At 38.4% G+C, this 137,668-nt stretch overlaps 2 protein-coding genes across 4 annotated transcripts; one reads left to right on the plus strand and one right to left on the minus strand.

Annotated features, from left to right (window-relative positions):
- The first annotated feature begins 14,693 nt into the window (after positions 1–14,693).
- On the plus strand, positions 14,694–101,331 carry HMGCLL1 (3-hydroxy-3-methylglutaryl-CoA lyase like 1). Of its 2 annotated transcripts, XM_087776885.1 has the most exons (9): positions 14,694–14,880; positions 38,128–38,205; positions 39,198–39,305; positions 44,366–44,461; positions 46,244–46,392; positions 59,227–59,290; positions 63,703–63,891; positions 91,474–91,599; positions 95,936–101,331. In XM_087776885.1, the coding sequence occupies exons 1-9, from the start codon at positions 14,764–14,766 to the stop codon at positions 96,047–96,049; spliced, it is 1,041 nt and encodes a 346-aa protein (XP_087633011.1). In that variant the 5' UTR covers positions 14,694–14,763; the 3' UTR covers positions 96,050–101,331. The 2 variants fall into 2 exon arrangements, with proteins under 2 accessions (XP_087633011.1, XP_087633012.1); XM_087776886.1 differs by lacking the exon at positions 59,227–59,290 and having other exon boundaries at positions 46,244–46,384.
- Positions 101,332–104,837: 3,506 nt separating this feature from the next.
- On the minus strand, positions 104,838–133,090 carry GFRAL (GDNF family receptor alpha like). Of its 2 annotated transcripts, none has more exons than XM_087776754.1 (10): positions 133,028–133,090; positions 130,074–130,208; positions 123,361–123,513; positions 121,381–121,824; positions 118,872–118,928; positions 117,822–118,149; positions 115,960–116,219; positions 112,841–112,939; positions 105,901–105,982; positions 104,838–104,925 (listed from the first exon to the last, which is right to left on the minus strand). In XM_087776754.1, exons 1-10 carry the CDS (start codon positions 133,047–133,049, stop codon positions 104,838–104,840), a joined length of 1,668 nt encoding a protein of 555 aa, XP_087632880.1. In that variant the 5' UTR covers positions 133,050–133,090. The 2 variants fall into 2 exon arrangements, with proteins under 2 accessions (XP_087632880.1, XP_087632879.1); XM_087776753.1 differs by having other exon boundaries at positions 123,361–123,519.
- Between the last annotated feature and the right edge of the window lie 4,578 nt (positions 133,091–137,668).

Raw genomic sequence — 137,668 nt, forward strand, 5'->3', positions numbered from 1 at the left:
TAAATTTACATTAAACAAGGGAGCTAATGCTTTTTTAGTGTAACATAGCATTGTTCTATAGAACAAAATGGTAGTAACACTGAATCTGCTCAGACACTGGAGGTGTTGAGGGACCTATGGGCTTGGGGCTTTTAAGTTTCAATAGCTTTCACATAAAGCTGGTGAACAGGATATCGGGGTGTTCACTTAAGCACTGTTATTTTGGGTAATCAGACCTGACGACATAATGAAATGCCTTTTTTTTTGCCTTGTACAGCTCCTCATTTTAAAATATTACGTGTCTTAAGAGTGCTCAGCACCTCACAAAACAGAGTCCTTAAGCAGCACAGTCATACAGTTGCATTTCATTATCCTAACATTAAACATACACTTTTCAGACTTGGTATCAATTTTATATGTTCACATGTTATGGTGGTTTGCTGTTTTCAGGTTTGTCGCTTTTCCTTCACCGTAAGAGGCCAGTTTACAATATTGCACAACTGGCTGCACCTTGGTAAAAAGAAATATATTGCAGACATGTGCTAAGCAACCATCCCAGTATTGCTTTCCCATTGCACTTTGTTTCTGATCTGCCACACCAGGGTTATTACAGGCCTGAGCCTCTCCGGGGTGAAGCCTGCCAAATGTGCTGAGCTCTGTCAAAGTTGCGCGGCGAGTCTCTGAAGTACTCATCCGATGTGAGGGAGGTTTCATCCATACGGAGGCTTTCGCCTAAACAAAATGGTTCAAATTGAAAGCAGTTGTAATTTGGAGCATAAATTGTACATCAAATAACGGAATTGCAGTTTGCCTGTCATTTTTTCAAAAGGAAAATATGCGTAAGTGGTATTTTGCTGAGAAACACATAAGTAGACTTCAACTATAAAAGAGAATGCTTGCTTTAAAGGAAGACTAGTGCTTTATTTGAGGAAATATACTTTATCATTGAGATTAAAATAGGATTCCAAAACAGCATGTGTCTGCAAAATTCCAGAATGCTTTAAAATAGATTCCAGTTGGAGAGCAAGGCCTAACTCAGACCAGTTTCCACGCTCTGCGACTTGCGGATCAGGGTCTAAAAAGTTTACATCTCAGTGGGAAATGTCCTTTATCTGCTTTCACAGCAGGTGAGTCTGTCAAAGGTGAAGAATGATACCAAGACGACTCCTTTCAGCCCACTTTATCTTTCAGTTTTGTTTTGCTTTATTAAATTTTTTAAACAATTCATGAGGTTAGTCACCAAGCTTTATTCTCTCTTATTGCACTAATTTTAAAATGATACTATTTTGTCTGCAGGAATAATGAGAAAAAGTCATTGGGGATCAGCTGTGGATGTATGGCCCCTCCTTTACTCATGCTCTCCTGGGGCGGATTAGTCATGTGTTGGTTTAACACATCCCTACAGGCAATGTCTTATTGCTTAAGGTTGAGAAATATGAATAATAAAACTAGACCATAAGCTATTTAGCTTGCTAGAAATTAAATTTAACAGCTTCAGCTCATGAATCCAGCTGTAAAAGTACATACAAGGCATTAAATTAACAGGAACACATGGAAATCTACAGGATCATATTCCAGAGGAACCAAGTTTTGTGTTTGTCTTACCAGATAATCTGGTAAGACTAGACAAAACAGATTTCTTTTTTTTTCTTCTCATTCTACTAACAAAATCCTTCTTTGAAGAAACTTTACTGCTGCAGAACAATATTCATAACCCTGACTTGTTGTTCTCTCATAAAACCACCAAATCTCTCAGCTAGTCAACTTCCTTGTCCCCGTAGCAAAAAATTGATATACTTAGGAAGGACTAATGTGCCCAAGGGATTATCTGTTTTTTTCCAAATATACTGATTAATCCCACTAAAGATATTGCATCTGCCTACAAACTTCTTGTGTGTATCCTTAGACCATCACAGTCACAGAAGTGCTTCTAGTGTTAGTATTTGAGAATATATCAATATAAACAAAAATTTATGACTAAAATCTTGCATCTCAAGAACAAACTCCAGTCCAAAGGGAGTTTATTTTTTTCCAAAGTAGAGACGTTGCTGTTGTTACTGATTCTATATAGAAAGCATTCAAACACTGCAGTAATAGGCATTACTATAAAATCCCAGGGTAGATACAGGTGGTTTCACTGATATCATTGTAAGATATATTTGGGCCTTCTGTGGCAGAAGTTTCATGTAGGAAATTCCTGTGTTAAATGCTATGACTGCTCTTAAGACAGTGATAAGTGAGGAAGTATGGGTAACAGTGTAGTGGGCTTCATAGAAAGGTGAGTTTTGCATCTATTATGAATGTATTAGTGAGGACATACTGGGGTAGGCCATGTTAAGAGCAAAAGTGAACATCTGGCAACTTGTCTTCCTCCAGACCCTACACACAACACCTGCACAAAGGCCAAATACTTTGTCATTACATGGGATTTCAGGATTCCTTATTGTATGAGGAAAATAAAGTGCTTTTTCTCCCTTGGGGAAAATCCTAATTCTGCTTCTGAGGCCAAGATGTCTTTTTCTGCATTGCAATTGCATTTTGGCAGCACAAGTCAGGACAACAGACTTTGATGGTACCTCTCTGTACAGACCAGTGCACCAGTAATGGCTAAGAATGGGAGCCAGGCCAACGACCAGCTGCTAGCCAGCTCTCTTCTGTCTGCAGAGTACTGAGTGACACCAGGAACAGGTTGTTCTGCTTGCTTATCCCACAGCAAAAAGATGAACTGCTATCATATATCTTGGGTCATATCTTGTATGAAGTCAGTTGTCCCTTTTTGCCCAGATATTCTTTACATAATTACTGCTAGGCAGCCTTTTTAGGAGAAAGTTGATTTAATCACAGCCACATATGCATCAGCTTTATTGTCTTCTGACATCATCCCTCATGTCCCTATATTGCTGTTGCTAGGTGACATGCTACCTATTGTGAAATCACAGCTGAGTAAGTGGTGTTCAAGTTATCACAGTTACTGTCTTTTCAGCTATTGCATACGGCCTTATCTTTTGTAGTGGTAGAGATGGAAGGGCTTAGTTATGGCACTATAAAAGGGAGCAATTAAGTCTTCCTTTAAAATTATGACCTGATTAGTATTCATATTAAAAATATAACATCACATATTGGTGCACACGATGTGTTTCGTTTACATCAGAGGTATGTATTAAGATACCTCTTTATGTACATATTGATACAACTACACCAGGTGTAGCTAGTAAGTAACCTGTCTCAGGATCTGCAATCCATCAGTTATAAGAAATCAGACAGTGACAAATCATTAAATCTGCTTCTAAGTAAAACTCTAATTCCACCTAGTGTCAACTGGGTAAATTCTTGTTACATTTTTTAACCTTTCTTTTGTAGCTATCTTTTCATGCGTATGGACACTAGTCCTTCTTAGAATTCTTCTATGTTCTTAGCGTTCATGATATCTTATGTGAAAATAGTAATCCCTACTAGTTAAGAATTGCCTAAATATGTACTGAAATAAGAATATTTTTATTGGTTTGAAATGTTCTGCCTGCCATGAAATTCATCCTTGTTTTTATGCTATAAGGGAAAAATGTGACATACTCAATTTTAACCTTGGTTAAAAAGTCATACTTTTCTGATTTGTCATGATGACATGTGTTAAGAATCAAAGGAATCATTTGCTTTCTTAATGGTATGGGAATATAATTTGCAGTTTGTTTTTAAAAGCTGAATCACTGTTTTCAGATATCATTCCTCAGGAAATATGTTTTCAATTATACCCCCCCTCCTCTTTTTCTCTCAGACTAGCTACACAATCTATTTAAGTGAAATATATTAATTTTTTTTCAAAAGATATCCCTCAAACACCTTCTTTTCTAAGTCTCCATTTTTGTTGGAATTGCTTACATAATATGTAGAATAATAGGCCACTTATTTTAATGATGCCCAGTTAATCTTGAATGTGCATCTCATTGATTGTTGACTTCATTCACTCTCACTCTGATTTGTGCTTTGAAAAGCCCAAATCATTGTTGTTATTCATAAAGCCGGTTAAGACCCATTGGCAGGAAAAATTCCATATTACTTTAATGCTTTAATTAGTTCTTGTATTCCATGTCTGTATATGGTACCAGCTGCACAACAATTCATGACAGTACATTCCAGATAAACTACATTTTGAATATAATACAATAATTACCACTCTTAACGGACCATTTATGCTTCTACAGAAGGATCCCAAATTTGCCTGGGCAGACTAGAAGATTAATAAGAATAAGGGTGGTGAATTATTCATCATGCAGTGAATCTGCTCCTTAATTTAGCTGATAGCTTCACATTTTCCAGCAGAAAATACACTTCAACTGTTTTTGCCTTTTCCATACAACGCTTTTCTGGGTGGAGCTTTCCTCAGTGGTAAAATTTTGTTCCTTTTGGTTACAATTTTACCTCCAGCTTTGGAGACCCTGCCTATTCCTCTGCTCCTAGAGCCTGACTTTGATCTCCCATTTAAGAAGGGCTCATCTTATTCCCTTTGCACCGTATCACTGTTCAAATGCCATAGCAATGATTCGCTCAGATATCTAACCATGACAAACAAAGACTATTTCTTGGTTTTCTTAAAAGGTTTTCAGCAATGCATCCTCTTCTTCATAGTTAATATGCTAATTCATAAAATCTAGTTACAACACAGATAAACAGAGAACAGCAAGAGATCCTGTACTCTGCCTACAGCATTTTTCTAGCTGTTTTTCTCTAAAAGAAACAGGTCTGGCTATTTTGTATCATTTTTGTCAATAAAAGGCTTTTAAAAGCTGCTTATTTTCTGATTACCTTTCCCTTCTGATATTTCTGCTCTCTTTTGTCATTTTGATAAACTGGGATAGGAACCATGTAAAATTACGTCTGGATACAGTTAAGCTCAAGACAAACATGCAAGTATCGTTATATTTTCATATGTTCATAATTAGCATCTTATACACGTTAGCTGAATGATCTCTTGCTGGAAATCATTGTTTTAGTAGAAACAAAATAGTCCACAGGTATAACTGAATTCCTTTAGAACTAGCATTCTGTGAATTAGCATTCTGCGAATTAGCATTCTGCAAACTTTCTATCCATACTATAAAAAACATATGAATCAGATGTGTAATCTGAAGCGCAGCATCCTGTCCGTGATGGTAGCCAGGACCAGATGTTTTTTTACACAAAGGTGCAAAAAACCCTTACAGTAGGCAGATGCCGGATTATTTCTCTATTAAGGAGGTCTCATCCTAAGCCCTAATACTTAGAGATTGTCTGAAGCCCTAAAGGATGAAGTTTTATTTTTATTCCTGAACTCTTCTTTAGTGTCTCACTAAGTTTTGCTCTTTGAGAGTGTTTGTTGTGGAGCAGTGGCAGGAACTGAGCTGTGTGGGCTCCAGATGTAGGTTCAGCGTTGTTTCCCGTGCTGGAGCAACATGCAAGAGCAAAATCTGCTCAGAGCAACTGGAATATTAAACTGCTTAGCTGTTAGACCCTGGCAAATATAAAGGAGAAAAACATAGCTAGAAAATTACATTTCTCAACATTTTAGAAATCGATATTCACTAGGACAACAGAGGACACGTTCCTGACTCCAGGCTATCCTGCTGCTAAACTCCAAATTCTTGCTACAAGACATGGAGATGTCTGTACTTTTAGAAATAGTTGGACATAGTTTTGTAATGGAAAAGCTTTGGCAACTTAAATATAGTGGTCTCGCTACTTCAGGCACAGATGCACCGTGGGTAAACACCACTGTGTTTACAATGGGAACACAAGTTCATTGTCTCAGGAAGATGTGTGGTGACAATGCTATGGGAAGGAGCAGGAAATGGGTGTTAATGAGGCTGAAGAGCCAAAGTCTCTCTGGGACCAATTGTGAAAGAAAGTCAAAGCTTCCCTTCCTGGCTGTCATGCACTGGAGCAATCCTACTGCCTCTGTGGCTGCAGTGCTGCCTCTCCTGTCCGTGTTGGGTCTTCTGGTGCCCCACGGTGAACTGTCCCCCTTCTCTCCTGTTCCTCAAAAGGCCCACTAAAAGAGGAGTATAAGAACTCAAACTACCTTCATTAACACTATGGTACCTCACATCTTTGATAGCTCTCTCCTTGAGCTCTGAATTAGAAATCTGACCTATAATAGTTGAAGCATTGGGCCAAATTATGTTCCTTGACATGGTATGAAACACCTCAAAAATTTTAATGGAAGTTCTGTATGTGCGGGAGAGGAAAAAAGCTTTTTACAAAAATAATAAAGAATAGTTTTAAGTCCAAAAGCCTATTTACCTGTTGTCCTCAAGGGAAAGTATAGATCTTCAAGCATCTCTCTGCACTAGGACCAGCAATACTTAAAGGTCAAAGAAAAGTCAGAACTATAACGCTAACGTATTACTATAGAATTTAAAGAAATATTCTATGCATTGTTTTTAATTCCTTATTACTCAAATTCCTGGCTGTACAGTGATCCAGTGTCAACATTTGGTTTGGCATTTAGGATTCTCTCCTAGGAAATGGGAAGTGTGGGTTCAATACTCTGAAGGCTTCTCAAACTCTGAGCCAGGAACTTCATAGCTATTTCTCTTTGCTTGATGTTTCCTACTAGCCAGACTTCAGGGACTACCTGTTCAACATGTGGGGATACTGCACTGCCTAGAAGAGACACCTAAGCTCCCTTCATTGCAGTGGAGAAGAAAGTCTGTAGCTAAGATGCTCCAAATAACTCCCTGAGGGTGACATGGACACCTAGCTCTCCCCACTGACTCTGCAAAAAAATGCAGCTTAGGCAGCCTAGATCTCTCTAAAGGCTCATAAATGCTGCAATGCCTCATTTAAATGCCTAAAGTAGGCGGTTTGACTAATGCTGTCCATACCTATTTTAATTCTCTGCAGTCTCATGCAGACAGACTGTTATATCTGTTTGCTGTGGGTTAACCCCAGTAGGCAGCTCAGCCCCACCCAGCCAGTGGGATGGAGGAGAGAATCACAAGGGTAAAAGTGAGAAAACTCGTGGGTTGAGATAAAGACAGTTTAATAGGTAAGGCCAAGCTGTGCATGCAAGGAAGGCAAAATAAGGAATTACCTCACGACTTCCCACTGGCAGGCTGGTGTTTAGCCATTTCCAGGAAAGCAGGGCTTCATCACATATAACTGTTACTTGGGAAGACAAGCACTATGACCCTGAATGTCCCCCCCTTTCCTCCTTCTTTCCCCCAGCTTTTATTGTTCAGCATGATGCCACACGGCATGGGATATCCCTTTGGTCAGCTGGGATCAGCTGTCCCAGCTGTGTCCCCTCCCAACTTCTTGCCTGCCCCCAGCCTACTCGCTGGGAGGACATGGTGAGAAACAGAGAAGGCCTTGATGCTGTTCAGCCATAGCTAAAACATTGGTGTGTTATCAACACTGTTTTCATCAGAAATCCAAAACACGGCACCATACCAGGTGCTATGAAAAAAATTAACCCCATCCCAGCCTAAACCAGTACCCTGTTGTGCTAGGCCCACACTGTCACATTTCAAAGCCATTCTCTGCAATCAGAAAGATGAGAAAATTGCTAATTTTCTTAAGAAAATTGCTAATTCTTGTGTTGTCCCATAATTCTATGAGCTGACACACAGACATTAAAAGCCCCATATCTACTATGTGAAACAAATCCTTTCTTGTCCTGGTATACAAATATCTGCTTTGGAGGTGAATTGTGCTTTAAATTGGTGGAAGAAATCATTAAGGGTAGAGTGGAATGGTTGATACTGCAAATGACATTCTCGTTATGAAAAAGAAGAATGTTCTCTTTCACAGAATTTTGCTTAGGCAACAGTGTGGGTCCCTAAAGGTAACAACAATAACATGTGTTCTGCTTCACAATATGGCATCAGTATTTTCATTTAAATGTATTATTGTTTTTTTTTTTCCCCTAGATGAAGCTTACAGATATATTTTTGTTTGAGATGCTGTGGGCTCAAGAAAGTGTTTACTATTGCAACTGTAACATGAAGTAGTACACATTAAGTTTTATGTGATTACATCTTGTATTAGTGATGAAGACAGAGAAAGTAGATGTTAAAAACTTAAGAGTTTTTTCAAGTGTTTTACTTCATTGTGGTATTGCTACCATTATGCTGAAAAGGGAATCTCTGAATTTCAATACCATTCCAGTATTTCCTATGTCAGCTTTTCCTCTAGAGTTACAGTATTCATTTGCTTGGTTCAGTCTTTGCTATTGAAGTCAAAAAACACGGTCCTTTGTCCTAACTTATGCATGCTACCAAAGAGGATTTTAGATCACAGGACACAGCTGAAATCTGCAATCTGACTCTGAAGTTAAATACAAACAGAAATGGAAAAAATAAATGATGCACACATTTATTTGATGATCTCAGATTACTTTGTATTATGGTGCATGTGATATTTGTCTTTATTCCACTTTACACACTATTTCAATTTATTTTTCATTATTTAGTAGTATTTTGTCCAAAAGTTTTTGCTATGTTGATAATTTAACAACTGCATTCAGTTATTGTGGATATGCATTTTAATTATGCATTGTTTAGGCAAAATGATATGAAGTAAACTGAAAAACATCAAAATGCCATATTAAACACAAGCAGACTACCTTGGCAAGCACATCCTTTATGTGCAAATATAAACTTTGCTTTGTCTGTTCAGTAATACCTCTGCCTTTTTTAGTGTTTGGTTGCCAAATTAGGCAAGTTTATACTGCACCAGAAGACTTCTTTGACATTTACTTTTGGTCCTAGGTTGAGGAATGTTGGTGACAGAAGAAATAGAAAAATTATAGTGACAGACAGGTCTTTATGCTAGAAATTAAACTGTTAATGTTGCTCTGGAACAATTTAATGCCAGAGACAGAGCAGCTGAGTACCCCAAGTAATTTTTAAAGGACAGTTATATGGCAAATGGTTAAAAAAAAATTCAAACACTTATTCCTGGTATGCCCGTGGAATATTTTTTGTACATTAACTTAGTAATTAGAACAATAAAACCAAAAAGAACAGAGAAATCTAACTTTTGGATTCATATCGCCTACATATACTTGTGCTTTATTAGATAATGCCTAATTATTTTCAGTTGCTGGAAACGTTTGAAATAGAGAATTTGCATATTAGATATTAGTATATTAGACATTACTATATTAGATCCTAGGGTTTCTAATAAAATCACCAACACGCAAGCTAGCAACTAATCAATCTCTATTTTTCTTCTGTTTTCATTGCCTAAATACACAGTTCCATGGACTATCTGGGCTTCCCAGAAACACTCCAGTTCTACTCCATCTCCTTCTCTCCCCTTAATGCTGAAACTGCATCCTCTTCTGCTGGAGGGACACACCTGCCTCAAAGCTATTACCATGTAACCTTTAACAGATAAAAATATTCTGCAGTATGTAATGAGATTATATATTGATATTTGTAGACTGCATTTCAGTTGTACCTTCCCTTTCAGTCCACTTCAAGCTTCCTTGGTGACCCTTTCTCTGAAGCCAGCAACAAGTTTGCGGAGTATACCGGTTTGAGACTTTCCTTGTCTGCACAAGTAGAAATCAGGTAGAGTCAAATGAAGTCACAATGTAATGGACTTAATAATGTTAGCTGGAGTGGGACTTGTTCGAGTAAACGTAGCTAATGCAGCTATCTACATCTGAGCGGTTACCCTGGGCTCTCTGTAGTCAGCGGGGAGACAAAGGCATACATTAGAATATGGTTCATTTGATCCTAAAATACATGTTCAAAATAAATCAGAAGAATTGCTCCCTAAGAGAACACAGACAAGGTGCAGGTCTTTAACTCATTTTTCCTGTTGGGAAAGCACTATCCCCAGAATGCAGTGCAGGTACACTTGCCAGGTGGTTATGTTGTGCTGTTTTGGCTAAACTCTGATAAATGCTCTGTACTTGAGAAGAAATGGATATAGCATAAAAGTTGTCCCAGCATCTCCTTATTCAGTAAATATTTCCTAAGGATCATTTATAGTTTCTCTTTGTACTAAGTGATGTAAAGGGGTCACTTGCTGGAAGACCAAGAAAACTGGCCCCACTGACGATCAGTACTGTTTTGTTGGCTCTTAGTAACATAAAGGGAGGAAGGAAATCAGAGGTTACTGCGTATTGCCCCTTATAATCCATGTAAGAAATCACATCACTATTTATTGGCAGAAAGGACTGGGTGGAGAGGGAGATACTAACGGCATTTATGTGAAAACCAGAGATGGGAACGTAGTCTGTGTAACAGTAGGCAAAATACTTACTCTTAAAAGGAAATATTTTCTTAAATATTATAATAGCACCTTGAAAATCCATTCAGGAATTGGCTCATTGTTGCTCCTGATAATGCTGAGCGGTAGGTCAGGTCACTGGGATGAAAACCTGACAGTCTAAGCGATGGAGTCAGACAAGGGACACATTTGGTTCATCCGCATTTCTGACAGTTATGGAAATATCTCAAATGGAAAATGTTATCTATAAATAAGCATTTTCTGCCACAATTCTCTGCTGTTTTTGATATGCTTCATAACAATTATATATAGCTATGTAGTGCTGGCACTTTGGAGATCACCCAAGGGCTGCACAGTACTGTTCTTACCAGTGTAAAAGGCAGTGCCCTTTATAAAGATAAAACGACATAGCTTATGGTACATCCCTTTCTTTTATGACTCTGTATACAGGTGTATAACTGTTGTGATTATGAAACTAGGTCTAAGCTCACAGAATTTCCTTCTTGTCCTATTTAATACTGTCTAGTAGTACAAGAATAAAATAGAAATGTTTCAGGTTTTTTGTTTGTGTGTTTTACATTGTGATTTAGTTGGCAAAAAACCTGCCATCTGACTGAATTAGTGAAAGAATAGAAAAGAACAGGATCCAACATCTGGCAAGATGTAACTTGGACTTTCTTCTTGATTGTGTCTGTTTCAAATGCCAGGTGTCTATCACCTGGGGTGTAGTCTTACTTTGGCAAAGTAAATCTATTACTAACTCTCTGAAGAATGCCGTCTCTGAATGATGCTGCTGCTAATGGAACACTGATTTACTGCCACAACTGTAAAGAATCTTTTTTAACATTGTGTTACACTTCCCATCAATTCAGATCAACCAGACCTACCATATGTGAGAAGTTATCTGCATTTTTCTCCAATAAAACTGAAATGATGAAAGCTTTGCTTTCCCTGAGGTACAATCCACTATTGGTAGCCCCATTGTTTTTTCTTTAGCCCTCATCTTCTTTGTCAGGGCTGGAGCACATTATTCCTGCAACGCTTGCCAGAATTCTATGGCTTATTTGTTGTTTGAGACTCACCATATGTGTCTTTGACCCCTGCCTAGTAGGCACCCTGGCTGCTTGCCAGTTTGGCACTTAGGATTATCAGCAGTATGAATAGCTCCCTTGCTCCTGATTTTGTCCTTCTTGCTGTCATCAAATCACTCTTGAAACAACTTTCCTATTTTCTTTTAGATGCTTGTAAACGATCAACCTATTTTTACCATGCCTTTCTTGGCCAAGGTTTTGTGTCACACTGCAGGAAGTCCAAGAGCTTGATGTTTCCACTCCTAATGATCTGACTGCCAACTACCTGTGTAATTGCTTGGGAGCAATAAGGAGTACAGAACATCTCTCATGGTAATATTTGAGGTTTCTCTGCATATTACACAAATTTGCCTGTTCTCCCCATCTGGTAGGCTTGGTGGCATAACTTTTATGAGAGATTATTTATTTTAGTGAAAAACATTCCTTTTGATAAATGTTTTAAAACCTTTCACCAGGATAGAGCGTGAGCCAATGACAACGATAGATTCAGAGGAGTATCAGAATGATAAATAATTTTAAGGGACAGATGGAAAGCCAAAAGCCAGTCATGTGCAATTTCTATTCACTATCCTGATGTAGCACTAAATATATCTGAGCCTTTCCATGTGTTCTAGTAAACTGAAGTTGTTCCAAGATGCCATTGTTGAACAAAAACATGCAGAATCAAAATAAGGAACAGCACAGAGCATACAAAGGTCCAGACCACGAGAGGCCCGTGTGCTGTTACAGAAAGATCTGCCAGAAGTCTCCATTATTCTTTACAGGATTTTGCAAACATTTCAATCAGTAAATATAGTGGTACTACCACTGAAAGCAGACAAGGTTAAACAGCATATTGTACCATATCTACCTTCATGTTAACTGACAAAGTGAGGTGGAGTAAGTTTTTTAGCCCCTGCAAGCAAAGAACAGCGTCAGCATGATAACGCCTGCCTAAGACGCGCTCTTCTTCCAGCTACTTTCACCCTGCGCTGCCCCACATGTCTCTTGTTTAGGAATAACAGCTCGGTTTAGCTCTGAAGCTTTTAACACACAGTGCTTTTTTGATAGATAACTTATCACGTCCTTCTCCCAAGAAACATGGGAGTTTCGGACGAACGTGTTTTATTTATATGTCTCTTGATTTTGAAGCAACTGCTTACGTAGAATTAGAAGCACCACTTGAAAGATTCAGCGCTAAATTGGCAAGGGTGAAAACCAAATTCTGATTTTGGGGAGAATGAGAGGTACAACAGAGAAAACAAGGAGAAACTGAAGCATGAGAACCCCATTTATTTGGGATTGCTTTCTAATGTATCACAGATACATTTTCCTTCCCTGCCCAACAACACTGGGATTTCAGATAAAGATGCTCCTTCTCAGCATATTTGGTGGCAGTCTGAGTCTTAAAGCAGATTTGTGTCAGAAAACGTTCACACTGGACTTAGCCTGGAAGAGCACATTGAAGCTTTAAGCCCTACAAAAACGGCATTCAATTCGGGCATTATGTTTTTCTGGTTGTAACAACACTGACAAAGAAACAACGCTATTAGAAGGGATTTAATGTGGAAAAGATAGCAGTTTGTTGGCTAAGCTACCTGCAGAGGGTTATAATGAACCTAATTTCAGAGGTGCTTATTAGAAAGGTGATTAACGGCAATATGAAATTTGACTTCAGTATTGGAGTAACTTGAGAACAGGCCAGGTAGGTAGGAGAGGTATACTTTATAGACAGACATACTCTAACTTCCTCACGATTGCATTTTTCACCCTATTTCCAACTCGCTATGAAATGTATAAAAAAGTGCAAAACGGAATTATTTAGCTCAATAAAGTGCTTTTCTCTTCACATGTACCAAATCATAGATAAACTGTCTCTCACTGGCAGACAAAAGAGAAAGGCTTGATTTTATGGCCAGTCTTTGTGTATTTTACCCCTAGCTTTACAGGTTACAAGACCAAAGTCTTGAGTCCATCCAGAGTCAGCATTTAATGGAAACTTAATGGAATTTTGAACTGTGAAAATATAAGAATTCCGAATTCACAAATATTTTACTGGAAGAAGGCAGAAAAGATACTAACTGCCTCAGATCACAGTCAGCAGAGAAACCCCCTGGCACTTTTCTGTGGCCAGATTTGAAATTGCGGAGATGTCCACCAGTGATATTTTAAAATAAATTTAAAAATCGTATTTTAAATATTTTACTCTGAAAGCTGTCACTATCCTTGAAAAACAAAAATTTCCCAGCCAATCAATCAGCATCCAGTTTTGGTTTACAATGGCACTCGGAAACAGGGAGGGTTTTGGATGCACAGAACAGAAAGCTTGAAATGCAAAACAGCAAAAGAAGATGATGGTGCTTTGAGAGCATCATGTCTACCCGTGAACGACTGAAACAGAGACTTGGCTGTAAACCTGATAATCTTTTGCAGAAAATGACCGAGGGAAAGGTTAGTGAATTTAACAAAAAATCCCCGATACCCCGGAAAAGGAATGATCCAGAAACAATTTCCAGTGCATACGGTATTTCGCTTGAGAGCAGTTTGGAAAGTTGGCTGACACGCTGAATGTTGAAGGAGATGACAAAATATAACCTGCTGCTTCTGAGAGAGCTGTTAAAACCTGAAAAGTATTCCATTTGCTAGGTTCTAAGTTTCTGCTGCCCAAATGAAAAGCATACATGCAGGCACGTGCATAAAGCCTCTTGTCAAAGCCCTGCTGACACCTGAACGGCCGAGCGAGCGGGATAGGTTTTATTCCGCATCGGTTGCGCAGCCCCAGGATCCCAAACACGGCAAGCGGGCTCGCTGAGGAAGCAGCCCTGTCTCTTCTCCTTGCTCCTCTCTTTCCCCTCAGGCTTGCTGCCAAAAGCATTTAAAGCCCAGGCTGGGCCTCACTTCCCCCGGGTGTGCGGAGTGTCAGGAAGGATGTGGGGCAGGACGGCTGGCTGCCCCCATGCTCGTACCCCCCCTCCCCGACCTCTAAGCCTGCCCGGCCCCCGCGTCTCCTCAGAGGTTTCTCCCCCACCTCCGCCCCGCCCCGCCCCGCCGCGGCAGGCTGCTCTGGCGGTGGCCGAGCCCGCACCGAACGCGGGCAGCCACCCCCGCGGCGCCTCTGCCAGGCGCCCTCCGGTGAAGAGAGGGGGGTGAGGAGAGGTGGCAGCCCCGCGGCCGCCTCCGGGCGGGCCGCCTCCCGCAGCCGGGGCCCGCCGGGGCGCGGCGGCGGTGGGCGGCGGCGGGCGGCGGGCCGGCGGGCCGGCGGGCTGAGGCGGCGGTTGCCGCAGCAGCCGCGGGAGGGGGCGCGGCGGGTGTGCCGGCGCGGCGGGCTCCCGCGCTCCGCCAATCACAGGCGCTGCTCGGGGCCGGGCTGCAGCCAGTGGCTGCGGCGGGGGCTGCGGCGGGCGCGGGGGCGGCGGGGCTCCCGCTGGCCCGGAGGCTGCGCCGACCTTGCGGCTGGGTGCCGGGCGCCCGGCGAGCGCCCCGCCGCCGCCGCGCCATGGGCACGGTGCCGTCGGCGCTGAAGCACTGCCTCAGCTACCAGCACCTCCTCAAGGAGCAGCTGTGGATCGGGGAGCCTGCCGCGCCGCCGCCTGCGGCTCCGCACCCCGGGCAGGTATCGCCGGGAGGGGGTGAAGGGATGGGATGGTGCCGGCCCTGCGAGGCGCGGCCGCCGCCAGGGGGAGGCCGGGGCCCGCCGGGCGGGGGGCCTCCGCCGCCGCCCCCTCGCCGCCGCCGCCTCGCCTCTCACGCACGTACCCTGCGTCCTTGCTGCCCCCTGCCTGCCGCCTGCGCCCGGCCCTCGCCCCCGTCTCCCGCCCCGCCGGCCCTCCCGCCGGCCACCGCCGAGTGTAAGGGCGTGCACCGAGGAGGGGGGGCCTCTCTCTCATCCCCACACGCCGCTGAGCCTTTCCCGGTCAATAGCTGAGAACACGGGTGGTTTTAAACCATCTGACCGGTAGTGGACACACAGGTGGGCGTCTCTAGTGGCGCTGGGGGCAGGGATGAGGCAGTGTCAAAGACATCCACTCATCTGTGGTCCCCCCACCTGTTAACAATCCACTGTGTGAAAAGTCATAAAATTGTAGGGTGATACATATTTTGGCGAGGCCACAGTTATCGCCGTTGCTCCCTGGACTTTGTATTTGTCAAACGAGTGTGGTGGGCCCATCTGCTGTCGGCTGGAGGGTCACTACAGCCATGAGAGCAGAGCCGTCACCTCCTCTGGAGCAGCTTTGGCCTCCTTTTGGCCTGGGGTGCTCTGAGTACCGATGGGATTGTCATGGAGGGACGAGTGAATGTGGTTGCTCACACTCCTGTCTGTCAGCCATGGGCAGGTGTGGAGAGTGGCTGGAAACAGTGGGGAGTGGGAGAGGGAGTTAGATGAGGAGGCACGTGGGCAGGAGGCCAGATGAAGACCATAGGCCATGACCGTCCTAATCATGGCTTTGGAAGGAAAGAAATGAAGGAAAGGGAAAGCTGCCAGTGGCTTTTAGGGAGAGACCGCATAAATCTGGAAGGACATCACAGGAAGATGTCAATATGAAGTACTCAAAGAAGGAAATAATTCTGAGCATGACATTGCCTTTACTATAACACCACACTTATTGTTGGGGCATATTGTGTCTGAACTGTCATTTATTCCAAGTCTAACTCCAGTGATCAGTCGGTGCTTCAAAAGTTAGAAAAACATGAGCCAAGCCTAGAACAAAATTGGTTTAAAAATCATGTCTTCAAAAAAATGCACTTCTTGTTCATTGCATCTTTCTTCTGTTTTCTACACCTTTCAGATACACCGGGGGGTATATCTTCCATTTTTCTGCACCATCTGGAAGTGAAATTTAATTACTAGGTAGCAATGTAGCTTCAGAGGTGGGGAGGTCATGAAAAATACAATGTTCTGAGTGCCATGAAAGCTGGCAGCATTGTAATTTTGCTTCAGATGATCTGGGCTTCATATCTCAAAAGGTACATATATGGAATACCCAAAGCAATACTGTTGTGAGCACAGAGGTTTGTATAGGTAAGCTCCATACAGCTTCCAGCTATCACAATTCCCTGAGAGTAGTGTCTATCCAACATTGAATTTTGGGGAAAAAATCAAACATAATTCCTTCACTGGTTGTAAAAGTGGAAAAATGTTTTCTTACTGTAAAAAGAAATAAAAGAGAATGAAGGGACTTTTATGTGTTAAGCATGAAGCAAAGTACTATAATCCTCTTCATGTGCCCTTGCTACATTTTGGTGTATCATTTTCTTTCAAAAGATGTGAATGTTTTTTAAAAATTCCTTCAAAATACCTTGATATGCCACTTGATTGTGTCAGTCTCTGTGCCCTATCAGACAAAGCATCTGAAAGGTTCAAAGGCTTTTGCAACAGAGAGGATTTGAAGTCAAAGACAAGCAATAATATCTTCCCAGAAAATGGTAGATTAAAAAAAAACGGTTTCTTTATTGTAATAGATGCCTGTAACTTTTGCTTCATTTTTGCAGTGCTTTTCTTTCATTTTCATCACCATTTTTTTTCCTCCAAGGATACAGAAAGACATCTTCCTCAGTAAACAGCAAACATAAGAATTTGCTGCTTATCCTCCCTGTGCACATTGATTGTAAGCTGCACAGTCTACTGAGCCCATTGCCACTAATTAAGTCCGGGGTTGGTCACTGTTAATGTTTTAACATTTGTTTCTGAATTACCTCACTGTGATTTTTATTAGATGATTTTAATAATTTTCTTTACTTCACATGAATCTGTTCAAATTTCCATTTTTCTCACGTGGATGCTTAAACAACCCGTAAAGGTTTTCCGTATGCTTGAGTACATTCTGTATCAAACCTGTTCAAGAAAAAAGGTATTCCTCATCTAGAAACTATACTAGCTCAAGTAATGGTTGTAAAAAGTGGGGTTTTTTTTTGTTTTGACCAGTGTATGCAAGACAGTTACAGGGGCACCACTGTAATCGCATTTATGTGGGTGCACCAAGAAATAAAATAGGGGAAGGAGTTTAAGGTGCAAGAACAGTTTCCCAGAAATAATTTAGTGCTTTCATGGCTGATGAAAATAAGGAGTTGATTTTCTTGCTGAACTCTTTTCAGGAGTTTTTCAGGATTTTTCTTTAAACACAAAGTAAAATGTAGGATTACAGTGTTGCTACCAGGGCTCTTGTAAAACTAAAATAATTCAATTTTGTCTAAAAAAACCCATATATACATAAATTTGATTATATACTGTGCTGACTAATTTGTAAAGGTCCAGGTTTAACCACTTGGAGCTGTGTTGGAGGCAAAATAATAGGTCCTAGAGTGAATAGTGGGATGTCTTAGTCTTTGTTTTCCCTTAATTTTCCCGTTTCGTTTAGCCAACAATTCTGTAGTATATTTACAACTGTATTTGACTTTAAATCATAGGGTTGCTTGAGGAGCAAAGTTATTGAAAAGGAGAGGTGAAAAACAAAAGGTAATTGGGCTAATGGCTAGATAGAAAGTAAATATAATTTTCTACTATCTATTGGTAGAATTTATTAATATCTATTTCACTCTTATTTAGACTAGTCTGTATTACGTAAAAAAATTATCGAACACCTGACTAATCAATGGGACACCACATTCCTGTTGCAGTAGCTTAATCTTATTCCATTTTCTTAATTTCTTAATCTTGTTTGCTTCAGAAATACTGTCTTATGTTTCATACAAGGGGATCCTACTTCTGCTTCATTCTCCTAGCATTACTCCATACTATTTTTATGAATAGATCTGATTAATTTAATGTAAAAGTCTGATTAATTTTACTAAATAGGAGCTATAGCTACGTAAGAATTTGTTAAAGACATGGATTTATATCAGAATTGTAAAAATGTGCTAGGATCTACCTAAAAAGGAGGTGGCAGTAGATGTTGTGGTATTAGGGAGATTTCTGCAGTGATCAAGGTTGCTACTGATGGTGACTCATAGCACTTGACTGGAATTTGTAATGTACTTTGTGTTCTGTTTTGTAAAAAGCTCAGGCTGAGCAGCAGGGAGGAAGGTTGGCTGTTCATCTGCTGCTGATGGTTGTCCTCTTGCTTAGCAGGAACCTTCTGGCTGGAAAGAGAAGTGGTCTGAGAGAAACTGACATTGGTCTCATCCTGCAGACTTAATATTATGTTTTCATGTAGGTTAAAATGGAATTTTAATACATTAGGAATATGCTAAGGACACAGCAGGGAAGAGCTGGATGGCTAAAGAACTGGTGTAAAAGACTGGGATGAAATTCAAGGGTACAGAATGATTAGGTACTTTGAGACTAATAACCCAAACTAGAAACTGTGACATTATCAGTTAGAAGCAACTGAAGAAGAGAAGCACCTTGGAATACTCACAAATCATAGGAGGACTATGAGCTGCCAATACAGTACAGGTGTTAAAAAAAATAAAATTAAGTCCTTAATTAATCAGATCAAGTATTTCCAGTCAAACAGGGAAATGTTAGTGGCATTGCAAAAGACTGTATCTGAGGCTTTGTTCAGTTTTGGTTAGTCGCATTCAAGAAATTGAATTCCAGCTGGGAAAAGTTAGGTCTTGCGCCACTGGAATGGCCAGGAAAATGGAGATGAAATGTAGAATGACTTTGGTTTGTTTGATATCTAGTGTTAAGACCTGGAGGATGGGCAGGCAGGGAGGGAAGAAGAGGAAAGAGCTGCTTAAAATAAAGGAATATGTTGGCACACACAAACAAATGCTTATAATCTGTCTATTTATTAAATACAGAGTAGAAATTGAAAAGCTGAGTATCAAGTGGTGATATTCTTTAATAGCTTTCTAAACAAAATAATGAGGGTGAATAACCTATATGATTTAGTTTTAGAAAATGGATTATATGATGTTGTTTCCACAGTAGTGAAAATGATTGGATTCTTAAGAGATTTTAAAGTTTATATAATAAGGAATAGAGGACTAGATGTTTCAGTGATGTGAACTAGAGAATTCCAAATCCAGTTTTTAATTACATTACATAGCTTACAATACTTTGGAAAAAGTAGAATTAGTTAAGGTCAGAGTGTCAACTTCAGTGTGAATATTCATCTTCTGCCACTTTAAATCAGTGCATCTCCTACTCTACTTTGCAAGAAGGTAGTGGCTAAACATAGCTAAATAATAAGCATCTTTCTCGTAGACCCTTGTGTTTTAATGTACCACTAGCTAGGTGTACTAAGAGGTATAGTATATTAGGAGTTACATGGTTTGGTGAGGGCCGCCTACATCTCCACAAGGAAAGAAAAAATAAGTAAAAAATAAAACTCTAGTCTCTTGCTCTGCTGGATGTGGCTGTGATTCCAGGAGGCATAAATCTATCTAAATAATGCTAATGTGTGCTATGTTATCTTGTAGGATTTCTGTCACAGATTTAGGCTGTCATACGGGATGCAGTACCCAGAATTATTGACAGTTGTTCAGTGTATTATCATTGGAAAGCACAGTGTATATTATTGTCGGTTTTATAACTGGAGAGGAACACAAATTCTACATGCTAAATACATATAATAATGAACAAAAGCTTGGGTCCTCTAATTTAGACAGCTAACTTCTGTTTCAGTGCCTAGGTTGCAACAATTTATATGCTACATGCCTAAATATCCAGACCTAAACCACACAGCCTAAGATTCCCTCATCTCATCACTGCATGACACTCTCGGATCAAGAGATGCACACAAGTGTCTTACTTTTGCAGTTTTAATTTGCTAGTTTAAATTTTGCAATATATTATCATGTTTTAAATATATGCTAGAAACCTCTCAAATTTATTTTTAAAGTAACTCAAGAATAACAATGAGAACCACAGTCCATATGACAATTATGTATATTTGTCGTAACCACTTCTTGTATTTGATGGTTGATTCTTGATTCAAATTACAGCATAAAAAATGAGGCACATGGTATTATGCTACCTAGGAGGATAAAGCATGTCTGTTTTATTTGAATCTTTTAGCTACACCTCAGAGCAACTGATTTGAGACATGTTATATTTCATGTTCTTTTTATCTCCACGTAATTACATATTCCAGGAACAAATTCACATGTGCAGGCTCTCCTTAAATAACTATTTAAGCTATCTTCATTTTTTATTTAATTTATTTAGTTTAAGAAGCACTATAAAAATTCGCTGTAAACAATATTGCAAATGTATTAATTTATTATGACAATTACAATATGCAAGAAATGCATCATAATTTACACTTAGCTTTTTTTGATCTGCTGAAAATTGCATATGAAGTGTATTTTTAATAGAGAACAAAGAAGCTAGATGTCCTGAACTTTATATAGCAGAATTCTTGTTTCTTGACTTTTAAAAAGGATGACCTTATTGAAAGATACTTAATGAAATCTGCGTAGAGAAAGTACATTAATTGCATGGGGCAAAGATCTTGTATCCTTTTTTTTTCTCTCTCCTTTACCCACCATTCTTACCTCATTCTGTGTTTCCATCCTGAACTTCCAAGGTATTTAGATTTTGTGTTGTCTTTCATGTAATTTAAGACTAAATGACTGATCACTGAGAGACACTGAAATTCCTGATTTCGAGCCTGTCATATTCCTCTACATGTAGAGGCCTTGCCAATACAGAACTCAGTAGATGGATCTTTTTCTCGACGAATACATCACAAGAATAGGGCTTTTTTTGTTTTGTTGCAGATTTCCAAGCAATATTTATTTTCTTGGTGTTCATAAGATGTAAAGCATACAAAGTTATTAAAAAAATAAAATAAATAGAAGAATAAAGTAGAAAGGATTACTATAATTGAGAATTAAATTATAAACTATTAAGTTCATATCAGCATGCTGTATCTTTTTTTGATGACTTTGGAGATGATAAATGACATTTAATACATGCTGACACTGAAGGTAGTAAATAAAACACAAAACCACACTCCCACTGAATTTACCCGGAGTAGAGAGAGTTCAATGCTGAGCTCTTTCCAGAATTTTCTTTGAAGTCAAGGGGAGTTTCCCCCTTTAGAAGATGAGGTCAGTAGACTCATGCCAATTTTTTCAGCCAGATATTCTTTATGCTGCAGAATAAGAGCTCAAGAACTTTGGTGGATAAAATGTTGAAGAAAGAAAGTCCGAAAAGGCTAAGCAGTTGGTTTGCTAAAGGTGCCAAACAGGATGTTAGAAGTTAAGAGGCTGATAATAAAGTGTAAGTTTGACCTAAATGGAGTCACTGACTTTTAGTTCTTTTGTGCCATTGGGTTGTAAATAGTGGAAAGATAACAGGAGCTTTTTAGTTGATACAGATTTATGCTGTATTGGGATTATTATGTGGGTTTAGAACTTTATAATACAGCTGGAAATGTTGTAAAGGATTTTACAGATCTTGCTCTGCAAATTTGGGAATTAAAAAAATGCACAGGAAATTTCTACTCAGGCCCAACATCTGTTTTTTGGTGAGATCCCGTTTTTGACTTGTCCCACCTCCACCTCCTTCAAAGCCTACATATGGGCACAGTGATGTTCATTTCCTCTCTTGCCAGCTCAAGGAAAAAGATTAATTTCAGACACCCCATGTGTCAAATCATCATTTTAAAATTCATACATCTTGAGATCATTCTTCTTAATTAATTTTCTTGTTGCCTTGGCTGAGAGTGAAGATAAGTGGCTTGCCTAAGATCAGCTAGATCCAAATTTAATTCCTACTGAAATAAATGGGAATATTATCTTTGTCTCAGGTTTTAATGAGGATTTTATTTACAATTTTTAGATCTTCTGGCTTCTAGTTTGGGCAAGGAAATCTCACAAATGCCTTATAAGACTACTGTAAGGCTTACCAGTTGGTCAGATGTAGAAGTTTTCATAAAGCAAAAGATTTACTGCTCCTAATTAATAAAATTTTGTATCTTTGAACTGTCTGACGAGGTGACTAATAAATAATGGTAACAGTCTCTATGGCGGCTTCAATCACAAGTTAGGTTTTTTTCACTTAGACTTGGCTTAAAGGTGGAATGCTGGGTACCTAGAATGAAGGTACACTTATTTTCTCTCAGTTTTAATGATAGGACCTTTTTTTGGTGTTTCCGAGGAAAAAGGTAGCTCCAATTCTTGCAGCATCTGGGTTGGAAGATTCACTTATTTATGAAAGTCTGTGTTTGAATTTCAGTTTCTGTGTGAATATCACGCAATGAGAAACTGGTGCAGTGTAGTACAGTCCAGAGATAAAGCTGAAATGAGTTCTTGTCACCCTCTGCTCTTTCACAACATAAATACGAGGCATTTAACCAAGGTGATGATTCTCTGAAATTTTAGGAATTGAAGGTTATTGAGATCCTTTGATGTGTCATATGTGGAAAGAGTTATGGTTAAAGAAACTGTGGGGGACTTCAGAAAAGTAGTTATTTAGTACTTCAGGCTGTGTTGAATTCTCTTCTATTGTTTAGCTCTCATTCATTTAACAAAGGTGAAATATTTTCTTTAGCATTCTTCCTTTCCCCCAAATGTATATTTAAAAAGATAGATGAAGTATGAAGGAGAAAAGCGTATTAAAGATGGTGTGTGGTATTGTGAACTTGCTGGGGAATGTGTGCCACCTTACAATGTGTGCCAACGCACATCATAATGCATATGTGGACCTTAACATACAGTGTAATGAAGTACTATGCACTCAGTAAGGCTCATCTATTAACTGAACCTCAGAAAATACTGGAACAGAAAAATATTAAGAATGGGAATAAAAAGCTGTCAGGCACAAATTTGTAGGAAAAGGTTCTCTCTGGCTATCTAATCCATCCATCTTCTGTCACATAGAAAAACTCATCAGGATATTGGAACTCTTGAGAAAAGTTACTCTATTGGCTGATCTAGAATTTCTGAGATAAGAGCATGTAATATGAGGCCTGTAGTTCCGTGTCAAAATCAGGCTTTCATACTGTGCTAAATACCAGTAAAGCTAATTCAGCATTTTTGCTTTTCAGCAAAAGGGAAATATTTTATTACTGCTTTATTAATGTACACTTGTGTAGCCCTTTTGAGGCAGAAAAGTCAAAATGGGGTGCACACTTTAAAACTAAGTAGTGCAGTGGAGATAAAAGTTTTTTTCTGTTGTAGTATGTTGATAGCGACGTAAATTGTAATGAATAATAAAGAGTTTTTTAAATATGAGATTATGAATCAGATACAGACTTTATTTTTCTGACTATCTGGTCTTTTAATCAATATCTCACTCCAGAGGAATCAAAAAACTGATAAATGCATGATTTACATTTCAGGAAAATACTTTCAGGGATAGTTTTAAGGGTTGCTTTTCATTCTTAAGGTATTAGAGTTGGAAGTAATCAGCTCATGACTTTTCAGACTTTTACTGGGTTAGACATAATAATTGATGGTGAAGATTTTGATCATAGTTTGGGACAAAATTCTAATGTTGCAAAAGATGAAAAATATGCTGCAGGTGGTGAGAAGGAAATTATACTTATTGTCAGAATGTTGTTGTAGCTTATATTATTTTTAGATAATTCCCTTGTTAAATGGGGATTTATTTTGTGGTTTGGTGTAAATGAATGAAAGTTACTCCAATTGTTATATTACATTTGAATTTGTTATTTGGATTAAATACACTTATGATAGTGATTCTCAGCAGCTTTTGCAACAAAAAAACAGATCTGTTACATGCAAAAACTGCTAAAAGGTGCATTGGTAAAAAACTGTGCTGGGTAGACATTTCTTCTTTGTTTGCCTGTTTTTTTTGTCCACAGATGTTAGCTGTTTTGTATGGGAATAAAGGTGTTAGTTTATGGGTTTCTTGGAAAAAAAAGTTTAAAGGCTTTGAATGCATGAGATGTGTGGAGTGAAGCGCCAGAGGACATTGGTGGAATGTTAGGTGAAACCCGTAGGGAAATAATTCAACAGCAGCATCTGGAAAGGAACTGTATGTGGCTTTAGGGTTTACTTTTAATACAAGTAGTTAGGATGAGATTAAATATAGGTGTTAGTATGTGAGAAATGGGGGAGCAAGGTAAGTGATGAAGGTATATCATGTGAAATACTGGGATTAGGAAAAAGATTTAACAGAATCCACAGCTGATCACAGCTGAATTTTTAAAAGCCTGGAACCATAATTTGAATTGAACTATATATTGGCTTCTTATAAAGCAAAACAGCTTACACGAAGAATTTACTGGGGAAAGAGAAGAGAGAGGATAAGCAAGTTCCTTGGCCCTGCTGTATCTCACTTTTGCCTGAATGGTATGAAGAAGATGGAAAGTTAAGCTACTAAGCCACCTGGCTGTTGGCTATACAGAGAGGAATCAGCTGGTGATTGAGATTTTTCTCTTGTCTCCCTGCTGTTTTTTTGATATTTAGGACTTGATTCAATTGCCTAAGCGCAGTTGTCTGGTGCCATGTGAGATGCCGTAAGGTGGCTGAGATGGCTTAGAGGGATGGCAGAGATCAAACATGATTTATGGGAGACCTGTGCCCTCTGGAGCGATAGCTGGAAGTCAAGTGGGATGCATCTCAAATACACTAGGTGCCTGTAATTAGCCATCTGACTCGTGCCCTTACTACTCGGCTGAGTTGTTTCATGTGCTTTTGGCTGTTGCTGACAGTGCTGAGAAAGTGGCTTGATTTGGCTGGCCGTGCTTCGTTGCTGATGCCCTTTAAGATGCCCTATAATATCCTACTTTACCTCCAGCTGCCAAAAAAGGCACAGGTCCTGTGTCCTACATGCTGTGTTTAGGGAACCTTAAGACATTATATGTGAATATATAAATTGACTGTACTGGGATACCTAGCACACCTGTAGAGATAAATGTGTAGTTACCTAAATTCAGGTGGCTTAAAGTCAAATTGAATCCTGCCATTAAAAACATTTCAGGACATTTTGAGTTTAGTGAGTGGCATGGCTGGATTGCCATTTAGTCCCTAAGTATTATCTATCATCAAAGTTTAGAACAATGCTTTGGTCAAGATTATGTGTCACAGTAAAATGGAAGTACAGCTAATGGTAATACTATTTGATTTTTTTTTTGCTTATTTCATGCTTAGTTAACACTGACCCACTGGTCTTATTACCAGTTTTACAACATTTCTTTCTCATTTGTTGTATAACTTATTATCCAGAATATGGAGGCTGAAAAAAATCTTCCTAAATGTGCGAACTGTAGAAGTGGAAGCAATAAAAAATTAAGAAATCTCGTGATTCATTTTGCCATGACAACCATTAATCTTCTCAAATAGTCTGAAGCGGTATGATCCTGGTTTTTTTTGTCTTTGTCATAGTTTCTCCAGTACCAGTCTATTTTCTTCTGCTTGTTCCATTCCACTGTTTTCAGGTTTTCATGATTAGAACGTGTTAAAATCTTATTACATTACTATTTAATATAATAAATTGGAAATTTAACCAGTTCAGCAGAAGCTGTGACATATCATTATAATATGAGCACTTTTTAATAAGCTCATAAAAACTGATAAAATTTTTAAAATGTTTATTTTAAAAATAAGGCATTATATATCTGTCTTTTTTCTGAATTTCATATAAGGAAAATTTTCAATAGCTTTAATTATTACCAGTTAAATGAGCAGAAAATAATATTCTTTAAATATGCTCACATTTGATTAATTCCATTGTGAAAATGGAACATTTTTGTAACATCAGGGATGGTGTGGCATTCAAGATACCATAATTTCGTTCCTACTATTGGGAAGTGATTATGGTAACACTTTGCAGATGTTATTTTTCTAAAGAGCTTTATAAATTTTAAATTCTCCTGAAGGATGAGTTGCCAACAGTGGCTAAATAAGTAACCATTAAACTACTGTCATTTTTATCAGTATCTTTTGGGAAGAGAGCTATGGAAAACATAGCGGTGGGCCAGCTGTACTTGAATTAAAGATTTCCTTGATCTTTTAGGCACTGCCTTTGGACACAGAAGGTGATTTTGATGACAATAATAATTGAGAATAGTTGATTTACTTCCAACTTTTTACTTGAGTTCTTAAAGATCTATGCATAACTCACTTTTATTGACAATGAGGTATTTAAAGAGACTTATCTGATAGGGTGGATGGGCTGGCTTGTCAATGCATTCATTTCCCCCCCCATTGATATCCCAAAGCATTGTAAAGGGCAAATTACTTTCACATGTTGGTCTTGTAAGGATGATCATGCCTCTGCTTTTTCGATGTGTGTGGAAAAACACCACTCTTTCTGCCTTCTAGAATTCTGTCTTCAGTCTTGCCTGTAAAACACCATACACACCATAATACTGTTACCATAAATAATAGTAAAGGAAAGTGTGGGAGGTTTTGGCTCCAGTGTCATCAGTATGCTGTTGATCTCAGTTCTCTGTATTCTTTTCATCCAGCCCAGATGGCAGAGTATAATTGCTTTTCCAGGCTTTGACCAAGATAGGGATATGGATGAAAGTGAGTTGGCTGCAAATCAACATGGTTAATGGAGAAATGCTGCTTGTTAGCCAAGGGAAGTATTTAGGGAAATAGAAATAGGTAATGTATACACCATGTACTGAAAATACATTTTTAATTTTTGCTAAAGTGACTGGCTGTGTTGGCCTCTTACTAACAACGGAGGCTTCTAGTACCATTTATTATTAATGATTCCATTGTAACACAAGTCTAACTGTGGTTGTCTATGCCTCTGCTACCACCTGACTCTAGTAATACATTCCCTTCATCGCTATTTTGCAAGTTATCCAAAATTATCTGTGGCTACAACACATCTGTCTGCTTTTAGGTTGCATGAACTGTTAGCTGGAATTGACACTTGTATTCAAACCTCTGTGATTCCACGTACTCTATATTTGTTGAAAATAGCAACAAATGTTTTTTAGAAGATGGCAAGTCATCAGTGATAATTCGGAAGGTTCAGACTCATCCAGGAGACTGTTATTTGACAGATTTGGTCTATTTTTATGTTCTGTCAGGTTATGAATGATTTTAGGTAAAAACCAGACATGAATATTAAGGGAGGGATTTCTTGGTTTTCAAAGACTGTGAACAGTCTTTGGGCTTGATTTTATCCTTCTGAGTATTTGTCCTATAATGCCACTACTTTTTTTCAGAGCATCCAACATCATGGCAAAGAATTGCATGTGGTTTGCAGTCGCTCTTAGAACTAGCTGCTCCTTCTGTTAGACATTCAGTCCCCAGTTCCCGAGATTTCCTTTTTGAAGGGCTGTCAGAACAGCAGTTTTAGTAGCCTGCATTTGCCTGTAGAATTTTCTGATCCACTGGAGCTCGCATTTGGCAAATTTTAAGCCATGACCACTAGAAATGTTTGCATGACTCTCTACTGACATGTAATAAGTTGTTGTCCTTGGCAGTATAGTCAGAATGTAGCATGTACTGTCATGATTTTGACGATCACAATTTAAAATGAGTAACTCTATGCAACTCAAGTGTTCACATTTCTTGCCTTTGCTTACTAAAGGGAAAGGCTTCTGGGGGTCTGTAACTATCTTCACATCATAATGATTTTAATACCTATTTTCCAGTGTACTTTCACTGGCTTTGTTTAAATTGAGATACCAAAATATTTGAAGAACAATAACATTCAAATCCAATGGAATATATAAAGTAATAATAAATCTAGATGTTTATATTTATATGCCTATATTTCCCATAAATATTTATTTCTGATGTCTGAAATAATACTAGTAATTGTATTTCACGTAATAATGATATTCAGTATGTTTCTTCATGAATGTTTATATTTTGAATAGGTGGTCTTAATAGATTTTGCTCTTTACCATTATGTAAGGTGGGAAATACAGCTTTTATTCATTTTCTATCCAGCATAGCCATTACTGTGTACCTAAGATATAACCACCAGTTAAGTTGTGTTCTATCATTTCACTGTATCTGTGCTTTGCACAGTTTTGCGGGTTGAAAGCAATATATGAAAAGTTACAAAGCAAGGACTTAATCATAACCGAAGGTAAAGAATATAGGCTAGCAATTAATGGTTTTATATACTGCTACTTGGAAAAACACGTGACCAGCGTAGTAGTTCAATGTAGCTCTTCAGTCTTGGAAGAAATACTGTTACGCTTTGTGTTCTCTTCAAATAATGGAGAGATCAAGAAGAAAATCTAGTTTATGAAGAAACTGAGAAGGTTGTAAAGAAATACAGGATAATATTGTTGCAAGATCAGTATGGTAACCCATGTAATTTGTTTAATTAAGAGCAGTAATTTCAGAATGCATTCCAAACCCACGACATGATAAAAAACGATGAGGAATTTTTAAGCCTGTTCATTACTTTTGAACTTGGCACTTCCTCACGAAAGGGGAAGATGAGGAATAGTCTAAGAATGAAAGTCAGTTTATTCTTTGATGTGATGTGAAAAGTACAACAGAAAACAACTTTCATCCCCTCATGTATTTAAAAATGTATTTAAAAATGTATTAATAAATTATTAGAGCTTATTCTTATGGTTTTAAAATAAAAGTGAAAGTAGACACCTCCAAACAGTATTCAAATATATGACTACCCTTTCAATTAAGCAAAACGGAAAGAGCCAGGGTTTCAGTTTATGTGTATTCATAGTTCAAGCTGAGTTCACTTGAATTGGTTATACAAGGCAAATTACACGTTGGAGGCAGCTGCAGGTTTTGTTTGCATCTCTGAGCGGCTAAGCATATCCACTGTAAGCAAAAGTGTAAACTGCAAATCATAGAAAACAGTATTCAGCAGGTGTTTCACACAAAGTATGTGAGAGTTGACCTCTTCTGATCTACTATAAAGGAAAACAGTCTGAGAAGTGAGGAATTCCTTCTCTTATTCCCTCTGTTAGACTCCTGCCGACAGAGATTATATTGATTTATTAACTCTGTAGCTCTTTTGGAAAATGTGCTATTTTGTGTTTGGCCTGAAAGAAATATCTTTTCATATACAAAGGAGTTGCTTATTTGTTTTGCTACATCTTGTTACATTTTGTTAAGATGTGGGAGATACTGTGCTGTGAAATCAGTTTGCACACTTAGTACCCCTCCAGTGATTCTCTGTGCAGTAAGTGATGTGGCTCATTTTTCACTTCTATGAGCAGAGTTGTATTTGTGTATCAGACGGAGCTCTTTTACTGTTAGTTGGATTTTGGTGTATTTTTTCATGTCAAACCCTTGTTTGTTGCTTGAACAAGACATTATCCTTTGGGATTACTCTCATAGCATCTGATAGCTTTAGCCTCCATTGGGTAAGGAGATGGTGCAGCAGGATCAGAGAGAGCTAATGTAAAACGCACCAACTTTCAGATGTAGTTTATGACTGCTGCTGCTCTAATCTGGACCGTGTGATATTACTGGCCTCCATCAACAAAGCTTCTACTTACAGTGCTAGCCATTAACAACTACTGCACTTTCTTTTTAGGTACAACTGATAGCAAGGCGAAAAGAGAGTGAGAAATAGGCTGCATTCTACTCCTAGCATGTATGACTTGAGGTAGAGAAATGCTCAAGGAGTATATATCTGAACTGGATGTCAGGGAGCAAGGATCAGATGTTGCAATGAACTCTAGAATAAGAAATTTCTCTCAGTTCGGTTGTCAGGGAGAAGCGAGGGCCAGCAGCTCCCTAAGGGAGGGGAGCTGTGGGTGGTAACAGGGCTGGCAGGTCACCAGCCAGGGCCCAGTCCCACAGTAGCTAAGTGGGGTGAACAGGGCAGGCTTGGAGGTGGTAGCTGGGTTCAAGCAACAGTCCAGGTCATCGGGCAAGTTTGTGGTGATAGGGGAGGTCCAAGGTTAGAGCTGGGAGTACAGGTCAGTGAGTCAGGGTCAGGATTCAGTCCAGTGATGGTAATCAGGGTTGGCTACGCAGCCCAGTGACCATCAGGCAGGTCCATAGTGACAAGAGAGGTCCAAGGTCAAACTGGTCAAGGTCTGGATCAACGTGAATGCTTTGTTCACAGAGGAGTTACGGGAAAACAAGGAGGCAAGAATTCAGTTGATCTGAATTGCTTCTAATGCGTAGCTTGGGCAGAAGAATAGAAAACATGCCAGTTGCTCCAAAGAGATGCTCTGAGACAGGAATTAGAATCCTCTTCATTGGACTGATGATACTTAAATATCCATGTGCTACATGTTGCCTTTCGTGTACCTGGCAAATTGTTGATGTGTAAGGTATCAGTTGCCGAGGGTGTATTTTGGATTGAAACGATCTGCTGCAAGGGGTACTGTTACTTCCTCTCTCCTATGTATTTATCTGTATTCCAGTTTTTCAGTGAGGAAGAGCTTAGGGGCAAAGAGGAAATGTGGCAGCAGGATGGAGTGGGAATCATGTCAGCAAGGAAGGGTGAAAACTTAACTTAGAATGACGAAAAGAATACATCACCTACCAAGCTCTTGAAGGAACTCAAAAGAAGTTAATCCGATTTCTCTTGGTAACTCATTAGATGATGTGTGGTTCATTTGAGGCAGGTGTCTGCTTGGGATTACGACATCTGAATTAAGACATAAGTAGGTGTCTACACCAGCTGAAGTTCCTGTGATAGCCAGTGCAGACCTAGGACAGGACTCAGTTGCCTAAACATAGGTGCCTAGTGCCATTTGAAACACCTAGGATATATGAGACATCCTTATGGGGTAGACATATACTGTGCATTGTAAAATGCACAGGAGACTCATTTCCTCCTGGAGTGGCATTCAGTCCCCAAGCAGTTACACAAACCTGGCGACTGAGATCATCAGCCACTAGGTGTGAACCTTAGGACAACCTGAATTATTCTTTCTCTCTATCAGCCATATTAAATAAAGCTCCTTCAGCTGCAAAGGGAATTTAGACACCTAGCATGCCTTTGGACACCTGCATGGGGGGAACCATTTAGAAGCTCAGTTCAGTTGCCTAAGAGATGAGTCTAGTGCCATTTAAGATGCTCTGCAGTGTATAGGTATCTTGATAGATTTGAAATGAGACCTACTGTAAATGGACCCATGCCATTCCTGAGCAGCATTTAGAGGCCAGAACTCTTAAGTCATCCAGAATGACTCCAGGTACATATGTTTAGACAGCAGGAATGAGCTGAGGTTTCTTAACCTTGAGCTGAATGCCACTCTTAAACCTTGTCTTCTGCAGCTTTGGAAGACCTATTCTAAAGGATTTCCAAAAGGAATGTAATATATAGATGTGTTTTTGCTTTTTTAAATTTATAACAGTATGTCCATGAGTAGTGTAGTTAAGAGCATGACTTGAATTTTCTAGTTTTGTGTAAGAATATTATTCTTAACACAGCAACAGTTTTTACAGTCTCTGCAGCATTCCCTGTTAATGTCATTTGTTACCTTTTGAACTGTCAGTTCATCAGAATTCTGCTCACTTGATAGAATTCTTTTTATGAAATATTAATTTATAATTTCTAAATAAAAGTCATAGTTTTTTCTTACTATTTGTTAGTTAATATTATTTGCACTTTATGACCTTTGTCTTTACCATTAAAGTCCTCTTTGTAAACAGGATTAGATCAAACAACTGGCCACTCCAGCAGCATAAGCATTTATAGTTTAGTTGAATTCCTCTGTGTTTAAAATCATATTTCTTCTGTTTTCATATGACGGACTTGTGTTTTGTTGTAAACAGCCCTGCAACAATTTAATAAGTGTACTAGCAGATTATATTAGAATTTAATAATTAATGGAAACGACAGTAGCAATGTTAGAGCTATTACTTTACAATAGAAATCCCTGCAGTGACTTCTCAGTCAGTTCAGATAGTCTCCTGATATATATGTAAATCACTACTCTTTCATGAGCTCGCACAAGCCCTCTAATAAAAGTTGTAAGCACATTCAAATTAAATTTGAAGAGATGGACTAAAGTAATACTTGTAGGTTTAATCCCCAGTATAAGAGAGATGTAGACATACTGGATCAGATCCAGCAAAGGGTCATGAAGATGATTAATGGATTGGAGCATCTGTCATATGAGGAGAGGCTGAGAGAGCTGAGAGTTTTTAGCCTGGAGAAAAGAAGGCTCAGGGGGATCTTATCAATATGTACAAATACCTAGTGGAGAGAATAAAGAAGACAAAGTCACTGGCAGGACAAGAGGCAATGGGCACAAACTGAAGTACAATAAATTCCCTTTAAAGATCAGAAAACTCTTTTTTACTGTGAGGGTGATCAACACTGGAACAGGTTGCCCAGGAGTCTCCATCCTTGGAGAGACTCAAGACCCAGCTGATCATGGTTCTGTGCAACCTGCTTTAGTTACCCCTGCTCTGATGAGGGTTGGTTGAACTAGATGATCTCCAGAGGTCCCTTCTGACCTCAATGATTTATTCCAGATAAGTTAACTCTGCATTTAACTAATTACATTCTGTAATGATTTACTTGTATTTTTTATTTTGCCCTCCTATGGACAATCTCCAGTTGATTGAATTATTTTTTGAAGTAGGAAGTCCAAAACTAGACACGGTATTTCTGCTCATTAAGTGGCAGGCTGTTCTATCTATGACATCTATGACATCCCTGTTTATAGCCTAGGATTAGATTTGCCATTTCATTTTCTTTTTTTTTTTTTTCTTGAGAGCATGGTGTTATTGACTCATATTCAGTTTGTTACTTCTTTTAGTATCACAGTCCTTTTCTATAGAACTGTTTAGTCAGGTACTCTGTATCTTCTATTTTACAAAAATCTTTTTTGGGGGGGTCAAAATTATTAAAATGGAGAAATAAGCATGATAGAATTTGTAAAAGACAACATGCAAAAATTCTTTTAATTAGTCATTCAGCATCAGATACAATAAGGATAGCCCTAAGTGTTCTGTTACATATTGCTTTTATTGAAATGCATCGTATTTATTTCTCTAGTATGTCAATGGAATTTTGAATTAAAGCACTTGCAACTGCTTTGTTTGTGGTATTTCTATGTTATCATTCAGGTCATGAATATGCAACAGTATCATAAGAAAAAATTGCTTAATGAAAGCTTCTCAAGGGCTGATGAGTTTGTTTGCTAGTCATGGCCTGTTCCTGGCTACTGTTCTCCCAGTGGTCATGTCAGCAGCATACAGTAGAAGTTCTAGGATGAATACTCAGTTTATCTTTTCTGAGGGATATTCACCAGGTGTGTCCCACTGTTTTCTGAATATCTGTATATATTATTTGTATCTCACAGGTGGATCTTCTCCATTTCCCCCCTAGTTAATTTGGGAATGAATATGTTTTATATCGGCCTTCCAGTAGTGTGAACTGTATAAACAAGTCTCTGCAATACCACTTCAATCATTATTTGGTTATGTACTAAGTTTTTAATTTCTTCCTGTTTATTTCCTCTATTTCTTGTAAAGTTTAGAGACATCTATGCGTTCAGAAGATTGACGACTGTTTTCTTTGTTCTCCTTCCAGCAATTGTATTATTTGTCTCAGAGCCTTCTCCCAGTTTTTGGGCATTTGTCCATGTCACTGCGCATATGCATATGGAGTTACGATGCCACCTCCCTGCTGATCCTTGTTTAAAACTTCTCTCCTGAATAATTCTTCCTTGTACAAGATGGACCTACCTTGGTTCTGTTGTCCTCTGTGCCAGAACACCACCTTGTGGAAAAAGACAGCAGAGCTTCATTTTTGCTTGGTTAGAAAGATTGTAAAGACCTGAACCTCCAGATTCTTCTCCCTTAGTTTTGGGTCCTTGCAGTTGGTTTTGAGCAGCTCTGGGTAATATTTGCCAGTGCTATTAAAGCCTGTATGAATGAGCTGTATGGACTAAATGAATGAATCTCAGCACCTTTACTAGAAGTTCTGAAGCAGTCACAGAGCTTAAAAAAGTGTGTGTGTTTAATTTGATTACATTTATGGTTATATTAAGAAGATTATACTGCTCTAATTAAGGGTTACTAGGATTTTCTATAATAAACTTGAATTTTCAGCTATTTATAACTCAGGGAAAATGTTTCCATACAGAAATTTGGAATTCAGTGTCTCAAGCTGAATGGTATGGTTTTCCTTTTTCTATTTTTTTAAAAAAGATTCTTTGGCTGCATTCTGTTCTGAGGGAGGCAATTTTTTGTGGTTTTATATGCTTTTTGTTCTCCTTTGGCAAGGCTTGATACATGGAAAAAACAAATTTTCCAGGCTTTTAGTCTTTTATGTCAGCTCTTTCCTTTTTGATATTTCAAACATTGCACTTTGGTAGTCATTACTTTTTAACAGAGCCGCTATATAGTTCAATAAGCAGTCACCTCTAAATATTTACCATAACTACTTTTTGTATTTTGTTACGTGAAAATACTTCATACAATACAATTTAGTAAATATTTTTTCTGAAACAAAATTATTTACCTGACATGTTTAGTGTTTAATGTAAGTACTTGTGTATTTATGTAAGGTTCACCTTTTTTGGATTCTCTTAAAATATAAAAACTATTTTTAATTTTTCTATTTATTTCTATTTATATTTTCTGCTTATTATCTGTAGACTATTTAATGCCATACTTTAAGCTGTTGAAATTCTCTAAGTTTGTCTCATTGTTGGTTCTGAAAATCATTCCTTTTAGCCAAGGGGATGGTACACATTTGAAATCCTCCAGTTAGAGTTCGGGGAACTCGATTCCTCAATTCAGGAAGCCCGAGTCCTGGTTAAGGTCTAATGCCATCCAGATAGTAAACAGAGAAGTGTTTAAACTCTGCATAAGTTTCTAAAGACTTCAGTCTGTTCTGTGGATTTGAAGCTTGCCTAGTGAATGCAGATGGCATTGAGCCTGGCACAGAATGTGACTGGTGGCTCAGGTGTCCTCTTCACCTGTGTTTCAAGTGATGTCCAAATATTCTGCAAGTGTGACACTGTGGTCAGATTTCCCAAGAAAGCAGGGAGTCTCTTTTCTCTTCCCGACAATGTTGTCAAGTATGTATCTCCAACTTCTTGGAAGAATGTCCTAACAGCAAGTTATTGAGCATTCATAGGACAGGTGAGATTAAGGTGAAGAGACACTCCTTTCCTCCTCTGATTCAGCTTGGTCCACAGAATGGAAAAATGCTAGAATCGTCTTAGCAGAAGATGGTACATGTACTCATATAGTCTCTGATTTGTTCCTGAGTTTTATCCAGTGATTATGCACTGTAAAATGCATAAATAGTACACAGGGGCCTGAACCTAAGTATTCTGCCTCCCTTTTACTTGCTTGTTATCTGAGCTTTTGCAATGCAGCACGAGAGAAATTATTAGTTAAGTTGGGGAGAAGGATGATCAGAACAGAATTTGTGAGATAAATAAGAAGCTAGCTGAGGAGGAAATGAGAGATAATGTTGAAAGCAGATTTATTAGACCAAAGAGACATTGCTGGTGGAGTTCCTCAGGTCTTTTTTTAAGACCTGTTTCTTCTATAGCACTAACCCAAATTTTTTTGCGATAATATAAAGAATCATAGAATCATACGTTTGTGATAAAATAAGGTTATCATGTTAGTCCAGATGTTTTCACCAGGAAATATCAAGGTGGTAAGATCTGTTGACAGAAAGACAGGAGACATTATCAGTACCACACTGGATACCACACAGGAGGAACTGAGTGACCTTGAAGACAGGAGCAATCAACGTGCTGTAGATGAAACTAGATGACATTCAATGCAAAGCAAGACTCTTCTGGATTAAGAACCAAGATGTTTACTCAAAGCTGTTCATCAGCTCAAAGAATGTAAGGATTTGTCTGTAGTACTGCCTTGAATTTCCACTGTGTGGCCCTTGTGGGAATCATCCCATACATGGTTCTCAGTGTCACATTCAAGAACAGTGAAAGGAAGTTGAGACTGACTAGCGGACAGTCAGGCCGTACAGAAAATCAGGGGATGAGAGACCTGGATTAGGGCTCAAAGAGATTATATGCCTATAATATCACAGATGGAGAATAAAAATCAATACTTGAATGCCTTTTGCAATGTCCATTCCAAACTTCTGTCCCCTACGAAACCCAAGGGCTGCAGACATCCCCTGAATGGCTATGTGAATGGCTACTGCATGTGCTGTAGCTGTGTGAACTGTTCTGTAAAGACAGGTACGGCTCTTTGATTTCAGCAAAAGTTTTACCACAGTAGGAACTGAATAGGATTTACAGGCTTTGGCCCAGAAATTGAACTTTTTTGCCACCAAAGTTTTATGGACATTTTTCATACTCTAAATTAAGCTTTGGTTCACATAATCTATTTTAGCTCTTTCTTTTTTTTCCTGTCACAGCTTTACTCATAGCGCAGCTGCAGCATTTGTCTTGTAACAAGAAGGATCTGATAATCATGAAATAACCCAGATTTATGCCCGTAGTGCTGAAGCGGTGCCATATTTGTGAAAATAACTTAAAAAAAGAGAAACAATATGCAGCAGATGTGAAGGTTTTACCTTCACATTTAAGTACGTTTATACTGTCAGCGAGTGTGGGCTTAGCACAGCCTGACAGAGTTTTAACTTACCAGATGTTCCACGTGATCAAATAGATACTATACAGCTGTTTCCCATTCTTTTTACTGGGCTCAGATAAATACACAGTAAATGCTCTGAAATATGTTTATTGTACTTTGGCTAGTGTTGCAGCTGTTGCTGCAGAGAACTTACTTTTATCCATGGGCACAGAGAATGCGGGGAGAAACCAAAGGTGCTGTAGGAATGCTCGTTTTCCGTTACCATGAGGCGAAATTAGCGGCTGTTTGGTTGAAACAACCTTGATGATACTAGCCAGGGAGGGATGAAGAATGGATTTTTCATCTGGTTGTGGATGATGTGAGATTAGTGACCATATTTATGCACTGCAGAAGTGATTTCTGGTCTCTGGGTGAGCTGCGACTCCCGTGGGTGGGAGCTGTCCCGCTGGGCTGACAGTGTCACCCTTCCCGTGGCGTTTAACTCTCAGGGGAGGTGGTGGGTGTAGCGGCAGCAGCCGTCCCGCAGGCAGCTCACGCTAATCCCAGCTCGGGCTTTCAACACTGGAATAGAGACACTGGGTTGGATTCTGTATTCAGTGCAATACAGAAAACGGCGTCACCAGAGCTCCTGGTGGGGCTGCCTGCATCCCTCCTGTCTGCTCATACAGGTGCTGGCAGCGTGCCCCAAGTCAGCCATTTGATTTGTTTTTTAAAGACACACAGCTTTTTGGGGGTCAGTCTGAGCAACTGCTCTGAACTGCTTCAGGACTTAAAGGCCCAGGTTATGTTAACTGCCACACCTGTCAACTTGATTCGATAACAGAGCAGCTAAATAATAAAAAAGGAAGTTTCATTTCCCTTCACCTGCTTTTCTGATCTTGTTTCTCATTCCTCCCCCTCCAACTCCCCATGCTCTCCTTAGCCCTTTGACCTTACTGCTGCCTTCCTTCCCTCCTTTCACTGTCAGCCTCCTGCCTTTCCAGATCTTCCCTTACACCTGGAAAATTCTTCTTCTTGTCTACCAGGGGCCTTCCTTGTTCTCCTTTAAATCCTTCTTTAAAACCTTCATCTTCAGGCAGAGGAATTACTTTCATCTTTCATTAATAATCTCTTCAACATTTCTTGACTGCTCTGTTCTTTTCAGATTTATAGCCTGGTCTTGCAAACATTTACAGAGAAGTAACTATTCAGTTAGAAGTTTGGAGAACTAGATTGTTCTTTGGGAAGCCTTTTGAAATGGGAATATTTCTCACTCTGTAAAACACAATGTTCATTTATGGTTTTATGTACATTTTTATAATAAACATTTGTGGCCTCAGAGGAGCAGTGGAACATGCATGCAGATAACTTCTGCTTTTAACTTTTATTCCCTAACTCAAGGTATGGAGCATGCTCTCACAGATTTTTAAAGGCTGTGAGCAAAGTTACTGTTGAGAATATGACTTTATACCCAGAATCATATGAGAGGACCAGTACAAGGTGTACCTTTGATCTTAGTGATCTTCATTGTTTTGTGTTTCAGTATTGATTTGTATTTCAGGAATCTCAAGCGTCTGGACTGCCTGAATACATAAAGATTGTAGAAGTTGGGCCAAGAGATGGATTACAAAATGAAAAGGTAATTTTTCTCTTTTTTGGGAGTGTATTTTGACATGGATATCAGCATTATTTTCATTGTGTAAAATACACGTATCCTGCTAATTGTGTTTCTTCCATTTTATACTATAAATATATTTATTGATTTGTGTGTTAATAACTGTCTTGTCTATTAGAATAAAGGTATATTACTATTTAGCCAGATGTTAAATCATATAATTTCTTGCTATACTTGGTTAACTAGCCTTTCTCTTACTCTACTGCCATTTTTCTCTCTGGTATTTGTCTTGTCAATCAATCCCATTCTGTCATGACATAACTGGTAAATGCCATGAAACACTGACTATCTTCATAATATACATTTGTGCTACATGTGCTACTATAGTAGGAATAGTACAATAGGTTTTGTCACACTTCCTGCTGAACAGGCATGGAAAGAAAAAAAACCCACTCTTTTGATAATATTTGCCTGAAGAGTTGGTAGGGAAGCATGGAAGAAGATTGAAAGAGACTATGTAAAATAGGTTACATGTATCAAAACAATCATCTCTTTCCACAAACAGGAGGATAAGCTTATGTATATCATTGTTACTGATATCAAAGGTGTTAATAGTGTAAACAGGAGAATTACTCTGCCTCAGCTGTGGAGCTTTTTTTTTTTTCATTTTTCTCTGGTTGGACTACTCTGTGTTACCATTTCCTTTGTCACTACTTTGCTAGGTTGGTGTTTGGTTACTAACAATTAGTGGTGCTAGATCTATAACAAATTACATGGAGGTGCTTCCTCATTCTTTTGTGGCAGACAAAAAATGGAGTAGGATCATGTATACTGCCTAGTGCTTTCCTTGTGCAGTAGCTTCCTACTGTCATGAAACAGTATAGTTACAGTATAATGTATGAATATAGTTCATTTTTTAAGAAAAATAAGAATTGATTATGTGCTAAGAACATTTTACTTACAGAAGTTTCTTACCACATGAAATACTTTACTATAGTATATCTCCATGTCCGCAGGTGATAGTCCCAACTGATATCAAAATTGAGTTAATCAACCGGCTTTCCAGAACAGGCCTGCCTGCAATAGAAGTGACCAGTTTCGTTTCATCCAAGTGGGTGCCTCAGGTATGTAAAATCATCACCATTCAGAACTATTTCAATTTAAATGCCATTCCATGCAGTAGTAGTATAACCAGTAGTATAACCTGTATAATTATATAAGAAAATTGAACAGAAACAATATGTTGTTTATTTGTAAAATCAGATGCTGTTGTCAGACACCATTTACGCAGTTTTCAAGTTTTATGCTTTTATTCAGCTCAGCTGAAGTTGGGCTAATTATTAAAACGGAGGCAAAAAAAAAGCCAGCAAGCTGTGCGGAAAGCTGGTTACATCCCTCACTCAGCAGAGTTAGGGAGCGGTTGCTCCAGAAGAGAAGGGGAACTGGAAGCCAAGCACGATAACAAGGGGAGCAGAGGTTGTAGCCTTGTTGACCAAAGGGCAGTCCAACAGTCTGTGAGAGCAGAGGAAGGCTGGTGAGGGTAGCCAGGGCAGCCAAGAGTACACATACTCAGGTGAGTCTGCAGTGATGCAGCCGGGGAGTCAACCCTGTGAGAGGTAGTCAGGATCCAGTCAGTAAGGTACACGGCCAAGCATGGGCTTGGCTGCTGCTGTGCAGCTGCACTGTGTCTCAGGCAGGGAGGAAGCATGAGAGTGTCTCAGCTTAAAAGTTTCTTCTGAGTGAAAAGGGAGGGTAGGCCACATTAAGACTTCTTAACAGCTCTTTGGTGGAGCCTCTGCTGATCTGCTTTCCAGCTTTTATTGATGAGCTCCAAGGCTGAGGCTTCTCAGGTTGCTGTCTTCTTATCAGTGAGCTGGCCTTGAGTGCAGGCAGCTAAACTCTAAGAAGGGGACCACTCCGGGCCCTGATCAACAGAAATGCTAGGAGTACAGTTTGCCATGGTTACTACATAGGGTGTGAGAAATCTTAAATATTGTCATCGCTCTCCAAACATGAATAATTTAGTGGGTGATTCCCTATTTCCCCCTTGCAGCATGAGGGTAGGAATTTGTATGAGTATCTATGTGCAAGGGACAGCAGTAAATGGGGAGTGAGAGAATTGGGTCACAGGATGCTGAGTGGGGATGATGTATCAACCCTCCGAGTAAAGGACAGCTGGGATATAGGATGCTGAGCGTAGACATAGTGATAAAGATTTGAGAATATGAAGCTGTTGGGCTGCAGAGTACTAAGCTTGAGTATCGAGATGAACAGCAGTGGGGCTGATCTCTGGGGAACAGTCATGGTGGAGGGGACTTCTGTGGAAGCAACGTCAGTTCAGAGACCTAGAGTCAGAGAAGGAAAACCTAGGTGCACAGGGCTTGTGCAACCTGGGGAAACTTCTCTATAGAGCTCCCTAGCACCAAACTGGGAGAGGAGACTCCCCAGGCCTAGGGGTTGTTGGACTGTCATGGAAACTTGACTCTTCCCTGAAGCCAAACACCATTTTTTATCTGCTGCACTTGGTACATTTCCGTGTATCTATCCACCACGCAGTCCCCCTTTTCCAAACACTAACCTTACAGACGTGCACACACACACAAACACACATACACTTACATGTTAAGGATTCTAGTTAAGGAGAGATGTTGCAGTTCTATCCTGATTTTGAATTTGCTCACAAAGGGACAGTGACTTTCTGCAGTTAACAATATCGAGAAAACTCTTTACAATCAATGTTACCATTGTACTGTGGAATGGAGATAAAGAAAGTACTTGTGCATTTTATTTTGCTCTTTATTTATGTAAATATTCAGTTGTAACTGAAGAATTGGGATGGTGACACATTATTAATATAATTTAATGTTGTTCCTACCTCTTTTCTACTCTTCTGAGAACTAATAGTCATTGATGTAAAAAAGAAAGGTAGCATAGTTTTTTTTCTTTTCCCCTAAATGAAATTTCTTTTTCCACATTTGGAAGTGTGTTTGGACGATCTAAATTTGGCACTTTTGTCTATGTAGTAGTAGTTAGGCACATTACTTATTTTGCAGATCTAGCACTCTATCAGCAGCCATACTGAGTTTTGATGAATCATAATAATTTGCTTATTATTTTTCCAAAATTAATTTTTACATTTGGTACAATTCAACAGAAATTCCAGCCTTTCTGAACTCAGCAGCAAAACTACATGGGCATTAGGAGTGCCAGGTTTTCATCTGAGATTTAACACTGCAAATTCAGGCTTAGTCCTGAAGTATACTATGTAGCTCCTGTTTGTGCAAACTTAGTCATTCCCTTCAAGTAAGGAAATAAGTCAATACTTGTCTATATAATTTAAACTAATTTTCAAGAAATTACGCACTTGTTTGCACAGAAGCGTTTGAGTACTTGTATGTTTAGTAAGGACCACACAAGTTATTTACAACATAAAACATGAAATTAATTGATTTGAGAAAATACTGCAATTTTTAACGTTGTTTGTTTCACATCTTCTGTCAAAATGTATATAAAGTTTGTCCTTTTAAAACTGAGAATGCATCCTGGGCCTGGACTGTATTCCAGGCTTTCCTCTGAGAAAAACATGGTATGATCATACTGTTTCTTATTCATGAGTTAGCAGAGCAAACTGGCTGTACAGCACTCTCTAAGGGGCTCCTTTGATTTATTTCAGTGTTCCCGGTATTACCAGGGAAGGGCCTAAAGGAAGCATAATAGGAAAGGGGAAGAGAACAGCGACAATGCAGAATTTCTTTGGTGTCAATGCAGGGGCAATGAGTTTTCAGATTGTGTCCATTAAAAGCGGCTAGGCTAAGTTTTTCCAAGTGCCATCAAACTTTGGCAGTTACAGCAACAGAGAATAATGTAGGAGTTTTTAAACATTAGAAGGAAAGTCTAAAGCAAAGGTGGGTTTCTTCCTTTCTTGTTTAATTATTTACTTTCCCAGTGAGCTATTAGGAGTACCAAATTTAGCACAGGTTTGTCAGTTTTGGAAAAAATGAACAATCCCTTCTTATCTTAAATTCATGTCTGAATATTTTAATGGCTTAATTTGTGTTTAAAATGTTTTTTATTTAAAAGATAAGATTGTATTGCTTTGATAGAGAGTGCAGTCTTGACTTCGTCTTTTCTTTGCTCCTTTCTTTTTTCTTTTCATAGGTCATGGGAATAGAATTCACGGTTATGTTTAGATCACTCATTCACTTACTTCTTTTTTTAGTATTTTAAAGCTCTTTTATGGTTTCCCATCCACTGTTGTTTTTGGCAGAGATTTTTTTTACTGAAAAAAGCTAAAAGGAAAAGTTCCACAGTAGCGAGGTGCCATATAAAACAGGATCCCACACCTATAACCTAAACGGCCAAAAATTATAAATACCTACCATTAGAAAGCTTATTTTTAAAGAAATTTGGAAAAGAAATATTTTATTACAATTTAAAATCTTATAACATGCAATATGTGTTAAAATGGGATTTTACTTACAGAAAAAATAGTAATGGGACAAATGTAATACATATAATATTATTTGGACCTGGCAGCTTTTTACGGGTTGAAAAAGTGTCATTTTGGTTTTCTAGTATATTTTAAGTCAGGCTATAATTTTAAAGTGTGGAATTAGTTCCAGCATTTGCCATTCAATGAATCATTTGGTTTCAAAAATTATTCCTTGCCCTGAGAAATGTAGATACTATTTATATTAAATTAAGGAATGAAAAATTGTTCTTAAAAAGCTAAGGCATTACTAAATGTTTTTTTATGAGGTTATCAGATATGTTATGTGGTCACACTGATTTAGTTTATGTAGAAGCAATTACAAAAAGTTGCTTTGCGCCATTGCTTGTTTCCTGATGAGAAACGAGTTGTGTCTGGCTATAAGACACTTTTCATGTCATATATCCACTTCCTTATAGATACATGTTGGGCTCACATTTGAGAAGGCATACATGCATTTTTCTGATATTTTTAATCCATTCATTTTCATGGTAGGAAACCAGTGCCAGGAAGATTCCAGGTTGCCAGTAGTATTGTTACTTAATAATCTGGTATAATTTAATAACACATATTTAGAATTGTGGTACTGCAAAGCTATCAATCCGTTGAAAATAAGGAGTAACGAAAGCTTTGTAGTTCATATATCTTTTCATACAGTACTCCTCAAATGACTTTTCATCAGTGTGGAAAGAATCAGAAATCCAGTCTAATATTGTTTGCTTGGAAGATTTGCTTTTATGTGAGCTGATTTAAAAAAAACATTTAAAATACACTATGCATTTTTTAAAACTCAAAATCTGTAAGGCATGAAATATGAGGGATATGTTTTATTAACTGTATTATTTTCAGGCATGCACACCATTAAAAAATAAACTCATTTTTCCTCCACTTCTTTCAAGAAAATCTGCTTGTCTAAATAATCTACCATTTATTACATGAAAGTCCTAGATTCATCATCTTGATTAGTACATGGAGTGTATTTAATCTTGAGTAAAAAAAGTGTAAGAATATCTTAAAAAAGCAGTTTCTTTTGTGAGAGGAGATAAGGAAAAGAAATGCTTGAATGAAGTAATGGTCTTTGACCTTTGCTATAGTAAAGAAGTATTTTCTTCTTTTGAAAGAAAATTCTAAGTATATTAAAATGTTACACTATGCAGAGAACTGGATTTTTCTATATTTTTAAGGATAGACCTGTGATTAGTCTTTTCAAATATGCTGATTACAGTGTTGAGTAATTCAGGTTCACTTATGCTTAAGATTGTGAAGTTGCATTTATGAGAGTGCTGAAGTTTTCAAGATTTGGATGGTTTTAAAATGTCAGTTATTCTGTTAATTCCACCTATTGAGTCCATTGAGGTAAGTTTAAAGTTGCAATAACAGTTGATGATCAGCATGATCAAAAGTCTGTCAATTTATGATGCAAATTATGTTTTTACAGATACACACGAAAAGAAACACCGTAGAAATCTTACCCCCAATTCTATATTCATATAGAACTGGAAAGCTTGCAATTTAAATACTCAAAAGTTAAGAAATCCAAAAAAAGAGTGCTTGTACAATATTAGTTTAACCCCTTTGTTGTTAAACTTTTTGTATGAACTCTATACCTAATGAAGGCAAAAACACAGTCTGAGACAATTTCTGCTTAACTTAGAAAATAACTGCTGATCAATACAAATTATTTCTGTATTTCAGATGGCAGATCACAAAGAAGTAATGAGGGGCATTGAGCGGCATCCTGGAGTCCAATATCCTGTTCTCACACCTAATCTTCAAGGTTTTCATTCTGCTGTAAGTGTCTTTATAGAAGATGTCCACAATTACCTCTTTCATGTTACAGACACTTTCAGTTCAGTACCACAAACTAGCTATTTAATGTCATATAACCTATCCTGCTAGAACTAAGCTATAGTTTTTCTAATTAAAAACTCTTGGTTTTCATTGTGAAAAATGGGCAAATTCACAGAGCGATGTTAAGCTCTATATATTCGTATTTTAATGAAAGTATTAATCAAACAGGCTTTGCAAGTTCCTATAAATGATGCTTGTGTATAAAGAGAAAGACAATTCCTACTCCTTCTTTGACTTGTTGGTCCTAGAAAAGTTTCTGAAGAGTGTCTTCTTATTGGAAAATAGTGAAGAAGAATGAGGAAAGGGTCAATGAAATGAAAATGCTTTATAGGAATGTATTAGATTTCTTAAATTCTGCATTTCATTTTGGCAGAGTTCAGAAGTTTAAATTTTTTCAGTTCATACAAAATAAATATTCAAAATTATAGACTCGAAGTGTTTGGAATTGTGAAAATGGAGCAGTTCAGTCTTCTTAAAACATACACATTGATAGTCAAATCTTTACACTTTTTTGTTTTCTGAAAATTTTTCATGCTTCTGTGCTTTTGTCTTGATATAGGACAAGCCATAGTTGGAAAGCATACTGCTTATGGACATTTGTGGTGTAGTCTATCATTCAGTTTCTATACGCATCTGTTAAAACAGAAACCTGTACATAGGCAAGTTAACTATCAATAGGCAGATTTACAGTGCCACAACTTTGTCTGCAATGGTAGCTTGTATGAGTTTAATTAAACCTGCTATATCTCTATACCGTATTTAGTGAAAGGAAAACAATGCAAAAATAGTTGTAGGTTATTGCTGAGTTCTTTCTTGCTGCTATTTTTTTTTTCTTCCGTCTATTTGAAAGGATATTTGTTCTGTAAGGGTTGCTGAAGCTTAGACATTATCCTGCAGAAGCAGAGAGAAAAGGAAAAGCTCCATTCTTTTTCATAGAACAAGAGTATTATTCCCACTGGAAAGTGAGAATTAATTAGCTATTCTCCTAAGCTTAAATGTTTTCTTCTCCTATCATTTGGCTTTCAGCATTCTAGTTTGCCTCATGTTAGTTGATTTACTGAGTACTGAGGTACTGAGTACAAGCTCAGGCTAGTTGCCCCTTCAGTGAAGTCACCACATTTACACATTTTCTAGACTGGTATTTGCTCTGAGACTTTTTCTCAGCAGACTCTCATGTACACATTTTCCATATTATCCCTGTCGACTACGACACCAAGACCAACGGAGCCCTTGATCGTAGAGCTGGCTCTAACAAGGAAATTCCTGTTGTTTTTTGTTGCTGCTCCAGGCACATGCAGGCACAGAGCTTTCCTAAACATGAGAATGACTTCCTGGCATTCATGAGGAATAGGCAGCGGATGGATATTTCAGCATTGTTATATGATCTTTTCCTTTTCTGAAAAATGAATAAAAGTATCGATCATTGTTGTTTTCATAGTTGGTTCATATGATTTCCTACATCTTAATACCTTTATTATTTATCACTTTAAAAACATGTTTACCTAATTGCTTAGAAGAGGAAGGAAATATGCCATAGTGAACAAACTTTGATTCAATCTGTTTTTACGCAATAGATTTAAAAAAAATTGGAATGAAAATTATATTTTAGATATGAATGATATAATGTACTTTCAAATTCTAGATTGTTGTACAAAATTAAATGCTTAATCTAATCTTTTAATACAGTCTTATGATTCTGTTTTATTGAAATGTATTTTTCAGATTGCAGCAGGGGCTACAGAAGTCTCAGTATTTGGTGCAGCATCTGAATCATTTAGCAAAATGAATATTAATTGTTCAATTGAAGAAAGCATAGAAAAATTTGAAGAAGTTGCTAAATCTGCAAGGAATATGAATATTCCAGTGCGTGGGTAAATATAAAGATTCTTAAGTAATACAGAGTTACTGGAGTTGCTGTTACAGGGTTTTATTTTGTACCAGTAGAAAAGTATACTACCAAATTTTTACATTTTAGATGAGTTGAAATAATAGTCTTTATTGTGATTTTTTTTTTTTAAAGATTGAATATATTTAGTAATTTTGCTCTACGTTTTTTAACTGCTAATAGTGACTAGTTTTCTCTGGAAATTGAAAAAAAATAAGCCATGTGTATAAACATACCCATTTTATTATACAAATTTATTTTTATCATCACAGATAACCGAATAAAATTTATTTTGTGCTGCTCAGAACGCATAACACTGTTGTCTGCACCTTAAAAAATACCCTGCATACTTTTATATTATTGTAGCATTGATAATATATCACTTCATACACTGTCGAATCAAGGTATAAAAGTGATAGAACAAATTTATTCCTCTGAAAACTACAGGCATTGAAGTGTTTGGAGTCTCTAGTGCATGAAACTCTGGAATTGTCCAGTATTTATCTTTCTCTAGAGTACCTTCTTTTAAACTTGAAATAATCCTGAATGATACTCACCCTTGAACAGTCTTTCTTTTTCATTTCCATTTTCCAGAGCTACTTATCTAAGATTATTTGCGAAAGTCCTTGTGAATGCAAAAAGGCTTATGTAGGTTCAAGGAGAAACTCAACAGTGAGATTCATTGAGGATTACTAGTAATACAAACTACATCATGCTCAGAAAATTAGTAGACTTGAAAATAGATAGAGGTAGATACCTCAGAGACTAAGCGCTTGAAAATCTGGGAATAAATACTGGGATCTCTCTTTCCTCCAGAAATAGTGATGAGGTAATGCTCCTGCTCACTTTTGGCACAGTAGTGTGGTAGTTTGAGCATTTGCTTTGAGAAAGGGAGATCTGACTTCTAGTTATACCTCAGCCTCAGAGGATCACAGAATAACAGAATGGTTTAGGTTGAGAGGGACCTCTGGAGGTCATCTTGTCCAACCCAAGGATTTTAACACACACACATCCAACCAAGGATAGCTCATAAATGCTTGGGTCCTTGTAACCTAGCCTATTTATATGTTTCAGATCAAAAATCATTGAATAGAGAAGTAAGAACTTTAACTGTATTAAGAAACAGTAACTTGTATCAGAATTTAAATACTCTGCCTAGCTGCTAATCTGTCAGGTAGGGTCAGGGTTTGCCTTCCTGAGCAACTTCTCTTATAAGAGTTCTGTTTGTTTAAAAGGTCTCTACCACCGTTTGCCACATTTTTCTGGAACTAAATTCTGAGCTGAGAACATAACTAGAATTTGAGTTCTCCAGGAGGTCTGAGCTCAGGGATGCCTGAATTTTAGGTCCCAGATAGGTGCGAATAAGGGAATAGGCAGTCAATTCAGAAAAGACAGCATGTGTATGGCAACAAATGTTAGGCACTGGTGAACATTTTTACACGAAACTTTTGTTTTCTGGTTTTCTCAGATGTCTAGGCAATATTTTCAGTTTCATATTCCTGTATTTCACTAACAAAATTCAACCAAATGGCACAATAGAGGCAACCAAACATCAAGGGAATCCTCAAAGCTTATGCATTGTATATGTTTTTGTATAGCTATGGGTGTCAACAAATGGACTTTGCAACCCGTCCAGAAGATGTAAACTGCAGGTGATGAAGAAGCCCCTGTGGTGTACTCTAGATTGATGTTGGAGCTTAAAATGTTAACTTATCTTCTGCGCACTAGTTTTCACATGTTTAAGAAAGTGGCAACCTGCTGCTTTTTTTTCCCACAGATTGTATGTCTGAGGCATTTGTAATACACCAGTAGCAGTTATTCTGGCACTGATACAGTGTTGTGATGGAAATGACTCCCTTGATAGGATTCTACAACATTCCCATACATTTATTGTCTAGTATCTGATGTACTGTGTGTGGCAGTTTTTCTTCTGCACACAGCAGAAAAAAATGAGAAAGCAGCAGGATGGGAAGGCACGTACAGAGAGGAAGAAGTAAGAGGCAGAAAAGGGTCAAACAGAAGCAGAGCACTAAAAAAAAGGAGTATTATAATAATTAAGAATAAAAAGAAGGAAAACAAAGCAAGGAGATACAAAGAGAGGGGTATCGAGAACCAGGCAATGAAGCAAACAGAAAAAACAGCAGTACAGAGATGAAGAGAAATGAGATAATTGAACTCAGAGAAAATACAATCGGATTATGTTTTAAAAGTGCTTACTTTGTGTATCCAGTACAAAGATGTGTAATTTCACTTCCCTATGCAAACCTAGGCAAACTTCACACAGTACATGCAGGGCAATTTTATTGAGTCTGTCATGCCAGGTGCAATGTGTTACAAAACGCTTCAACAGTGGACTGCTTAATATCAGCGATGCTACAAAGTGAACAGATTCGAAGTCGTGAATGAAAATGATGTAAGTTCACTCCCGCTATAGCTTTCTTCCTTAGGCTTACAGGTCTAAGAAAAGTACATCATTCAGAAGTAGGAAGCCATTGGCAGAATCATTCGATTTGTGGGATTATAACCAAGTAAAGAATGCAATTAGAGAGGATAAGTATATTGAAGAGAAACTACATTTATGTTTATGTTACAGCTATCTTCATCACAGGATATTAGCTTGGGAACTAATTTATCCAGTGAAAAATAGAGGTTGAGGCATCAGGAGATAAGATACTGGAATTTTAGGAGAGGATCGTCTGGTATTTTTCCAGGGAGATCTAATATAACTCAATAATAAAGTAGCTAATCTGCTAAAAATCTGCTGAGAATCTAAATTGCAGAATATGGGGCCTTATTTCATAACAAAAATACCTAACTGAGGTAATAATTCGGAGTATCTAAAACATCCATTGAACATGGATTTCAGTATATGAAAATATTGAAAAGAAAGTTTTGAGCATGCTAGTGAGTTAGAAGATAAAAGAGAACTGGTTAACACAATCCGTTTGGACTTTGAGTGCACTTCTAAAAAATACCTCCCAGGGAGATTTTGAGGTGGCAAAATAGTAATTAATGAGAAATAAAATGTTGCTATGGATCAGAGTCTAGACAAATATGTTTTCAAGAGAATAATTACCAAGTATTGTGATACATTGAGTCTTGTTCCTGCATGTTCATACTCATTCAGATGCACTCTGCATGGGTTGCAGAGTTACAGGAATCTGGAGGAAGTATTGAGACAGAATGATTGCTCAGAAGTAAAAAAAAATAGGATTGTTTAGTGTCCATCTACCTCAGTACTTTCTTTTAAGCTCCAGTGTACTGTCTTTTGTTGAGTAGAATTCTGAAGACCAGAAGAATAATAGCAGGAGCACGAACATAGAAATGCAGAGTTCAGAAGGACTTTTTTTTGATGGTAGATCTCTTAGCAGTTGAACAAAGCTCTAGAAGGTGGACTTAAAAGTTTTAGTTAGTTAAAAAATGAAAAAATACCCATAAAGAAGGAGCATCAGTTTTGAATGCTAAATCTGGGAAGTAAACAAATCTGTTTATAACATTTCAGCTGCTTGTGAGGGCGAAGGTTATGGAAGCAGACTGTCATTTCCAACTTAATTCTAGGAGACTAAACCATAATTTTCTCTGGTACTAACACCCAACAAAAGCCTGCACTACTACAGGGAATTCATTAGGACTTGAGTGGAAGTAGTTCATTAGTTCCCAAATATTGTGGTACATTTAGAAGACTTGTGGAGTTTTACATTGTATTTAATGATATAAAACAGAGGGCTTCTCTTCCTCAATGAAAAAAGGTGTGGAAAAGATAATCAGAAAGTAAAACTTAAACAGAGATTTCATAGAAATATTCAGTGCAATCACGGTGACTTTTTCCTAGACATAAAACAATCAAAAAAGAATTAGCTATTAAAGCCTGCGATTTATGATCTTGATTTTTTGATCCCATATTTAGTTGCTACTAAAGAAGCTGCTTTTAGTGACAGATAAAATAAATGGCAATTTTGTGTCCCAGTTCCATGCAAAATTCTCTAAATGCTGAGACAGTCAAAGCTTTGTGGCAAGTTGTTCTTTATGCTGTGTTCTTTATGCTTTATATCCTGATCTGTAAGTTATCACATAGACAAGTCAAGCAGGGCCAGAAACTGACAGTTTCAGAAACTGAAATTTGGGAGTTTCTGTTGAATGACCTCAAAGTCAGCATTTTGGAAACAAAAGGATGGGATGTTACATAATTCATTAGTTGACATTCAGTATTTAGAATTGGTGCTTATGGTTTGACTGGTTGTTATTTAATTTCAAGGAGAAGATTAGTTTCAGGTTTTATTTTGTTGTGTGGCTTCTATTTACCGAAAATAATTATATATTGTTTACAACTATTGTTGTAACATGAGGCAAATCTGAGCACGACCACACAACAAGTCTGAGTTTGTAATCCTAAATCTGCTTGTAGTTACTAGAGGGAAGTAGGCAGCCTTCAGGCTATGTTTTATCGTATGTGCTTTTTAAAGGACCTGGCTTAGGATAGGATGAACCACTATCCAGATGATCCATCCTTTTGCTTGCAAAGGAGCTTGGGTCCTGTTCTATGTTAGTCATCCTATAGATGACTATCTAAGGCATAGGCTGTAGATGATTATCTTTGACATCAGAACAGATGAATCCCATCCTACCTGTGCGTAGGCTAAGGATTAGCACCTTGTAATTTATGTAAATTACAATAGATATAACAAATTTATTACTAGGCTTTGTGCTGCAAGGTAACACAAAATGAAGCTGTGGACTATATGGACAAAGACTTGTACTCTGTGCACGGAGAATCAATGTTTCATTTTTAATCACCCTTTTAGATATTGGCTACTTTTAAAGAACCATGGCCAAAACCTGCAGCCTTTGCTCAAGCAAGCTCCCAGGACTACACATTTTGGCTTCTAATATAAATTTTGTAGGCTAAATATTTTTCTTGAATTACTTAGGTAATAAAAATATTAATATGCATAAATTGTATGTATATTAATTTCAGTACAGAGATTGTTTCCTTTCTAAAGCACTATTATTGTTTAAAGTGTTATTTATTTGCAGGAAATGGATAATTTAGTGCCTTGCCCTAACTCCTTATTTGTGCAGTTGAAAAATACTTCCAAAAATAATTTTAAGGCGTTCAAATTTTATTTCCTATTTTTACTGGCAATTTAGAATTTATGTAGTGAGCATAAATCATTGGAAATCCTTGAATCTTATGAAAAATGCACTCAAACAGTTGAAACTAAACTTTAAGCTTTTGCATGTCTTACTGTTGCTACAGCTGCACTAACATTGACTCGATCATCATCCAGAAAATTTATGTTGTCAGCTGTCACATTTTAAATCTGTAGCACAGTACACAATTTTCTAAATGTTTACTAAATTACTTCAAATATTTATGAAGAATTGAAATCTTGCGTATGGTCTTAGAAGTTGGACTATTTATTAGCATCATAAAGGGGTTTTTATTTTTATTATTTTGTACATGCATTAAAACTTTACAATAACATCTGGGACACATTCTGTGAAGACACTAAGCCAAATCAGTTATAAACTGTGTGGTCAGCTAATTACTATTATGCATATTTTGCATGTGAAATAACACAAAATACTGCTGGTTTTAGAATTGCATCTTTTAATTCAGGTAGTATTAAAAACATCACATCTTTTTCAGTGATTAAAAATGAAGCCTAGCAGCCAGGATTGATGAAAAACTGTGGCAAGTGGTAATTTCAAGTAGTCACTTGGATTGTGCTTTAATTTAAATGTATTTTTAATGTACATATCAAGAAAATGTTAAGTAATTTCTGATTAAGCTAGATACTTCCAAGTTAATGTATTCCAAAATTTAAAAAGACAGAAATAAATTGCAAGTAATACAATAGAACAGTAAGGAAGTAGGGACTTGGTGTCCCCCTTTTCCACAAATGGTACTTCACTACCTACTTTGTGTCCTGTGACAGTGAAATAAAGTCAGACTATCTCCCTCTGAAACATTCAGTTCTGTATAGGACTGTCTTAGTCCTAAAAAAATTCACTGGGATTATAAGAGCTGAAAGGTTGTAATTTTTTTTTCTCTACTAAAAACACTTCTGCATGACCAGCAATTAAAAGCTGTATTTATGTCCCAGTCCTGAAAAATTTTCATGTGAATAGCCCTTTTGAGGCCATTTGGACTATTTGCATGTGCAAATGTGAATGTGTATGCAAATGTTTAGGGGTTCAGTGTTAGAAAAACAGATGCAAATGTTTGCTGTAAAGTAACTCTAGAAACATTTCCTTACAAAGCTGCTGCTTCATAAATTAAAGCGTATGTAATCACACATTAATTCTAAACTGGTGTATGTAATTCCTTTGTTTATAGTCCTATGTCTTTTAAGAATGAGCAGTATGGTGAAGTTCACAATACATAAAAGCATATTGAAATGTATCAATATTTGGCTTACATCTGTGTTGGTATAGAATTCAAATAGTCGTTGATATTCTTGAAATACAGCAATATTTTTTGCTATGACAAATAGATACCAAAAAAACGATTTTATGCAATATTATTGTTATTGTATATTATTATTATTATTACCTTTTATATTATGTTATAGTAAAGGTTTTACTTGATGCTAATACACAAGGTAAGACACAAAATAGTGGAAACTTAAAGAGAAACAATTGATTTTAGATATCTTTATCTTGTGCTAGTGATATTTGGATTTATTTTGAAGAAATGTGGAAGAACACATCAGTTTTATTTTAATATACTTTATAACAAGTAATTCCGAAGAAACATCCTGATTATCTGAAACTTCTGATTATCAAGACAATCTGATCTTTATAATTCAGTTCAATAATGCTTTTTTTTCTTTTATTACAGTTCATCTTAAATACCTTAATTCAAGATATTTGGATGGCCTTACAATACTGTATTTTATATACCTAATTAGAAGTATGATGAGATAAACTGCAACAATTCAGTTTTGCATAAATCAATACAGTTTAAAGCTGCATATGTTTTACTAATATAGACAGAAGCTTTGAACTCACATTATCTGTTATTCTGAAATATTTAGGGCTGGAGTAAACATGTTTTTTCGGATTGCTTTAAACCCCCATTTTTAGACTACACTGTATAGTTTAGCATAGTCACAATTATGTTGATAATAGGGTGATTTATACCATTATCACTTCTTTAGATAGTAAAACCAATTTAACACCTTCATTTCACTATAAATGGGCCTATAGTTGGGATTATGGGAACAACAAAATGTAGAAGAACATTTAATAGACTTGGAAGCAACACATTTTAGTATGCGAATGGTAAACAAATCTACCGGGTTACCCAGTATTAGGCAAGCTGGTCACAGTCCCCTGGAGAAGTTTGAGAAGCCGGAGATTGCTGGGATGTGGGGACTTGGTGCATTTGGTTGTACTGGGCACAGGTTAAGAAAAGGATGTAGGAGCCATTGCACTAACTCTTATCATACTGAATGATTGCACTATGTAAGAGGAGACATTTTCCTTAAGAATAACTTTATACCAACTTTTCTATCTGCAGGCACAAAAGAATGGGTAAAATATTATTAGTAGGCCAGAAGAGCTGCCTTTTTTTAAAAAAAAAAAAAAAACAGAAGGATACTTGTGGGAAGTAAAAATGATCCCTGTTTCTTCTTAAAGGGCAGCATAAAATCAGACTTGAAATGTTAGTATGAAATCATAAGGTAACAATACAATGCATTTGCTAGTATGTTACTGATTGCTTCATGGATAATTCGATATAGTTATTAAAAGTTAAGTGGTTAAGTGGCCCTTCATTATAGAAACCGTTTTGTTCTGGTTTTAGAGAATAAGTTATTTTCTAGAACATAGTTCACAATTTAACAGTGTTTTCTGGGCATTCTAAAAATAATAACATATTATTACTATAGGATTCACTTTGAATAGCATATATATTACTCGCAACTGGGTACTAAATACATGGAGAGGTTGTTTCTTTTTTTTTTTTAAATCAAATGTGGGAAAACAATCCTGGCCTTATTTACACATTTTGGGCTTGGCTTGGAGATTCTGTTTCTGGAAGAATCTCCTTTCCCTCCTCTCTTCTTTGTATTTCCCCTCTCCTTACAGTAAAGATTGCCTGTTTTTAACAAATGGCTTCCTTTGCAAAGAGACAGAATATATCAATCTTAGTATTATGAATTCACCAAATGATAGGCATATACATTTTAGCACGAACATCCAATAAAAATAAATACATCTGCAGTGAACATGGTAAATTATATGCGAACTTACACTATAATAATAAACAGGAAACAGCAGCATCTGAGTCTGCAACTGGCTTCTCAGGAGGCTCCGTGCTTCCAGCTGTGGTAGCAGCTGTGGATCTGGCTCTGGAACTCTTGCTGAAACAAGCTGACAAAGGGCTGATTACAACATGGAGTTCAGTTTCTGCTTGGATTCATTTTCCTTTTAACACACTTTGGTTATGAAAAGTTTGCTCATTTACCCTGTTTGTGGTTTTATATCCTGCACTTCACAGTCATTGAGCTAGTGTGGTGATTATCACCATTCCTAGTGACCTTGATCGTGGGGACCTTATACTGTCTGTACCATTTGTGGAACATTGCAATTTGGTTTTGGCTTACTGGAAGAAATTGAAAACTCTCTTCCTCTTCCTTCTCCCTCCCCATCCCCAGAGGCTGTTCAGCTTTTTTGTCCAAAATATTACAGAGTAAAGTTGTTGGGGTTTATTTTTTTAATTATTTTTATATGCACAGAAAACAATTTAGGAGAAGACCAAATGATACTCACCTGCAGTGAAATCTGCAGAACAGGCAAGAGACTGGGTAAACTCTGCCAGGTGAAACAAGTAGAGAACTTCTTTTTATCACTTTTTATTAAAGGGAGGAATTCTGATTTCACAGAACCTGACTGAGCAAAACAGCGTTTACCCATGTGTTCCTAAAGCAGCAGTATAGATATATTCACTTATTGTAGGTCCTTCTTTCCACCTCTGGTTTCATGGGCTCTTTTCTTGATTGCATGCTAAAGACATAGTTAAGCTACTAAAATGTCTGGCCTTGATTCAGCAAAGATTTAAGCACATACTTAGGATTAAACACTTCCATTGCAGAGTCTGCTTTGTGAACTCCCAGATATTTGCTTCTGCTCTCATACTGTGGAGTGTCTCTGGTGAATATCCTGAGACCAAGACAGTCTTTTTCATTATAAAGTCTTTTTTTCTTTCAGTCCTGCCATCTTTTTAGAAAACAGCTGTATTCTCCAACTTAATTGAATCCCCAAATTAAATCCCAGTTGCCTCTGTAGCTCATTACTCAAACTCTTCCCTCTTTTTCCCTCTGCTGCTTTTCTTCACATAGGATCTTGCTTTTTCTCCTAAGGAAAAATACAGTATGCTCTTCCTTCTGTCACTCTCTTCTCCCTCCCCTCCCCTAATCCTTTCTCTTGCTCCTCCACTGTCAGAGCAGCAGGAGTTTCTTGTCTACTTTCCATCTGTACCCCTTCCACTTGCCCCAGTGACCTCATGTTCTGTTCTTCCTCTTATTTCTCCCCTCCCTTATTCTCTTCTTAACCTCTCACTGTCCTCTGGCTCTTTCCCACTGCCATATAAGCAAGTATTTGCCTCTTAAAAATTGCACCTTTGACCCTACTTGGTTCTTCATATCATATCTCATCGCCTATCTCTTCTTCATTCCTAAGCTCATTGAAGGCGCTGTTTATAATTACTGTCTGGAGACCCTCTTCTGTGATTCCCTCCTATAACTCCTACACTTTGGCTTCTGTTCCTTGCTTGCAACTGCAATAGCTCTCACCAAACTCCCTGATGACAAGATCTCAGAAACAGTAGTCTGTCCTCATTCTTCTTGACTTGTCAGTAGTGTTCGCTGCAGTTGACCAGACTCTTCTTTAAACCTGTGTCTTTTGTTGCTTTCTGTGGCTCTGTCGTGTTAATTTTCTTCTTTCTAAGGAGTTCTTCAGCATGTTCTTCAAAGTTGTCTCCCATTTTGGAGGGTTATGGCTGGAGGCCTTGGGGCTCTGCTTTGGCTGGATTCTCTTGTGCTTGTAATGCCTTATGGGTTATTTCCTACATAAAAAAGAAAATGTAACAGTCAAATGTATCTGTAGATAACAGATCTACTTTCCTATTGAAACCTATTTCCTCTCACTTAAGCTTATTAATTTGGAACCACACAAATACAATTACAAAGCATCCCACCTAGTGCTGCCTTAACTCTAGATGTCTTGGCAGATGCTCAGACCAGACACATGATTGTCTTCCCTCTTTCACACAGACATGCATATTTTCTCCTTTCATATGCTAGGCTCTCTGTACCCCTGCTAGCTGTACTCAGCCCTTGCCTGCATCTGTTCCAGCTTGCATTACTTTTTCTACAGATGATTCAAATTTTATCTCTTATTTCCAGTAAGAATATAGCAAGACCATGTCAAATGGAATTAATATTTTATGTCCTCTATTAAAAATGCTTATTTTGATATATGTTTGGAGTGCATTTTACTCTTTTACAACCTCATTTAAGCATTTCGCTTTCTTTGTCATTAGCATCAACTGAGTCCCATTTCTATTGTAGTTCTTTACCTGTTGAGTTCTTTCAGTAATCCCTATTTTCTCTAGTTTAATATTGAATATTGGATGCCCAAATAGATTATATCTATCATATTTTCCTTGTTTAAAATGTCAGTCTAGTTACAATGGTGTAAGCATGCAGAGAGTTCATAATCTCAAACAGATTTGTACACTGTAGTAGGCAGATTCCTCAGGCCACCACATACTTTCATACCCCAGCAGGCCCAGCTGAATTATGTGAGCTCAGGCAAGTTTCTGCTCACTGGTGTGAACCACAGGGAGTATTCCCTTGTTCTCTAGATACCTTTTGGCCTGCTTTTACTTTTGTTTGCCCTTCCAGATGTCATTCATGCCACATTATCACTACCAAATGCACGTCTTCTTGATCTAACATATGTAACCATTAGGAACATGTAAAGATATATGTAATTAAAGGGAACATGTGCACATATGTACTGTATGTCTTGCATTTACTTTGTATTTAGTACTGTTCTTGCTCACTTCATCATAAGTGCTGTGGCTGATGTTGCAAAATAATTTCAGTAAAAATGTGTATTCACTAGCTCTAGGCACTGTAGTATTATGTAGAAAGCAGTCCTTTGGGTCTGAAATTTTTCATGCTTGGTTTCATTTGAAAAACTGTGTATACATGAAAAAAATTAAGGAAACTATCCTGAATTGTTTTTGAGTTATGGGTCACTGAAAAGCAGGGCAGTGTTTAACTGTTAACAGTAGCTACTTTTTTTTATATTTAATGTAGATAAAAAAATTTAGAACTTTGAAACTTAAACAGTGACATCTAAATTGGGGGTGATATTTAAGGAAGTCTATGGCCAAGTTTCAAAAACCTGGTTTTCATAATGACATACAGATAATTGAAATCATGCCTACTAGGCATCTGGACTAAAATTATGAGCAGAATGTAATGGACCCAACCACTTTCATGGAAACAAAATCCATTTCCATTTCTTTGTCAGGGCTGATCAAGTTCTTTTTAGGTACAAGGTTTGCTTCATTCTTACTGCTACTTCCAGTGTGCCAACACCATACCTTCATATAAGGGATGGAATATGTTCTATGTATTAAAATGTTGACATTTTTTTCCCAATTTGTTTTTGCCTGTTACTCATCCTAATTTCACATTCTATCAACCGGTTTCTCTTTCAACTGCAAAGAAACAATTAATCTTTTACCCTACGGACCTTGACTGCCTACAAACTGGCATCTGTTCAATCACATTTGCATTATACAGTGTATAATTTTACATTATATCCTTCAGTGTTGAGGGAAAGGGAATGGTGGGGAATCGATGAAGGCTCTTGTTCTTCTATTAAGCAGTTGAGCAACCTCCCACTGGGACTGGGGCTCTGCCCGCCTCTGAATCTGTTGTAAATCCCTCTACAGCCACACTTATTTTGATTTTGAATGGCTGTTTCTGGTTAGTTTAATCCTATTCCTAATCAATTTAAGATAAACAATTAGAAGTTTAATTGGAATTTCATGGCTCTTAATTGCCATTAAAAAAAAGAAATTTAAAACAAATTCTACACTAACACAGCATTAAGACTGAACAACGGAGGCTTGGTTGTGGCTTTCAATTTTTGTGCTTTATGGAGCCGATAGCTGCCGAGAGACACAGTCTGGCTTCTCAATTTCTTCTTGTCCCAAGAGGTACCTAAACTACAGCTTCCAATGAAGCAATAATTCTTCTGGGGCACTGGGACAGAAATGCCAGTACAGAGATAGAGGGTGAAAGCTACCCCATTCACCATAGCTCTAATGATTTATGAAATGGTGGGGTTGTTGTAAGTTGCTTGTGTCCATGTGTTGCTCTCTACGATCTGCATAGCTGGCACAAGGAAGAAAATAGTATCCTCCTCTGAATACCTTGTGTGGGCCAGGCAAGGCAAAACTTGAGCTGGCTCTTAAAACTTCAGAAGGAAATACCAAGAAAAATTGAAGTCTCTTGCAGTAGCGTTAGCTTGGCTGCATTGCCAGTTCTTTACAGCTTGTGACATACATTGAGCATAAATAAAGCTATAAATCTCTGTTCTGTGATTTAAAAATAAAATTGATAAACCTGTTATTTTTATCTGATGTAATTTTAACTTTTCATTCAAATATTTATTCTACATTGACTGGCTTGAATATTCAAAATTATATTTAACCTTTTTTTTATGTAACGTGGATGGATACAGATACGCATACATAAAACGGAAGTATCTTTGTGTGTTCTTTTTATTGTAGGTATGTGTCATGTGCATTGGGATGCCCATATGAAGGAAACATCATACCAGCTAAAGTGGCAGAAGTAAGAGTGAACTTCTGGGTGCCTTTTTAATGAATCAAAAATACATTTTAAAATGTCTATAAGTAATGTTCTCTACTTAATCCTAAAAAGATCTCTAATGGATAAAATTTAAGGAAAACAAACACAAAACATAGTTAATACTAAAACTGGGTGCATAACCTCACTCAACCATATGCAGTCAAATCTAAGGAAAATGGTATGTTTGATTGTTATCAGTCATGAGGAAAAATATTATGTGCTATTTCCTCCAACGAGAAGGTAAGAAAATGCTTAAGGAAATAGACTCAAGCACGTATGTCAGTGGACTATGTTGTACGAGACGATGTGCAGCAGAACCCCTTGCAAAGGGGATCTGCTTTGAAATCCATTTTATGCTGTTATAAGCATACTGTGCTGTCAGCCACTAGAGCTACTGCTACAACCTTGTGCTTCTGGCGAGTGTCATGTGATTGACACATGAACCAAAACTCATCCCCAACATGATTTCCTGCTACTTAACTTGCTCTACTGCTATGGTGGAATAAGCTGCACCTTCCCTCCCCACCCCCTTTTCCCACTTAGGATAAAGGAGAAGAAGGATGATGTCTTAGTCCAGCCTTTTTTTCCAGCAGAGAAAGAGATGAGTGAAACACAAGTGTTAAATTTTGCAGGAAAGCAAAGAGGGCATGAAAGCTGAAATCAACAGTAGAGGAGAAAGCGGAGAGAATTCAAGAGGCACAAGGCAGAACACACTGGCCTTCCTCCTGGAGAAAGACTTGTCTTCTCTGTTACGCTTAATCACCTGCTTTTGGTGAGCTAGCAGAATCTCCAAACCACTAGCAGCTAGTCAACATTTGTCTGATGTATTGTGTTCTGCGTGTGTGGCTTTCAGGTCCTGTTCTCCTGCATCTTCTTCTAGCATACATTCCAGATGGAACTTGTGATAATACTTCTCCCACAGCAGCCACATATATTCACCAAATTGGAAAGTACTCAGTATTTCTAAATTAATTGGGTTTAATATGAAGTGAAAGTTAGAAGTGACACAGCTTTAGTTAGAGCGGTGATGACAGATTCAGCTGTGCTGTTGGTAAATTGCTTACTGCAATATCATGTTCCCCAACAGGCTTCTTTCCATGTGTTGCTTGTTTTTTAACTACTCTCCTTGTGCAGAAGAGCTTCTTTTCAGTTTGCCAGTGGGAGTGCTACTTAATGCTTCAAACCTGCAAACTTTCACTCACGCAGATATTTTATTTTCCGTCTTCATCCTAATAAGTGTCTTCTTGTGTACCTGTACAACATTGTGTATGTGTTTAAGAATAAAAGCTGCCTCATTAAAGTTATTGAGGCCCTGATTCAGCAAGCACTGATGTTCATATAGAAGCATCTGATTAGCTGTTAATGGATTTTACATAAACACATGCACTCATCCTTTGCCGAATCAGGATTATCAAAATTACTGGCCATGTTGCTAAACCTTTCAGAGAGCTGCCTCTCTGGTTATCATCTTTCTCAGGATGGGAGTGTGTGATTCTCTTGACTATGCATTGCAATCAGCAGCTATGACTGAAAGGTTTAGACTGTTTCTCCTGCAGTCAATGACAGTGACCAATTATTTTTTTTTTAACTGAAGAAAACCAGTTAGGAGAGGTGGCTCATTAACCAGACTACATGCATTTCTGGCTTACTAGGTACATAACTGTTTTACACATAGTTACCTAGTGAGTGCAAACTTCAGATGCCTTCAGACTTCTAGAAACCATCTGGTACATCCATATGGTTCTTTATTTAAAAAAAAAAAAAATCTCGTCTATTAAGATAAACTGCATAGTCCTTTTTTATCACTCTGCTTTTTCCTGAAATGGAGGCACTGTTTAACCATTTATCATCCTGTGGTTTGTGAATTTCAACCTTAGGCAAATAAGGCTTGAAAGTTGTTGGAAGCACTGTATAACATCCTCGAAGCCAGTTGTGTTATCCATTGTCTTCCAGGCATACACTTGGCTGTTTTTGTCTTTCTGCCTGCTTCTTTCTCCCCTTAGCTTCCTTTTAACTTAGAGCAGTGAATTCATATAAGTATTATCTAGCATACAGGCTGATGAGGCTACAGGAAATGTGCCTATTCTTATTTGAATAATGTTGGATTATTACAAAGTTTCCATTACAGCACAAGGGCTGCAGTGTGTTTTTATGTTGTTACTTGCTTAAAATCATCTGTAACTCGATTATGACCTTTTGTATTCAGTTTATAGTTTTAAGTATTATTTCCAGCAGTAGGATTGTTCACATGCCTAAGGGGTTGCAGTGTTGGGTCACCAGGTCCCATTTTGATCAATGCTTGGTGTCAGGTCAGTGCTCCCAAGGGGAGTAGTGCAAGACTCATGCATAGTAAAACTGCTCAGTGGTGCAGAACACAACCCTGTTCAATCAACAAAGCTGCAAGCTCGTACTCACATTCTGATTACACTGACAAAACAGTGTGTTCTCTTCTCCCCCACCCTCCTCCCAAAGATCCACATTGAAAACTTACAAAACTATAATGGGCTGCTTCCTACTATGGTAGGATAGAAAATCCAATATGAAAAACAGCTTCCAAGCATGCACATTCTTCTTGAAATTACATATAGATCTCTTTTTAAGGGTCACTTTAAGGTTAGATCGTGACAAGTCAGTGATGATGCTCAGCTTGTTAGCAGAGTTTCCCCCTCCCTTCTTTCATCTTTCAGAACTTTATTTTCAGAAGCTGAAAGACCTAAGGACTGAGCATGGGAAAGAAGTGAATGCAACATGATTTGTAGCAGTTTATATAGTCTCTTTGTCATCACTAAAATGCTCATCTAGAAAAATTTTGGATCATGAATGAAAAAGAACATGAGAAAAAAATGCAGTCTGCTTCTTCTACCCTCATCTTAAACAAAAATGGAAGTTTGGGGATTAACTAGAGGTAATCTACCACTAACTGCAGATGATCTTTTTTTTTTTCCTTGCAACAGTAGTCCAGTTAAAACACCTGCCCTGTGTTGATGATATAAAAATATGCTGCAAGATAGAATCTTTTTTGCAATCTGGTGAATGTCCCTTTTGTAAAGTGTATATTGAATTTATGTTGATGCAAACCAGGGGCTCTTTGACTTTAAAGCACAAAGAATTTTACTACCTTTGCAACAGTCATAGCACTTTCAAGCTTTAAGCAGAACAATTCAGACTACTTGAAGTTCTTTTTCAGCTGTTCTTTGAATTAAGCGAACAGCAATATTAATCCAGCACTTCCGAGACTGCTGGTGCAGCACTTTGTCAGCTTCCTCAGACATATTCACAGCAATCCCACTGATGAAGTCCTGGAATTGCTTTAACAGCAGAGTGCAGTGCAACTGAAGATGTCTTGGAAAAGGGTTGTATTTTTTCATTTCTAAACAGTTAATTTCCAGACTGGGATTCTGTTCCAGTGGAGTGGCCTTTCGGGATTGCTGATGCACAGTGAGGAATGCTAAAGGGGACAAACGTACTCAGCAACTGAAAATAAGGTGAAACCCTTTCCAAATAATTTCAACAAAACTAAGATGGAAAGATCTTACATTCAATTTCTAAAGCAATATTTTTGGTGCAAACCTAATTTTGTGCTTCCGAGTGTATGTCTCCATACAAATATTATGAAGCCAGATCTCAAATCTCTTACTCATACAAAGAACTCCTCAAAAAGGTAATTCTAGAAACATTTAGGGCTCTACTGACAAAACTAAGAACTATTTGTATAGGATTTTGTTTGGTATTAAGAAAAATTTTAAAACTTAAGGACTAGGATGTTAATTAAGTTACAGTTTTGCTTTGTTAGTATTTTAATGTTTGATTTCATGAAAAGCAAGCAAAATTCATATTAGCTACAACGTATTAAAACTTCAGTTTTCATTGATGTTTTCAGTGCCAAGAGAAAGCAAAATCAGGCTTCTTGTTAATTATTTATTGTCCCAGTTCAGCCATGTGCTTGGCTCCGTGTAATAAGCAAACAAAAGGGCAGGTCTTTACCCTGCACAACTTGTAAGCTGGAAAGTACACGGAGAAAACCAAACAGCTGGGAAATCCCCAGAGAGGGGAAAATGTTGGGAAAGGGCTTGACAGAAACTTAATTCATAATGTAAAATCTTGTTTATTTGGATTCTGTGGGACAGTCAAAAAGCAAGTTTTTGATGGATTTGGCTTGGTTGGTTATTCCATGTACAGAAGCAGAACTATAAATTTAAAATATGAGGTTCTATGGGATATTCTTCTTGGGTAACAGTTTTCAAGGATGAATAGAGGGTTTCTGATACACAGATCCATCTCGGTGGGTCAAACCCGGAAACCTGTGCAGAAGTGTGTCCTTTTTAATGTATGTTCTTGACCCTATTTTATATTCTTTGATCTTAACCTTTTCATGTTTCTCTGTTTCGGATCAGGTATCCAAGCGGCTGTACAGTATGGGCTGTTATGAAATCTCTCTGGGGGACACAATTGGTGTGGGGACTCCTGGAAGTATGAAAAGAATGTTGGAAGCTGTTATGAAAGAAATTCCTCTGAGTGCTCTTGCTGTTCACTGTCATGACACGTATGGCCAGGCGTTGGCCAATATCCTCACAGCCATCCAGGTAACTCAGGTTCTCATTTTATAGATATGATAGTAGTAGTCTTAGTTTAATTCAAATGCAGAATTTTAAAAATTTCAGCCTTAAAGAAATTACTAGGAAAGGAAAGAGGCACTCACTAAACTTTCAGAAAGTATTGCTCACACGTCAGATTGTCTACAGATATTACTGCTGTTGCTTTTGCAAGAAAATATCAATTCTTATCTACTTATTACCTTCAATTCCATACAAAATCACTAACAGTGGCGATTATTATATTCCATTGATTTTGGATGAATGAGGGAGATGATAAAATATATTTTTTTTCTGATGTCTCAGATTCCACTTAGGAACATCTGTATGTTCAATGTTCACTAAACTAAAATTACTATTTTACAGAGGTGTCTAAATATAAAATAGAATAATGCATAATTACATCTTGATTTCAGATGGATAAATCTAAATTATTGGTAATTATGTACACAGAGTGATCTAGATAATTTTATCACTGTTAACATGCCTTCAGTATGCTTTTTTGTTTGTATCAATTATGCCTTCTAAATAAGAGTAGCAACAACTTTATATCCTATTTAGTCTTCTTTCAAATCTGTGGCTAAATAATCAGAAATAGTTAATTTCCATAAGAGACATTTTTCCCTTTGTGTTTATATATTTTTAAGAATAGGGCACAATACAAGAAACAGACTACAAGTTCTAATGTAGTTTTGGTAAAGATATAATCTTGAAAAATATCTTAATGTGTACATGCATTCCTAAGGTGACCTATTTTTACTAAATGTTACAGAATCAAAAGCTGTTTACAAATTATAGGCCTTTATTGTTCTGTTTTATACTTAATAGCATCTTTTGCTTCCTTGCAATTCAGGCAGCCATTTTTAAGGTCAACTTTCCTTTGTCCTGACTTGTTATTTTGGCAGAGCTCATAGTATGTTGTTTAGAAATAACAGCAGTGTGTTAACAGTATTAGTGATACAAGCAACAAGAAGGAACAGGGAAATGTTTCAATATGGGAATCTCTGCAGGTATTTGATTAAATACTGAACGACAAAATCTGGTAAAAAAGGTTCTAACTTTTACTCACAGTGTTCACTATTGACCCTTACTCACTTGTACTGTTGCAAATGTGTGTGTATGTACCATGGGATAAATAAATTGCTAATTTCACAGTTAGCTTCAGTTGCAGATGTAATAGCTAAAAGCATGAAAACCCCTGAGCATGGGAGGAGTTCGCCATAAAAATACGTGAAGCATTGTTTTTCAAATCCTTCCTTAAAATAATTGCTGTCATGGTGCCTACTAAACACTGGCTATGCTTTGTTAACCCCAGTATTTGTTGTAAGTGATTCTTGTTTCAGGTTTACCTCCTGCTCCTATCTTTTTATTTACTTCTTAAATCAACTGTGTAAGAGTTAAAGGGGAAAAAAGCTCTTAGGTACCTAATGTGCAGTTCAGGCTAATTAACATGTAAATTCAAGAGAGCAATAGACCTAAAAAAAATCCCTGTGCAGCCTTCTCAGATTTCTGGGAAGCCAGGGGTGCCTGAGACCCACCAGAAAACTTCCTTATGTACTCAAATTCTGCTACAGTGCATGTCTGAAGGTGTGGTGTTTTTGGCTGAGCTGAGCTTGTCATAGATTTTGCCAAAAGTCCTTGATGAAGCAGGCATTACACAGTCTCTCTGACTGGCTTTGTGCAAGCAGCTCCTTGGCTCACTCTAAAGGTAGGTCCCCAGGCTCTTGGATCCTCAAATGGGGCTGGTACGTCACAACATCCTCTCCTGTCTCTGGTCAAAGAAACAAGGCAGCTAGCGGTACATTATAGCTAAGCAATACTGTTTCTAAAACAAGACAACTTTTACAGGTCAGCTGGATGGTAAAGTGCCAAAGCCAGTGGATCAGAGTGCCCAGGTCACTTCTAGCCCTTGCTGTCAGGCTTGCCTGTGCTTTCCTCTCTGCCAAAGAAACACAAAAGGCAAAGTACTGGAGTAAAACCCCTTGTCTTCAGCTCAGCAATTCATTTCATAGACCAGACTCTCCACAGACGCAATTCCTTACCCTTCCTCCTTTATGGGTCTGTGCGACTGACACAATATTTCATCAGGAGTGAAATGTGTTTGCAGGGTTATAGAAAAAATGGGCTACAGTTATTGTTTGAAAACAATTTTAAGTAACATTCAGCAGGCAAATTGCACTCTTCCTAAGACATTGCAGACTACGACCTCAGGCTGAGTACTATTGTATTGTATATTGTATTTCCTAAGAATTAATGAATGACAGCTGGAAAGCCACAAATCACTCTACACTAATTCAGGCATTGCTTCAGTGGGAGATCTCCTAGGAGTGGAAAGAGGTGCTGGTGATTCAGTAAGTGATTTTTTATACAGATCGCATTGTTCCATGCAGGATTATACTACCCAGAATATTTTCTTTTGTTTGGGGCTGATCCAAAGTCATCTAGAACTGACAGGCCGTATCTGTATAAGAAATTAGCAGGGAAGTAGTCTTGTAATTTTAGTATTCAGTTTTATGTGTGTTGTTTTAGCAAAAGGATAGGTAGTGAAAGATGGGAGAGAGATTAGCCAACTTTTAAAGGATAAGTAATTTTTTAACTTGTTGAAGTGAATAATATAAATAGAAAGCATTGCTAGAGAGAGGAAATTCACTTTCTTTTATGAAGAGAATCTGTGTAAAAATATGAGGAACATGAAGTGATGCTTCAGAACAAAACAGTAAACATGTAAAGTAGAAATATGACTGGCTCTTGGTTAAATGGTTTAATATTAAAATATCAGAGTATACAATTTACCAAAGAGACAAATTCAGAAAGTGGGAAGTGATGTGGCGATCTAGTTAGAAGTTGTGGTATTTTGAGTAAAATTACGTATGTGGGTTAGCTAATGTGACAAACACAGAATGTAGCTAAAAGAAGTAGTAAAACATTTATAGAAAATTGTTACAGACCTCCAAGGAAGGGTAAAAAGATGGGTCAGGAAACTTCTGTGCTGGAGAGGCCCCAATAAGGGAGACCATTGATCTGGGGAGATTTGAGTTACCTTGATAATTGACTTCCATAGCGTGTACAGAATGGGTAAGAAAGGGGAAGTTTTTTAATGGAAGTGATACAGAACTTTTTTCTTGCATAGCTTGTGTAGTTGCCAGAAATAGCTTTGTCTGTTTTCATAGCACATATCTGAACATGAGAAAGAATATGTGAAGAGGCAAAGAGGAGTTTTGACCAGCAGGGATACCTCAATGAATGAAACAATCAAATGGTAATCCCATAGAACTTTATCAAATTCAAATCACTATTGTAATTCATTAATGTAATCTGATCTCTACACTACTGGGATCAAATCCTAACTTAGAGAAAAGAAGAATCATACTCTCATGACTTAATTAACTAAATAGATTCTAGCCACTTTGGTGCATGCTGGAGAGACTAACCAACTTGCATATTTTTGTGGCTCCAGTTTACTTATGTAGTAAGGACTAGATTCACACAAAGGCAGTCACTGTTGGTATGGCTAAGTTTTAAGTGCCAGAACCAGGAGAGGAATCTGAACATAGATGCTGAAGTTCACGGTTTATTAGTTCACAAGAATCATTGTGTTACAGGAATAGAGTTCACAACAGCCAGAAGCTGAAATGGTAAAGCCTAAGTTAAGCAACCGAGAAAAGTTCGTGTTCAAAGTTCTCTTTTTCCATGATTCTTACGAGCTTACATGTGAAACCTTAGGTGAGAGGAATTTTCCACCCAAAACTGTCTCCTAGATATAAGTACCTAGCTTGTCCTTTTTTTTTTTTTTCAAACACAGGATTTGCTGTTTGTGGCTGTTAAGCTTTCCTGCAGTAACGGGCTGTCAAGACCCCCTTCAGCTGGTGGTTAGAGGCCAGCTAAGACCTTTTGTCCAGGAGTTGCTTGCTGTTTAGGAGCCTCAGTGGGGGCTCCCCCTCCTTCACTTGGGGGTGGCTTTAAACCTGAAACTCTTGTGCTTGGCCTCTGCCTGAGCTACCCTGCAGCAGTGTTGCAATCGCGCTTGCTCCCCGTCTTGTACCTCCCTGACTCTCACCCTCATCCTCATCTGCTGCCTTGACTTACTGGCTTAACCTCAGACTTGGCTCATCACTAGGGACCTGCTGGATGATCACTGGTCTGTGACTGATCTTGTTAACTGTCTCCAGACCTGATCCTGACTTTGAATTGCTGACTTAACTTCCTGGCTCATTTTTGGTGAGATTGCCACCACGGCCTGCCTAGCTATGACTCTTGGCTCCTCACTTGCCTTCCTTTATCTGCCTGAGACAGTCAAGTATTTAGAGGAGGGACTAGCAACCAATATCTTGAGCTTTAAGGATGGCTGTGAATGGCAGGTAGTGGAGTTGGTCCTGAGCTGGGAGATAGAGCAGTTGTGAGTTAGCAGGTCTCATGTGCTTTGATCTTGGAGCTCAGCTGGAGGCTTTGTCTACCAGAGAGGCAAGATACTGCCACTCAGTTAAATTCGGAAAGCACTTACTGGTGTCTGGGTGTACACAAAGCCCTAACAGTTCTGCACTGGGGAACTCTGTGGGGGTAAAAAAGAAGGGTCCAAAAAGTGAGCCTGAGGAATTGGTGTCTGTGTCTGAGGGGTATCATGAACTTCAACATCGCTTTTAGGTGCCAGACTACTTTCTCTGCCATTCTCCTCTTAAGTTTACGGACCTGTGTTTCTGGGACTAACTGACCTAAAAGAATATACCCATAATGATGAATTTCCAAATAAATACAGAATCTGTAAGAATATTTATGTATTAGAAAATTCACTTAGCATTTGTATCCTGCAGTCAGTTCTTTCACCTTTGATTTGCCCATCTTTAGTAGATGTCTGCAAGGATGCAGGGCTCATGCTAGCTTATCCCAATGAATGACTAGTATGTACAGCTAGAAGCCATGCAAGTTAGAGTAGCTGAATAGAATAGAATAGTGATAAAAAAGAATAATGGTAAAATGGCATGAAGGTATGGATAGCAATGGTGGGAAGTCAAATAGGAAGAAGGCAAATACATGTGTGTACTAGTTACATATAAATTGTTCTGGGGTTTCTGGTGGCGATTTGTTACCTTTTTACTGAGTTATGGATATAAGCATGCATGCAATCACAGTTTAATCTCTTGATTTAAAACAAAGAAACAGGATAATTTTTTGAAGTATAATTTTATGAAACTTAACTTTGTAAAAACTCATAAGCACGTTTTCCTTTGGTTTAGTTTTCATGAACTTTATGTCCTGATTTCTTCCTTAGATTTCATTTCCAAACAGATACAAAGTTAAAACCAGCAGGCTTCTCCTGGATTTGTGTTGAAATTCCCCCTTTTTCATAATTTTAATGCAAAGCCATAGCTGGGCTGTTATCTTTTGGATGGTTACTTGGACAGGGTCACAAAATTAAGAAAGACTTTAAACCCAGATGAGCTTTGTTGCAAAATGCTGTATTAGAGAGCGCAATGAGGACGTGATATAAGTAAAAATTAAACAGTAAAACTAAAACCTTTTGGTTTCCTGATTTTCTAAGTATGAAACAGCAATCAAAAAATCCACAGCATGCTGGGTAACAAAACCAATACTTTAAAAGCAAAGAAAGAAAGCAGGATTAATTTAAAGCGTCATTAATTCAGTTATGCACATTTATTTATGTGCTGATATAAATGGTCCATTTTGGAGGGTCAAAATTTAGGACTGCTTTTTATCTGCCTACAGTCTAGGTTTAACCAACATCTGAATTCCTTCACTTTCTCCCTGTAAAACAGAAAACAAAGTGTATGCACAAGCCTTAAATAAAGATTAAAAATCTTCTGTCCTTCTCCCATTGAGACCATCTACCATTGACTCCTATGCATTATGTTCATCATAGGTAGTTCAGCTTCTTCCTAATGACCATTGGCTACAGTCGTGGTAGGATTATAGATTCATTTATACATCTGCATCTCTCAACTCCTGTCTAACTCATTAGCAACCTAAAATTGGACATTCAAGATGGTATCAAGAAAGAAGGGGGAAAAAAAGACACTTGATAATTCTTTATTTGTAAGAAATGCTCTCTTTTTAATTCCCTGCAAAGCACAATCGTTCAGAGCTGTAGTGTAGTAGAATAAATTGACACTTCTGTTATAGGGTAGAGATGATAGATAAGCAACCATGAAAAAGTGTGAAGCCTTGCATGTAGTCATTGTGCTAGACTTGAGCTAGGAATTTCTCATGGAACAGTGAATATGAACTTCCTAGCTGAGGAAGGCAGTCTAGCCATATTTGTCTGTTGCTACACAAATCAAAAAATACTGGTTTTGGGGAGTTATGTAGTAACTGAGGAAATGAACTTGTATGTAGTGAGCTGCCAAAGTTCTTGCTTGAATAATACATTAAATACCACTAGGACTTTGTTTTATTATCAGCAGTGTGCTGGGGTACCCACTGCCTGGCAATGAAATTATTTACATCTAAACTAAGTTTTAAGAGAGCAAAAATAGTTATGACAGCTTAGTTAAAATTTCAACACTGTCCTAAAGACAGTTTTTTTTAAACCAATAGGGAGGTATTGTATGGAATTAATGAGATACAGGAGGCAGGAACCATAACATCTTGGCTTGTCTTTTCCTGATTCAACATGTCATTGTGCACATCATTTTTCTTGAATTTTTCATTGGTAAAACAGGAATAAGGCTCATCTCTTTTAGTTTGTGAAGTGCTAAAAATGTCTACAGAGGAAGAGCATCAGACAAGTACAAATTATTTTTGTGAAGTCTAGATTTAAAATTTATTTTTTAAATTGAAGTTTGAAAACTGAATAGATTTTAAGTTTGGTATAGAATGTAATTTTGAGATTAAAAAAGCTAAGATATATCAGTGGGCAGGTGATCAAAAATGATATAAGCCCAATCAAATTATCTGAGTTCTGTAACACTCCATTTCGTTTCCCCTGCACAGCCTGGCACTCTGAAGAATTTATGTAGCTCAATGTGAGGGTAGGAAAGATTTGCTGTATGAAACAAGCACATATTTAGGAATCTTGGAAAAATGTTAATATTTTTGCATTCCTATTTTGAGAAATGCGTAGAAATGGAAAGGTTTCAGAAGACCCCACAAGTTTGCTTTCCTCTGCTGTTTACAAAGATATGCTAGGAAACTGCAGAAGACGTAACAGAGATCTCCAGAAACTAATTTTAAGGTTCAGATAGGGAAACATTAGAAAACACAGCTTGACTGAGAATAGCTGTACGAGATTCAGGAAGGGCTGGTCATGCTTCAGTATTTCACTGGAATTCTTTGAGGCAGTCACTGCCAAAGAAGACAAAGGATATACGGTGGCCATCATATGCTTTGATTTTTCAGAAAATAATTTACAGTGTTCTGCACTGGAAGTTAATATTAAGGCGTGGAGGCATGTAATAATTGGAAAGTTGGCTAAATGGCAGGAAACAAATGGAGTTATGAAACGGAATTTCTTCAAGCTGGAAAGCACCCATCAGCAGGGTTGTGGAAGTATTAGCCTGTGGGTCACAGGTTTTCCTGCTTAAATGAATAATTTGCAATACCATAATGCTCACGTTAAGGGCAATTGTTCTAACTTGTAGAAATTAAATTTTTCAAATTTTAGATTTCCATTGTGAGAAACAGGATAGCTAGCACAATTTGTAAGTGTAATTCTAAAACATGCAAAAGAAGAAGTTTGGGATCAAAAGTAGGAGTATAGGAATACATGTAATTTTGGGTAAAGCAAGAGATTATGTATGACAACACACCTGTCCTTTTAAATAAGTGCCTTCCTAGAGCTTTCTACTTTTGGATTTCTCTAGGAACTAATTTATCCTAGGCACTTAACAGGTATTTTCTGGATTTTAAAGTGTAAACAATACTTTTGAATTATTTGTCAGCAAACTAAAAAAGCTGTTAGCAATAACACAAAATTCTTTAGAAAACATTAGTTTGTATTTTTCTGTTTCCTTTTATTCCCTTTGCCTCATAGAAACAACATAGCACTTAGGTAAAGCTAGCAATTAAAAAAATCAGATGTCTGAGCTGAAGGAGTACGTGATATTAGGAAAGAAAAGAGTGAGTAGAATTGATTAAGATGGAAAGCTAACAAGACAGAAGTGAACAAGACTGTGTATTTGAAAGCAGATAAGTTAAGGGGAAAATGGCAGGTGAATTGTGAAAAGGTACCAGACTGCAAGGTTTCTGTGAAAAAAATTAAAAAGAGGGTGTGTGCTTTAGGAAAGTAGAAACACACTTGCGTTTTATCAAATAATACTGCTACTATAAGTAGTCAGCTAGTTACTTTTGTAAGTGAAAAAACATACCGCACAAATGAACAAATCAGACCTACATATGGGAAGAAAATGAAAACATAGGCATTCATACTGAAAATCTGAGAGATGTTTTCCAGTATTTTCTCTGTTCTTTCTGGTTTTTGTTGGCCTTTTTATAGGTACTGGTTTTACATTGTTGCAGTGAAATAAGAAAGCAAGCAAATGAACAAGCAGTACCACTAGTGCTCTTTTCTCAGATGAGTACAAAAGAAGTAGCAACCCTAACTTTTTTGCTTTCTGCTGCTTTTTGCAGGATGTGCTTAGTCTGCAATTTCTGAGGAGCTGAAAGTTTTTGACCTTTCTCTCTATGCTTCAGAAAAACTTGAAAGCCTGGTAGTTCACAAATAAATTCCTCATTGCTATTATTACAACTGTTATACTATTACTACAAAAAAAAGTTTAAACAGTAGACTTTGTTTCAAGATTTTTATTTTTTGAACTTTTTAGCATAGGAAAGGTAATATATTTGTTATTGTATACTGAAATAGCAGCCAGAGTTCCAGAGGCAAAGATATATTTACATGCATATACCAATAGGTAGCCTGTATGTTTCTGTGTTTTTTGTTTTTTATTTTAAATGGAACTTAATATAATGTAAATGATTAACAAATGATAGAAATCTACATTGTTCTAGCTGCCTCTAATATGATGATTGAATTTCAGAAGCTTTCAACCCTAGTTACTGAACCAACAAACCTCAAGTCTAAGTCTGTTTCAGGATACTAATCAGACCAAGAGAGATCCTTCATCAGTTATAGACTATTCTCATCTCCAGATTCCCTCACTAGAGATGACTTGGAGCAGTAGACACAACTTCCCTTTGGCTTAAAATCAAACCTCAATTGTCCTTTAAAACATTTTTAAACCTTGAATTTCTCATGCAAATCTATGCGTCTCTCTTTATATCTCTGCAAGTTCATACAGATTTATCACCCTAGGTCTAAATAGAATATGAATGGAGAAATCACTGCAGCAACTAGAGAAATAAAATCTGAAGTGCTGTTAGTTTTCTGTCTTAAAGCCAACGATAATTTCTGTACTAATAGCATTGAAGCTGTGGATTTATAGAAAGAATGAATTTAGCCCAAATATTCTATGCTCTTTTCTCTTTTTCTGGGCTTGCATCTTCCTTGCCTACTTCTAATTTTTTCTTGGAATGATATTTTATTATAGCTTCCTATTCACATCTAAAATGCTTTCATTTCTGAGTTTCCCATCCTCTAAGTGACGTTCATTTGCACATTTCATTCTTCAGTGTCAGTGGTATGTTCCAATTTCAGCTTCATTTCCGATTCATTAAATCTAGAAGCATTCAGGCCATACTGATTTGGTTGACCAGTACCTAAAAGGCATTCTAGTATTGCTTCCATTACTGTGCATCTGTCTCCTCTTGTGAATGAACTTCTTCCCATGCAAAAATAAACAGATGCAGAGAATTTCCTTGAAACGATTCTTAGGTCTTCATCAAATTCTGTTCTGGTGCATCATTCTGTAGTTGTCGTATCTGGAACTATAGTTTGTAAAAGGGAAAGAATTAGTATTAATAGAACACAAGAAGACAAATTTGTCTTATTTCACCTTTTGCCAGCTAATAAGAGGCTTGCAAAGTTGTGCTTGCAAACAAGGCTCACACAAAATAGCACAGAATATAATTTAGATACAAACCCAGCAGATTATAGGCCCATTTGAGGGCCTATAACACTCTTTACAGACTGCTAGTGTCTACTTCCCCTCTCCTTTGTTCTCCTTTGTAATGCCTTTTTTGCCATTCTGTGCCTCCTTCAATGCTTAAGTGGAGTAAATGTGCTGCTGGCAGCTGGCTGGCAAGAAGGGAGAATGATATGAACAGATACTGTGCTCCTACATTCACCTAAACCTAATATTTTCACTGGCACTTATGTTAATTTTTTCCTCTCTTTCACTGTTTTCCTAGTCATTGTTTGATAGTTGTAAGTCCATATAGCCAGAGCAATAGTCTTTTTACAGACCTCCTTTTATCATCCCAACTGTGTCTTGTTTAACTTGACTATTTAAATGCTAAGAGTCAGCATCATCCAGTTCTGAAGTGGACTGGGCAGTAACCCAGCTCTTTCTGTTAGAGACAGACATTCATTTTTTTGGACTAGAAACAAATTACTTCCAAATGCTGGAAATGTAAGAAGGCTTTTCAAAAAAGGTTTTCAGGTGTTTATAGAACAAATTAGTATAAAATAATTTTCAAAATGCTAAGCCCAATTTAAAATAAATATTTAATACTTTCAGGAGTTGTGAAAATATAGCACTAGAAAACTGAAGTCACTGATCTGTAGCACGCATAAAAATATGATGAGAGCACACTGGTGTCAAATTCCCCATGCATTTTTCTATTGTGCCTCAACTGGATTGCATGCATGAAAAAGGTAGTATTTGGGTTTTTTTTACATGAGACTACATGGCTGGCTCTAGGTTTGATGAGATGACTGCCTGTAACAATCAGAAATTGAACTGATTAACTGTTATTTTAGAACAGTTTTTGATTCAATTCCTGAAAATCAGAGTCTAGATTATCAAGGTGACTGGAAAATGAAGAGTTTTCATTGGTTTGAAGGTTGTTTTTTATGCCTCATTCAGTATCACATAGGCACTCTCTCATTCACAGAAAGACAAGCTCGTTCTCCACAGCTGTTACCTGTCCCTTTTGATTTTATGGTGTCTTGCTTGTCTCTCACACACCTTCCAACTTTCATAACAGATGAAATGGGATTTCCACAGATAAGTGCCCTACACAACTGGCTCATCTCAGTTGCTCCATCCTTGCAAACCCATCCCATTCTCCCTTCTCAGCACCCCTCCCACAGCATGCATTTCTTCATCAATTTCTATCTCATCAGCTGTCACATTAATTTTAGGTACAAGACTGCATGTCTGCATAGACTTTGCACTTCTACAGTGGCTATATCACTCCTTGATATGAAAAGCTTGCATCCACAAAGTCAAATTCTTACCCTCCAAAACAAGGTCAGCATTTCCAGATTGCCAACTATGAACGATCCCTAAATGGTGCTAGTTCCAAGACCGTGCCAGAAATTGTTTGGTGGAGTGCTACCTGGCCAGGCCAAAGCTGTGCTGGGCACTGTGTCAAGAGTTACACACAGTGGACAATCGAGTTCAGTCCTGACACCATTTAGTTTACTAGACATTTATATATATATATGTATATAGCCACAAAAGAGCACAAGTTTCCTGGGTATTAACAGCACAAAAGAGAGGTTTTTGCTGTCATTCCTAGTGGCGATTCGAGGATGTCTCAAAGCTGAGATTTCAGGGGTTCTGGTCAGCTCTGAGTGTGCTCCGTGCTGCTGGCGTCCCTGGGGATTTCACTGCAGAGCTCCTACAGGTCTTCCTTAAACATCTGTACACTGCATCCATCTCTGTGGCTAAGGTGGGACTCCCCACGTTACACATCCCCATGTATGGGGACATCCCCCCAAGGAATGGGGACATGAGAACTTGAGGAATCTATCACTATTTACTAGTGTGACACATTTAGGTGTGCATGCAAGTTGTTCTGAAAAGCTGGACTGTTTCGGCTAAGCTTTTCCACAGCAGTGTAGTTCAGGGCAGATACACACCCCACAGGATATCAACTTGATTAGTAAAAGATTGGCAAAGCTCTAAGCAGCTTACCATAGGATCTGAATATGGAAAATGTCAGCCAGTCTTTATAACTGACATGGCTAACATGCCAATTTAAATTAAATTTCTCATTTAAATACACCACAAAAATCAGTATCTATATTTAAACAATAGTAATCCAAAACATGTTCTAGATGAATACTAGGTTTATGTTCATTAGACACCTATTCATTCCTGTGATTAAGATGTACTTATGATGATGATGATTCTAGGATATACAGTTTTAGAAAATTTCTAATATAGAACATATGAGTATGCCAGTAGTTGTGTATCTAGCTTTGTGTTTTCAGCTAGTCTCCTTCTCAATTGACTGTGGTACAGTCTTATTCCTTGTGCTTTCTCTTTGTTTGGAGCTTACAGGCTGCACACTAAAAAGGTACATGGTGCAGTGACAGAAATAGCATAGAGTATTACAACACATTTTTAAAAACAACTGTGAAAGAAAAAAAGCAAAAGTTTAGTGAGGATATAATTATTTTAAGTACCTTTAAAAACAGGTTTTTATTCAGGATTTAATTCCTCATTCAATTTTCATGGTATTTTGAAAAGAAATTATTTCTGTCAGAGTTGCTTGACTTGTTTTTAGAAATTCTCCCTATAATCATATTGCACTTTAATCAGGCTGTGACTCTGTGTACCTCAGCTAGAAGAAGACAAATGGCTTTTAGTCATGTGTATTTTTCTACTCAGTGGAAATGACTCCCCCTCCCTTTTTACCTTTAAGTATTTTTTTTTAAAGTTTATCAGCAAGTGTAAAATAAGGACAGAATCACTACAGTTCTTCCCACTTGGAAATGATTGTTTCTTTTCTTTACCTTTCGTTATTTGTGAGTGTGTTTATTCTAGTTTCTGTCTGAAAAAGAGGGTATGGCATGGAACCTGACTTTCAGACCCAAGCAAGGGTCAGAGAAGTTTGCCATGGCAGGAACAGCCCTGGGAAATCACAAATCCCAGTGTCTCCAGTAGGGAAGCGTAGTGTTTACAGGATGATGCTTCCTTCCGTTTTGGGCAGCTCTACAGACAGCTGTGCTGAGGGGGTGGAACTAAACCTCTGGCCTTTCTTGCATATTTATGGCTCCTCAGAACCAATTTTCTTATCATCCAGCAAACAATGAAGGAGGGAGAGTTACTTCCTATTGCTGAGATACATCAGGTGGCTTTAAACAAGCTCTCAGGGTGTTTTCTAAGGTAAATAAAACTGCAGAAAATCCGGAGATACTATGATCAGACAGACTGGAGTTCCTGAACTCACTCTAAATGAGTGTGTTGGGTGGATCTTTGTAGCCGTATGAGAACAAGTGACCATTTGCGTAAGTGGAATAAGTCAAAGATGACTCTTCTGTTAAGACAGAAACCAAAACTGATGCAGTACTTAAAGTATGACAATCATCTTTTCTTTCTGTGCTGTGCAGAAGCAACACTGAACCAGTCTCCTGAGTCAATTCATTTGTCATTTATCTTTTTTGTTCTTTTGAAATATTACAGTACAAATTGAAACAGCCAGGCTTTCAGAAATAAAAACTTTTTGATCATTTTAAAAGATAAATGAATGATAGTTTTATATACTCCATAGTTTTTGCCAGCTTGCATATTTTCCTGTTTATTTAATTTTTTTCTCCTTTGTTGCTTAGTGCAAGTGCTATATGGTGACAGATTGTCAGAGGCAAATGATGTGATTTGCTTAACACAGAGTCCTTTCAAACGCATAAAGTAAACAATTATAGAAAGAAAGATTTTTCTCTGATCCATGTTCATAACAGTAAGATTTTGCTTGCACTGAGTTGCAACAATAGGCAAGAATTTTTAATTTGATGTAGTATCTTTTCCTCTGAAGAATAAACTGAGCAAACAGAAAAAAACTAGACTTAGCAAGGCAATATAATGTGCATCTATAGCAAAAGATAAGATGCTAAGTTGAATGCCTTTTTAAACAAAAGTGTTCTGGCTTTACTCTTGGCAGATATATTGGATAAGCAATTTGCAACTGTCTTTTTTAAAAAAAGAAACTTTATTCACAAGAAAGGAAAAAAATTTGCAAGACATTACATTTTGTGGCTCCCCACCTTAATGCTACCACTTAATTAGTCAAAGTATTGGAAGGGAAGATTCTTTTGGAGGTATTGTAATGTGATGAGGTATTGTAATGTGATGAGGTATTGTAATGTGATGAGGTATTGTAATGTGATAAGGTTTTGTAATGTGATGAATATTACAAAGTTGATCCAGTTATAATGAAATAGTAGAAGCTGAGAAACTGTCACACTTTTTTTTAAAATTTCCTGCATTATGATGAAAATCATGGTGAAAACTTTATTTGAAATAGAGATTCACACTGCCTATGGTGTCCAAAAAGATGCTGTATTTGATTGCATCTTTTTGGTCACATTACTGTAATTATTAACTGTTTAATCCCATCCTGGAATTCTACTCAGGACATTATATTTTAGCACAAAATGGAAAGTTCTACTTCCTTGAAATTATATAGATGAATGACTAAAACATATATTCCAGAGCTCTTAAAGGGCGGTTGCTCCTTGGTTCTGAATCTTTGCAGGAGATGCTGTATTTTCCAACAAGACCTTAGTGGTCCCATTTGTTAAATACATTTGTCTGAGTCTTGAATGAAATTAAGCATGTGCATAGCTGTTTGCAAGTTCAGGGGCTATTTAGTGAGAATGAATTTTAAGGAAAAAAGTACCGATAGAAATAATACACTATTTTTTGTTAAAAAAGATGTAAAAGGGAATAATCAACTTGAAAGAAAACAGAAGTATCTAATACTTTATTATACCATAAAGCCTACTGCAATATTGCCATAACTTTTTGCCTAATTAATTGGGAACATAGTCTTTAGTTCCTCTAGAGAATGAGGTGTGCAAGAATGAATACGTTTGGTTTTGTTGTTGGGTTTTCTTTTATGGTTTTTGAAGTCATATTTTTTCCCTTGCAATGATTTTCAGAACACAGATACCAATGAAGAAAAAAAGAAGCAGTATAACTACTGTAAATATTTTATAAAATGTCCATCTGAAGCTCCTCAACCTCTGGTAATTAGAGGCCATACTGTGGAGATTGACAGGGTAAATTACCAGTTAATGTTTACACAACAAAACATATGCCCAGTACAATATTCTACACTGATGTTACTGAAACCAGAGTCCGGAAATGTATGGTGGAAACAAGACGTGGTACTTTTCTTGGGCCAACACAAACAGCAATTACAGCACAGTGTGAGAGAAGTCATAAGAAATACTACTGCATATCAGTAGTTCAACAAAGTCAGCACTTTTGTGTAATTGCAGGGGAAAAGGGCTGAAAAACATTACAGATCTCAGCAAGAAATGGCCCTTTATACTTTTAAACTGATCCTTGATAAAACAATGCTGGGGTCATGAGAAGGCTACTCTGCCAATTTTGCTTCACTGTGGGATCCATTGACATCTGGCTGAGCTGCGGAAGCTGGAAAACTTCTTTAATATTCTCTTGACAGTAAAATGGACATGTGGAAAACATTCTAATCTGTTAATCTTTGGTGCTCCTGAAGAAAAAGGACATTTGGCTTTATACTTCGTGATGATAAATATTAAGTCTCCAGATCTAGCTGTAAATAAAGTTAAAAGCCTTTGAATGGAGAATGCAGCTCTTATTTTCCAAATATGGGAGAAGATGGATATGCACCTGTGTAATCCAGATCATGTAATAAATGCCAGGAGGTTTTTTCTAAGGGTAGTTTACCATACGTCTTGGCAATCCACTTTTCTTTATGTGAGTGTGTTTTGTCAATGAATATTAGAGAGCAGAATCTGTGAACTTCCTTACGTCCTACGTACTAAAATAAAACATTGTTTCACTCAGGGGATTACGAAAATAGAATTAAGAGAGATGCAAAATAGTAGTTATGCCTGAATAAAAAGTGCAGGTTTTATTTAACAGCATTAACTATACAAATTATTTTTGGCCTAGACTTTAAATCTAATATGCAGTGATAGTGAATGATGGAGATACACGTCTATTCAGCTTGAGATAGGATGCACCATTCTTCATTTCTGTTGTGAGAGGTATCTCCAGAAATGAGAAGAGGAATCTCTCACATTAGAAAATAACTGCTATGAGCATATACTATGTATTGTAAGTATGAAGCGTATATTGTGTATATTAATATAAAATGAAAAAGATACCATGGATTGTGGAAAAACTAAACTATAATTCAAAATTCTGCACATCCTTGTAGTACATTTTGAATTAATCTGAACAACTAAAACAATGCATAAAGATAACACTTTTATATACTTCATGAAAGTTAAAGTGATTTCCCAGTTCCAAGTAGCAAATTATATCATTATAACACATGCACCCTGTTGGAAATGTGTGACTTCCTTTAGAAAACTTCAGGTGTCTTCTCTTGCAAAATAAGTAGCCTTGGGAATTAACAAAGCTGTTGCTTTTTTTTTTTCCCCCCAAAAAGATGAAAACCATAACAACAGTTAAAAAGATGAAAACAGACTTGTTCTCTGATACAATCAGCTCCTTTTCTTTCTGCCTGCTTATTAATAAATTCTGATATTTCGTTGATTGTTATTGAGATTTGCAAGAGGAGTCAAATCTATGAACTCCAACTGCAGGTTAGAACAACTACTACTACTACTACTACTACTGATACAGTCTGGAAGTCCATGCCCTTGCTCAAGCGAGCTCCCAGTGAATAATGATTTCAGTAAAGTAAAAATTAGTCCAATCCACTTTTATACAGTTGAGGAGTTTCAAGAGATCTGAGTCTGTATAAAATACCAGACTTTTCTAAGAAGTTGAACTTCGCTGCTAGAGCTTTAAATCTTGCTGTTGCATAAGGAGATTGAAAGTGCAGCAAAATCTGATTGAAAAGTGGAGGGGCAAAGATGAAGTTAGGGAGGGGCTGGGTTTCTCAGGGACATGCACAGGACCGACCACCATCCTGGTGTTTCTGAAATAGCTGAAAACTTAAGCTTCAGCAGGATCTTCCTTTTAGATGTTGCCATGTGTTTGTGAAGCACAGGGCAGTTTGGTTCTCAAATGAGAAAAAGTCATAGGCAGGAGTTTTGTGGTTCACTGCCTGGGTGTCCCACATTACCCAATAGTTAGGACATTTATTCAGAAGGAAGGTGAAGAAAAAACCTGAGCCCCAGGTAGGATAGTATCACTGCTAGACTATTGGATGTATTTGTATTTGGATGGGGGGGAAGTTTAGCTCCACTGTTGAATCTGCTCCATTTCTAAGTCAGCTAAATCTTTCTGGGATGGTTCTTGAGAAGGGGGGAAAAAGAAGTTTGACTCTAGCCTAGCTTGATTCCTATTAAATAGGTGAAATGCAAAGGAAGATGTTATAATAGTTACAACAGTAACCTGAGCAACTCTCTGGAAAGCATAGGTACTGACATCAGAGAAAAAGCCTTGGAAGCATGAGATAGGAGTGGTCATCTACTTTAAATTGTAATGTGCAGCAGATCATTTAATATGTTGTTACTGCCATCATGTTTGGGATAGTAGCCAAAACCTTTAGCAGACGTGCTGGTATGTGGCAGAGACAAGGGAGACTTGGAATGAAGGATATTTACCAACTGCTCCCTCTCTTTGTATATCACTGCATCCAGGAGAAACAAGTGTAGGTGTACTTGTCAAGGTGTGAGTGGGAGCAATACTAAAAGCCACTAATATCTGAAAAGGTATTTTCACTCTAAGTGTGGAAGCTCGTTATGCAGTTGACATGGGGAGCACTGGGTGAAGCTGAATTAGTTGTGGAAGCAAGTGTCTTTGTACTAGAACTAACAGGCATCAATCTTAGCTACACAGAGGAATGCAGAGAGGAGGCTGACCTTAGCATACATTTTCAGACCCCTGAAGAACCCATTAGAATTCTTGATGTCATGTTGGAGTCCCCTCCACCCGTGTTGGTCCACTGAGCTTCCCCAGCTTCCATGCCAAGGAGCCAGTGGTGGTTTTCAGGCTTTGAAGACCACACATGTTGTATGGGTGATCATCCCCAGAGAAGGAGCTGATACTTCTGTAGGACTCCACAGCACATCTGGAGATGAGCCCCAGGGATGCACAGGAGGTCCCCATTTTTGCTGACTGGGTGGCAGGTGGGTGTGATTTCAGAGATAATATGGGGAATGAAAGTCAAAACAAAGTGGTTTTTGTGGGTGGGTGATGTTCCTGGCTCTAGGGGAGTCAGGTGCTGCTGTGTGAGGGCTCTGGCTGAATTGAAGTCAGATGGGATTTTAAATGCTGTTACCATTTCATTCCTTTAGATACCCTGATGCTGACATACCATACTGCTACCATGGAATGAAATAGTTCTGCTCTGCTTTCCCAACTTTCTTATAAAAGCCATCATTGCTACAAATTTATTTTATAAAAATAGATGTTTTCTGCTACCCACCTATTTTGTTTGCTCACATTGGTACAAACTGGTGTCCCCTGCCACTTGGTGCATCATGCTGGAAGTGTTATGGCTATACACAGTGAGGGAAATTAGACCTCCAGGAACAGTTTTGGCCACCCAGCTTAAGCCGCAGAATGAATCAACAGAAATTTGTCTTCCAGTAACTAGAAGGGTTGGGAGTTGGCATAAGCTAACCAGGACTGAACAATAAGATCAAAAGAATTTGTAGTGTCTTTATAAGGTATAGATACCAATAAAAGGTGTACCCAAGACAGATGAACTAGGTTATATGTTCCCTGAATGTCGGAAAAAGTAGCCCTTTCAGATACTGTGATGCTTGGGTCAGATTTGCCATTTTGATTGATGGATTCACACATTCTGCATTTGCCATGTGCACTTCAAATACTAGATCAGTGCCTTTCCCTGGTTCTCCATAGTAGCACTCCGTCCTTTTTCAGTATTGTAACTCACAGTGAAGTGCAATCCCTGCAGTCTGCATCTCAAACATTGATTTTTACCTGTGGTTCCATCCTTCATTCAACCCATTCTCAGCTGATGTCCCATAATTCAGCCTTTATGATAATTCAGCCATTTCATTTTAGTGGGTATGTCTCTACCCCACTTACCCTCTGTGAGCCATCCCTTGCAAAGTGAATGGATTTTGTTTCTTCATTGTACCTCCAGTGTCAGCAGTTCCAAACATGCTTTCTCCAGTCCCAGCAAAATTTTTCTCTCCCAGAGCAACCCTCAGTAACTTTACCATCAAGTTAAGAAATCTTTTTGTCTTCCCTGTCCATTCAAAGCCCTCAGTTTATTTTCAGGTTTATTTTTATTCATTTACACTTGCATGTAGCATGTGAGAAAAACCTGGTTGTCACCTGGCTGCCTGTAGGACACAAGCAACCTGACGCAGTTGTTGTATCTCCGGACTAGACGGTTCCCTCCCTGCCTACCCTGAAGCTGCCCTTTGCCTTTCCTCTCTGGTTCCCCCTTTCCTTCCAGATCCCAAGATTATTATCTTCTCTGCTCTACCTGTTTAACTGGTCTTCTGACTGTGTCCAGACTTAAATCTATAAAATTAATATCCTGCATTTTTAGATCAGATTATTTCACAGCAAGCAGACAAACTGTTACACCACCAGAGATTTACTTGAGAGCAGCAACTTCTGATGAAGAGCATCTAGGGCAATAAGTACTTACTTCAGGTCAGCAGCAGCTGAACTGGGAAATCTGGCAATGCCCTGGGTTGCTTGGGGAGGGAAGGAAGGGAGACTGGAAAGTCACTCAGTGCTCTGTGATCATCGCGTCTTCATGGGTTTCGACAAGACCTTGAAATGTGTCTCCTGCTCCCCCTGCAGGTTTTGTGATCCTTAGCAAGGGAGCAGCCCGAATTGTGTACAACCCCAAATTAGCAAACCCCTGTTGTCTTGTAAATAAAAATGAGTGCATGTATTCATAAAAGGAGCAAAATATGCCTGCACAGGCAATACTAAAAGTGATTTGTGAACATCTGCTTCCCAGTATTAATTTTGTTATGGCATAGGATTTTGATTAGGACTTTCTAAGCTTTTCAAAATCTCAAAACCCGTCTCATGTTTAACGGCATCAGTTTCCCCTAAGCATCCATGAACGTTCTCTGAAGAACTGGATCCGCAACACAGATCGCAGCTGCTCGAGCTGCCAGTGAGAGGTTTTTTGTGCAGGTGATGCACTGTCAGCCAGAGACACAGATTTTCCAGCTCAGTTTCAGGGAAATTACTTCACAGTTCTTTGTTGAGGTTGAGAGAAAGAGCATGGTCAGCTGCTGCTCTCTTGACCCTTGGGCATTTAGCAACCAGACTGATCAGTTTCTGACAATGAGGCGGAACTTTCCTAAGCTCATAACTAAGTCCAGACCGTGTGATCTCTTAAAATCAGTACTTCTCCTGTGCCAAATTTGAGAGTGCAAAGCTACAAAAATATCTCCAAGAAACTCGTGTTAGAATTATTGAATATTAGCATAACAAAGCATTTTTCTTCCCCAAAACTTGTTCTCGGAAGTGGCCAACCCATTTTTCACTAAAACTTTCCAAAACAGTCCAGCCTGAGGCAGAGACGACGCATGGAAAATATAAGCTCCAGCAGTTAAAGGCTGACAAAGTAATAAACAACTGAAAGTAGGGCCTTATGATGGAAAGTGTTAGGGAATTTTAACTCTACATGTCATTGCCAGCTTTGCTTATAATAAATGTGTCAGTAGCAATATGAAAAGATGTGTGCAGTAAATTAAAGGAATGCTGTATTAACCTATTTCATGCAGCACGTCTGCCCACAAATTGCTTGCATCTCAATATGTTTCGGGAGAAAAGGATTTTTTTTTTTCATTGAATGTATTAATTTTCTAACTAAATGAACTGGGAAATTATAGATTTTAACGTAACAGTGACACCCTGTGGTCAGTAGTGATGGAGTTTACTCTGGAAAGTAGTGTTTCCTTTTGTGATGCATTAATCTTTAGCAAGGCTGGAGAGGAAAAGAAACAAGGAAATGCAGTTAACTTCAAGGGTTTTTCCATTTTATTGCCTTATATGTAGAAATATATGCTTCCAATTGCTCAAATATTAAAATAATATTTATTTATATATAGTTGTCTTATTGAAATAATGGGGAGTGGCAAACCTTGACTGTAGACAACTTGATAATATAACTCACAGAAGGGTCTCTATGAGCACAGCCACTTTACAAAGCGCTGCTTACATAGTTATTTATATTTCTATGGTTATCTGTATCTCTACAGGAGAAGTAGTTTTCGCTGATGGCATACCAAGCAGTGGTGGGTAGCAGACTGATGGCAGAGAGACACAGAAATAGGACAGTACCACACCATGCCAGCTAGGCACTGGCAGGGCTGCAGGATTAAACAGTTGGAAGTAGTAGTCTTGTGCTGCTTTCTGTGTGCACAGTCTTTGACCTAATGCATGTAGGTCCTCCTTTTACTTCTTCCTCCATTCCTTCTCCCTTCCTTGAACAAATGCTGAACTAATATACTGATATTTTGTCATATCTATGTGCACCTATCTTTAAGGCACTGTGGTACTGAACTTTACAATGCTGTGGGCCCTAAACTTCCTGGGACAACAAATCTTTTCCTGTTTAATATCTATCATCTTATGTAAACCTGGATCCTCGACACTATGGTTTCAAAATCTCATAGTTTAAAAAAATCCCAATTTATGAGAGACCTGGTGTATAGTTTCTGGAGTTACTGATGCTGATCTTGCCATTTTTAAGAGAGGGACAAAGTTAATTTTCTGTTAGAGAAAGCCAGGTTTAAAGATCATTAAGGAAGGAGACTGACTGTCCCAACCAGAAGTTATGGGGACGTAGTAAAACAAACTGAGAAACATGAAGCATTTATTATTCACTGGCAATAATGGTTTCCTGTTAAAACTGGCTATTTGACAAAGGTGATGAATTTAATTCCTTGCTCTCTCATTGGGGAATTAGGAAGTTAACATGGGACAGGAGCAAAAAGTTTTCTGCCTTCTTTAGAGAGTAAGCTAAAGCTAGCCAAAGCTAAAGTTTGGAAGGTGTTCAGGAACCAGTGTCAGGAAATTAGTGATTATCAAAACTCCGCAAGTGTCAAAAAAGATTGGAGCACTGAAGTTGTCCTGGAAGCCAAGCCATTGTTCACCCACACACACGTAAGCAGCTCAGTGAGTGCTCATCTAGGACATAAAGAATCATAGAAGCACAGAATGGTTTGGGTTGGAAGGGATCTTAAAGATCATCCAGTTCCAACCCCCCTGCCATGGGCAGGGACACCTTCCACTAGACCAGGTTGCTCAAAGCCCCATCCAACCTGGCCTTGAACGCTTCCAGGGATGGGGCATCCACAACTTCTCTGGGCAACTTGTTCCAGTGCCTCACCACCCTCAAAGTGAAGAATTTCTTCCTTATATCTCATCTAAATCTACCCTCTTTCAGTTTAAAGCCATTACCCCTTGTCCTGTCACTATGCTCCCTTGTAAAAAGTCCCTCTCCAGCTTTCTTGTAGGCCCCCTTCAGGTACTGGAAGGCTGCTATAAGATCTCCCCTCAGCTCTGCCAGCCTGGAGAGGTGCTCCCACCCTCTGATCATTCTTGTGGCCCTCCTCTGGACCCACTCCAACAGGTCCATGTCCTTCTTATGTTGGGGGCCCCAGCGCACATTGCTGGGTCATGTTGAGCATGACCATCATCATGTTGAGCATGACCATCATCAACCAACACCCCCAAGTCCTTCTCCTCAGGGCTGCTCTCAATCCATTCTCAGCCCAGCCTGTATTTGTGCTTGGGATTGCCGTGACCCAGGTGCAGGACCTTGGACTTGGCCTTGTTGAACTTCATGAGGTTCACACAGGCCCACCTCTCAAGTCTGTCAAGGTCCCTCTGGATGGCATCCCTTCCCTCCAGGGTGTCAACCGCACCACACAGCTTAGTGTCGTCGGTAAACTGGCTGAAGGTGCGCTCAATCCCACTGTCCATGTCGCTGACAAAGATGTCAAACAGCACCGGTCCCAATACCAACCCCTGAGGAACGCCACTTGTCACTGGTCTCCACTTGGACATTGAGCTGTTGACCGCAACATATCCTACGAAATAGCTGCAGTGCAACTTCTCATGAATCTCGGCACAATTTAGCGCCTGTCAGGAAGTGACAATAAGACTGGGGGCTTTTTAAAGATCTCATATTGACAATGAATGTTTTGCAGGCTCAGATTGTTGAAAGGCTTGAAACTCATTATCTCCTTTAAAAACCTGACAAATATTGGACATGTGATGAAGGAAGAGGCCTTGTTTTACACATTATGTCAATTTTTAGCTTTTCTTTTAGAGCCCCTTATTCTTTTAGTGGCTGTAAAAGCAAAACAGCTTCATAGCTGCTCAAACTTGCAGAGAAGTTATTTATTAGGTGCTATTTCAGACTCTGTGCTTGGACAGGCTGGACTGTAATATTAAGCTCCAAATTAGTTAGTAGTGCTGCTGAAGGATGTTTTCCAACATCTGTTTTTAGCACTGTTATGGAGTATGGATTATTTAAGGACTTTTTGAATGGGGCCACACTGGAGATGAACTGCCGTGATTCTGCACAGGAATCAGAAAACACATTATGTTTGCCCATACACATGCAAGAGCAGACAGATGCAGTTGAGCCAGCTGCTGAAATAGCAGTATGTAGCAGTAGACATCAGAAGTGTTGTGAAGATAACTTTAAAGGACAATATCTTAAAGGCAGAGACACCTGCTCATTGCATGTTAAGAGCACTGATTTGAAGACATGTCAGATTTGGAGGTCAGTCAGAGCTGCTGTATTATATACACTGTGTCAAGACCCTGTCTACAACTGGCTGACTGTTAAAATGGCAAATCCATCCTGATGCAGATACCATTATAGACACATAAACATGTTTATACACTGTTTCTGGGAAGTAATGGTTTAAGTGGCTGTACTAGGATGAAAGCCGCCACACCAAGGATGTTACCGATGTAGAGCTGTGACTAGACTTTCTCCTTTTTCTGTTTAGCCAGAATAGTCGATGGTTTAAAAGACAGAGCAACTATCACTGTCTGTCATCTGGACGTTACTGCTCTCACTGCTTACCCAGCAGAAGACATCATCTTTTATGCTCTTGCATGTATGATAGATGACTAAAATGACTGAGCTCACTCCAGCTTCCAGTGGAGGTAGTTTGAATTTACTCAGATGAGGCTGCCTGACAATACTAGGATGTGCTTAGACAAAGATGTGTTTTTCGTGTTACCTTTATGTTGCTGTGGTATCCCATACCCCTCCATGTATTCATAAACACTGTCAACAAACAAAATAATAAGCAACATGTACCCCAGTGTTACAAGACTTGCACTGCAACTGCAGAATTATGATGGCATCACAAGTGTTTGTACAAGCATTCAAGAAATTAATATGTATGTATATCCAATGCCTTTAGAAGACACACCCTTTTAATGCTGGCAGTATATTGTTTCTTGTTTTTTCTCACAGTGAGAGCGCTGTGAAGGACTGGAGCAGGTTCTTGATAGTAATATAGGTGACACCCCCCAGGAGAAGGTTCTCCCCAGCTTTGAACTGGCAAACTTTTCTGTCTGTTTTCAGATGCCATTTTAATTGTCACCAATACAATTTAGTTGATATTTTTCCCATTTTTGCACAAGGGCAAGTGTTTCATGAGATAATTCACTTGGTTTAGAAAGTGACTGTTTATATGCTACTAAAGCTGTTTCTGAGCCTGTTGATCTTCCTTGGGAGTTTTAACAGCTGTGATGTACCTCAACACATTATTTGACTATAGCTTTTATCCCTATGTAAAAGTTACTGAAAATAAGTACATCAAGAAGAATGCTCTAGTAGTTATGACATAACCTGACAGCTGGGGAAAACTCCATGAAGGACACTTTCTTCTACCGTTTCATCCCTGAGACAGTAATTTCTGATGGAAACCTTAAAATCAGCCTGAAAGAGCAGGCACAGCAGTGGGTTGCATGCTTGTATCATACCAGCACTTCTACATGTTAGTCTCCCTTTTCTCTTCCCCAGACCTTCACTGTACCCTAAGTCTTTCTATTAAGAGGCCTTAGGTGTGTTTCTGCAGGGACACTTGCAAGCCCAACAGCTTCCACCGTGGGGCTTGAAGCAATGACTTCCAGGGTAAATGTATGAATCTTAGCAGCTGGTGCAAAAAGAGAGAATTTCCAGTTGAAAGCTATCATAAACACATATCCTCTGTGTATTGGACACAGATGTGTTGTATAACACATTTTCTGACCGGTGGGTTACACAAACAAAGTGTGCGACAAGTGACTGAAATGTGAAACATGTACTTTGGTGATTCACTCCATAATTCACAGATTAGTGTACTTTAACATACAATATCCCTTCTTAGAGAGTCTCATTGTGTGAGCAATATTAAGCAGTACTGTCTTGCCTGTCACAGTTATGCACCTTGGCTCCTTTGAGGTCTTTATTACAGGCTTTGAGCAGCTACCTAGCTCAAGATAATGTTCCCTGCCTGAGAGTAGGACCTGGGACAAAGCTTCATTGGATTACTCTTTATTATTGCCCTCCAGAAATGGAACTTCAAAGAGCCTGTAAGGCCAATGATGAAACTATGGAAAGCACCGTTAAACCTAGAAGCACTGTTAAAACTAGAAGCAAATACAACAAAACATTAGGGAAGTTTATTTCAGAACTAAAAAAAACCACTGATGGGTATATTTGGAAAGGGGACTTAGAAACTGCAACATGCAGGACATCATCTTTTGCCTGCCTTGCCAGCTAGTTGTATGCATGGCTGTGAAGGAGAAGCTCAGGCTCCCAGCTTAGCTTGTGGGGACAGGTAGGTCCCTCAGAAGGAGAGCAACAGAAATCAGCTTGCTGTGCAGTCAGGCCTCTAAGCTGATCTTAATGACTTGCAAATGTGAGTAAACAGGCATAGTTTAACCTCTGAATCTCTCTGCACCCAGAGTCAAATTTGGAGTATTGAAAACTTAACTTCTGCACAGGAATCATGTTCTGAATTTGAGCTGTGATTGCACCCTGATTCAGTCTGCCTGACTTCTTCTAAACTTTTGGTGTATGTCTGCCTAAATTAGCCCTAGGGGGAGGAGAACCCCTCTAGTGTGCGTAAGGTAGAGAGAAGCTGGTCTCTTTGAAGATCTGATGACCTCTCTGCCTAATATCATTGCCTGCCTCTGATTATCTCTAGATCCTGAATACCTCCAAAGGCGTCTAATCTTCTTCAAGGGGAAGTCTGAAGAGGTTTCTCTAACAAGGGAGACCCAGTGTCCTGGATCACATACCTAACGTGTTAAAACAGAAAAAAAAATCCCAATTTCAGCTTTATTTCACAATCTAATCACAGAAAGAAGAGGGTGCAAGAGCTCACTAAACAAGTCAGTGGCAATCACAGGCTCGATTCCTTTCCCTCCCTGACCAGTCTCCCAGGGAAGGCTTTATCCCATAGGAAATTTAATATCTGTTGGGCAGAGTTGGTAACTGGTTTACTATTCTTTGTCATGAATATGCTGAGAAAGGATCAGGAGAGGGAAAGAGCTTGGATGCAGTAGGAAAAAAATAAAAATCAGAGAATTATGAATTTATGACAGCTGGCTGTTTTTTCAAGTCTTAATTTAAATGAGAAAGCTTAATGCTGTGCATCAAGTACTCCCTTAAAAATATTCAAAGATTGGAACCTATATCTATGGAGAACTTTCATGATATCCAAGCTATTCAGTTGTTCCAAACATCTTAAAAACTAGGTTTTTGAGTGCTGCTCCAGGACTGTGCTAGGGTGTGAAATTTGCTAATCTGGGGGTTGTATTTTCTTTTAGACTGCTGAATATGATATACAATGGGTCAGACTCACCAGGATAAAGTTCTTTAAACTTTTATTTCCAGTTGATTTAAACTCATGAACTCTTTAACAGATCTGCGAAAATTTAATTCTTCCTTACATTGTGGTATTCAATTTGGGAGAAAATACCTTATAGTCTTCCTCTAAAAGAAGCACAAAAAGATTATGTACATGGTGGATTCATGATGTCTAATTAAGAGGAAAGAAAAGAAAATGAGAAGAGAGAAAATGCTAAAAGGGAAATTCTTTGTGGAAGAATAGCTATTAATATAAAACACATTTTAGAGGGTAGATGTCCCAAAATCTTTTGGATGACACGTATATCAGATGCTGATATTAAGACTTCCAACTTGCAAAGACTTATACATATGCTTAAAATTACACATTTGAATAAATGCATTGATTGTATTTGGGTGCATCTAAGCCTTTGCAGGAATAGATGCAGGCTACTTAAAAACAACATGTACAGAGATAAAGAGAGAAAAAACATAAAACTCTGGCTCTAAAATGGCAATCATCTTATCTGCCACAATCACATGTAATGCACTGTTAGTTCTCTGTTCCACATCCTGTGTTTGAAGAGTCTTACCTTATAAAGATGTCAGGACTAATGCCGTTATAAGGAGTTTCCTCCGAGAAACACATCCATTTGTGGAGAAATGTGTATTTTATCCATGGTAACTAATAAGTATAGCCTGCTATTTATGAATAATTATAAATAATACTCTATGCTGATGTTGCATTTTTGTGTTGTTATCTTCCAGATGGGAGTTGCTGTAGTGGATTCATCGGTTGCAGGACTGGGTGGTTGTCCCTATGCAAAAGGTGCCACTGGAAATGTAGCCACAGAGGATGTGATATACATGCTTAATGGTCTGGGGATCAATACAGTAAGATATTTTTACTTTCTACTTAAGACTTCAGGGAAAACAAGAATATTTTTCTAGAAAACATACGATACATACTGGAAAATTACTTGTGCTGTACAATAAAATATTGGGAGCAAAGAGTAGTTTTTGTAAACTAAGTGCTTTAACATGGTTTGACACATAACACGAATTATGTTATCTTCACTAGCAATTTAGAGTAGAACTGGTTGGCTTATTTGACAGGAATTTGAATAACCCCCCTCTCCCTACCTGGACCTATGAGGAGCTCAGTAGCAACTGCTTTGAGTCATTGCTCTGCCTCAATAACCACAAAAAAGTCACTAATGTAGACATTGCCCCAGAAGGCTGATCAGCTCTACAGTGGAAATACCGAGCGGACCTCAGCTTTTTTCACAGAGCTTTGGATGTGGTTCGTAGTGCTTATTAATTTGTTGTCAATTTTTCTGGCTTCAAAGTAGAAAAAAATTGTGGTGTTTGGAGCCCAAGCACACAACATTGCTATTTCTCAGGTATCCACTTAATATATTTCAAAATTGTACAAAATCTGTTACTGGCTAGCAGGCTTCACAGTAATTTTTATTTCCAGCCCTGTTCTTGGAGGAGAGGGCAAAGCAGCTTTTCTGCACTGAGCTGCACTTTAATGAACCTTGCCAGTAAGCATGCATGCTTGAAGAGCACACATTTAGTATCCCTGGCTTGGTTGACATGTTAATTATACTGTATTCCTGGGAACTAAGTAATGCTACCTTCTTCAAAGAATGCGCTCTTTGGTCTTCCTGTTGGTCATCATTGTTCTGGAAATGTGGCATAATGAGTTTGTTCTAACTCAAGCAATACAACGACTTGTCCTTTAACTTAGACGTAGACTTTTGAGAGTCAAGCTCAAAGGAGAAAATATAAAGAGCTGCCAAAACTGCAACGTGTGTGGTTTGTATTTAAACTACCACAGAAAGGAATTGAAAAGCCTGATGTCTGAAATACAACGATCTGAGGTATTGGGGAGCTTATTACTTGTCTGTTGGTTGCAGTTCAGTGTGACATGCATGCCAACGGAGTTCCTTGACATAAAAGGATCATGGAACGTGTTTCTGAATTGTACATCCCCTGAGCACTGTTACACCATATTCAGTACCTGACAGAGTTCACTGTAATGTTTACCTGCTTTCATGTGCTTCTTAGGGAGTTCTGGGTAGATGTCAGATACCTGTTTAGAAAAGGTTTAATCACAATTGTCCATTGTACAAGTGGACTCTGTTTTGAACTGTTCATACATGCTTTGGGGTAGCTTTTTTCAGGAAGAAGGTGTTTATTCTTTTGAAACAACACAGTTCTTTGGAGTAAGGAGGAGAAATCACGCATTTCACTTTACGTTGCTGTGCACCTTAGACTTAGGCTTTAAGTATAGTCTTTCCTTGGGCAAAATACCCATTGGCTTTTCCAACTGACTTGTAGCAAAAGGAACCAATTAAATAAAAATAGCCTGATTAAATGAAATATACCTTGTTCCAGGCTTCTGGATAAGATATATTAATCTGTTAATGATCTGGTGTCCAAGCAGAAATCTAGCTTGTCCTAAAGGTTGATACCAAATCCCGTCGACATAAGAATATCACCATCAAACATTTAGTTCTCCCTTTTTAAAAAAGTTTAGATTATGCAATAGCAAAACACAAGGCTTTGCTCCTTGACCCTTTTCTGGCCTATTAAGAAAAGAGTGGTTTATTGGATGAGAGACACGGAACCTCAAAATTATTACATTAATGTATGAGCTTTGGTCTTTGCGGTGCTGGTTGGTTTTGGTACCATGGCCAATTCTGTAAAATCATTATTGCAAAAATCTATTAATATGTCCCTTTTTCTACAATGGCACAAAATGAAATTATAATTGCTAATGCTGTCCATTTGCAAGGAGAGCTTTCTCATGTTCCTCTCAGCTATGCACTAAAGCTTTCATTTTGTTGACTGATGTCACTTAAAGGGTCAACCAATGGATGGACAGTATTTAAGTGTACATTATTGAGTTCGGATTGACTAGATGATACATCACAATAATAATTGCTGCTTGTTCTATATTGTTCTTCAGAACACGTAACCAAGAAGTGACACGTGAAATGAATCTCTAGCAGGCTAAATGTGAAATAGTTTTCTAGCAGAGCCCATCTACGAAGAGATTTATTGGTTGTACCATGGTAATGGAGAGATAATTATGTCATAGATCATTAATGCTTATGTGACTTTGTAAGGAGACATGTACTTTCTATAAAAACAGTTTCTATATGGCTTCTATGCAATTACAATAATAGTACTTGTGCTTATGATGCCTTCAAAGTGCTTGGCAAACAACAAGCCTTTCTGAGAACCGACTAAGTCCTGTCGACCTTACATTACTGACACTGAAATCGAAGTTCAGAGAGATAATAGACGTGGTATTTATGAATGCTGAATAAGAACTAATTAATTGAAGTCAATGGGAGTTAAAGGACTTTGCCTTCTGGCAGAAGCTTTTCTAACTTAAGGCACTTATCCAAGTTCATAGATACTATTGGAGGTACTTGTCTTTGTGTTTCATGGTTTCATTCCTTGGTGTCCAGGAATCATTTTGGATATATGGAGTGGTTACCAAGTACACTTCAGTACATTTCTGAGTATCTATCTGAAGACATATTATTTTGACTCAACAACCTTACAAGCACCTGTCACTACTCTTTTCCTATTGCCATCTGTGAGTCATGCTGTGAATGCTGGGTTTTGTGCCCTTGTGGTAATCCTCTTTGGTTCACAACACTGACATAAGAAAGACAATGTAAAAAGCAAAGATGCTTGTATTCCATTTAATGAATGTGAACTGTGAACATATGTTTCTTATCAACACATATCACATTATGCAGTGCTGAAAATGTGAATTTTGTATAGTTTGGGTTTTTTATTTTGCCATCTTCCATAATCTAACTACCAAGTATGTCTATGGTGGTATGTTTCTCATTTCCTCCTAATAAAAAAAAGCACAGATGCTCTAAGAACTTCTTAGATTTCGTTATGTACAATAGCACTTTGCAAACCAAACCTAAGTAAAGACCAATAAAGGATAAACAGAATGAGCTGAAATCACCCTTGTTATAGCTGTATTAAAATGAGACAGTTATAAAAGCGTGTCTTTGAACAATATGTTTTAGATGGTGCTATATACTAGAGTTGACTGGAAACTTTGAAGCTTTTTTTTTTTCAAATTAAAAATATTTTTGATTACATTTCTGGGAAGTAATTTCTATTCTCATTAACATTTTTAGCCAATTCCAAGAATGAAAAAGGCAAAGTTTACTGTAGAACATGGAAATAAGTGCTAGATCCAATTAAAGGATTAAGCATCTAAATCAGGTCTTGGTCTGAACTTTAGTGCATAAATCCATAAGTGTTATGAAAGCCTATTTCTGGTGCAATATACCTTGTACCCTTTAATGTTGAGTGACACACTTCTCCCAGTTTTATGTGACTGCTCAGTGTATTGGTAGTTCAAAGTTCTCTTTCACATCCCTTCTACAGGAATTTTACTGGCTTCTGAATTCCAGTCTTTGGAGCAAGTACTTACATCACTTACACAATCTAACTCGAAAACTTTTACTCTACATGAGTAATCCAGGAGGCCAACAATGCAGTATTTTTTCCTCTTTGATCAGTGATCTGATTCCATTTTAGCAATCAAGCAGCACTGATATGTATCTTATGTTAGTTAAAAAACAGTTGATTGCTCAAGGAACATTTTTTCAGATCATTTTTGCAGATCAAGCAGTTGCAATTTTTTGCTCAGTTGTGCTAGCAATGTAAATTGTAATTTTGCATTGAAATGAACTAGAAGGAGATTATATTTATTCAAGAGAATGCAGGATCCCGTTTCTCACTGAACTCAGTTCCCAATACAAATGTGTTTCCTCTGTTTTCCTGAGCTGCAAATGGGTTACTTATAAGCATGAAGATTCTTAGCATTGGGTGATAAATAAGTACAGCACATATGTAGGCACTGTATTTTTCTTCTAACTAACTTCTTCAAGTTGTTATACCAGTTCTTTATCTCAAATTCTTTTGAGTTTGAAAGATATTACTAGAGTATTCAGTCCACTGCTGTTATAGGATAAGAAATCAGCCTCAAAATGGCAGAACCTTCCAAACAACTGGAACTATTGTGTACATCATTGTAACTCTAATGATCTTCATTACTGACCTATGACATGAATCAGGCCCTTTGTTTGCAAAAATTAGACCCTGGAGCAAAAAAACTTGGAGTTTGAGCATTTTCAACATGTGCATTTATTATTCTTAATATTTTTCACCTCTTTTTTAGGGAGTAAATCTTTATACAGTGATGGAAGCTGGAAACTTCATCTGTACAGCTTTGAACAAGAAAACAAACTCAAAGGTTGCACAAGCTTCCTTCAATACTGGAACTATCAATTAAATGGATTTCTTTTGCAGCTTAATTACATTTGTCATCTACCTTGACCAAGGACATTTGTATCAAGAAAACAAATATAAGAAAACCATTTCAGCACAGAACCAAAATAGAACCCGTATATAACTTTTTATTATGGGAAGAGTTACTGGACTGGACTGTTTTGTCAAGAATTGTCTGATTTGTAAGTAAGAAATAAATGACTGCAGTACAAAACCCTGTGCTAGTTACTTCTACAGATGAGAAAAATGTATGAACACCAGGACATTTTGCCATGTTTTAAATTGACTTTTAGTTCTTTTCAGGAAAACTGAATAAAAGCAGTGAATACATAGTTAATTTTTAATCAAGATGACTTTTAGAACAGTACAAATATTTGCAGTAGTTTATGAGATCCCACACTGTGTGTGGCCATTCTATTATGTGTTTTATTTATCTGAATCTTTACTTTTCATTTGTCAAGTCAGTTGTGTTATGAACATTGAGCCAAATCTGAATTCACCATAAGAATTTTTTTAGCAATAGCACTTTTTTATTTTTGTTTTGTTTAACATCTGTTAAGTATATGGATGACTTTATCGTGTTCCAAGACTTTGTGGTGAATGGCAGTCTGCCAGATCCTCCAAATCTAATGCAAATTTCCTTATTTGTTACATATGTTAAATTTGTTGTAGTTGCTTTTCTTCGTCAACTCTATTAAAACCTAATTATATGAAACAATTAAAAATTAGCAAGGTTTTCAACCGTCATTCAGAGTAGTAGTAGCGTAGAAGGGGCTTAATTTTTGTCCAAAGTCTCATAGAACAATTCGGGTTTTTATTCTATAGTCTATGAATTTACATTCTCACTTATAAGTCACGAATTTTTGAGGATAATAATATTCTGCTGGACTAACTTACACAAAGGGAACCACGTAAAATTTTTCTTTGTGCTCTACTGATAGTGATACTGTACTTTTCAATGTCTTAGTTCAGCAAGATGCCAGTGAACTGCATTGTCATTTTTAGATCTATAATGGACAAATTCAAAGAAGAGCCTTATCCTATCTATAAACTGTTCAAATGTGCCATGAAAATATTGTCATTTTTTTCAGTCTGAAACATCAGTACTGATATTGGTTGTTTGTGTAGGATCCTTCTGTAATTCTCTGTGTATTGAACCTTGATTTTTTCTGAAAATAGCCTGTTACTATGCAAGTCCAAAACCCTGGAGTATGATCTTTTTCCATATTCTTGGTTTTCCTCTAAAATATGAAAGGTTGGAAAAAGGTAAGATGAAAGAAAGTGAAAGATAACATGTAATGAAGGAAAAGGCTGAATCATTTTTGTCTGGAACTCAACTCTGCCAAGTTACAGCTGAGTCTCAGCTTGCTTTTGAAATTCCAGAGTGAACCTTTTCAGATATCTTTTAGCCAGTACTGTAGCTTAGAATTGGCACAGCTTAAGAAAGTCAAACTTTGCATGCCAGGTAACTCAAAGCTAGAAACTTGATATAAAACCTCTATCCATCCTCTTTATGCTGTAATGATAGTCAAAACCAAGATAAGCTACATTGTTTCACTCCTCTCATGATAAGAGTCAAAGAATAAGCAAAGAAATATGTTTAGGTGAGGCAGGAAATATCTTGCCTATCAATCCAAAATACTAAATTGCACCCCTTCCTGTGATATCTGGTGAGAAGACTTTCAAGTACTCTTAAAGATGTGAACACTCTGATTTGCTTGGCCTGATCTGAATGAATAGTTGGATCACCACAGAAAATGCTCTGTCCTCATTTTGCTATGTTTTAGCTGGGGCTTCGTTATTTAGCAGCCACTACGGTTCATATATCAAAACACAGACTTTAATAAAGCCAGGTCTTGAACCATTCACAGATTTAAAAATTCCATAATGGATTAGATCCAATAAAGAAGTGAGGAATCTGCAGCAGTACTTAGGTTGCACTTAGTCTAATAATTAGTAGTTAAGCCTAAATGAGGTGCCAGAATCGACATCCTCAAGACTCCATAATTCAGATGCCATTTACCCCTGAAGGTGACTAACCACACTACAATACTTTCCTGTTTAACCATAAAATTTCCTCTTTAGTTTGCTTCTGTGCAGGCACAGAATTAGCTCATTTTGAGCTCAAGTGTGCTGTTCTTATGTAGGGCCTGATGAGTGTTCTTCCATCCAAGATCCTGTGACTATGTTTAACCGACATCAGCAAGACTGAGGTTCTCACAGAATGAAAGTGAAGTCACCCCTTGGAAAAAAAAAGTAGTTGTGATGCAAACCACCTTTTAAATACTAGCCTGAATGTTGAGCTAAACAATTGGTCTGAGATTAGCTTGCTACTCAGCCTGAGGAGATTCAAACGTACATTTTTTGGTGTCCTCATCAATGGATCTAACCACCAGGCTATATATAGAACTGAAAAAGAACACACTTTTTAGTAAATCTGCGTGAAGTTGTGCCACTGCGTAGGATGGAATTCAAAATTCCTGAAACCCGAAGGATCGCAAGAAAAAAAAGTCTCTGCAACAGATAAGGGTTTTTTCCTTGAAGATGGTGGTGAAGACTTCAGCTATAGGCCAAGTTAGGAACTGAATTGATACTGTCCACTTTTTTGGTAAGTATACTAACTACAACATCTTAGATGAAAGTGAGTGGTTTCACTACCACCACAACTTTTGTGTTAAATAAAATACCTATGTAGAACATAGACTATAGAATAAAAGAGCTAGCTCTGCTCAGTTCTTTGAGAGTTCTAGACATCTGTGTTCCTAACTACCATGAAGGATCACTAACTTTGGCACTAGGAGTCCCTTACACTCTGGAGGAGTTTTCAGATATGCCTCTGTGTGTAGTGCATCCTAGGCTTCTCAGCATCTGGGCTGTCCGGTTTGCAATTCCAAGGCTCTTAACAGTCCCTATGCACTGAAACAGGTTACCTATTAAATCATAGGGTTGAACAACCTAAAATGTTTCGGTTCTTTATTGGGTCTGTTTTAGAAACTACTTGGGAGCTTGTGGAGAGCCTTAAATGCAGGTCTGTTATTCTATAATGATGTGAGCATTGGAAAAGATGAGCAGTCACATCTGGATCCCATGCTTTACCTGCACGTTCAGCTTCAACCACATAGTGAGTTATAGTAATCCAGTGTGGAGGTCACAAACAAATGGATTGTTTGTCAGGATCGTTACAAGGAAGGAAGAAACATAGAGCCAGAGTAAAAAAAACCCAACATTTATGTGCCAAAAGTGCCACCTGGGATGAATTTAGGCCTGTGGGTCCAGGTGAACAATCCCCACAAAATCCGTCTTTACCTGTAGTGTGACTGAGAATCCTAAGACATCTCATGTTCTTGCTACTAAGATTTGTTAGGCATGTAAAGTGCTGCTGTTCTGCTTTCCTGGGCTGGCATCGTTTTGACTGTGCGGAGCATTTTAACACCTAATCTTTGGCTTCACAAAATAGGCATATATTGCCCTTAAGATCAAGGGCTAAATCAGTAGCTACGCCATGAGCATGCATCACTCAAAACAGGCAGCTTTGAGTTCAGCACGTAATAAAGCGGTTGAAACTACATCCCTTCAAAAACATGGCAAGAACTGTAAGTCATGGGATGGCGCTACTGCTCTCCAGTGCTTCTGACTTTCTAAATCTTTATGCTTGTATTCAGAGTGACCCATTGCTAATGGTGCCTGCTCTTTTAGACCCTATCAGTGTCCCCCACTGAGTACATTGCTGTCACTTCACCCTGACTTAACCCTCTGGCTGCGGAAGGCTTGCATCCAGGTGTTTGGCTTCCATGAGCAGGTGTTCTTATTACTATGTCATTATAAAAATTATATATATATTTGTTGAAAGGTATCCAGAAAAAGCAACAGAGTGCCGAATATCATGATCACACTGTTGGAACGTGGGGACATGCTGTTTCCCTGTTTTGCTGATGGTCTTCTGTAAATGCTGAAAAGGGGATAGCGTAAACTCTTGAGACCATGCGAGAGACAAAGTAGTCATTGACTGCGCTCACCAAGTCTTATCAGAGACAAATTAGATGTACCAAGATATTTACTTCTGTGCTTTGGAGACTTTCTTCTGTAGCTCACTGTATCAAAATCGCTGCAGAGATCTCACCAAACAAGATGGAGATCATCTTACTTGTGCCAGGGCCATGGAGTATGTAAACTGGAGTTCCCAGGGCAGTCTTTGGTCTGTGTCCTGGTCTGAACTTGTGAAGGTTTAACAGCTGACCAATGTGATGTTGGTGGAATTTTCTTTAATACTTTCATAGTAGTTTTTCTTTTTCCCATGTTGTTGGCAATAGAAAGTCAAACACCAGCTTCTTTGGCTGCTCAAGATATTACATGGTTCTAAAGGCAAGGCTGGTGTGCTTTTTTGGAGGAGAAGTTGATCAGTTCCATTAGTTATGGGCATAATTGTTCTTCAGTGCCTTTCATAAGACAGCAATGACATGGATCCCGTACGTGGATAGTGCTAATGTCTTCCAGCAGCAGCTTGCTTTGTAGTTTAAACTTTTATGTTTTAGGGCAACTTGGCTCTAGACCAGAACTTTAATGTTTCATTTTCATGTATAACCAGAGTTTACGGAAACAAGAAGTGAATATTCTGGTCTTGTGAATAAGTCCAGAGAGGCTTTGGCTAATTTTCCTTTCTTAATAGCGTCATTTCAGTTCATAAAACTTTTATTATTGTAATAAGGAGTCACAAAATGAAGACTGCAAGTCTGTGAGGCAAAATTCCTGTGTTTGGGATCAGTGCTGTTGCAATGAAATAATACTTTTTCAAAGAGTTTAGTGTGAAAATATAAGATCTGCCTATTTTTTCAGAGTTATTTTTAAGGAGTAGAAATATTGTTTAGTTACTGTGATACCTGAAAATGAGGATTCTCTGCCACTGAATTTCTGTATGATTTCTCAGACTGTCTTAAGTTTTCTTTATTAATTGTGAAATGTCTAGAGAACTGACTAAACAGAAGAATCAGTCTGGAGAACTGAATGAAAGACATTTGCTTTCCAGTTCTTGACTTTCTGATCAATGCTTTTCTTTTGTTATGTCATATTTTTGAAGATTATTTTTCTCTACGGTCCTGCTGTAACACAGTGTTGATCTTCATTGCTGCAATAACACAGCAGGCAGAAGGACTACAGCCAAAGTCAACTTAGTCCTTTGAAACTGATGTCAAAGAGATGATATGTTTGTTACAGAATTGTCATGTACCCTCTTGGTTAAATGCATTTGTGATTTTGCAATATGTGGTGTTAAAGCTGAAATAAAATCTATGTCAGTGTTTATTGAAACTGATATGCTCATGTATTACACCAGATTCAGCATCTCTGACTAACCAGCTCACACATACAGCGTTAGTAAATACAAGCTGTCACTCTGACACATACGCCTGTGTTGACTTTGTTACCTTGTAATCCATTTGGAGTGCATTTTCTTAGGATTACCTTTTTTATCAGTTTTCCTGTGTGCTTTTATAGCTGACAAATCTCTTCTAAGTCACTAGGGAAACATTTCTTCCCTCCATTAACTAAACATTAAAAGCTACAGCCAGGAATGGAGGTAGGAGTTGAAAAATTCAATGAGGCATTATCTAACTTCAGATGTTCCACTGCAGAGTAGAAATCTGTGCCCTCTAAGTGATGTCTAAGACCCCCTACACACTTCATGGGAGACTGAGTGACTTCAGCATGTGGTCTGAAACATCAGCATGTCGATCAGGGAACTTTCTTGGAAAAGTCAACAGTAAAATTTCCTACCCCATGCTACCATTGAAGTGCCTCAACATGAGGTGCAGACAGTTATCTTCACAAGCTTGAATCCAAGTATTTTCCCTGGTGGAAAGACATCCACAGTAATTTTTTTGAAAGAACTGCATGGTGTTCACTGTTTTAAGGTACCATCTTGGGACTGGTGTTGGTGCTGCTTCCGTCCATCTTCGGCGTTACTAGTTTGATCTGACATCTGGCTTGGAGTACCAGGATGCAATTCCAACAATAGCCTGAAAAGGCTGAGTCCATGCCTGTGTCTCCAAGCAGGCCATTCTCTCACCTCACAAACAGGTGAGACAGCTGAGGAAAATCTTCCTTTTGAAGAATTCAAGACCCACTGTGGCAAGACAGGAGCAGTGGAGACTTGGACTTTACAGCTTTGTAGCTTCAATACTGCATAAGGAACAGCTAGTCCTGCATATTTGTCTCAAAAACTCTTCACACATTTAATTCAAACAATCTTTAGATAAACTACATAAACAATCTTGAAAGAAAAAAAAGTGGAACCCAGTATGCCCCCTTTCAGATGAGAGTTTTGTAAGGCTAAAATTTATGCTTTCTCCTTCTAGCCCAATCAATCTTCATTTCTTCACTCTGCGATGTCCTAGCTCCAACGGAAGGGGATGAACACCACGTCCTTACCCAAAATGACCTATGTCCTGGGAATCCCAAGTCATCAATGAGACTTAATTTTCCTCAGCTGGGAATTAGGTGCAGATGTCTCACTTCAGAGGAAAAGATTTTTATGATACTACTTCTTCTTCCATCATGAAACTGTTTGTGAGGCAGCTAGAGTCTAATCATGATCACCTGAATGCAGATAATCCCAGCAGAAATTCCTTTATTTAATAATTAATGCCTAGATACAATTGACAAAATCCAGCATCACTAGGAAACATAAATCAAAAGAATATATTTTATATGTATAATGGAGGAAATTTACTTTTGCATTAAGCATTAAAGTCATCCCTAATGAAGAGAGCCTGTAAAATTACAGAAGCAACACAACAGCTACTAAATACCTTGCTTTCTTTCAGACTAACTCACATACTTACCTTCCACTTCAAATACATTTTACCTACGTGTGTGTGCGTGTGTGTGTTTCTAAGCACATATATGAGGAGAGTTCCTAGCATCTAAATGTAAGACAATAAGAAAACAAAAAGTTTCTAAAACAGAAAGTTACAGGAGATGTTTTTATGACTGAGGATTAGTTAAATCAGAATATAAATGGATTTCCTCAAATTTTGTAACACACAGGGTTCAGCATTGCATCATTGTTTTTTTGAAGTCGGACTGAAAACCAACACAGGGTTCACTTCATAAATATATTTCCTATACAAAGAAATGTTTTTATGCACACTGATGAGAACATATTCTCAGCAGTATTTTCAGTTTGAACTTTTTCCTCTTTATGGTTTTAAGATTAAGAATATTAATATCCTACTTTCAAAATACCTACATGATGGGAGGTAAACTAAATGCTGCAAATTGCTGGACTGATAAAGGAGACTGTTTTGATTAACCAACTAACCAACTTTCCACTTTTCTGTTGTTTTTTTGTCCAAAGGCTGATTTAGTAATGAGATAGTATTTGATTGCAAAACAAGAATGAATTTTTGGGTTTATGCAGATCCTAAAGAAAGAGGAAATGCATGTTGTAATTGTTGAAAAGCTGTAGTCTCTCCCCAATAGAATTGCACACCTAAGACCTTTCTGGCACACTGAGTCATTTCACAAGCACCAAAGCCAGAAGCAAAAGTCGCATCGAAGAGCACAGATCACACCAAAAATTTCTAGCCCTAGATCTGAATCAATCAGTTATGGTCAAAACTGGAACTAATTTCAGTGGAACCAGTATTTCATTCCTGATGCTGCTTGTTGTGTGATTTATGTTTAGTGGGAATTCAGACAAAATTCAAATTAATCAAATTAAAAATAAAATTAACTCATCAGATGCTATCATAACAAGACAGGACATATGCTACTTATGGTAACAGTTGTATAAGAAATGCCAGTCCATTATCCTGTGCTGACCAGAACCAGTTTGTTACAAAGATATAACAAAGACAACCAATTGCTAGTAAATACAAGCTTAAATCTAGCAAAACAACTCTGCTATGGGGAGAAATCCAGAAAGTGGGATCCAGAGTGGTGTGTTAGGGACCATGACTCCCAGTACAGTGCACAGGGAAAATTAGGCACTTCGGGTATTGCCTAGAGACAATGAATAGGAAACACAGATGATGAGATGCGTTGTAACTTCTCTCTCGAGAAGTAGGCACTTCAGCCCCAAGCAAGTGGCTCTCTCCACAGGACATTCAGACTACAAAATGCTTTCTAAAATTTCAGTATTCGAATTGGAAAGGTTTACTCATTTCTTCTTGAAGGAGGAGAAAGAATAACCAGTTTCAGCAACAGCATACTGGAGTCAAAGTATTAGCTCAGATAGTCAGAGTTTAATTCCTTTTCATACTGAAAATGGTTGTAATCCTGATCTTGTCCTACCCCACCGAGTGTTCCACCATCAAACGACAGGCAGCCTGCCTGTGAGTGCTGCCTTACAAACATGGCATTAGGTGCTTGGGAACCTGGTGTACTAAACTACCACATATCTACTTTTTAACGGCTCTCTAAAATGTTTCTGAGTGGCTTTTTTTTCTTGTCCACCAGATGAGTTCAGATCAGAAGGGTGGGTTTCAAAGATTGCCACTGCTAGGCAGATTCATGCGGATACAGCGTTTATACCATTGTCATGTGCATCTAAAGGTACAGGAAATGTGCAGCCTAGGACAGATCTGTGAATCTACGCAAGTGAGAGAGAGTACAGTTCTACTTTTTTTAGCTTGTGAAAGGTTTAGTATGTGTTAATAAATATAAAAATCTTTTGTATGCTCAACAACAAAATTCCATAATTTATAGTAGTTTTTCTAATATATATTTTATTATCACATATGTACAACAGGCTGGCTTTCAAGAATAGCCTTAAAAAGCATAAGCAACAGAGTAGTTCATCTGTGACTTTTATAATGGACCATAAATGTTTCAGAAGAATGGTCTGGCGAGGGACTTCTTGACTCACGTTTTGTTCTGCAGGCTCTGAAAACAAAGAATGTGCATGTATTTAACAATAAACTATAGAGCTTTTGGTTTGAACTTTGGCTTAATTGACATCAGTGGCAAAATTCCCCTCTTTTTATGATGAACACTGTGGGATAAAATAATTCCTTCACCGTTATTAATGTACTGTTCTTTCTTCCATCCCCTGTATTCTTTAAATCTGAGTTTTATTTATATTCTGATATTCCTGTAACTGCAAATATAAAGAGAAAGCCTCTGTTGCCATATATCCTTGACTTGCCTTTTGCATTTTTCTGCATGATTCCTCTTTGATCTGCCTCTGAATTTAATAATGAAATTTGACTCAATGTCCCTCCCACTATATATAGCTCCTGCTACATCATGTTCTGTTACCTATCATCTGACAGTGTAATTCTTGAAATCTGGCCATTTAATTTGGTCCAAGAAAATGTATCATTTAAGAAAAGGCATGTTCATTTGACTAAGTGAATACACATTTCTGTTTTCTTACCAAGCATTGGTGTACGGGCAGTTTCTCATACTGTGTGTGGGGGAATGTTTACAGAATCCTATCAGCAAAAATGGCATTTGGCAAGAATATTAACTACAATAGCAGCATTCACGGTTCGGTTTCTAAATATGTTATAATGCTGCATATTCTCATTTCCTTTCTGCATTACCTCTGCCTGCTACAGGGCTAGGAAGGTAGCCTCGCAGAATTTTTGAATCCAGATTTCACCTTCCCCTGCCATGGGACAGGAAATGAAACCTCCTGAAGCCTGGGATCTCTGCATGAATGGAGGGCATTGTAGATACGCATCGTATTTCACTCCTCCCTGCTGACACCCGCAATGTCAGTTCTTTCCATCACTGGGGCATGCTGGACTGTTTTTAAAGACAATCGCAGTACCAGCCTCTTAACTGAGTCAAAACATTTTATTTTCTGCTTTTCCAATTTTCTAAACCCAATGATTAATATCCCTACCAAATTACCTGATCTTTAGGAGAGTCAACAGGACTATTCCTAGGATGAGAACTATGCAGGAGGAATAGGCAATAATGTAGACTGTTTCACCTATAAGTAAAAAACAGAAAACAGACATGAAACATTTACTTCTTCAGTAATAAGAATCACATTTGAGATCTGAATTGGAATGCATATATATGTAAGCTAAATTAGCTATCAATTCTGACATAAGTAATTAAAAGGAGGAAAAAGACCTAGATGGTATGCCAATGGTAGGAATAACTCTTCCTTCACCAGTTGGTGCAAAATCATTTTCAGACTCCTTTTAGTAAATACCAGCTCCAATAGCACTTTATATGTGTAGCACTACCTTTTACTCTACTCTAGGGGAACAGCTTGTTACTTTGATTTGTGTTTTGGAGTATTCTCCCCATTGATGTTAAGGTGTTAATTTTATTCTGTGTATCAGAGGAGACCTGGCTCTTACTTACCTGCTAGGCCTCCTTTCCTTTTTCACATATTACGATAATTCCAGTGTGCAGCAATACTTGATCTAGAATCAAATTAATGTAAAATGGGATCTAACACTGTATTTCTGGGCCCCGTGCCCATGGAGTTTCGTCTTTCTCTTAGGCTTCTCACCAAAAAGTCACTTAGGTGGCTTATGTGCTAAAAATTCCAACTGTTGAAAAACTGGGAGTTGTTTCAACTTTTGTTTTCCAAATGAGGAGAAACTTATTTTTCCTGAAGGAATGAATCCATCAGTTTTGATCAAATATTCTGAAGAAAATGTTTCAGTTGAGAGTGTAACATAAGCCCTGAACCTGGGATGGAGAGGTGCAGAGGTCAGATGACTTGACAGGAGGACTCAAATCCAGAGCCGCAAGCATAAAACATGAGACCTTTCTGTTACTTTCCGGTTGCACTGATTCTGTTGTGTTTATACCATTAAATAAGTTTTGTTTATACAGGAACTGAAATGCAGAGGGCCTTAACTGTTCCCAAGCTGCTCCACCTTACATAGTCAGGGAAACATACACCAAGGAAGAGATGGATTCCCGGCCCCATCACTGGGCCATTTATCTGGGCTGTGAGAAGGCCAAATTCTGGTCTCTGAATCAGTTATCAGTTATTATACGTTCTGTGCATATCATAGAATCATAGAATCATCAAGGCTGGAAAAGACCCTTAAGATCATCGAGTCCAACTGTCAACCTATCACTGCCAAGTCCATCTATACCATGTCTTCAAGCACCATATCTATCCATTCTTTAAATACCTCCAGGGATGGAGACTCAACCACTTCCCTGGGCAGCCTGTTCCAATGCTTGACCACCCTCTCAGTGAAGAAGTTTTTCCTAATGTCTAGCCTAAACCTCCCCTGGCGCAGCTTGAGGCCATTTCCTCTCGTTCTATCACTCATTACTAGGGAGAAGAGGCCGACCCCCACCTCGCTACAACCTCCTTTCAGGTAGTTGTAGAGAGCAATAAGGTCTCCCCTCAGCCTCCTTTTCTCCAGGCTAAATAACCCCAGTTCCCTCAGCCGCTCCCCATAAGACTTGTGCTCTAGACCCTTCACCAACTTCGTTGGTGCACACACAGGACCTAAATGAGAAATTTCTGTATACACTACACGTATGCAATGGGTGTAGTGTATAGTGTAGTACAAACTACAGGTGCTATGGATACTGGAGCAGCTCCAGTAAGACAGAATGAATATATATTCTACAACGAGGCAAGCAATGGGCAAGAGCTGAGCAGGAGGTTGGACCTGCCTGGTTTTTATTGCAGGATGCCACTCACTTTTTCTCAAAAAGCTATCCAAAAGTCAAGTTTTCCAATAAAAGAAAAATGAAGGCAATGATTGAACTGTTACAAGTTGCACAGAATGAACATATCACTTAATGCAGAAAGCTACTGTAAGGTATTTAATGTGGTGAATTTTTGAAGGAAGAGGGGCGAGGTCCATCTTAGTCTCAGTGCAGAACTGCTAATATACATTAAAAAAATAGATCAGCAATTGGCCCTCTCAAGTTACAACATTTCTTTAAGATGATGAGTTTTAGGAAAAGAAGAATTTTTAGGCTTTTTTTGAAGTTTCTGAATCTTAATTGTACACTTAGTCATTTTTTAAAACTTTCTACAACTGCAGGAGCAGTTGTAGGGGCAAAAGTTTCCTACTTTTTTGAAGTGGAAAGTGAGGTTCACAGATATTTAAGGCAAATAGAAGTTTTTAAAGTACATCACTTACCACAAGACTAGGAAAATTCTTAAGAGCAACAGTCATGGATGGTTAAAAATGGGCTAATATAATTTTACCAAAACATTGTAATATTTTTCTTTAAAAAGTTGGAAAAGATGCTTCATTTTGATAAAACAAAACACTCTGAAATGATCAAATGAAACAAAAATGTTCTATTTTTTGTCAAGATATTATAAAATGCTATGTTTTTGGTGAAATAATTGCTGGTAAAAGAGATGTTGATTATAACATTTTCAGTTCTGTGGGGAACACAAGAAAGATGTTAATGATGAGATCATGCTAGAAGCCATGTATTTTCTCTTACTTTCTGAGAAGTGAGGGAATTTTTAAGGCTAGGAGAGGGCACAATTTTGTGGCTGAAGAGCTAATTCTTCATTTTATATATTCTTTGTGGTTTAACTACTTGAGTGTGCTTATTCATCTTCCCTTAAAAATGTTGCGGTGTGTGTTTCTTGGTAGGTGCTCTTCTTTGAAAATCCAAAGGATATTTTATATAAATTTTAACTATTAATCTATATCCAACCAGTTCTTGAAATGTGAAATAGTACTAGGGAAGTTAAGAAAAATAGATATGAAATTTTGGCTCTGTTCATTCCAAATCTTGTCCATGAAAACTACCAGAATCCACATTTCAATTCCTGTATGACATAACGGGCTGTATTATCTCATTTTGATCTCTGTGTACATGGTATTGATCATCTGAACATGATCCAACTAACAACAAGTTAAGGCTTAAAAAACAGTGCCCTAAATGAACAATAAAAACACTGACAGAAATTAGGCACGTTTGTAATTATGGATCAGTAAACAACCTTAGCTCTCATGCTGTATACCCATTCACAGTTCACTGGAATCATAGAATCATTTATGTTGGAAAAGACCTTTAAGATCATCGAGTCCAACTGTCCAGCCTGCTCTGGAGAGCAGATAGATCCATCACAAGCATTAAAAACATGATTAACAGTTAGAATAATTTCCTGTTCCTAGCAGAAGTGGTAAAAAATGTAGTGTACATAACATGCCTATGTCATTACTCTGCTAAGAAATAGCTGTCCCTATTTCAGTACTTCCGTTCAACTGACTGAGGTGCAGAAGAGCAAACCTGGTTTGGGTTCTCTGATTAGATGGAGAAAGGGATACAAATATCTGTATGTACCGTGCAGAAAGAAAGGCACACACGGTGTCTAAAGACACATAATAGAAGGTGGCTAAAATACGAGATGTTTCCAGCTTGGTCCTGCAGGGAGTGAATCAACACAAGTGGAGAGCAGTCATTTGCAAGGAGAAGGGCTGCGAGGTGCTGGGAGGACTGCTCTGTCCCATGGAGGAGGCCTGTAGTCATGAGAAGCTCATGGACCTTCTCCCCTTGGGGCAGGCCCCATAGGCCTATAGCAGGGCCACTGTGGCTGCGTGATGCATATCCTGCCCTTCCTAGGATGGGCTGCAAACCTCAGGGACACAACGACTGGGGCTGCAGATACCACTGAAGCACTAGCTGGAGCTGTCTACATAGACACACGGACATTTCCAATGATGAAGTTTGGTAGAGTATAGTTGTGGGCTCAGCAGCTGGAACAATTAGTGGGATTAGACTCTTGTGTAAATCTACCTGCTTATGTATACATAGTGAAATGGCTGTGAATATTCATTGGACAGATTAATTCTGGCTGGTGCTCAGAGGTTTCTTGGCTACCCGCAGCTTGTCACAGGCTTTTTTCTACATTTATAAAACAATTGGATTGACAATGTTTCATACCTTACAAATTAAAGTTGCTGGAGCTGAACTAATCTCAGTTCCCACAGCAGCTGGTATAATTATAGATAAACCCTGCCAATTACTTGTTTATCTAGATTCTCAGCACGGAGAAACTCCTCAGTAGGAAATATATGATAACTCTACAATTTAAGACGAAATGAGATTAATTTCAACAGTTTTGCGTCAAGCCTAATTTTATTGTATCTTACAAGAACAGGATAAGAGTTCTGTATTCCTAGCTTTCTCTTCCAGCCAAAAAATACTTTAGCTCCAAAGCTCTATGCTGGTGAAAGTAAATGCTTATCTTCACACATGAATCATTTTTCAAATTAAAGTGTGGGAAGCAATCTTTTGAATTATGTGGATCTGTAAAATCATGAAGATAATTTGCATAAGAAAGTCAAAACCAGGCTGAAAGTACATAACTAAGTAGGCAATAACAGCCTAGTTTGAAGTTTGGAGAATTTTTGTTTGATTTATCACTTTTTGATGTCATTTCCAAAGTGACATAAAATTCTGTCCTGATCTAAGCTTGCAGCAAAAGTCTCATTAAGTTTTATATGGTTAGGACTCTGCCCACATCACATCTTGTTAACAGGGTTGTATCAGCCCACAGATGACTGGGTTGGCCTGTACCCTGCTGGGTATGTGTGTGAGTGTAAATGCCGTCAAGATTTTTACACAATCCTGTTATCATATGGTTGCACCAAAAGCTGGAATAATATTCTTCCAACTAAACAGGGTTATATTTATTTGCAAATATATATGAATATATGTATATATGTTTAGATTTATTATTTATTATGAAAGACTCCTTTTATTAAAACCAGTCTTATCCAATGGCATGATTTGCAATGCCACTGAATAGAATGGAGAAATCTTACTGTTTTTTTGAACAGTAAGTGTTTTTTTGAATTATAAAATCAAGAAAAAGTTAAAGAAATAGTGAGTATCTTCTGAGCACGTTCATCTGTAGACGGTCATTAGTTTGAACTGGTGAAAGACATCCTTGTATCTTTCAAAGACAAGCCACCTAAAGGATTCTTCTGAGATTTTGATACAGGGAAAAGACATTGGCAAATTGTATCTCCTGCTTTCCAAGCAGAAAATAGCCAAGAAGCAAATATCTTCAAATATCTTCACACACACCAAAGGCCATATTTGACAACTTAACCATTTTGCCTCTGCGCCCTGGGATTCTTCTTGGGATTTGATTTCAGTAAAGATAAATATTTTGCAGAGATGATAACTCCCTTTGCAGCCTGAGTAATGCACATTTACTAGCATGTGAATGTAGGATACCAAGTTAGAGTTTTCACAGCGGGATTTATGAAACAATTTGAAATATGTTTTTTATCATCAGGTAGATATCCTGAATCAGATTCTTCTCCTTGACCTGGCTTCCTATGAGACATTTATAGCTTAGAGAGTTCTCATCTAGTGCACATGACAGCTCCAATAGAAGGAATATTTTATTGTATGGTTTAGGCTGGTCAGCATTCTTTTTATGATGGCCTCTTTAAGGCCATCCAAAATTCTGTTAAGAGTTCAAGGACAGGTTTTTGGAAAGTATTCAGACTTCAGTGGGAACAGAATTAACTAGGTGCAGGCTGCTTTTTGCAAACATTTATCTGAGTCTCTGAGGGAAACGTGTAATACATTTTGCCCACTGAAAGGGTCTGCAGTTGGAACTACTCACAGGGGTGAAATATCTCCTATTTTACATTTTCTCACATAGAGCAGGATTTCTTGCATTATAACTTGCATTATTTAACCACTAGAGTCTCGTTCCAGCTAGTGATTCAGGCTCCCTCTGTAGTTGGCAAAGAGAAGCCAACACTTCCAGCAAAGACAGTCTGAAGAGGTGGGATTAATCTTTCTCTGAGGGTCCCTGACTTTCTTCTCCGGCTACACAGAGCACTTGGATGGCATGCATGATTCTTAAGTAATTTTAATGCTAAAATTACAGCTGAATGCTTATTTATTGACATATAGGTCTCAGGAATCCCATTCCCATGAATCTATGTTTATACTTCCCAGGTTGCCCACTTCAGCAATAGTTGAAGGATGGAGATGACAGAAGTCCCTTCATTTTGTATTGCATGCAGAGCCTGAATTATTTTTTCACTGCTAAAGGTGTTCAGTTCTGAGAACTAATTCATAGTAATGTCTGCAGTATTGTAATCTGCCCCATGCAAGGTAGAACAGGTCATTCTCATTAGAGTCGATATTTGTGCATTAAGCTCTTTAGTGTTCTCCCTCTGTAACTGGGTCCTTCAAAAGGAAACATAAAATTAATATTATTTCAACCATGAGAAAATTTGTATATTAATTCAATATCCTTTAACTTTATGTGACTTAATTGCTTACTGTAAATGCATGGAAATAAAACCAGATGCAGCTCTTCAGCCCATGGGATATCATGATCCACAATTACGTGCCCTTCTGTTGCATGAGAAGGTAAAGTCTGATGGAGTGTAACACAAGCCCCTTCTCAGACCACTTACTGTGGGTTCCTAATTTCGTTGTTGCAACTACTATGCACAAAAAGTCAAGAGATAGGGGAGAAGTAGGTGTGACATCAAAGCTAATAATTTGTATTACACATTATGACTACTACTCTCTAATGACTGTATGGAGAGTCAAGCTCTGGCGGGCTTAATAGCTTAATTTTCCCCAATTATAATATAGTGGTTGTGAGACATGTATTTCAAAACCACTTATCAGAGAAATTGGTTTAGTCTCATTATCTTTATTTTGTGGTTATATAAGCTAAGCCAAACAGGTAGAGAGAATTTTCCACATTATGTTGAATGGGGGAGCAACAGGTAGAGCTCACTTGCCTGTACCCACCCAAGGGAGCCAACCTTTAATCTTTCGTATCATACATGAGGGAAATTTCAAGAGTATTTCTATTAAAATCATGGAGTAGTTTGCCCAAACTCACCATTAGTTGAAGGAGAATGGAGCTGTGCTCTGGAAAGCTTTTCTCCTGGCATTTCTGTATTTACCCAATGAAAACCTTTCTTCTTAATGGAAATTTGACCTGAATATTGGAAACAAAATATCCATCCAAAATATTGCTTTAAAATAATAATTTAAGTGAACATTGCTCTTTTTGGTATTTTAATAAGAGTCACAGAATTTATAAAGGCAGATATTTAAAAATATTGTTTACTGATACTCAATGAACAAAGTGAATGAGCAAATGACAGTTCTTCCTTTGACATCTCAGTTAAACCTCCCCTGTAGCTTGTCTTGTGGGGAACAAGTGTGCTTTAAAAATATTCCCTGCCTCAAAACAGCTTAAATTCTCTTTTCACATAAACTATTTCAGAAATAGGTCCACCAAAAGAATTGGGCCCACCAAACCAATATAGAAGTGATGAGAAATGGGTAGTAGGTTGAAGTAATTTCCAAAAAGCAGAGCTTATTCTCCAAATGAATTGCTAGACCTCAATCAACTCTTTCACAAAGGCCTGGCCTCTTAGTAGGCATAATTTCATGAATGTATCTGAAAATAGATATCTTGTGTTGAAATGAAAAATAAAAGGTCTACCTAAGTAGAACAGTTCACATAGTAAGGGGCTAAACCATACAAGACTATGCACGGTCACTCACATGAACTGTACGCTGAGAAATTTTTTATTCCCTAGAGGCATGAAAACAATATGACAAAGGCTCATGTTTGCAGCCTGGAACATTGTCTAAACAGCAACGGACTAAATCTCCTTGTAATGTATTATTTCTGTGAGATCCAAAAATACAACCCAGAGTTAAAATATTTTGGAAACTTTTTACTTTCTCTCACTGGCATTTTTGCTTATTCCTGTTGTTACACTGATCCTACATTGGCACTGATCCACGCTGTGTCTCGTATAGCAGCCAGTTACTCACAGTTCTTGCCTTTTACTGAGTCTGCAGCAAGCTTTAATCCTGTAAGCACAGCCCCAAGAGCTTGTAGCAAGTCAGTGCCATACAAGAGTAGGAAGATGTGATGGTGTAAACACCACTTTTGCAGGTCTGTTCACACCAGTTCTAGAGGCAAAGATCCCTTTTGCTAGCCCTGGGTATTTGCCTATTCAGAAAGACTTCAATGTTAAAAATCATCACCACTGTAAGCGTGAAAATTATCCAAAGTTCACACCCAAGCGAGATGAATGAGTTAGCAGAAGGGGCTGAATGAAGTCTGCAACAGAGCACTCACTCCATCTCCACTCCACTCACTCAGTCTCTGAACTGCCATGCAGATAATGCCATTTAACACTGTGCCTTACAATCAAACCCATAATCATCTCTCTTCAGTTTAGCTGCATTACAACTAGACATCTAGAAAAAACAAAAGCAAGATTCACTAGACTCTGCAAATGTTCTGTAGAGTAGGTGCCAATCCTTTACTCAGCCAAAGGCCCTGGATCCCCAAATGGTTTTTGTTTAACTAGCAGGAATTCATTGCACCACAATTAGGTTAGGGAAGTTTCCATCACAAAAAAAACATTATTTCATCCTGAGACTGCTTCAGGGAATGGCAAAAACTCAGGAGCAATTATTTGATTATTATGACATGAGTGTCATCTTTTTGCTTTGTAGGTAAAGAATAACTAACACAATGATGTGATCACTCATTTGGACCACTAAATGCAGCCGTAAAGCAAGCAAACAAATAAATAACATTCATCAGCAAAATCACCACCAGTAATCTCAAATCTAAGTGTGTTACGGTATCACTTTTCCAGGGGAGTTGTTATATGATTTTTAATCTTTTCTCAGAGTCTGAATTTTAGTAGTGATTAACTAAGCTTAAGGGCAGTGTTTCAGCAACTTGATTTTAATTTCCTGGGTAGACTTTGAGTGACAAGAAAAAAATTACACCCTTGTCAGTGGTAAAATTTTGGCCACTAAAACTAAAAAATTAGCTAATTCATTCAATGAAATGCATGCATGCAATTAATACATGCTTTTAATAGACAGTCTGTCAGATGGAACTATGAAATAGTCATTGCTTTTCATTGAAATCTTTCGATATAGTTACCTCTCCCAGGCTAGGTTGAGAATATATATAATTACATATAGAAGCTGACTGTCATGGGGTATGATGCATTAGCAAGTAGTAAGAGGATTTATATAGCAAAATAGCTGATGTGATAGATCAGAGATTTGAGAAGGGGGTACTTTGGTCTTTAATCTGGTCCATGGGCTGGATGCCTGGATGTAGCTGGAGTGTTGCAGAGGCAGCAGATGAACCTTCAGGTTCTGTTTTAGGCTGCAGGAGTCCAGGAACCACCCTGTGATGTGGAACCACCCTGTGATGTGACCCACAGCACAATAAGCGGGGACAAACAGTACTTGCTTCAAAGGCACACTCCCAATTCAGACTAAAACATTAATATTTGTTCCTATATTGTCATTCATTGCACTAACAATTCTCTCTTAAATAAAGACTTGGCAAATAAGTAGCCAATTTAGCACATGAAAGGCGTTACTGGTTCTGAGAAAGTACATACATTTCATCTGAGTTAACCCCCATGTTTTTACTGAAGGTCAGATCCTGAAGCCTCCATTCACAGCAGGTTTTTTTTGAGAGGTCCTATTTAAATATTTGAAGTTATTTTCTGTGGAATGAAGCCTGTTGCTAAATGTGTGTAAGCTATACTAATATCTAGACTCCAAGAAGAAAAGAAGGAAAAAACAACATAATATGTCACATTATTTGTAAAAACAGTGTACCAAAGTACATTAAGCCAATGACAGGAAGGCTTTGGACTCTTCTAATCTGCGTAATAGTATAGATCCCAGAACTTACTCTTTTATTGTTATTCCAGCAAATCCATGTAACGAGACATGTAGTCAATTTTATTGATTTACTACTAGTATAAATATTTCCCAAAACCAGAGGAAAAACCTGAACATGCAATTTGTATTTTGATTTGGATTAAAAAAAAACGGAGATATAAATCTTGCTGAAATCAATGGTAGCAAAGATATAGTAAAGATTTGGTGTAAGTCAGCATTTTAATACTCTTTAAAATTAATTATTCTTTAAAGAATATTTTATGTGTTACTTACGTAACTCACTGAAGCAGGATTTGCTGTGAAGCATGTGATGGAAGAGCTCGCACAAAGATTTCTCTGCAGCAGGCAAATTCTGGCAGGTACACTCCACACGCAGCATCGTGCCCCAGTTACTAATGTAGGCTGCTTTGCAATCAGCATTTGCAGAACAGGGCATGTCATCCTTGATTAAAGTTTCAAGACAAGCTTCATCATCGTAGCATTTTTTTGTCACGTGTCTCCAACACTTTGACTGAAAAGTTGTGTATTTTTTCCTGGTGGAAAAAAAAGCAGTATATAATGACAGTTTAAAAACTCTGTAATTTCACAAAAAGACATTGAAGGATCATCATGAAAAGAGAGTGTATTCCCAAGGTACCACTTAAGCCTTAAAAATCACAATATTCAGTGATAGCTGGCCTAAATTCTGTGCTGATTTGCACCTAATTGTTTTGAGTGAAAAACTTGGCTTTACTGAAAAAGTTTTTGAGAAAAAGCAACTGCATGTCTAATCAGCACCTGTGGAGATTTTTTGTGGAGTTATTAATCTGTAGGTATTAATTAGAAACTAATTTATCACTTACATTAAAAGTTGGGGGATGATAAAGGTAAACTGTTGTTTATTGTACATTAATATATTAAAACATTTTTTCCTTAATCATAAAATTAAGTTATTAATTTACTGTTGATATTGTGTAGCTGTTACAAGCAGGTCACATGGAAAAGCATGGACTGTAACAATACTGGCTAGGACGTTACTGTAAGTATTTTCATTACACAAGCCAAGGTTTCAAAGGAGGTGCCACCTCTGTGCTAATGGAATTATTTTTATTCACCTCCTGATTTATAGATATGGCTAGCCATAATTTACAGACTAATTTTGCTAATTATAGCCACTTATTGTCAGTACCAGGAAACATTAATGTTCCCAGAATAATGGGTAATTCAGCAAGTCTCCATTATGATATTACATGTGTACACATGCACATGCACAGACATAAATTTGTAGCCCAATTCTTCTTGACATAAAAAGGGGCAATTCCCACTGACGTCAATCTGAATAGCCTGCAGAGAACTGAAAGCGTCTCTTGGCCTCCTGTTTTGTTGACTGAAGGTTAATTTGAGCACAGCTTTGAGGTAAAATTCAGGTCTAATCCACAAGGGAACTGGTGACTACACTGAAAACCAAAATGGGCCAATTGACCATCTACAAATGCTGGCAATTAAGTAGAACAACAAATATGGGCTAATCCTGTTGCGTGTTTTCTAACAATAAAATCAAATCTGAAAACTGTATTATTCTTCATGAGTTTGGTGGTTTGTGCATGTTTCAGGGCAGCTTTTTTCATGTATCAGTAGGCTTGAGATGAAAAGAATAAGATGAAAATTTTCTGAACGGGCCAAGTTGGTTGTATGGCTGTTGGGTACAAAGGGTCAGACTCTGCAGTGGAAGAGGCAATTACTTTAACCAAACAAACTTTGTCCGGTCTGCCGCACAATTTGTGCAAACTGCTAGAGGGCAAAGGTGCAGACTGGCAGGCGTTATCTGAAGAAAGTGGTAATGAAAATACACAACGGCATAGTTTGTTCAGCAAAAATAGTGTTAAGAGTCATGAAAGAGGCAGAAGTAAAGCCCACACTAGATTCCAGACCTTTCTAGAAATGAACCTTTTCAGTTTACTTGTGGAATTAGTTGTGGAATTACCACAGCTGATGCAGACGTCTGTAAAGATGTCAAACACAAGTGATAATATAAAATAGATACAGTGCAGAAAAAAAATTTGCTATAGATGAGATATATGGCATATATATACAAATTATTGGATCAAATCCTTATTCACAGGCACATTACTAGGCAAAATCTTTCTTCTACTTACCTGCATAACTCATTCTCTTCACACTTGTGGATTACATTCAGACATGATGGGGGTGGAACTGCAGTAACTGCACAGGGCTTGCCATGGAGAAGTTCTTTGGCTCTGTGGCAGGATTCATCAGGCTGGATACAATCACAAAACGCCATCATTTGGGCAACTTCAAAAGGCATGTTTTGATAGAAGAACCTTATGGCTGCTTGGCATTCTTCCATGTTGCACTTTTTATTTACTGAGCAAACCTTAAGGTACAGGGACAACTGTTTGTTACACACTTCATCTTCAACACACTCCTTGTTCACATCCAAACAGGTTCTGTTTGCTGTGTATGCTAAAAAGAATAACAGGTTTTAAAAGGAAATCACAAGAAAACCTTTCTCAAGTGATGATTGGTAGTCATCCTGCCTGCAATGTTCCCATTGAAAACAAGTTTGACTCCCCAAAAGTCTGATCCAGCTCTTCCAGCATTGTCTCTTTTAAGCCTATTGTGTGATCTTCATACTTCCCCCTTCCACTGCTTGGCCCTCATAAGCAGCCCTCCTGCAAGTTTCTGCCCCTGCCAGATAAATAAGGGAGAAGAAAGTGAAAACTGGCAAGGTGGAAGTTTCTTCATGGTATGTTTCAAAAGTTTCTGGAAGCTAGTGGCTAGTGGATACCTGAAACTGCTGAAATCTCTGGCATGTAGTCTCATGCTAGGCTACGTAATAAGTATTGGAGAAAAGAATATAAATGGCATTTCTGTGCTTTTAAAGCTAGTTTAGGCATTTCTAGCCTATGCTATAAACTTCCAAAAAGATCTACATAATTCTGACCCTAAAATGTATATGGGATAAGATTTGCCTCTGTAAATTTAACAGGATCAGGATTGTTACCTGACGTTTTTGGATTCTTATCTACCCAGTAGCTTAACTGAAAATGTATTGGTTCTATTGACTGCCTGCTCTTCAGTAATTTGAATGAAAAGTATTCATTTTAATCTCAAGATACCTTGTACACTATCTGAAAACAGAGCTAAAACCAGTTATTAGGATTCATAAGTAAATTCAGACTTACCTTGTTTGGAGAGAGCAGATAAACTCCATTGTAATTTTGTTTCCATACTAATATTGTCTAGAACAAAAAGATATGGATACAAGCATAAGTCATAAATCATGTCTTAGCTTAGTTTTTAACTTTAAAGTATTGGCTGTGTTGCTGACATAGTGTCAGTAGAAAAAATAAACAAGAATAAAAGAAATTAACTTGACCAAATAGGATCTATCAGCCTGTTAACAAACTCTAAAATCACTGTTATATATATTCATAAGTTTTGGAGTAAAAGCACAGTTTATACTGTTTATACACTGCTGATAACATTCTCTACATAATTATAGATCCTGTGAGCTCAAGAAGAGCTTTTAGACCTGCTCAGCACAGTATGAAGTCAGATTTCTAGTGAATAAAGAAAGGCCAGAGGCCTTAATGTGTTCATCCGTGCACCCAGTTTTCAAGCTCAACTAACTGCATGTCATGATCGAAAGTCAAGGCAGCAGACAATTCTTGCTATCAGAAAATTATTGTTATTGGTCTTACATGTGCTGAAAGATGAGTCAGTGAGGAATAATACCGGCCTGGCTGAACAGAGGGCTTTGGCTGGAACTCAGGAGAAAAAGGAGAGTTTATGACCTTTGGAAGAAGGGGCAGGCAACTCAGGAGGACTACAAGGATGTCGTGAGGTTATGCAGGGAGGAAATTAGAAGGGCTAAAACCCAACTAGAACTCAATATGCCTGCTGCCATAAAAGACAATAAAAAATGTTTCTATAAATACATGAGCAACAAAAGGAGGGCTAAGGAGAATCTCCATCCTTTATTGGATGCGGGGCAAAACATGGCGACAAAGGATGAGGAAAAGGCTGAGGTACTTAATGCCTTCTTTGCCTCAGTCTTTAATAGTCAGACCAGTTGTTCTCAGGGTACCCAGCCCCCTGAGCTGGAAGACAGGGATGGGGAGCAGAAGGAAGCCCCCATAATCCAAGGGGAAATGGTTCGTGACCTGCTACACCACCTAGACACACACAAGTCTGTGGGGCCGGATGGGATCCACCCAAGGGTACTGAGGGAGCTGGTGGAAGTGCTCAGCGACCCACTTTCCATCATCTATCAGCAGTCCTGGCTAACCGCGGAGGTCCCAGCTGACTGGAGGTTAGCAAATATGATGCCCATCTACAAGAAGGGCCGGAAGGAGGATCTGAGAAACTGCAGGCCTGTCAGTCTGACCTCAGTGCCAGGGAAGGTTATGGAGCAGATCATCCTGAGTGTCATCACACGGCACGTACAGGACAACCAGGTGATCAGGCCCAGTCACCATGGGTTTATGAAAGGCAGGTCCTGCTTGACTAACCTGGTCTTCTTCTATGACAAGGTGACTCGCTTAGTGGATGAGGGAAAGGCTGTGGATGTTGTCTACTTGGACTTTAGTAAGGCCTTTGACACTGTCTCCCACAGCATTCTCCTGGAGATCTGGACAGACTGGACAATGGGCCAAGGCCAGATGTAGGAGGTTCAACAAGGGTAAGTGCTGGGTCCTGCACTTGGGTCACAACAACCCCACGGAACGCTACAGGCTTGGGGAAGAGTGGCTGGAGAGCTGCCCAGCAGAAAAGGACCTGGGGGTATTCGTTGACAGCTGGCTGAATATGAGCCAGCAGTGTGCCCAGGTGGCCAAGAAGGCCAATACCATCCTGACTTGTATCAGAAATAGTGAGGCCAGCAGGACTAGGGAAGTGATTGACCCCCTGTACTCGGCACTGGTGAGGCCGCACCTTGAATACTGAGTTCAGTTTTGGGCCCCTCACTACAAGAAGAACATTGAGTGTGTCCAAAGAAGGGCAAGAAAGCTGGTGAAGAGTCTAGAGCACAAGTCTTATGCGGGGAGGCTGAGGGAACTGGGGTTGTTTATTGTGGAGAAGAGGAGGCTGAGGGGAGACCTTATTGCTCTCTACAACTACCTGAAAGGAGGTTTTAGTGAGGGGGGGTTGGTCTCTTTTCCCACGTAACAAGCAATAGGACAAGAGGAAATGGCCTCAACTTGCACCAGGGGAAGTTTAGGTTGGATATTAGGAAAAACTTCTTCACTGAAAGGGTAGTCAGGCACTGGAACAGGCTGCCCAGGGAAGTGGTTGAGTCCCCATCCCTGGAGGTATTTAAAAGACATGTAATGTAGTGCTTAGGGACATTGTTTAGTGGTGGACTTGGCAGTGGTAGGTTAATGGTTGGACTTGATGATCTTAAGGGTCTTTTCCAACCTAAATGATTCTATGATTATATTGTTTCTAGTTATAGTGTAATGCTAAAAGGGACTGGTTTGGATCAGGTTGTGTCAAATTACACATTGAAGGACAATAATATTAGCATTCAAGATATCAGTTTCCTATCAGATTATTAATTTGTATCTAATTAAGCCTCTTAAAACTATACTGTTTCCAGTGCTAAACTGCAAATGATTAAGAAAACCTTTTTCACAGACTTGTGCACACTACTGTTATGTATGAAAGCATTCAGACTGCTGGAATACTACTCACCTGTGTCGATGTCCTGATTTTTCTCATCATCAACATCATCATCATCATCATTGTCATTGTCATCATCATTTTGACTAGCTGCTGAAACTTGTCTCTCTTGAGAGTATTGTAAACAAGGGTTGTTGAATATTCCCTTCCATATTTTAATGCATCTCATCTGAAGTGGTTCTGAGCACTTGCACTCTCCCAGCACTGTTTTCCTCAGTTCTTTCCATGCTGACAAACACTCCTGGTTGACTGTCGGGAGCCTGCATTTTGCTGCATCCAGCTGGCATGCTCTCTGGAAGCTCTTATACACTAGAAAGCAGTAAGGGTCCTCTCGACAGCGTTGTTTTGCAATACTGCAGTCGTTCTCTAATTCTTCTGGGTGTCTTTGGTCTTTGCGGTTTCTGTGTTGCCTAAAACTCAGTTCAGTATCTGATTTTGAGGAAGTTGCCAAATATTCTGTACAAATAGGTACAAACAGAGATATAAATCAAATGGAAGATGGAACATCATCACTGATCACTGATCACTGACATCAAAACAAACTCAGGAAAAGGGTAATTGCCTTAATGCAATAAAATGAATGAAACAGCCCTAGTTTCATTCTGAGCTGTATGTAAATACATAATAATTTCAGTCTTGCAGACTAATGAATCTTCCTCATGCTTACTGTGTCCTGGTAGCTGTATAATACAGTCTACTTTAACAATTCAGCTGCTAACAGTAATATGAGAAACCCTCACTAAAATTACTGCATAAAGGGATTCATCTCATAATTTTAACCACCTACAGATTGGACATATCATGGATTATCATCTTAATTCAATGCATAATTTGTAAAGAGAGCATGGCAATTCCAGAAGATGCTTCATTCATTACCTAAAATAGTAATTTAAGATAGACAAGGAGAATTACTGCTGAAAGTATCTACCAACACCATAAGATATCATCTGTAGGTAAAACCGATACTAGTGTAACTCCATCCAAACTTTTTGCTAGACTGGTGAGAAATGCAATCTCAATCAGCAAAAAACATAAAATTACTTCATTTTGCTAGAAGCAAAAGCAACTGTTCCAATGACATCAACATCAGGTTTTAGATACCCACTCTTTGTGTTTGGGGCAAGGAGTGATGGATCAGGATGCTATTATTTCCTCTGCAATAAAGCCATATATTCTACTGCTATATGATGTACGCTGATTGATGCCAGCAGGGAGTGGTGGATCAGAGCTGGGAATCAACCCTGGGGCTCGCTTTCCAGACTCTGATTCACTGGCTGATTTTACCTATCTTATGTCAGCTTTGCTAATCATTACTCCAGGAGACACTGGATCAGAAACTGCAAGCCTTTCATGCACCAAGTAATTCTCAATTATAGAAACAAGTTTTCTGAAGGGAAAAGAGTTCTCAGGATAATAAAAAATAGATTTAAAGGAGCTGGGCCCATTGATTACAATGGAATTTTAAAAAGGATGCACTTTATATATTAAGTACAGCTTCATGAAGGCAGTAACTGTGTTTCCCACATCCAGCAACCTCTCCTAGATGTAGTGAAGATGCTCCTGTAACACAATGTGACACAACTGCACAGCTGTGCACCCCCATTCACCCACACTCCCATTCACAAGGTGTCTGGATGGGGCTCCCTATACATAACATAGATCCAGTGGCACTCAAGCCCCACTTGGACAACAAGTAACCCTCAGCACACATAGTATTTTCACTTTTGCTTTCCGTTGGACTGAGCAAGAGCTTTAAAAACAATTTGAATTTCTCATGTGCCTTTTATTGGTTTTGTTTATTTTAAAGCCGATATGGCATTGCTTTCATATGCATGTTGGTGTGTGAATATCATAGAAGAGACAAAACTAATTTTCTTTTTAAATTCTCAGATTTGAGAAATATGCAAAGAAACTTGAATGCAGTTAAAATGTGGGTTACAACATTATATATTTCTTTTTGTTTTTCATAATTAAATCTTTATGTTTAGTTACCTTTATCAGTGCTGCACTGTTTCCCAAGCAAAGTTGTGATGCTACAGGGATCGTCTGTAGTGCAGACACAGTTTTTAAATTCTGGGTATTCATCAGCCAGGACCTGGATGATTCTATTACATCCAATAGCATCTTCTGCCTTGCATCTATTACCTAGAACTTACAGTTAAAATTATGTTGTTAATGCTTATGAACGCTTAAGGGATATGGTTACATAAACCAATTCAATTGAAGCACAAAAATAATATGTTTTGCCAAGAGAAGATGGTTTGAACTTAGTTTTGTTTGAAAACCTGTCATAATTTACAAATTTTAAATAATATTCAGAGTAATATAATAAAGTTGTGGGTATGATATTGCCTTCTTTTATTCAATCTGACCCATTGCCAGAACATCTGTTTCTGTTCTCATTTCCAAAGTATATAAAACCTTAAACTCATACCTTTTATTCTAGGTAGGTGAGGTACAGAGACCAAACCAAAAATGGGTGCAGGAGTCGAAGGGCACATCCTGAACTGAGACACTGAAACACTCAACTTGGTCCTGTGTAGAAATGAGGTGCCTGGTACAGGGACTGGAATTCACAGTGCAGGCTAAGGTACTGCCTTGTAACAGAGTAAGAGAGGGGATGTAGGAGGGCAGGCGCAGTCCTGTGGTAATGATGATGCTAACCCCAGGCTGAGGGATGTCATCTCTGGTTCCGATCCCTCACTCACATGAGGATGGCATGAGCCTACAAATACCTGGCCATTTGGATATGCCCTTGGGCTGCTACTCTATAGAACAACTTCACTACCTAAGTTCGGCAATTGCAACAAATTTAAAGTAGTCCAAGAATATTCTGATTTTTATTTTTTTTGTAATAAAAATAAGAGAGAAGTCAACATAAAGAAATGCAGAAACCTTAGTTTACCCATTGTTTCAAGCCTGTTGCTTGCGTGTGCACTTGGACTCAATGACAAAGACACTCACACAGGCTGTCAGATCATGTTTTCCTTGTATGTGTAGCAAAAATAAAGAGCATGTACTAGTTTGTGGTACAAAGATAAATCAATCAACCCTCTACTTTATGGACTAATGGTTTTAAAAGTAGTTCATTACTTATTATTGCTTAAAAAAGTTACAAGTTGCTCAAGCAAGCAGTTTAATACCATTTAAGAAAATTTTATTTTGTGAAAGCCATGGTCTACTTTGTCAAAACAGGTATGCAGGTCCTCAAACCAGCACATTTCCTCTCTTTGCTTCATGGCTATTAAGTATCTTGCAATACGTAGCATAAGGAGTATGTGGCTCATAAGACTCAGCCTGGTCACAGGGCAGAATGAGGATCAGTTTTAATCTACTGAGCACATATGCTATTGTCTCTGCCCTGTCAACAGTGATGTCTGGCTTCCTGCGTTGCTGCTTCCCTGGTGACTAGCATGGAGCAGCAGAGACTGTGCGCTCTAGTAAAACTGCAAAACTAGCAGCCATGTGTCACCGCCACCATGGACAAGCTTTACTGTGATTAGAGTTTTAATGTCATTTATATGTTGTTGACACAAATAGCAGCAGAAGGCAGTCTAGATGAAGGCCTGCAAGAGGAAACAGTGCATTTCGCCTGTGCCTGAAGGAATGAGTATCAGCTATTCCAGAGTGCACATCCCCATCCTGCCACCCCAAAATCCCTTTTCAAACAGTGTCTGCATAAGGAGGGTTGGAGGGTTTGGGGATGTACTAAAATGTGCACTACTACAGGGGGATGTCGCAGTCCAGCAAGAGCTACAGTTCCCAGCCTCTGCTCCCACTTCACCTCTTATATCAGCAAAGGAGGAGGTGATGGTGCCCAGGCTTGCCTGTATCTCTCCAACCCCATTTCCAACTTGCCTTCTGCATTTTTAGAAGTAGAGCATGACCCTGACCCTTAGCCCTCACATTTCTTTCTTTTTCCAGTAGCCAAGGAGCTCAGGAGGTCTAATGAAGATCATAGACATAGGACACTCCCTGGCCATAAAGACAGGGTGGAAAGTATGCAGTGACATGGGAACTATGGAGGCCCATGGAGATGGGTGGGTGGATATTCTACTCTACATTTTATCAAGTAAGTAAGACACAATAGAAGAATTTCAGGAGACAATTTCAGGAGGACAAATTCTGGGGGTAGAAAAAGAGCAACAAAGATCAGGAGGGGCATGTGTAAAAATTAGCTAATTTACAACAGCTGAATCACAGCAGCTGACAACCATGGGGTGAGAGGTAGGTTGTGGGGCAATGAACATACAAAGGGCATAGACAGAATCAGGAAGCACATCAGATTTATGGGGTTCCCTTGCCTGGCCTCTTGAAAGCTGTGTAGAAATAACCTATTATCAGTATTGGTCTGTTTGTACACTGTGTTGATTCAGCTGTGATGAACAGCAGAAAATATGTTATTGCTGGTTTTCAATTATTGTTGCTTTACCATTAATTAGTTCAAGGTAATATATTTTAGCTTATACATATGCTTCCAAGGAATTTACAAAAAATGGTCTCTGACCTAACGCTTGGCAGCCATTATTCATAATTCAATTTATTCATATGTACATAATTTATGCACATGGGACCACAGATGGAAGCAAGACAGAGTAGAAGCTGACACTTCCAGGGTGATAATCTCTGTTCTTGCACAGTCAGCTCTTCAATCGTCTCAGTGGGAACTGTATCTGAGGACTGCAGGAAAGTACTGGGTTTTCCCCTCTAGCACTGGTGAGACCACATCTGGAGTGCTGTGTCCAGTGCTGGGCTCCTGAGGACAAGAGGGACATGGGCATACTGGAGTGGCTCCTGCAAAGTGCCACAAATGTGATTAATGGACTGGAGCATCTGTCCTACGAGGAGAGGCGGAGAGAGCTGGGATTGCTTAGCCTGGAGGAGAGAAGGCTCCGGGGTGTACCAATACACATATCGGTGTGTATAAATACCTGATGGAAGGGGGATGAATAAGGCAGGGACAGACTCCTCAGTGGCATCCAGTGACAGGACAACAGGTACAAATAGAAGTAAAGAAATTCAATTAAAGGTCAGAAAAATATTTTTTTAATATGAGGGCGGTCTAACAGTGGAAGAGATTGACCAGAGGGGTTTTGGTGTCTCCGTTATTGGAGAGATTAAAAATCCACTGGACACAGTCCTGGAAGATAGCCTGCAGTTGACCCTGCCTGAGCAGGGGGGTTGGACTAGATCTCCAGAGATCCCTTCCAACCTCAATGATCCTGTTTCTCTAAGAAAAATAAACTCTTACTTCCAAATCTAATTCTACATGTGATTCCTTAATATTGGAGCAATCGGAGATTTTTTTTTCTTTGAACCCAGATGTTTCCAGTTCTGAAAAATTAAGGAAATGTATATTCATGGATAAATCAGAGCTCAGAAATTTCTGGTTTTTTTATCAGTGAACTAAAAGAAGAAAAAACCAGCAAAATCTAAACCTTAAAATCTTCATCTGCAGTGATGAAACATTTCTGATATTTTCAAAGTAAAATCTTCTGATTCCATCAAAGTTAAATATTTCAGTCTTTTCCATCCTGATCTGGAAGGTGACTCAGACATTTTCACCCCCTTTTTTTTTCAATGTATCTTGGCACAGAAAAGGAAGTGAAAGACGGATTGGAGTCTGAGGACTATAAACCGAAACTCTGAAAATGCTGCTGTAGTGGTAGGGGAGCGGTGATGGGCAGTTTGACAGAGAAAGGAGTGACTTCAGCAGTCATCTGGAGAGTACCCCAGACCTGCTCTGAAGAACAAAAGATGGAGGTCCTGATAATGCACACATTTAACTTGTAAGTTACAGCCTGAGGGACTGAGTTAGTAAACTCATACCACAGAGTAGGCATGTAATTATCATTTGTAGCTAGGTTTTTCATAAAGAAACTAGCAAAAGGAATATTTGCCCCATTGCCTGTTGCCTCCAACTGACATGCTCCTGCTCAGCACTGAAGGGCCTTTTCCATTCATACAGCTTATCCATGAAGTTTTTGGTCCTGCACACGTAGAGTACTTTTAGTGTCATTCTTAGTAATAATGCTACTGGTAGATTTTCTGTTGCTGTTTCTGTGGGCTCTATGAGAGGTACCATCATCTGTCTGACTGTGGGTTTACACCCTCTGGGGTCATGGCACCTAATAACCACATTTAGAATAATTTGTCCTAGACCCAATGCAATATCTGAGTGCCCTGAAATGCTGGAGAGTCCTTGCCGAAGGCTATTATCCTAAGGAAATACACAGATGCAAAACCAAACAAGCAATCACAAGAAAGAGTTTATTTGTAGAAGGTTTTTCTGACCCAGTTACAAATACCATTAATATCAGTGAATAAGCACATAGGACAATAAGTGAGGGAAATGGCATATTATGGGACAATGCAACAAATCCAAAGGGGAGATCACAGAAGTCATCATGCTGGCCCACTTCATCTGGTTGCAGGGTATGATGAAGAGCAGGCTACAGTACATATCCTGATCTTTATGTCAAGTAGTCTTGGTGCTAATGCTTTTGTGAATGATGTGAGAGAAGCAAATTCAACCAATTCTGATTTAGGGAAGAGGTTTGGTTCTAGAGTGCTCATCTCCAGGTCACTGTCTTGAGCCTGAAAGTATGGCACATTCCAATACTTTTTTTGAAACAGCAGCCATATCTTTTGAAACTGTTCCACTTCACATAAAATATTTAAAAACTCAGTAGAACATGAGCTGAAACCCAGTTCCTTTGGGGACTGTTGTAATCACTAGGTTATCATGTATTTTTCATTTACTCTGTCTGTTCTTAAAAGTATTCAGCCATTCTATGCAAAGCAGATACCTATCTGGAACAGGACACAGTAAGAGGGACTCCTCGGAGACTTTCCTGCTCTCATTATTTTGAATACTGCCTTGTGATTTGGGACACTTGGGTTCAAGTCTCTGCAACAAATCAGACAGACAGAGGCATTCAGGTAGCTCACACTGCAGGTGAATGTTCTAGCAATGGGCTACTGACCATGAAGTCAGGCAGCATCTTCTGCTGCCTGGCTTCCCACACAGACCAAACATGAGACTGGGTCCTGACATCAGGACAGACAGAGGGACATTCACTTTATCAACTCTGCTGCAGCTAAGTCTCAGAACAGATTATGGCATCGGGACATGGCTGGTTTTGTTCACATAATGTCAATATAAGGAGAAGGGAAGTTTCCATGGAGATATAGATACTGCTGATTCCCAGTGTCCGAGAACCTGCTTTATGGAATTAAGTTGCTAGAAATGGCAGTTATGTACCTACATACCCTTGGCTGCATTTATGAACAGGACCAAGGCATGGGCTAGCCTAATGGCAAGTGACTGTGTCTATACTGCTGCACTTTTGCATGGTACCTGGTCTGGACCGAGCCAGCTAGACTGTGAAGATAGTGTGGGGCTGGAGTCACTCCCAAAAGGTGGTTTTGTGCAGCCAGTGTGGGGGTAAGATGGTTTAGTTGCATGGATACATGCTGCCCCATGACAGTTGAACTCAGGGCCAGAAAATAGTTCCCGGTCCATTTTATTTGCTAGCACTGATGCAGCCTTGGCAGATCAAGGTCCTTGACATTTATCAGTCAACAAAAGTGTCATTACCAGCTTGGTGTAATGACACTACCACACTGTATTGTCACTCTTCTTCTCCCTTCCATATTCACAGCACCTGGCAAGTGAATACTCAACATTTAACAGCAAGGTCTTGGAGGGATTTAAAGAAAGAGAGAGATGGTGACTGATACTCAAGATTTGTTCAAGAAGATATTAGGCCTTCAGAGAAAGGAACATTTTCTTCTGAATGACAACATTCAGAAGGATGAGTTTCAGGTCAAATTGGTCTTCCCTCACTTAAAACATACTTTACTTGGAAATGATGCACCAAGTGTTGGATGTGCAATAAACAGAGAGAAAGACTGATTTTCCGCTTTCATTTATGTGAGAATCTGTTTAACAATTCAAGGAGGCTTAGTCACATCACAACCTGCACTTTATCATACCATCGCTCCCTGCAAGCGAATCATTCTGACATGTAGATACTATTCACTGAATGAATACAGTGTGCCTCCCTACAACACAAGTTTCTTTGCAGTGTGCTTTATTTGATTTGTTTCCTATTCTAATACAATATTTGAAAATTACTCTAAGTAACTACTACATTGTTTTGGGTATCGTGCTATATCATAGATCACAGAATCAGAGAATGGTTTGGGCTGGAAGGGACCTTAAAGATCATCTGGTTCCAACCCCCCTGCCATGGGCAGGGACACATTCCGCTAGGTCAGGTTGCTCAAAGCATCATCCAGCCTGGCCTTGAACAATTCCAGGGAGGGGGCAGATCAACTCCTCCAAATTATGGAAAGCAAGGTTGGAACTTTTTTCCAGCTGTATGCTGGCTCTGTTTAACAGGATCCCACAAGAGCATAATTTCTGCTGAATTCAGACTGCTTGAGTTGGTTCAGACTCTGACTTTGTTCATAGTCCAGAAATTTCATTTATCACCTTATTGAAGTGACAGTGTGTCTGTTGCTGAAAATAATATTGGCTACTGTCAAGGATTTCAGAAGCGGCTGTCTTCTGCAGTCATTTTGTCTTTGAAATCTCACTGACTTCATTCATTCAGTTTCCACAGCAATATTAGAATAAACTATGAATATGCAACCATTCAGCAATTCAAAGTACAGCTATGTACACCATAAAGAATTACCTGAAATATTGCAGACATCTTCAACAATATTCCAGACACTCTCACATCCATTTGCAGCATTTATACATTGCTCCCTCAGGTGCAAACAGTCAGTAGTCTGGGCAGTAGATATACTTGTGAAGTACATGAACAACACTGTAAAAACAGAATATAATGACTATTTAATACAACAGATATTGTACTGAGCTTTTTCATTTGCACTTAGATTATAACAATATAATTTACTGTAGTTTATCTATAGATTAAAATTTTCTACCAAGTTACTTTTTAACAGAATAAAACTTTTCCTCAGTTTCACAACTGGGAAATTAAATTTAAATTTTAAATTTTTGAAGTTGCAGTGTGGCATATTTGCATTGTTTTTACCCCAGTATTATAATGTCAGCCATAGCTATATATGACACCAGTTCATAGATATATAGAAATTACTGCAGCTCTGAGATCCATAATAAATTCTAGAAAGGAAGACAGTATAAAATTCAGATGAAACAGCATTTTATTTGGACTGCAATTTTGTCAAGCTAGAGACTACACAGGAATTCCTATGAATAGACCATGTGAAAGAGATTTGACAGCTACGCAACTGTTAGATGATAAAAGAAATTTTATTTCCTAATACAGTACTCTTCACGCTCTTTGTTTTACTTCACAAATGCATCATTTCTTGAAAGCAACCCCAGCATTTATGTCTTTATCTGCTTCCCTGAGTGCACTGAACCTAAAGGCCGTGTTAATTGCATAAAAGAGTTCTGAAACTGAAGATTGATATGGAGGCTTCAAGGTAAAGAATTTTAAATCAGCACCACCTCTGGCTTATCAGTAGAAAATTAAATTGCCTTGCTAAAAAAGATAAATCAGTTGGGGTTTAGCTCTTTCATCAACATTCCCATGGTAACACAACCTCTAATTTGTAACCATGTGTCTTAATTTTCTGTAAAATTAAGTTTCAGACACTGATTTCAGGCCTTATCAAACTAGCTGCTGAACACCTGATGGGAGTGTTTTCCTTAGGTATTGAAGGACACAGCATCCCCCAGACTAAGTCTCCTTTTTTTCCTTATGTTCGGGCAAGTTCATATGGAATTTGAGGGATTGCCAGCACTGTTTAAATCCTTAAACGTCATCTGCAAGAGGCATGAAATATTCCCTCAGGACTTGTCCAGACCCTATCCAGAGAACTAGTCCTGGGACTGCCTCTAAAAGTTCTTTCTAATTGTGAAAGTACTTACTATTCATTCAGATGACAGAGAAAAAAAGGTTGCCATATGCCTTACAGGTGAAAATGGCTGTATATGTAAGACAACACAAAATTACAAACCCAGGATCTTTTTAAGAAAGGGTATTTTCCTGGATGACCATTTACCTATTTTGTAGGTATGAACATGACAGAAAGTTTATGCATCTGATTAGGATCTGCAGCGCAAAGGCTCTGTGCTGTCTCCCTCCTGTTAAGACAGCTTTTTAGAACCAGTGGCTGAAAATGAATAGTCAAAGTAGGACTGATTAAACAGCCAATTAGCAGCTCCTGCTCCTTTGTAAGGATTATTTCAGAGTGTGTTTATTTTGAGCGCACCAGGAAACTGTGCCTACAAAAAGGAGGAGATGCTTTTGCAAAATAAAGAGCATAATCTATGATTGAAGCTCATTCAATCTAAGAAGGGGCTTCTCTAGATCTAATAACATACAATGGATGGGTCTTTTGTTTCCTCAGCAGTACACAGGGGGCACACTGTGGCAAGCCTACCTGAAACAAACTGGCCTATATGATTTTAGAATCCAGTGCACTGTAGCTTATACAATTGCTTAAAGTGCCAGCTGTTACTTTAGTCATTCACTTTAGTTATTTACTCTACTGTTTGGAGTACTCAGCGATTGTTTTCTACTTAGAAGAGTTCAAGGCATCTAAGAGTTAATTTGTAGCTAAAACTTTTAGAGGGATCCATTTTGATATGGAGATACATACATTTAGATTTCTACAGGTGTCTGTATTTTTGTACAGGTGTCTATTGATTCACTGGGTAGGTGTAGAATCCCCTGTTCTGAAGAATTTGATGTCTAAAGTGAAAAGAGGGGGGGAAAGGGACATTTTAGCACCTTCATTTTGCAGATTGGAAAGTGAGGAACGGAGGAATTACAGTGTCCCTTCCAAGACTGCAGAATTATTATCTGGCAGATAACAATGAATAACGGGAGAGCAAGGAGACCAAGCTGTGGTTTCTATCCAACTGCAAGAGCAGCAAGGTAGCTAGCTCCAAAGGAGAAAGGCAAACTATAGCTGAATATAGTTTGAATACAGTTGAAAAGTGATAAAGTACAACTTCATTCTAACAAAACCTGGGGCAGAGCTACCTACAGAATGTTTTTAACAGTGGAATATGAGTTTAGAGCAGTGGGATGTTAAAGAGAGAAGCAGCACATATACAACATGTACAGAGGGGGAAAGGAGAATAAAAGAAATTAAAATATACTTGTCTCAACATATTCTCTTCTACCAATTCCTTCCATATCAGCTTTGTTGATTTTCCCTTTTTCCCATTCAGACCCAAAGGGAAATGTCAATAGCCCTCTCTGTAGCACTGCCAGCCCCAAACGCTTTCCACTTAGCAAACAAGTGGCTGTTTATTTAGACAAGGCATCCCATTTGTGGGTCTCCTCGCCATTTCAACTTCTTATCAGTGCTCGCGCTGCTCCCTTGCCTTACCCCCGCTTCAGACACGCTATTCGGAGCCGGGCTGGAGACATTTGCGCCAAGCCGCAGGGCCTGGACGTGGCAGGCTGGTGCGAACCCCCCCCAGGTACCTGCTCGCCCCCGCCTTGGCGCTCCCCAGGAGAAGGAGCAAGGGATGGAGCTGGAAGGGGAACCCGCCGAGAGGAGAGGCCAGGAGGCGCAGGGCGAAGCGAGGCTGCTGGCGAGGCTGGGGGCTGCCTCCCTCCCCGCCTCCCGCCGCACTTACCGAGGCCGAGGAGCGCGGCCATGGCCGGCCGGGGGCGGCTGCAGCTCCGCGCCGGGCGGCAGGTGCCGGTGCGGCGCCGCCCCTTCAGCACCCGCCGCGGGGACAGCGCCCCGCCCGCCCCGCCCCGCCGCGGGCTGCGGGGTCGCCGTGCCGAGCTGGCCGCGGCGCGGGGCGGGCGGGGGCGGCTCTGCCGCCTGCAAATACCGCGAAGAGTTGTGTAAACGGTGCGCCTTCCTCTGCCCGCCTCCTTCGGCCAGGAGCCGCTGAGGAAGCTTCCCCCCTCGCCCCCCACCCCCGCGAGCGTCCTTTGCTGCCGTTGTGACGCCCGTTGCTCCCGTTTCTCTTTTGGCCGTAATCGTGAAGCTGGACTGCGTCTAGATGAGACGTGGTTCTTGGGCATTTTTCACGGGATCTGGCGCTCCCTCTGCATCCAGTTCCCGCTTGATTTCCGGAGAAACTAGCAGGGCAGGGCTTCGGCTGCTGCCTACACTCTCTCTGGAAAACGCCTGTTGCTATGTCTGATCATCTTCTGTAAGCACTTTTCAATGCATTTTAGAAGTGAATTTGTTTGTTTTCATCTCAGATGTGGAATAGGTTCATCATCTATTAAGGAGAGAGAGGAGCTCTGGAGCACGTGGGGCAGCAGACCAGAGGAAGAAATAACTAGTCCACAGTCTGGACACATACTGGACGATGGGTCTAACTTCAGGAGTGTCCTGGTTTCAGCTGGGATAGAGTTAGTTTTCTTTTTAGTAGCTGGTAGAGTGCTGTGTTTTGGATTTAGGATGAGAATAATGTTGATAACGCACTGATGTTTTGGTTTTTGCTGAGCAGAGTTTACACTAGTCAAGGACTTTTCAGCTTCTTGTGCTCTGCCAGATGCATAAGAAGCTGGGAGGGAGCATAGCTAGGACAGCTGACCCCCACTGACCAAAGGGCTACTCCACACCATATGACATCATGCTCAACATATAAAGCTGGGGGAAGAAGACAGAAGGGGGGGACATTCGGCGTGATGGCGTTTGTCTTCCCAAGTAACCATTACGTGTGATGGAGCCCTGCTTCCCTGAGGATGGCTGAACACCTGCCCGCCGATGGGAAGTAGTGAATGAATTCCTTGCTTTGCTTCACTTGTGCGCGCGGCTTTTGCTTTCCCTATTAAACTGTCTTTATCTCAGCCCATGAGTTTTCTCCCTTTTGCCCTTCTGATTCTCTCCCCCATCCCATCGGGGGGGAGTGAGCGAGCGGCTGTGTGGTGTTTAGTTGCTGGCTGGGGTTAAACCACGACAAGGAGTTTCACATCAAAACACAGTTTGCCATACAAAAGTCAGCAGCTGACTTAGGTATTTAATAAAAAATAATTAATCTATAAATCATACAAGCATACACCTGCTGGCTTCAAGGGATGCCCTTTGCTTTTGAACTGGAAGCAGGAGTAAACAACAGATCCCTATTGATTTCTCCATGCTACTCGTGAGTCTTGTTTTCAAAAGTTGCTTATCTCATACAGAACATTTTTAACTGGATTTGTTTCTTGAATGCTTAACACAAAAAGACATCATAAAACTTCCAACATGGCTAACAGAGATAGAAATATAGTGGGTGAAATTCTGTTCCTATTGGCAAAGCAAAACTTGAGCCAAGTCCAGATTTTGCTTATTTTTTGTTTAGCTCAGGAAAATTCAACCTTGCATATAATTTCTTATTTTTTTTTTAAACTCAGATTTTAACTTAGTTAATCTATTACATTCTTTAAACTCTTAATGCCAACATTGTTAAATACTTGGTTGGTTGTGTTTTTTCTGGAAAGTGTATTCAACAAAATAAAATACTATTTTACCCAATATATCCAACAGCCAGAAAAAAAGCCTTACTGTCAGGTAAAAGGAATAGCCTGAGAGATGAATATAATTTTAGCTGTGAGACAAACTTTGGGTTGGAAGGCTAAACTTGCCTTGGTCTTAATCCATTGTAACATGCAGCAGTAGGTTGCAATGCATCTTACAGTGAGGGCTGAGTTAAGCTAATGTTTAGTGTACTCTCCTTCCTATAATGCACTCTCCAGGTTCATGACATGCGTCAATTTTGCTAATATCAGAGAATGAGATGGGGCCCTCTATGCAGCCCAGAAGAAAAGGGAAAAAAAATGCCCTTTTGGAGGTGGAGCGAGGGAGAAGTTATCTTGCAGTCACTGTGACTGCAGGGCACAAGATTATCACCAAAGTGACAACAGAAGGAGGTCAGGATACCAGACCTCCAAGACTGTGACATATGTTGAGAGGCAAAGTACCAGAGTGATGGTGGCACAACAATTTATGTATGTGGGAAGAAATATGTTGTGATTTAAACTCTATGTGTAATGATGCTATGACCAAGCAGAGACAATGATATGAAAACCTCATTTCTACGCTCCTGAGTTGCTAGTGGAAATATTAGAATATCAAAGCATCTAGAGCTTTCAGATAATTTTTTATATTTATAGACTAGATAAGAAATGCTCATTCCTCACCTCACCTTTTCTGATGGATAAGAAACCCAGAAGTTTCTTTAAGATGCTTTAATTTCTGTCACATGCAAAAGGCATTAAATTCCATATTGCTTTTAAAATCCTACCCTGTTTTCTCACAGCCATTTCTATCTCCATTAATATCCACTGCTCACTATTGGGTTTATCTTAACAGAAAACTCCCAGTGATTATTTTAATTCAAACATAAACCCAGCTCGATAATATTTTTAATGTATCCAAGTATTTGGATCATTCTGGAGTAAAAGGTTGTAGAACTGGCAAAAAAACCCTTCATTACTTTACACAGGTAGACAACAGATTTTTAAATGTCTGTGAAGTTTTTCTGATTAAATGGTGCCTGAAAACATGTCTGAGCTGAAGAAGAAAATGTCTAGGTATTTCTCAAAAAGAAATAAATACATATGAATATTTTAATCAAAAATATTTATTTCAAAAAAACCAGAACTTTTTGAATGAAATATCTTTTCATCAAAATAACCAAATCTTTAGCTTGATAACTATATTCTCTGGCAAGAATTATTTAACACTTTCTACCTATCCTTAGAATTTGAAATCTTAGATAAACTTGTGTCTCAAAGATATGCTATTTACTCAACAAAAATCTGGCCAGAGAAAAACGCGGAATCATTTATCAATTAATGTCTCATCTTTTATTTATATTCTCCACACAAAAAGTACTGTTAAGTTAAAGTTATGGCTAAAAGAAATTTCTAGGAATGCTGGAATATTTAAATTGTGGGGATCTAAGTGAAACTAAGAAAAGAGAACAAAAGAACTTCCATTTCTAACATGTCACAGGAGACCTGCAGGAGCCAAAAACTGCCAATGACCTTCAGTGGCGTTCTTACCTCAGATTAACTAACACAATTTATCCCCCTGGCATTAAGGTAGCAGCAAAAAGAAGACAATTTGTATTGGCAGGTGGTATTCAACCCTGCTTCAGAAAGATATTACTTACTGTTTTTCCATTAGCATCACTAACATTGCTATTTTAGTTCTTTGTTAGGTGGCCTAAGTTAGAAATACTGTACCCTTTCCCTCCCCGTTCATCTCACAGGGATCTGGACAACACACCTGACAAGGCATGAGAATTTTGCTGGTCTTCCGCAGTTACCCATGGCCTTTTATGTTTGAAAAGGATACATATTCCCCTTTTATACCAACAGAGTTTTTTTAGATAACCATTTACTTTCTACATTCTTGCTCTTTCCTAAAGGAAAAGCTAAAAATACATTTTCTGAAATGAAAGTATAGGTTTGCAATATTTTGCCATAATTGTAATTTTTCAGCAGCGGGTTGAGGCAACATTTTATGGTATAATTAAATGATTACTGACAATTATTTGGCAGCTGCATTACTATACTAGTTTTTAACTTTTTAACTTTTTATTTACTTATATCAAAAACAAAAGAAAAAAAAAGACTTTTCAAATTCCATTCTCCCATTTCTGTAATGTTTTAATTCAGCAGCTGTTTGTCAAATCATTTCAAATGATATAGAAAAATTACATCTTGTTTCACACAGTTTAAGAACACTGCATTTTCTGTGGCTGAAGAGCAGAAATAGCCTGCTAATGGCAAAGGAATTGCAACAGCTATGAAATCCAATCCTGCTGCACTTTCCACAATTATTTGGGTTTTCTTTTCTTAGAACAGACAAAGTAAAATAATTTCTTGAAATAACAATGACATAATAGCTATACTCAAAAATTAAGCTTACACATAGGAATATAGGAATTCCTATGATTTTATTTGATGTTTAAACATCCTTTCCATTTAGGTATTTCTCCTTATTCTTTTTTAATTAAAAAAAAAAAGAATATTCTCCTTTTTCTTTCTTAATAGAAAGAGAAAACTTTAATATACAAACAAATGAAAATTTTTTCTTTCACTTTACACCATTGTAAACTAGGAGTAATTGCAACAACGTCAAGTAAAACAGCTGTTGGGTAAGGCCAATGCATAAAGTGATTAAGCACTTTATAAAACTATAGCTGTCATGATAGTACATCCCATGACATTCGGTCAAAGTAAAACCTAGGAAAAATTATTTACATAAGTCAATCAAATAACACCTTGCCTATGAATAATTGGCTTTTCAGAAACATTTGAAT

The sequence above is a fragment of the Nipponia nippon genome, unplaced genomic scaffold (assembly GCF_047370975.1).
Source record: "Nipponia nippon isolate SJK-2023a ecotype South Korea unplaced genomic scaffold, ASM4737097v1 scaffold_4, whole genome shotgun sequence".
Classification (NCBI taxonomy): Eukaryota; Metazoa; Chordata; class Aves; order Pelecaniformes; family Threskiornithidae; genus Nipponia; species Nipponia nippon.

What these genes read in the sequence shown, in the direction of transcription:
- GFRAL (XM_087776753.1), bottom strand. Translation starts at nt 133,049, where the DNA reads ATGGCCGCGCTCCTCGGCCTCG. An exon ending in ATCTGCTCTCTCCAAACAAG is followed by an intron (nt 118,150 to 118,871) that starts GTAAGTCTGAAT and finishes TATTCTTTTTAG; the next exon opens with CATACACAGCAAACAGAACC. An exon ending in CCATTCTCCTTCAACTAATG is followed by an intron (nt 105,983 to 112,840) that starts GTGAGTTTGGGC and finishes TTTTACTTATAG; the next exon opens with GTGAAACAGTCTACATTATT.
- HMGCLL1 (XM_087776885.1), top strand. Translation starts at nt 14,764, where the DNA reads ATGGGCACGGTGCCGTCGGCGCTGAAGCACTGCCTCAGCTACCAGCAC. An exon ending in CGGCTCCGCACCCCGGGCAG is followed by an intron (nt 14,881 to 38,127) that starts GTATCGCCGGGA and finishes TTTGTATTTCAG; the next exon opens with GAATCTCAAGCGTCTGGACT. An exon ending in TACCAGCTAAAGTGGCAGAA is followed by an intron (nt 59,291 to 63,702) that starts GTAAGAGTGAAC and finishes GTTTCGGATCAG; the next exon opens with GTATCCAAGCGGCTGTACAG.